Source organism: Geotrypetes seraphini, chromosome 11 (genome assembly GCF_902459505.1).
Source record: "Geotrypetes seraphini chromosome 11, aGeoSer1.1, whole genome shotgun sequence".
Lineage (NCBI taxonomy): Eukaryota > Metazoa > Chordata > Amphibia > Gymnophiona > Dermophiidae > Geotrypetes > Geotrypetes seraphini.
The window spans coordinates 75,012,500-75,156,678 of record NC_047094.1 but is presented as its reverse complement, the minus strand read 5'-3'; the positions used below and the strand labels follow the sequence as shown (position 1 = coordinate 75,156,678).

Sequence of the window (144,179 nt, the reverse complement as noted above, 5' to 3'; positions counted from 1 at the left end):
GTAGGTTACAATCTATTTATGGTATTTGTTTAATTGGAAGGTATTAAGGTGGGTAATTTGGGGGAAGGTTATCTGAAGGTAGGTGAATCTTCTGGAGGTAAAAGAGGAGGGGTTAAGATATTTGGATGAATTTTTTGAAAAGCAGGGTTTTGATTTCTTTTCTGAATGTTTTGAAGTTGTCTGATATTGTCATAAGATTGGAGATGGAATGGTTGATTTTTGCTGCTTGTGTTGCCAGAAGGTTGTCAAACATTTTCTTGCGTTGTGTGCCTTTGAGTGGGGGGAAGGCGAAAGGGTTCAAGGTTCTTCTGTGTCTTGAGGTGGAGATTTGGTTTAAGCGGTTGTTTAGATAGGTAGGGGAAGAGCCGTGTAATGCTTTGAATATCAGGCAGTGGAATTTGAATTGGATTCGTGCTTGTATGGGTAGCCAGTATGGCTCCGAGCAAAAATGAACGCTCGCATAGCTAAGTGTATATGAAACAAATATGGGTGTTTAGCACATGCCAAGAGAAAATGGAGGCCTCAGAAGTCAGTGCTACAATTTGCAAAACACGGAGACCCTGGAGCGCTTTAAAAATAAAGAAAGCCAGTCCTGGCTGCTGAAAAAAGGCAAGGTGCCACAAGACCAACTGACTCCTTCACAATAGTCTCCTCCAACTGGAAACCATCACTGTATTAATATGAATTATTTGTTTAGTGCTACTAAACAGATGAAGCGGGTTGCAGAAATGCTCAAAGAAAGAAAATCCAAACCTGTATAGCCATACCAATTAGAAACCCTGATAGGGAGGTGAAGGTACCCGTAGAACGTATAGGGTACTCTCTTGGCGCTGACCTCACTCAGCGACGATTAACCTTATGCTGACCCAATAGAGGGAAATACCTAAACTGGGTTAACGAGCTGCAAACTGAATGAGCTGTGAGGCCGAGCAGGATGGCAGCATGCCAAAATAACTGGAAGTGCAGCAAAACTATAAATCCAAGTCGGGAGAACAAACCCCCTCACTGAACTCAACCGCCACGCTAATAAGAAAGACTGCTGCAAAACCACCGAACCGTGTATCTCCGATAAGACGGAGACCACGGCATCTGGTGACATTAGGCAACTTTACAATAAAATCTCTGCACGCCACGACGCTCCCGCCCACTTAGGAGAAGAAGCGCTCGGCTCCTGCGGGCGGGAAGGCAACAGCTCCTGAAACAGTATAGCAAAAATAAAAGACCCGGAGCCATGCGATCAAGCACCTGGTAAATGCCAGCTGCTCAGCACAAGTAGGGCAAAAATGGTATCAAGTAACAGTGATCTTTTTTCTTTTTTTTTTTTACATTAAGGGAAAGAAGAAAAATAGAGACCACATCAGACCCACTATCACTGGAGGGAGGGTGAGGCAGGGACTTGGGGGGGCCCAGGTGTAACCCCTAAAGCCGTCTCACTGAAGAGCAACCTCAACAGGAGAATAAAATTGCCATCTCACTGAAGAGAAACCTCAACAGGAGAAAATAACTATCCAGTCACAGCCAGAATTCAGGAGCTAGTTGAATAGCGAACATCACCTGCTGGGAGCATACTGAAGATACAGGAGGAGTGCCAGCCAATAGGACCACCTGTTAATCAGTTTCTCTATCTCCACCTGCTGGTAGATGTGTGCTATCCCACTGGTCTCTGGATTCATCTGCTGCTGTTGCTAAGGAAAGGATTATTCACAGCTGTGGTAAAGGTTAAAGCCCATATGAAGAGAGGTGATTTAATGACTGTAGGAAATCGGTAAGCTGATTTTTGAGCTAAGGAAGCAGTAGCACAAACAAAACAATTAATACAAGTACATCCAGTGCTACATAGTGCTGCAATCTATCAATCTATCAGGCAGAAGAGCAGATTAAAGAGGTAAAGCAAATGCAGAAAGATGTGTGACAGGAGGATTTAGGGAAATGGAAGCAGGAGACAGACAGATTTGAGCTGGGTCACTAAAAATGGTACCTTATGTATTACTCAATGTGCTATAAAATTATTATGTCACACATTGCATTACCCTCAGTATTTGTATGCTGCTGTTCTTATCCATCAAATCATACCAGGAATTGGGCAATTAATTATTCAGAAGGTTCGTCAGTGATGTATGTTTATCAACAGGAAGCAGACATATAAAGGACAAATTATTATTGCCTACTGGACTATTGTGAGTATGGCATATGGATTTTACAGATATGCAAGCTAGACATCATGGGTATAGGTATGTTAGTGTTTATTTGCCCTTATTTCCAGTGGGTTGAAGTAGTTCCTGTCAAAACTACTACCATTGCTGCTGCTTCTTGTTTCTGTAGCGTTGCTAAGTGTATGCAGCATTGTGCATTAAATATTCAGGAGACAGTCCCTGCTCAGAAGAGCTTACAATCTAATTAAATAGTCTCACAGGATAAGTAGGGGGTAAGAGAGCTTCTTAGAGAAGGAATGATAAAATAGGCACATGTGCTTTACAAGCAAAAAGTGCTATAGTACAGTGTTTTTCAACCTTTTTACACCTATGGACCGGCAGAAATAAAAGAATTATTCTGTGGACCGGCATTGGTCCGTGGACCAGCGGTTGAAGAATACTAGGCTAAGTTGTGGGCCAGACCCTGCCCATCTCTACCCAATGTCCACCCCAGACTCCACCCCCATAATACTAATTGCACCTTACACGTCTCATGCCTCATCTGGAAGGCTTCCCTCTGACGTTGCAACGTCAGAAAGAAGGCTTCCAGTTCAGGCGCAGGATGCCCGTAGGAGCCACTGCTGGCTTGAAGATAACGCCGCATCGATCGCACCATGGACCGGCGGATGAAGAACACTGTTTTGGGCCTGATGCACGTGCTGGCCCTGTGGACCGGCAGGAAATTTCTGTGGACCGGCACTGGTCCATGGACCGGTGGTTGAAGAACACTGCTATAGTAGTAGCAAACACTTTGGATTAGATTAAGGTAACCATTTATTTTTTTCATCAAAAGGGGACATTTATTAATTGTCAGTCCCGCCCTAGCCCCAACCCTGCCCTAGCCCCGCCCCAATCCTGCCCCCAATTTCTTCCATTCATTTTTCATGTACACATAATATCTTCATATTAATTCATAATGGTAACCTTAAAATTTTTAAAAACCTACAAAGCACACTATACGCAGAGAAAATGTTAATTATCATTTATATTTGGGGGGTTTCAAAGATGTCAAGGCAAATGACTTTAAAATATGCAATGTCACCTCAGTAACTATAGAAAAATAGATAAATATAGTGCAAAATATAGACAGCAGATATAAATTCTCAAAACTGACACGTTTTGATCATTAAATTAAAAAATAAAATCATTTTTCCTACCTTTGCTGTCTGGTGATTTCATGAGTCTCTGGTTGCGTTTCCTTCTGTCTGTGTATCCTTTCTTTCATTTCTTTCTTTCTGCACTCAGGCCCAACAATTGTCCCTTTCTATTCCCTCCCTCCTTCCTTCCTATGTCCTTAGTGCCCCCAGTGCCTCCTTCCCATGTCCATAGTGCCCCACAGTGCCTCTGCCCTGTGTCCTTAGTGCCCCCAGTGTCTCTGTTCTGTGTCCTTAGTGCCCCCAGTGTCACTGTTCTGTGTCCTTAGTGCCCCCAGTGCCTCCTTCCCATGTCCATAGTGCCCCCAGTGCCTGTCCTGTGTCCCTAGTGCCCCAGTGCGTCCTTCCCATGTCCCTAGTGTCCCCAGTGCCTCCTTCCCATGTCCATAGTGCCCCCAGTGCCTGTCCTGTGTCCCTAGTGCCCCAGTGCCTCTGTCCTGTGTCCCTAGTGCCCCCAATACCTCCTTCCCATGTCCATAGTGCCCCCAGTGGCTGTCCTGTGTCCCTAGTGCCCCCAGTGCCTCTGTCCTGTGTCCCTAGTGCCCCCAATGCCTCCTTCCCATGTCCATAGTGCCCCAGTGCCTCCTTCCCATATCAATAGTGCCCCCAGTGCCTGTCCTGTGTCCATAGTACCCCAGTGCCTTCTTCCCATGTCCATAGTGCCCCCAGTGCCTGTCCAGTGTGCCTAGTGCCCCCAGTGCCTCCTTCCCATGTCCATAGTGCTCCCAGTGGCTCCTTCCTATGTCTTCCCTTGCCTTTGTCCCTCCCTCGAAGCCAGCCTGCCTGCCTACCTCCTTCCCTCCCTCCAGTGCCTGATTCAACCCCCCCCCCCGCGGATTCAAACCACATGCCCGCCCGCCCGTGTCCTGCCACTACCTGCCAGTCTGCCTCCCTGCCGCACCAATTCAAAGCCTGGGCCGCCGCAGCTGCTTCTTCCCTTCTTCCCGATGTCAATTTTGACGTCGGAGAGGACGTTCGGGCCAGCCAGGCAGCGATTTTTGAAAAGCCGTTAGGACGCCCAGACGTGCCTGGGGATGTGTCTGGGTGAATCTGGACATCTGGTAACCGGCCTAGTCACAGTGGAAATCTAAAGGATGCAGGAGCAGCCCTCTTTCTGTGATCCCCATCCACTAATAATGTGACCCATTTGGGGTCCTAACTCAGGGTTTGGAAACCACTGCGTAAGAGTATCTGGTAAAAGTATCATCACTTCTACACATGCATGGACATGGACAGAGCCAAGAATAATAAATCTTGCATCTCTGTAGTCTCAGAAGGGCCATTCAGGATTATATCTTCTTAACATTCAGTGACCACTGCTTCAGTGGCAGTGTCATCAGTAGCCATTGTGACATGGGCAACTTGTAAACTCAGATCTTAAGAAACTAGTCAAGAAGAACCTGCCCTATCAAAAGACCCAACTAATCCTTGGGCAAGGGGAATCAATACAGCTAGTGGTGAAAGCCTACCAGTATCTCTCCTTCTATAGGATTCCAAGTCTGCTTTTATCCAAGAAAATAATTTAGTTTAGGTTTCAAGTTTCAGGTTTGCCAGATGCAGGATGATTGAGACGTATAGGCCCCTACTCAGCCTGCTGGTTGTACTGCTGTCCTCGAATGGGACTAGGGGATGTATGTTGTGTTTCTACACAGCAGAATACAGGCTACGCATCTGCAGACAGTTTCTGTGGTTCGAAGAGGGTGAAGAATTAGAATGCCTGAACCTCTTCAAGGAGGAATTTCGTCCGTACAACCATTTGAAAATTGGTAAGCTCAGTCTGAATCTTGGTTGAAAGGAATGGAGAAATACTACTATTACTACTAATTATTTCTATAGTGCTACCAGACACACACAGCGTTGCACAGAGTCACAATGAGTAAGAAAACAGTCCCTGCTTAAAAGAGCTTACAATCTAAAAAGGTAAAACAGAAAAACAGGATGTCATGGATACAGTTAAGGGGAACGGTTAATCAGCAGGCTGGGTTGGAGGGCAGAGGAGTAGGGTTAAGGATTGAAAGCTATATTAAAAAAGTTTTCAGTCTTCTTTTAAACAAGGGAAGGGAAGGGGCTTGATGGATAAACTTGGGTAATTTATTCCATGCATAGGGGGCAGCTAGATGAAAGGAACAAAGTTTGGAATTGGCAGTGGAGGAGAAGGGTAACGCTAAGAGTGACTTATCTGAGGAATGGAATTCTCTGGGAGGTGTATAAGGAGAGAGAAGCGAGGAGAAATATTGAGGGGCAGTAGAATGAACACACTTGTAGGTCAGCAATAAGATCTTGAACTGTATGCAATGGCAGATAGGTAGCCAGTGAAGTGACTTAAGGAGAGGGGTGACATGAGCGAAACGAGGATGGTAGAAGATGAGTCATGCAGCAGAGTTTTGCACAGTTTGCAAGGGGGAGAGGCGACACAGGGATACCAGTTAGGAGTTGATTGCAGTAATCTAAGCGTGAGGTTACAAGAGCTTGGACAAGGGTCTGGGTAGTGTACTCAGAGAGGAAGAGGCAAATTTTGGTGATATTGAAGAGATAGAAGCGACAGGTCTTAGCAGCTTGTTGGATATACGTAGAAAATGAGAGGTCAGAATCGAAGACCACTCCAAGGTTGCTAGCACTGAAAGCATATTTACAGAGATGGAGAAAGGAGGAGGAGGAGCAGAGGGTTTAGAAGGAAAGAGGAGTAGCTCAGTCTTGGACATATTTAGTTTCAGATGACGGCAGGACATCCAGGCAGCAATGTCAGCCAAACAAGCAGAGACTTTTTCTTGGACTTTAGGTGAAATTTCAGGTGTAGAAAGGTAGATTTGGGAGTCATCAGCATATAGGTGATACTGGAAGCCATGGGAGGAGATCAGAGCACCGAGGGAAGAGATGTAGAGAGAGAAAAGGTCCTAAGACAGAACCCTGAGGTACACCAACTGCTAGCAGGGTAGCAGCAGAAGAGGACCCACTAAAGGTGTGTTGGGAAAGGTAGGAGGCAAACCAGAAGAGGACAGATTCATGGACTCCAAACGAGGACAGCATATCAAGGAGTAAGCTGTGATTTACAGTATCAATGGCAGAAGACAGGTCAAGAAGGATAAGGATAGAGTAAAGGCCATGAACAAGTCACTGCAGACCTTAGTGAGGGCAGTCTCTGTGGAGTGTTGGGGGTGAAAACCAGATTGTAGAGGATCGAGAATTTGTTGAGTTGAAAGGAAGTCCAGGCAGTGACGGAGAATAGCCTGGATAGGAACGGAAGAAGGGCGATAGTTGGACAGGCAGGAGGGGTCCAGCAAGGATTTTTTGAGAAGCGGCTTAACCACTGCATGTTTGAAGGCAGCAGGGACAGTTGCAATGGAGATAGATTGAGAATATGGCATATGGGAGGGATATCAAAAACAAATGCAACAATAACAAACCCTACCAGTGAGCAAGCAACCTCCGATGTGGGGTGTTGGATATGACCAAAAGAAGCAAAACATTTCAATGGTCTGTCATTTCGTCATGCATCCCCAAAATCTATATTTTTTTGAAGATATTTTTCTTTTATGCTTTAAAGTATTCTTTGTACATTTTTTCAGTGCATTTATCTTAAAAGAAGATTAAATATGAACTTATCTTCGTTCCATAGTGAATGGTAAATTTGAATTTAATTTTCTTGTATTCCAGCGTTCAAATCAACACTCCCCTCTGCTAACGCGTTTCGCTGATCTTTATCAAGGCTAGGGGCACTGCATAGTTGAAACTTCCTAATTGTGCTGTCAAGCGGCATCTAAAAAAAATGAGGAAAGGCTGTGGGATAAAGGGAGAAGAGGTTGGAATCTACAAAGAGGAGAGAGAAGAAGCCCAACACCTCTGCCTCGACCAGTAGGGTGAGGTGTATGGGAGAAATGGTAGCCACCATGGGAGAGGGCAGCAGCTGCAGTAGAGTCCTCAGGGCAAATACATGTTTCAGTTAGAGCAAGCAGGTGGAGGAACTAGGAGATAAAGAGGTCATGAATGCCTCTTTTTGGATGCCGCTTGACAGCACAATTAGGAAGTTTCAACTATGCAGTGCCCCTAGCCTTGATAAAGATCACTGGGAGTGAGCCAAGGTGAGGTTTGGTACACCCGACAGAGCGAGAAATAGGGGGGAGCAAGAGCAGAGGAGAGAATAGAGTTATACGATGAGACAGCCTCGTGGACAGACTTAGATAACACAGTGGAGGCAAGGAGAGGTGAAACAGTGGATGAGAATGTGGAAGGATCAAGGGCTTGAAGATTCTGAAACCTCTTGGAGGTGACTGGGCATGGCGGAGGGGGAGTAATTGTGAAAGATATCAGATGGTGATCAGAGATGGGGAGCAGTAAGGTTGAGAAGTTAGAGAGCAGTTGGAGAAAAAGACAAGATCAAGGCAGTGGCCATCCTGGTGAGTGGGGGTTGTGGAGCAAAGCTGTAGGTCAAATGAGGAGGTTAAGGCAAGAAACTTAGCAGCATACTTGGCAGTGGGATCATCAGGGTGAAAGTTAAAGTCCCCAAGAATGAGGGAAAGAGAAGATGAATCAAGGAAGCCCAAAAGCCGTAGTAGTAAAAGAGTGAATAGGCGGATGGAGTGGACTTAAAATGAGGAAAGGCTGTGGGATAAAGGGAGAAGAGGTTGGAATCTACAAAGAGGAGAGAGAAGAAGCCCAACACCTCCGCCTCGACCAGTAGGGTGAGGTGTATGGGAGAAGTGGTAGCCACCATGGGAGAGGGCAGCAGCTGCAGTAGAGTCCTCAGGGCAAATACATGTTTCAGTTAGAGCAAGCAGGTGGAGGAACTAGGAGATAAAGAGGTCATGAATGTAGGGCAGTTTGTTGGAGGCAGAGTGAGCATTCCATAGGGCACATGAGAAAGGGAGAGAAGGATTGAAGGAGAGGAATAGGTATCAAGGTTAGGGTGGTTACACACGTGGAGAAGCAGCTGGCATGGAGGGCCAGGATTTGGATTCACATCCCCAGCAGAGGGCAGAAGGAGTAAGAGAGTGCGCCGAAGCAAAGGGGAACAATAATAATAATAACTTTATTTTTATATACCGCCATACCACAAACAGTTCTAAGGGAAGAGACTATATATACAGACGGCGACATTAAGCGAACTTTCGAATTTACATTGGCTTGTTAAGTTTAGACAGGTTTATCTGGATGTGTATTGGGAGTACATCAGGTTTAGGAGGGGTCAGATAAATTTGTCAAATAGATAGGTTTTTATTGACTTTCTAAACGTTTGGTACGAGAGTTTGTTTGAGATGAAGTTGGTTAGACATTTGTTCCATTTGCCTGCTTGGAATGATAGTGTTCTGTCGAGGTATCTCTTGTAGGTGCAGCCCTTTAGGGATGGAAAAGCGAACAAGTAGGTACTGCGTGTATTAGTTGTGTCTGGGAATTTGAATTGGTGAAACAGATAGTTTGGGGATGAACCTGTCATGGTTTTGAAGCAAAGGCAAGCAAACTTAAAAATGACCCTTGCTTCCACAGGCAGCCAGTGTAGTTTTCTGTAATATGGGCTTACATGGTCTGATTTCTTTAGGCCATAAATGAGACGGACTGCAGCATTTTGGATGACTCTCAGTCGTTTGATGTTTTTTTTTTGAGAGATCCCAAGTAGAGAGTTGCGCGGGGACAGAAATCCCACCCGTCCCCGCCAAAGTCTCACCCGTCCCCACCCGATCCCGTGAGGAATCCCACCCGTCCCCGTGAGGAATCCCTCCATCCCCACCCGTCCCCGTGAGGAATCCCCTCCGTCTCCGCCCGTCCCCGTGAGGAATCCCCTCCGTCCCCGCCTGTCCCTATAAACTTCAGAAATAGTTATTTCATTTAATTATGCTACTGAATTAAAGGCTCTGGTAGAAACCCATTACAAATAAGCAAAAAGACTTTATTAATTTGGAAATATTAATTGGGAAGAATACATACTTTGTAAACGGGTTTCTACCAGAGCCTCTTTTGTTTATAAATTTTTATCAACACAACTAATATACTACTTTATCCTGAAGCAAAAAAAAAAAAGAAATATAATTCTTTTCCTACCTTGTTGCCTGGTTTCTGCTTACCTCATGCTCTCATTCAGTTCCTTCCATCCACTGTCTCTCTTCCTTCTGCGTCTTCCATTTGCTCTGTTAAGAATATAGATAAAAAGAGGGCCCCAAAGTATTGATCAAAATATTTCTTTGTTATATTTAACAAAATGTAGGCTTTCCAGCCACTGTGTTTCCACTAGCCTATTTGTAGGGCATCCCACTAGCTCCAGATTTCCAGTTCAAGTTGAATCAGTCCTGATGTTACCCCATTGAATGCAGGGACTTGTTCTGATTTCTCTCTTGCACGCCTTAAGGAAAGTAACCCTACAAGTGCTTGTATGCAGTGGGGGGTAAAACCAGGACCAGATCAACCTGTTCTGAAAATCTGGAGCCAGTTAGCAACTTTACCTCTGGTGCTTGAATGCCATTTCCCCCATCTCTCTTGCAGTCCACAGCTAGGCCCTTCCCCTGCTGCCTCTGACTGGCTGTCTGTAGCCCCTCCCAAGCAAGTACTCAGGTGACCTCACTAGCCTTATTATTTACTGTATTTTTCGCTTCATAAGACGCACCTGACCATAAGACACACCCTAGATTTAGAGGAGGAAAACTAGAAAAATACATTCTGAACCAAATTATCCCTGCCAGGCTCTGTACTCAACCCCACACTCCTTGCCAGGCTCTGAACCCTGTCCCCCTTTCTTGCCAGGCTCTGTACCCTATCCTCCCTCTGGTGGTCTGGTGGTAGGCTGGGACAGGGTGGGCAGGGACAGGGCATAGGGCAGTCTGGGAGTGGACTATTGGTCTGAACTAGTATGGCTATTCTTATGTGGCCACTAGCACCAAACAGATGTTGAAATTGGAGAGCATGTACTTCTTGTATCATACAGGAAATACTACTATGTAAATTCGATTCCTGTATAGTGCTGGCAGCCAGAGTGTTAGAGTGTTGAAAATGAAGAAACAAACTACTGAATCTCTCCAACCAGTGCAGGAAAGATGGACAAAAAAGGCTGATGCTGAGAGAAAGACAGAGAAAAGGGTCTCATGCTGAATGACATAGCAGTGGCTTAACCAGACCCATTATTTTGGATGGGCTCACAGTTGGGGTTATCAGATGTCGGGTTTCCCTGGTCATATCCTTGAGGGCTCTCTTGGGTGTCCAAGTGGCTTTTGCCCATTTTTCATTTTCTCTGGTTATCCGCATGGTGCTCCAGTCCCCTGAAGGCAAGCCTGTAATCTTCGGACCATTGGCAGCGTTAGCTGAACATGCTACCTTCAGCAGCCCAGTTAACTTGGATGGGCCCTTCTGAATTCCTTCTCCTCGACTCCTGGAGATATTATAAAATACAGGTCTTTTATACCCATCCAACATCTCTCTTCTCTTTCTTCTGTGGCGTCCCAGTGTCTGCCCTCCTCTCTTTCAATCCCATCCCTCCCCAGTATCTTTGCATGTCTCCTGGAGCCTGCAGCGATTCATATCTGGCGGGACCCCAAAGGCTTTTGGGTGTCCCGCCAGATAGGAAACAGGAAATGGATGGGACACAGGGGAGTCTTTGGGGCCAGCAACAAAGAGTACAGTTTAAGATTGTTGCAATTATACAACAGACATTGTATCATGCTCCTCCAAAGATCTTACAAGAATTTTTTCAGATCTATAAACTGAGAAGAGAGCTTAGAGATGTAAATGAGATGAAATTAAGTTTGGAGGATAGAATGTCGACTATTCATGCTAGGATTGGAGCATCAATGATATCTGTGGCTGGCGAAGAACTGTGGAATGCCTTGCCTGGTATCCTGCGGTTTTGTATGGGGAGGATGAATTTTAAGAAAATGCTGAAAACTCAATTGTTTGCTAATGCCTTCTTATGCTAAGATGTATTTCAGTTGATAATCGCCTTCTAGAATTTTTTTTTTCTGACATCGAAGTATGATCTAAAGCTTATTTGTACTTCTGAATTGATTGAATTTGTGCTCTATCCCTATTATAACAGGGATGAATAATGATGTTGTCTTGATATGTCTATGTTATGCATGATAATCGGAGGGAAACAAGATTCTATGTATGTCATATGGAAACCGCATAGCTGTATGCAGTATATACATTTTTTAAATAAATAAATCACTGCAGGAGCAAGGATGTGTGCAAGGGTTGAGAGGTAAGAAGGCAGATGCCGGGACTCTGCAGAGGGGAGAGGGCAATGTGGTGCCACCATTGGGTGGGCCTGTGCCCATCCGAGCCCACCCATAGCTATGCAATTGTGATATAGGGGTCTGCGGATGGAGGAAGGGGATTGAGGTTGTGAAGGCTGATAGATGGGGGTTGATGTTGGCAGATGGTGGGGTTGTAGAATGGGGCTCATACTAGTACTGGGAAAAATAGCTGATGCTGGGTCTGGGAGAAAGGGGCTTAGAGCTAACACAGGTATGGGAATGGGAGAAAGTGGCTGGGGTTTGGAGATTGGTCTGAAACTAAGGTTGGGAGAAAGGAACTAGGAGCTGATGTAGGGTTTAGGGATGGGAAATAGGAAAAGGTAGAGGTTGGGAAAGGTGGCTCAGATTGCAGGGAGAGAAGGAGAAGAGAGAGAGTAGAGAGTGAAAAGGGATTAGAATGGAGGTAGAGAGGATGAGAAAGGGGTAGCGTGGAAGGAGGGAGAGAATAAAAAAGGGGAGTTGAGATGGCATGAAGGATCTGGAGTGGCTGGAACAAGGTTGAAAGGCATGAAAAGGATAAATTCATGAAGTGGGTAAGAAAAAGGGAATAAAGAAACTGAGTAGCATATAAGAGAAAGAAGAAAGGGATTAGATGCCAAGAGAATTGAGTGACAGGGGTCTGTGAAGGAATGAGACCTGAAGACAGAGAAGGAGCAAGAGCAGAAGATGAAAATCCTTTAGATGGGTGAGGTATGAAAAGAGAAACAGAAGATTGGAGGGTGAGAGAAGGGGGCAAATGAAGAGTAAAATCTAGCTGCTGAGTAGAGAAACAGAGACGAGAGAAAAGAAATAAAATAAAACAATTAAAAGGAAAGATCAAATGGACCCAACCCGGCCCATGTGCCTAAGGCCCCCACCCACAGGAGGGGCCTAAGGCTCCTGGGCCTATTCTGGTTGGCCCAGGAGCCTCAGGCCCCACCTGTGGGCGGGGTTTGAGCCACCTGGGTCAATCCAGCCCCATTCCTGGGACGGCTGGCCTGCTGGACAGGCGGATTTGGCACCTGTCCATCCGGCCAATGATTTCAAGGTAAGGGGGGTGTGATTAAGGGGTGGGGGTCAGCGGGTCAGCGGGGGGGTCGTGGGTCGGTCGTGGGGGGGTTGCATCGAGGGCAGGAGGGCTTGGGATTCCTCCTGCCTGTATTTTAGTGGGAGGTGGGGGTTAGAGGGTGTTCCTGGGCCAGGAGGGCTTGGGCTCCCTCCTGGCCGGATCGTATCAGGGGAAGGGGTGGATCGCTGCAGGAGAGATGGGTCATCTCTCATGCCGCTTTAGCGATCCCAAGTGCCGCATTTGGCGGCACTTGGTGGTATCACTATCGCGGTAGAGGAGATGAGGCATCTCTCCTGCTGCAATGGTTGCAATGGGGGGGGAGGGGGGAGGTTGCCGGGCCAGGCTGAACTGATCGCGCCAGCCGCCATTAGCTCAGTGGCCCCTTTTTCGGCACTTATACCTGTTTTGACTTGGTCTAAGTCAAAACGTATAAGTGCCGACTAGGCAACCTGTCAAAATCTTTGGTTATATGTGTTGTACGCCTAGGTGTAGGTCGGCTTACCTCCCGCCCACCGCCCGCCCTTTCCCCTCCTCTAAAAACGCCTCTTTTCTCTCTGTGCGTTTAGAAGCAGGGGAAAGGCCTAAGCCTAGATACGTCTAAAACCAGCTTTGATTATGGGTACTTGGACGATCAGGCTTTTTGATCGTCCAAGTAGCCATTTAGGCCACTTTTTAGATGTTTTTTTTTATTATTTATTATTATGAGCCCCTTATTATTTACATTGAGGTACTCAAGAGATGGTTTCCTTTGGTTATCCATGGGGACGGGAACGCTGATGAATTCTGTCACCATATCATTCTCTAATCATGCATGGAAGATTAGTTGTAGCCAGTCTAACTTGCACATTAGTTCAGCTTTTCATGCACAAAAGAGTTCTTGTTGGCTTTTACCGATCCCGGTAGCAGCCACTGAGAATCCTATGCAAATGCATTACAAGGAGCTCATTAGTATTAAAATGAGCACTCTGTATAATGCACAGCAAGGAACGTCCATCTTTTAGCGTGCAAACTTTTCCGGCAGATCTGGAGCTGTCGGTAACATGAGGGTGACTTCTGGTAGGAACAGTTTGCTTGAATGTAAGAGGAGTTTGCTTCAATTTGAAAAGTCTGCAAGAGTGGCCATGTGTGGGTTTTGTGTGCTTCTGTGTCTTGCCCCTAACAGCTGTGTCCAAAACCACCATGGAACAGAAGTCTTTTTTTTTTTATTTCCATATTATCTGTAGCAAAGAGGCTTCAGCTGCAACTGAAGAGGTTTGGGGGGTTTTCTGCCCTTGCTGTTGCTTGTGCTTGTCTCTTAAGAGCTCCAGCGATCACATCAGCCCTGCACTCTATTGGCCCTGCGCACAAGAGCTGTGCCTACCACTCATCTCTTGTGCACAGACACCAGGTACATTCCTCCTCCCTTACTGCCAATGCTCAACACAAACAACGTGCAAATAATTTGCATGCTGTTTCTGCTGAGCATTGTTCATAAGTTCAAATTATTCTGTAACCTGGTGTTTTCCACCAGTTTTTCAGAATTCTGTACATCTGCCCTTGTGCTATGTAATTACAAGTTACAAGTTTACAAGTTTATTTTAAATTTGATAAATCGCCTAAACGAAGTTTCTAGGTGGTTTACAGTTAAAATAGCAGAATGCTTCACAATAACGAACACATTTAAGAACAACAAAAATTGACATATTGACTTACTAGAACAAGAGGCGGTATGGGTAATAAGTGCTGTGAGGTAGATCTAAGTGATCTTAAAGGAGTATAGGGGATGAGATGTTTGTTTATGAATTCTGGGCTGTTGGTGGCGCGAGTTTTGAAGGTCAACAGAAGAATTTTGTTCACAAATAATAATAAAAATTTATAGTTTAAAAAAAAGCGCTATACACTGGGCCCTGGACAGGGCTGTGGTGTCAGAACACCAAATGATTGACTCCAATTTGAATCCTACTCCTGCTTTACCTCTTATTAATATTAAGCTTTAGAAGTTTTGTTCTGGATCAAAAGTATTGTAAATATAACACATACCTAAATAAAAAAAAATAAAAAAAAGACAAATGTACCATACTTTATAATGCATTTTGAAGCTGGAGTCAGAGTCAATACATTTTTATCGATGCCACCCAAAATTGCTTCCAATTCCAACTCCTACTCCACAGCCTTGACCCTAGAACACCAATATACCTGCTACTGTGAAACTGAAACAAACTGGATTGTTACAGATTCCTACACAGACACTACATGCTAGTAGAATTCTTCAACTCAGTCACACATGCAGAATATGGATAGACCCTCACCTAGGGTTACCAGATTTTCCATTTGGAAAATCCGGACCTCCTAGACCCACCCCCCAGGCCTGCTCAGTTCCATCCATCCCAGCCCCATCATGCTCCAGTCCCACCCCCAATCCCGCCCCAGCCCGGCTCCCCACTGCCTGCTCTTATCGGGTAGGACGTCCATGCATGAGCGGATGCCATCCAACCCGACGCAATATGGAGGAAAGCTTTTCAAAACCCGGACAAAGTGCCAGGTTTTGAAAAGCTGTCCAAAGGAGGACATGTCCAGGGAAACATAGAGCTCCTTTTACATGGGCTCGTGAAGTAAATGGGCTCTATGAAGTAAATGCTCCAACGCACATAAGAATTCTATGAGTGGCAGAGCTTTTACCTCGCTGGCCCACTGTAGAAAGCACTACCACAGCTTTGTAAAAAACTAGTGATAATCAAAGTCAAAACTCCTCCTTCTTTTCTGTTTGTCTGTCTCATCTCTTATTGATAATAGAGGTGTGTAGTTAGACCTCAATTTTTTTTTGGGGGGGGGGTAGATGAGGCAGGGGTGGACTAGAGAATCAAACATTTCCTTTTAGTTCTTCCTCCCCCCATCCCGGCCAAATTATATATTTGCTGGCAAGGATGTTCAGGCCTTGCCAGCCAAAGAGATTCACCTCCCGAGTCTCTGCCCATGCTGCCTAAGCAGCGAGGAAGCCGGCAGGGTGTTCTAGCCTCACTCTGGCACTTCAATATGCTCACTTCAACACATGAAATAAGCATGCACGAAAGTGCCAGCATTGGCAGCTGGAGCACCCTGCCAACTTCCTGCTGCTCAGGTAGCAGGGGCAGGGGGCTCAGACAATGAATCTCTTCCTGGAAGGGCTTGAGCATCCCTACCGGGTTGGTACTGCAATTTTGGAGGGGGTCTGAGGCCGAAGTGGGGGTCCTAGGCCCCCAAGCCCTGCCCCTCCCATTGTGGCTATACCCCAACAAATAGCAGAAATATGAGCTTCATTAAAACTAGACCTTTTTCTTAATTTGTCTCTCCAGGTGTTCAGGAGAAGGAAAGGGTGAAGGGGATCTTTAACAAGGCAATGCAATACATAGAGCGGAGAAGTATAAAAAAAACCCGTAAGTGCTGGTGGTCTGTGAACAGGATGGGGTGGGTGAGTAGGTCCTTGCCCTGACCAACTTTTTCCCAGTTACAGAATCAGCAGGAGGGCAGGGGCACATTTATAAAATCTGGCCCTTTCTATGCAAGTAGTTTCCGCAAGGCTGATATTTATACACAGAAGAACAGTCGCTGATATGTTCTGACACTTTTGTTTTTGATCTGACGTGCACAAGATACTACACTTACTGCAAAACCTTTGTGTGCACGCGTCCTGCGGTCTCGCCCCGTCTGATTAGCATGCATAAAATATGCATTCTGTATGCTTTCTGCATGGTATAATATTATGCTCATGGTTGAAGCTGCATGATCAGACATCCGCACGTGGTTTTCTGCACCAGTCCCCCCTGTTTCTAAATATTGCTGAATCAATTTTCTATGGTAGTAGCAGTGATCGCATTTTTTTTTAATGTGAGCCAAAAAATTTAAATATATGTACAGATTCAGTGCCACAATATGGATAGGCAATCAGCTGCTATCTGTATAGTGTCTATATTCAGTCACCATACTATATATAGATATGTAGTTTAAATTAGAACTTTTTTTAAGACTAAAACTCTAAACCATTTAGCTAGGCAAATAGTGGATAAATATCATTACTGTACATATAACTAGGCAAAACACCTTGCACCACCCTACCTCTGGCCCAGCACTATCTGGATGTACATATAGCAGATCAGCTGCCACTAAATATATGACTGTTTGAATATCGGGTCCCTCACTCCCATGAGCTGCTGTCCAGAAGTCTGTGCATCATTTATGTGATTTCTGCAGTACGTTCTGATGATGTTTTTCATCTGTAATCTATTACAGCTTTATATGTATCACAGTGATACCTGTATAAGGATCGCATAAAGATCTAAAGCCTGATTCAATAATTGGTGCCTAATGGCTAAACGCTTGGCAAGTGGTCAATTAACCGCTAGGCGTCATTTATAGAATCGTGCCCAGCAGGACCTAACTCAATTTAGGTGCCAGTATATTAGGCCAGGGTTTTCCTAGCCTAATTTATTAGCACCGACACCTACCGACACCTAAGTCTTACCATGCCTACTTTTCAAGTAGGTGCCAGTAGGCACCAAGCCAATTTCCACGTAGAACTTTAATTGATCGTTTGTTAATCATTTTTAATTGTCTTTTAGTGATGTCTTCAATTGTCATGCCATTTAATCCAATTTAAAAAATTACTTTCCATATGGAAATTGGCTAGGCGGCACCTAATCTTGACACCACTTACAGAATCAGAGGCATGGTCTTCAGCTGTACATGCTGTCATTCTTTAACATGTATTAGGGTTACACCTACATGGAACTCTGAAAATCTGTTTTTCAGCTATATGAAGCTTTGAGAGAGAATCACCTCTTTTTTATTTTCAATTGCATACACAATTCCATAAGAAATTAGAGGAAAGTGAAAATTACTTTAACAAATATAGACATAGTAATAAAAATTCAAGCAATCCATCAAGCCCTGGGAGAGGTCATAGGGCCTGTCATAGCCAATCAAGGCCTTAGGTCCCTCCTAATGCATACCAGGATGTACCGGGAAGGGGAAGGCCCGCCATTTTAGATAGGCAGGCCTGCCAGCAGCAAGGGTTGGGGGGGGGATTGGGAGTGTTTGTGGGGGTCCAGGTAGCTACAATCTTCGCAGGGGAGAGGGTCAGGAGTGTGTTTAGGGGTTTGGGAAGCAATGATCTTCATGGGGGGAAGGGGTGATGGGAGCCTAGGGGTCTAGTACCCATGATCTTCGTGGAGGGGGGTTCAGGAATGGGGGGGGTCCTAGTTTTTGAGGCAGGAGGGAGTGGGCATCCATCCTACCTCTCTTTTTTGTTCGGGGACATCATGGCTGACAAGAAGGGTGTGAAATATGGCAGACCTGTTGGTATTTCAGGTTGTTAGTGGTAGTCGCTAATTTTAGTGCATGCCTAAGCAATGTTAGGACCATCTTAGCCAAGTCCATAAGGAATGTGGCTGGTATTCTATTACAATATGTTTGATGTTCAAATATTTTTGCCAGCATGTTGAAAGCTCCTTAAGTGGGAATCATGGTGTAAAGTGACTTCACATCTAGGGTAATCAGTAGCCAGTCAGGTTGGACCTCCGGCAGTTCAGCTAAAATGTTAATCATTTGGGTGCTATCTTTCACATGGGATTTGATCTTTAACACCTCTTGCTGAAGGAATAGATCCATAAATTTGGATAGCGGTTCTAACAATGAATTGTTCATGGACACGATAGGGCGTCCCGGGGGGTTAATCAAAGATTTATGAATTTTAGGTAAAGACTGGATTCTCGGGGTATTGTGGAAAGGGGGGCGAATAAAGCGAGAATCTAGTTTTTACCTAAAATTCATAAATCTTTGATTAACCCCCCGGGACGCCCTATCGTGTCCATTAACAATTCATTGTCAGAACCGCTATCCAAATTTTTGGATCTATTCCTTCAGCAAGAGGTGTTAAAGATCAAATCCCATGTGAAAGATAGCACCCATATGATTAACATTTTAGCTGAACTGCCGGGTAAGCAATGTTAGGGCACTGATCAGAGTGCTTGTTTTAATATTAATGACCTCGTTTTAATACTAATGAGGTTGTTTGCTTGGCAGAATCAGAGGCTGCAACGAACACATGGAAAAGCACGCAGTGAGCCAATATGTATATCAGTTGGCCAATTTATGTCAATGCTAAACTGGTTCAACTGGTGCATGGTGAGTTTAGTAAACCCGGGCCCAAGAGAGTAGTAGACCTTATCTGTTTTATATCCTGGGAATCTTCTAGGAAAGCAGTTAAATCTTTTTTTTTTTTTTTTATAGAAGGCATATAGCACTTGAAAACATCACCTCTTGTTTTGTCTCTAGGAAACTACACAACGGACATTCCAGACGGAGTGAAGAAGATTAAGTCTGAGCTTGGAAACCTCGTAACAGGTCTCTTTACTTAAATCCTGTCTGTCCTCTATTTCTTCCATTCTAACACTCAGCATATTCTATCATCTGACGAAGTGTTTTCAGAACATCATCTCTTTAAAGGGATCCTGTATTCATTTTACTCTCTCTCTGATTTTCCAGGTATCCTCTGTGTCCCACCCTGTGGTGAGTATGACTTCTACATTTTTAGGGCATGCAAATGTAACCTTTGTTTGCTTGATGAGCATCTGGTGAGTTACTTCAAATTTTTTTTTAGATTGGTTGGTGGGGTCGGGGGCTGGGGCTGGGGCCAGCGAACCTAGACTAGATGGCACAGAAAACCCACTCATTCATCACACTTCTTCCATCCAATAATTCAATTCAGGCCAGAGGGTGCAAGTCTAACCAAATAAGTTTACTTAACTTGGATAGTATAAAGGTAAAAATATACCAGTCACTATTCAGCCACTGCAGTTAACATTAGTTTAAAAGTTGACCACCACTGTTGATATTCAGTATTGGGTATAAGTGCCAACTCTTTTGGATGCCTGAACACCTGCAATAATTTTTTTTTTAATTATATACATTATTAAATGTGAAGCTGAAAATTGCCATGCTGCAGTGAAGTAAAGGAAAACAGAAAGTGTTCCTGTCCCTGTTATTGCTCCACCTCCCTCTGTTGCTATTGGCTGGAATATCTGACCAACAAGCTACAAAAGGAAGAGAATGCTGTTTTATAGCCTATTGGTTGGCTGTGTCTGATGGATTGGCTCCAGAGGGAGGAGAGAGCTGCTGTAACCAAGGTTAGAAGTACTTCCTGCCTGGAGCTGCCAATGAACGGGCGGGAGCAACAGATAGGCACTGAAAGAAGACTGAGCCACATAAATTTATTGGCATGACAATTTCACCTGTGTTTGTACACTAGTATATTTAGCAGCAATGAAGGTAAAAATAGGATTACCAAACATCCAGATTTCCCCGGACATCTCCTTTTGAGGCTTCTGACAAGGAGAGAGAGAATTCTGCTGTGATAGGCTAGAAGAGGCAGAAAGTTGCTGTATAGTAGTGCTGCCCGATTCACGATTCGAATCAGTTCACCGATTCACTTCGGGTGAATCGATTCGAATTGATTCAAAACAAAACAAAAAAATTGGCTTCCTGATTCGGCTGACTCTCCCCCCTCGCCCCCTAAAGCAGGAGCAGCAGCGCTGCTCTTGCTGACCGGCCGCTGTCGCACCTGCTTTAGAAGGCAAGGAGGGAGCCTCAGCCGGTTAGTTCTGCTGTCCGGTTCCCCCCCGGTGGCGTCCGGCTTCCCCCCCCACCGGCATCTTGCTTCCCCCCCCTGGCCTCCCCGCACCGGCGTTTACCTTAACGAAGCAGCCTGCAGCAAAATCATGATGCCAGCAATCTGTACACTGCTTTGGAGCTGTTTACTCCGCTGCGGTCCCACCCCTCCTCTGACATCAGAGAGAGAGAGAGAGATTTATTTTTTAATAAAACTGGAAATTCTGTTGAGGCAGCTGAAGTAGTGTGCCTCACCTTTACAGCACAGCATGGCATACTAAGTACAACTGTTTCAGCCTATGAGAAAATCAGGGGGGGGGGGGGGAGGCCTAAAACTCAATTTTGAGGGTTTCTAAGGCTGCCAGAGGGTCCCTCTCCTGCAAAAAACCTTTTTCAGTGAAATTTGAGTTTTGGTTTGGCCATTTTAAGCTATTTTTTTGGCACCAAAATGCTGCCGCTGTGGCCATCTTGGATTTCCTGTTTTTATTTCAAAGTCCTCTATCTGCTTCAAAATCTATCGATTCAGCTTAAAATTGATAGTAATGGACTCCTCATACCTTTTTACCCCTCTATCATGCAAGATTTGCACTGTATGGGCTGTGAAGGAGTATCCATGCACCACGTGTCACGGAACATTTGAGGGAGCAGAAACATTGGGCTTAGTCCTCCCTGAGGTATCTAGGATTGGAGAGCGACCAGAGGTCATGGCTACAGGGGAAAAAATCCCTTTCATGTCGGCAGCTTGGCAAAGTGCAGGGGTGTCGATGCCACAGAGCCCAAGAAGAGGAAGGTAGAGTCCTCTAAATGGGTTTTACGCATCATATGGATAGCTTATCTAAGCTGCCAAGATTCTCCTATGCTGTCTGGAGACTCCCCAGAGACCGCACAAGGGTTTTTTCCCTCACTGAATGCACTCCCCCCCAGACCAGTCTGAAAGAGATTCAGATGAAGATGGGGAGTCTGGGTCAATGCCTTTGCTGACACAGTGATGCTTTTCTGCTGGGAGACTCGAGGTCCCAGCTAGGGACTGGTAGTCAGGAGGCAGTGATTGCATTTGATCAGGGAGAGGACCTGTCTGTTCAAGTCCACAGCATTGCTGAAGATTATTACATTAATCCTTGAGGGAACTAAATTTAGAATCCCCATCCACCTCTACTGCATAGTTTTCAGTTTATAAGTGCATGAAGGCCCAGCCTACATCCTTCCCCTGGTATCCTGACATTAAGGTCGTAGTGACAAAGCATTGGGATGCTCTTGAGGATTTCCAGGTTATATCCTATTGTTCAGAAATGTTAGGAGTAGTTTGCTTAGCCCAAAGTGGACTCTGGTGGCCCAAGTGACTAAGAACATAAGAAGTTGCCTCCGCTGAGTCAGACCAGAGGTCCATCGCGCCCAGCGGTCCGCTCCCGCGGCGGCCCATCACCTCCCTGCTGAGTGAGGATGCTCAAGACCGCAGGGACAATTTGAGGCCTTAACTTTGGGAATTAAAACAGCAGCCTCATTTGTGGTACATGCCTGCCAAACCAATTTCCTTAGGACTTTCTCAGGGGAGGTCAATCCTTTTCCCTCACTTACAGTAGCAGGGGTGGATTATATAGCTGATGCCCTATATGATATAATCAGAGTTATGAGTAAAGTCTCAGCTTATTCCATCACAGCCCACAAAACGCTCTGGATCGGGCAATGGGCAGGAGACTCAGCTTTTAAAGCTACGCTCAATAAACTCCCCTTCAAAAGGAAAATGTTTGGAAAAGGGCTGGACAACCTTATGGCAAGTGTGGCAGATCGTCACCCTAAATCTTTACCAGACAGTAGACCTAGGCCCACTAGAGAAGCTAGACGTTCTACTTTTCAAGACTCACGGCAGTTTCGTCAGTGTTCATAGTAACATCTAGTCTGCTCGTAGTAACACTTATTATACATTCATGGTTAAATTGTCTTTTTTCATTAATATTTCTGGGCAATAAACCATAGAAGTCTGCCCGATACTGTCTTTAGGTTCCCACTGCTGGAGTTGCCATTGAAGCTCACTTCAGACTATCCTAACCATCCTGTCACTGGAGCTTCCGTTAAAGCCCTCCCCAGCTCATTCTAAATCAATTCACCAAAAACGGGATACAGACCATGCAGGATTGCCCAGTACCAACTCTAGTATGTTTTATAACATTCATTTTCTAATTAGAGATCCTCTGTATTCATCCCATGCGCCTTTTTGAATTCCTTCATTGTTTTCATCTCCACCATCTCCTTTGGGAGGGCATTCCAGGCATCCACCACCCTCTCCATGAAAAAGAATTTCCTAACATTACTCCTAAGTCTGCTACCCCTCAACCTCAATTCATGCCCTCTACTTTTACTATTTCCCTTTCTCTGGAAAAGATTTGTTTTTTTTATTAATACCTTTCAAGTATTTAAACTTCTGTATCATATCTCCCCTGTCCTTCCTCTCCTCTAGAGTATACATATTCAGATCTTCCAGTCTCTTCTTGTCTTTCGTCTTTTGGCGCAAGCCCCATACTCTTTTTGTTGCTTTTCTCTAGACTGCTTCATGTCTTTTTACATCCTTAGCCAGTTACGGCCTCCAAAACTGAATACAGTACTCCAGGTGTGGTCTCACCAATGACCTGGGGATCAACACCTCCTTTCTTCTGGTTACGTTCTCCATCTATACAGCCCAGCATCCTTCTGGCTACAGCCACCACCTTGTCACACTGTTTCGTTGCCTTCAGATCCTTAGACGCTATCACCCCAAGGTCCCTCTCCCTGTCTATGCATATCAATCTCTCACCTCCAAGCACATACGGTTCCCTCGGATTTCTACTTCCCAAGCGCATCACTCTGCACTTCTTCACAATGAATTTTAGTTGCCAAACATGAAACCATTCTTTTAACTTTTGCAGATCCTTTTTCATGTTTTCCACTCCCTCTGGGATGTCCATTCTGTTACAAATCTTGGTATCATCTGCAAAAAGGCAAACCTTACCTTCAAATCCTTCAGCAATGTTGCTCACAAATATATTGAACAAAATTGGCCCCAAAACCGATCCTTGAGGCACTCCACTCACCTTTCCTTCCTCTGAGCGAATTCCATTAACCACCACCCTCTGGCTTCTGTCCGTCAACCAATTTCTAATCCAGTTCACCACTTTGGATCCTAAATTCTGCCCAACAAGTTTATTCAAGAGCCTCCTATGAAATCTAAGTACATTACATCTAGCGCACGACCTTGATCCAATTCTCTGGTCATCTAGTCAAAGAATTCAATCAGATTTGTTTGGCACAATTTGCCTTTAGTAAAGCCATGTTGCTTTGGATTAGAGAATGGGACTGGGACAATGACCATGGACAAATTTGTCCCCGTCCCTGCAGGAACCAATTTCCCTGCCCTGTCCCCACAAGTTTTGTCGCTGTCCCTGTTCCTGCCCCATTCCTATAAGCTCTTCCTTAACCACACAAGCCTCAAACACTTATGATTTTAAAGTGTTTGAAGCTTGTGCAGGTGAGGACAGAACTTGCAGGAATGGGGCAGGGATGGGAAAATGAGTTCCCATGGGGACAGGGAAAAATTTTTCATTCTCCAGTTTGGATCTTGTTTGGATTCTAAGAAGTTCACTATCCTTTCCTTCAGCAACGCTTCCATTATTTTTCTAATAACTGAAGTGAAGCTTACTGGCATGTAGTTTCAAAACTGCTTCATCTCTGTGTAGGGTTACCAGTCGTCCTGGAAACTTGGCCATGTCTTCTTTTTAGAGGACAGTCCGGGTTCCCAGATGGACTTTCCAAAACCCGGCAGTTTGGGTTTTGGAAAGCCCCGATGAGCTCTGGCCGCATCTGGAGGGCCTCTGAGCATGCATGGATGATGTCTTACACATTCATGCATGTGTGAGGCCCTCCAGATGCAGCTGGAGCTTCTTGGGGAAAAAAATGAGGCTTTGAGGGGGTAGGGCTAGGGGTAGAACTGGGTGGGGATGGAGGCGGAACATGGCAGGGATGGGGCAGAACGGGGTGGGGGCCATGCGTCCAGGTTTGTGAGGCTCCAAATATGGTAACCTTATCTTGTGACCACTTTGGTAAAGAAGGACCATATCTATTCTTCTCCAAGCCCACGGAACCTCTCCTGTCTCCAAGGAACAAATCTTTAAGAGGATTCTTCAGAACCTCTCTGAGCTTCCTCAACATCCTAGAATGGATGTTGTCCAGTTCTATGGCTTTGTTCTCCTTCAATTTTTCAAGTTGTTCATAAACACTTTCTTGCGTAAACAGTGCAGTATCCACTGCATTCTCACATGTAACTTTGCCAGTCAATTGTGGTCCTTCTGTAGGATTTTCTTCCATGAACACAGAGCAGAAGTTTTTGTTTAGCTAGCTAGCTTTTTCCTCATCAGTCTCGACATAGCAGTTTGTAGTTTCTTTCAGTCTCAGAATTCCATTTTTTGCCTTCCTTCTTTCACTAATATACTTGAAAAATTTTTGCCACTCTTTTTACATTTCAAGCCATCTGCTTGTGCTTTTGCCAGATGTATCTCTCTTGGCTTCTTTCAATTTCATTTGGTATTTCTTTCTGTGCATCTCTTCTTGAGCTTGTTTGTATTTCACACATATCAACTCTTTTGCCTTTATTTTCTCTGTGACTTCTTTGGAAAACTACATTAGTTTCCTTTTTCTCTTGCTTTTCTTATTTTCCTCATATAAATGTCGGTGGCCAATTTTATTGCTCCTTTCAACTTGGACCACTGGTTTTCCACTTCTCTTATATCCTCCCATCCTATCAGCTCTTTCTTCAGGTATTTCCTCATTTTACTAAAGTCCACATGTTTGAAATGCAGGACTTTGAGTTTTGGGTTATATCAAACCAAACTGTTTGATGATCACTACCACTCAGGTGGGCACTAACTCAGATTCTGGAGATACTTTCCCCATTTATGAATACCACATCCAGCATAACTTTTTCCCTCATGGGTTCTGTCACCATTTAGCTGAGAAGAGCATTTTGAAAGGCATCCATGATCTCTCTACTTCTTTCCAGTTCCACAGACAGAACTTTCCAATCCACATCCAGCAGGTTGAAAAATCACCCAGCAGTAACACCTTCCCTTTCTTTCCCAACTGCTGGATATCTGCAACCAGATCTTTATCAAGTTGCTCCAATTGTGTCAGAAGTCTGTAGACAACACTCTTCTTTTCAAAGCTATCCATATCACTTCCTCTTTTTCCCAGGCCCCCTGCATTTCAGTTGTTGGATATCGTTCTTCACATAGAGAGCTAACTCCTCCACTTTTTCGGTCATCCCTATCCTTCCTAAAAAGGATTATAGCCTGGTATGTTAGCATCCCATCCATGGGAATCACTGAACCATGTCTCTTTGATAACAACAATATGTAAGTCTGCCTCTAACATCAGGACCTGTAGATCATGAACTTTATTGCTTAAACTGCAAGTGTTTGTGATCATTGCTTTCCAGGTACCTTTCAGTGGCAATCTTATTTTTGCATAGTTTTTTTGTCTCACTTCCTACCAAAAAGTTAATTGCTAAGATTGTTGTTTACATTGCTAACTTTACTACTGTAACACCTTATCTTTTGCTGAGGGTGGCTACCAGAAGTGACCGGCATCCATATGCTACCTCCACCTTCTATGAGGGGGTACTAAAAAGTTCTCAGCCCAGCCAAAAAGAGAATGACGTGGATATGGTTCAATCAATGATCTTGAAACAATGTCAAAACTGAGAATTTTGTTTCTGCAAATTGCCACTTAACAAAATAAGATAACTCTTTTCAGCCAAAGTGGCAAAATAATGCTCAGAATTTAGGAAGTTGGTTGGTTGAAGTTGAGGACATTTCAGCACCCCCTCGTAGTTTAAATGCCTAGAAACATATCTGAATTTCTCAGCATTGAATTCTCTTTCTTGCCATAGTAAGATGCACGGGTTTTGCTAGGTACTTGTGACTTGGATTAGCCTCCGTGAAGATGGGAAACTAGGCTTGATGGACCATTGGTCTGACCCAGTAAGGCTATTCTTATGTTCTTATTATTGCAATATAGGCTTTTGTTTTTCCATGTGTTGCTCCATCCTCCTCTGTACCTAAAGCTTTCTCAATTACACTAGGCTCTGAGCAACCTATTGAAGTTCTCAGTATTTTGTAATCTTTCTCCTCCTTTTCCATAAGTAGGCAGTATTTCTGAAAATGCTACAGTGCCCAGGAGGCCTCAGTCCTCCAGTTCCCACCCAGCAACAACCACTGAAAAGCCACAATGATGCCAGGGCTGAAGCATCCCTCCCGCAGATAGGGGGATGGCTGTTGGACTGTTTTGGACCTCAAGTCCGTCAATGCAGCCCTGAAAATTCTGTGATTTCACATGGAAACCAGTCAGTCATAGGGGCTATAGCACCGGGGGAATTCTTAGCTTCCCTGAATTTGATGGAGACCTACCTGTACATACCTATCTTTCTGAAGCACAGGAGGTTTTTACAGTTCCATGTGTTGCAGAGGCATTATCAGTTCTCAGCGCTTCCCTTTAAACTGGCAACACATTCACCAAGGTGATGGTGGTGGCAGTGGCACATCTCCACAAGGCAGAGCTGCAGGTACATCCGTACCTGGATGATTGGCTGATCAGAGCCCTGTCCTGGGGTGGAGGGAGAAAATGCTATCTCGCAGATGATCCAGGTCTTACAGAACCTGGGTTGGATCTTAATTTTCAAAAGAGCCACCTGGTGCCAGCCCAACCTCTTGAGTATTTGGGAGTTATTTTCAATTACGTTAGAAGGCCGTGTCTATTGACCAGAAGCACGCAGACAGAAACTTTGCAAGCAAATAGCAGACATCCTAACCATGGTAGTCCCTAAGGTGTGGCACTATCTGCAAGTCCTATGACCCATGATAGCAGCCATAGAAGTGGTCTATGGGCAAAGACACACATGCAGCCACTGCAGGACCCTCTTTTGATCCATTGGTCTCCTCAAAATGATTTGATCCAGATGCCACCGCCTTGGACATGGGAGGCATGAGACAGTATATGCTAGTGGCTTCAGCTATAGTCTTTTGGTTGGATTTGTGGGAGATCCGGATGACAGATGACAGCCTATATGGTTGGGGAGATCATTGCAGCAGTCACCCATTTCAAGAGCGATTGACACAGACTCGGAGGAAGTGGTCTATCAACAGACTGGAGCTAAGGCACATCCAGCTGACATTGCAAAAGTTGGAGAAATTCCTGGAAGGCAAGGGAGCCAGAGCTGACTTCTATAATACTGGGCCTTGCATTAAATGTTCAGAACTAAGTGCTTGTTACATGGAAATACCTTTAAAACCAATGGGAAGAAATACTTTTTCACTCAAAGAAGAGTTAAGCTCTGGAACTCATTGCCAGAGGGTGTGATAACAGTGGTTAGCGTAGCTGGATTTATAAAAGATTTGGTCAAATTCCTGGAGGAAAAGTCCATAGTCCAGGGAAGCCACTGCTTGCCCTGGGATCAGTAACATGGAATATTGCTGCTATTTGGGTTTTTTCCAGGTACTTTTGACCTTGATTAGCCACTGTAGAAACAGGTTACTGGGCTAGATGTACCATTGGTCTGAACCATTATGGCTATTTTTATGTTCTTACAACTGCCAGGATTTATGTGGGTCTTGGCTGAATATCAGCCAGGATCTGCATACTGGAATCAGTCATCCACCTGCCCTGTCTCCAGTTCTGATTCCCCTCTCCTTCCTGGATCCTGCTGCCAAAAAAAACACCCCCCCCCCCCCCCGGCATGGGTTCAATCTCCCCATCCTATCAAAAATATGACAAAGAGAAGATTCAATTCGATACACTCTAAAAAATACCAACTCTATCTTCTTACAATTATTTGTCACACAAACCTAATTGTGTACCAGAATGGAGATGGGGATCTGAGGCATTTTCCTCCTTACAATAATAGTCATTCTGGTACACAATTTGTGTGACAAATAATTGTAAGAAGATAGAGTTCAATCTCTCCATCCCCATGAACCTCAGTGGTAATGCTGCAAGATGACCGCCAGTGGTCAACTGTCGACATTTGTAGAGAAGAAGCTGCCAGGACATGAGCAACTGGGAAGTGCTCCTACTACCAAAAAGATCACCTGAGATTTGGAATTTTTTAATGGATTGGGGGTCAGGGATCAGAGAGGTGGGACTTTGCACTATTTTAAAGAATTAGGGGAAGGCAGATGGAACTGGAAATTTTATAAAAGATTGGGGGGGAGGGGTTAAAGGGCAGGAGTTATATTTTCTGTATTGCCAGCCTGCTAGCTATGTATTCTCAGGTACAATGAGGCAAAACCAGGAAGGTGATATCCATAATATCACCTTCCTTTAGGGAGGTATGCACCTTTGGATTAATACATCACTCGGTATATTTTCCTATGGTAAAATAGTGCACATGTGTGCTATTTGATCAAGAGTTAGTAAATAGGAGTCTACCAAGTTAACGTTGAGCTGTAGCTTTCACTATTCTCAGCTTCTGCCACATCCCTGTATTTTTTAATCTTCTAGGTTATCAGAAGAATGCCAGAATCTATAAATGTGAAACATGCAGTGTGATGGACTGTGGCTATCCCTTGGACTGCGGGTGTATGTTTGATAATCCAGATTTTCTAAAACATTTTGTAAGCTTTTTACTAGAGCAGTGACATAGGCAAGGTTAATTTTTTTCGGTAAGACTCAAGGTTAATATGGGCAGGCACTAACCCCCTAATTCTACAAAGTTGCATGCCCAAATTTCTGACTAGCGTGCAAATTTGCACATGCAACTTAGGGCTACTAATAATATTCTAGCTGGTGGTTCTGCCCAGGCAGGAGCGAAGGAAAGTCTCTCATGCCGTGATTCACCGCTGGACCACCAGGGATACTAATAATATTCTAATGGGGCAATCGGAGGAAAGCCCATCCGCCGACACGGATCGCTAGTGTGCGATCTTGACACATGCGCAGACCATCTGCTTTCCCTGTAGAAGGTCTGCGCATGCGTTCATGTTCGTTTTTGCTGTGTTTTTTTTATTTTTTATTTGGGGGGGCCTCAACTCTCCTGCAAGTTGTCTTGAAGGGCGATCCCCAGCGGCAGCAGCCTCTTAAGGCTAAAACTCACTGGCCCTGACTCTCCTGCTCTCTGCAGCCCCGCTTTAAACACATGGGCTCGCACTGCAGGGAAGGAGGCAGAGAGCAGGAGAGTCGAGGCAGCAGAGATCAGTCTGGGCAGCAGAGAGCAGGGTGGCAAGTCGGGGCAGAGAGCAGGGCAGCAAGAAGAGAGTCGGGGCGGCGAGGCTGAAAGGCAGGAGAAGGGCAGAGAGCAGGGAAGAGAGAGGAGCTAAACAATGCGGCCAACAGCCACTGCTCCCAGGGCTTCTGCAGAGTAAAGGCAGCCAGATCAGGGCAGCAGAGAGCAGGGTGTGCAGAGAGCAGGGCAGACAGCAGGGCGGAAATGGAGCTGGAGAGTGGGAAAGGACGTTTGCAACTGGTCCCCAGCAGTCGCTTCTTGGGTTGATCGGCCAGCCCAGTCGGTTTGCAAAATTTGTTTAGTGAATCGCGTCCCTGCCTACTTGGCATGCTGTTCCCCTCATTTGCATGTGAAGATAGGAATCGGATCGGCAAAGAGGTAAGTGAATTGGGCCGGAGTAAAATCGGGTTGCAAAGGGGTCGCAAACCAATCGGTACACGATCGGTTTGCTTTGTGAATCTAGCCCTTAAAAACTAAGGTCAGTTGCATATGTAACTTTATGAACTAGCTGCTAAATGGGCTTGACAACCAATTATTGGCTGTAATTGGTGTTAATTAGCAGTTACCCATGTAACTGCCCGTAGTTGGTATTCTATAAGTACTCGCTCAAATTCCAGAGCATGCAACGTCAAGTGACTTGGGTGGGTCTGGTTTTTAGATGAGATGCATAGGTTGTAGAATACTAGCATTTACATACCTAACTGCTTTCAGCAGTGCTCATCAATCTTTTTCTGGCCAAATAAAATTGTTTGACTCCCCCCACCAAGAGGTACAGAATAATGATGTACCTGTGGAGAGTCTACCAAAGATGTGACCCCCAAATATGGGTCGTTACTCCATTTGGGGTTCTATCTCACTGTTTGGGAACCCCTGGCACTAAGCTAGCATAAGTGCTCACGACTTAAGTTATGTGTGTAAATGTGAACCTTTATTAGTATTCTATGATAGCAGTTGTGTGCACAATGTCTTTTATAGAATTTGGGCTTGGCACACATCATCCCGACACCTAACTTTAGACAATCTACAAAGAATTACCTCCTAGGCATACACAAATGAGGAAGGGGGCCCCCTCATTATGGATTCTATCCTTTTATTATCCCTTTCAGAGTCCTCTTTGTCCTGCTCATCCGTGTGCTTTTTCAGCTCCTCTCCCAGAACCCTTTCCAGGTCCTGCACAAATATGACCCCTTTCCCTCCTGTTCTTTAAGGTACCTTTTCACTGCTATCCCTCCCATTCCATCTCCCCTTTTGCCCCATAGTCCTAATCCCCTTGTAATTAAGGCCCTGGGTGAATCAGGTGTACACCCTATGCAGTCTATCAAGATGTCTTATTATGTATTACGTTAACACTAAGTAACATACTATGCCATAATATATATCGTATATACTTGAATATAAACCAACCCGAGTATAAACCGAAGTAACCTTTTCCCCCCCCAAAACGAAGGAAAAAAGGTTGACCTAAATATAAACCCGGGGGGAGGGGGGTGTTAATATTCAAATGTAGTGCCTTGCCAGGCCCCCTGTTCTCCCTCCCTTGTTGCTCTACCAGGCTCTGCATCCAGCCCTGTCACTCACTCCCTCCTCTGCTCTGCCAGTCTCTACACCCAGTCCCCTTTCCTCCCTGCTAGGTTCTGTATTCTTTTCCTCTTCCCTTCCAATGTCTTGCAGGCCTCCAGCGGGCCTGCCTTATGACGTGATGGATCCAGCTGTGGCCGGGAAAGGAGAAATCCTTCCTGCCTCCTGTCTCAGCCCAATTCTAATTATTTTTATCTCCCTCCCACCTCCCCTGCATACCTTATGTATCCCTGGTGGTCCAGCGGTGAATCAAGGCATGAGAAACTTTCCTTCGCTCCTGTCTGTGCAGAACCACTAGCTAATTGGCAGCCGCAAGTTCTCGTGGGACACTTAATGGATACTTAAAGTACATGGGGAGGCGGGAGAGAGATAAAAATAATTAGAATCGGGCTAGGACAGGAGGCGGGAGGGTTCCCTCCTGTCCTAGCCACCGCTGGACCACCAAGTCTCAGCCAAAAATCCATCTTCTCTCTTTATATAAAAGTAACCCATCTACATTTCCTCCCCTTGGTGACAGAGAAACTTCCTCCAGGGGTGCAAACTTCAAACCTAAGCAATGAGCTACAAGGGGTGCATTTCTATTCTGCTGTTGTAGACGGCTACGAAGTAAAAACAGATGGAAATCTTTTGAATTAAACTTTTACTTTGAATTGTGCGGCATGTCTTTAGAAGAAAAATTAGAGCCTGTGTGTTCTTCATCTTTTACAGTGCAGGATATTTTTGTGCAAGAGAATTCCAGAATCTTGGTCCAGTGTACCTTCAAGTTTACCCTCCCTACAGACATCAGTGTTGTGTGGAAGTTTGCAAAGAATGTAAGTGGAATAACCAGAATTCTGTGGAGATTGTCTAGGTTTCACTGCTGGTTCTGTTCCTAAGTCTGCCTTCTGCTTCTTGCTCTCTGTGCTGCCAATCAGGAGAAATTTATAGCTTTTTGTTGCCACAGTTCTGCCCCGTCTATGACAGTTGTGCTCCTCAGCTGTAAGCTGCCACATTTTAGGTCTGGGTTCCATTCCTGGCTCCATCTCTTGCTATACAAAGTAAAAAACAATTATAGGTATATTAAAAGCAAGAAGCCGGGAAGAGAATCAGTTGGACCGCTAGACGACTGAGGGATAAAAGCAGTTCTCAGGGAAGACAAGGCCATAGCGGAGAGATTAAATTAATTCTTTGCCTCGGTCTTCACCGAGGAAGATGTTGGGGACTTACCGGTACCAGAAATGGCATTCAATTCTGATGAATCGGACAAACTCAAACAAATCTCTGTAATGCTAGAATCTAATAGGTCAATTTGACAAACTGAACAGTAGCAAATCACCAGGACTGGATGGTATACATCCCAGAGTGCTGATAGAATTGAAAAATGAATTTGCAGAGATATTGTTAGTAATTTGTCATTATTCTTTAAAATCCAACATATTACCGGAAGACTGGAGGGTGACCAACGTAATGCCGATTTTTAAAAAGGGTTCCAGAGGTGATCCGGGAAATTATAGACCAGTGACTCTGACGCTGCTGCCATGCAAAATGGTAGAGACTATTATAAAGAACAAAATGACAGAACATATACATAAGAATGGATTAATGAGAGAAAGCCAGCATGGATTTAGTCAAGAGAAATCTTGCCTCATCAATCTACTGCATTTCTTTGAAGGGGTGAATAAAGGTGAGCAGGAGGATTGCAAAGACCAGCAACATGACATAAACAAACTTGAGAAATGGGCCACAACATGGCAAATGAGGTTTAACGTGGATAAGTGTAAGGTGATGCATGTCGGTAACCAATATTTTATACACGAATACAGGATGTCCGGTGCAGTACTTGGAGAGACCCTCCAGGAAAGAGACTTGGGAGTACTGGTAGACAAGTCAATGAAGCCGTCCGCGCAATGTTCGGTGGCGGCGAAAAGAGTGAACAGAATGCTAGGAATGATTAAGAAGGGGATCACAAACAGATCGGAGAAGGTTATTATGCCACTGTACCGGGCCATGGTATGCCTTCACCTGGAATACTGCATCCAGCACTGGTTGATGTACATGAAGAAGGACACAGTACTACTCGAAGGGGTCCAGAGAAGAGTGACTAAAATGATTAAGGGGCTGGATGAGTTGCCGTACAGCGAGAGATTAGAGAAACTGGGCCTCTTCTCCCTTGAAAAGAGGAGACTGAGAGGGGACATGATCGAAACGTTCAAGATAATGAAGGGAATAGACTTAGTAGATAAAGACATGTTATTCACCCTCTCCAAGGTAGAGAGAACGAGAGAGCACTCTCTAAAGTTAAAAGGGGATAGATTCCATACAAACATAAGGAAGTTCTTCTTCACCCAGAGAGTGGTAGAAAACTGGAGCGCTCTTCCGGAGGCTGTTATAGGGGAAAACACCCTCCCGGGATTCAAGACAAAGTTAGACAAGTTCCTGCTGAACCAGAATGTACGCAGGTAAGGCTAGTCTCAGGGCACTGGTCTTTGACCTAAGGGCCACCGTGTGAGCGGACTGCTGGTCACAATGGACCACTGGTCTGACCCAGCAGCGGCAATTCTTATGTTCTTATGGTTGATATTGTGTATTTGGATTTTCAAAATACATCTTAGGAAATTAGATAGTCATGGGATAGGAGGTAATGCCCTATAATGGTTTAAGAATTGGTTGAAAGACAGAAAACAGAGAGTAGTTTAAATGGTCAGTATTCTGAATAGAGAAGGGTAAATAGCAGGGTTTATTTCAAAAAATACCCTTCTCAAATGTCATTTCAATTTTCTTAGTCCAAGTTATCCAGAGGTATAAATCCACTATGAATATCTCATAAACTTAATTCCTTTTTGGTTACTATCTAAGGGGCTGAGCCTCAGATCTCCGTGTGTTGTATGTTTCACAAGCACACTAGAAAGAACATAAGAACATAAGAACATAAGAAGTTGCCTCCGCTGAGGCAGACCATAGGTCCATCCTGCCCAGCGGTCCGCTCCCGCGGCGGCCCATCAGGCCCATCCCCTGAGTAGTGGTCTATACCTATCTATACCCTTCAATCCCTTTTTCTTCTAGGAATCTATCCAAACTTTCTTTGAAACCATTTAATGTTTTTTTGTCTACAACAGCCTCTGGAAGCACGTTCCATGTATCCACCACCCTCTGAGTGAAAAAGAACTTCCTAGCGTTTGTTCTAAACCTGTCCCCTTTCAATTTCTCCGAGTGCCCCCTTGTACTTGTGGTGGTCCTTAATTTGAAAAATCTGTCCCTGTCTACTTTTTCTATGCCCTTCAAGATCTTGAAGGTTTCTATCATGTCTCCTCTAAGTCTCCGCTTTTCCAGTGAGAAAAGTCCCAACTGCTTCAACCTGTCGGTATATGGGAGATTTTCCATTCCCTTTATTAGTTTAGTTGCTCTTCTCTGTACTCCCTCAAGTACTGCCATGTCCTTCTTGAGGTACGGCGACCAGTACTGGACACAGTACTCCAGATGCGGCCGCACCATTGCACGATACAGCGGCATGATGACTTCCTTCGTCCTGGTCGTAATACCCTTCTTAATGATACCCAACATTCTGTTAGCTTTCTTTGAGGCTGTAGCGCACTGCGCTGATGCCTTCAGTGTTGCGTCTACCATCACTCCCAGGTCTCTCTCCAGGTTACTGACCCCTAGCGGTGTTCCCCCCATTCTGTATGTGAACATCGGGTTCTTTTTCCCCACGTGCATGACCTTGCATTTCCCTATGTTGAAGCTCATTTGCCATTTTTCGGCCCACTTTTCCAGCTGCGTTAGATCCTTTTGGAGATTTTCGCAGTCTCCCCTGGTTTGAGCCCTGCTGTATAGTTTGGTGTCATCTGCAAATTTAATAACCTCACACTTGGTTCCCGCCTCTAGGTCGTTTATGTAGATATTGAACAGGAGCGGTCCCAGCACCGACCCCTGCGGAACTCCGCTCGTAACCCCTTTCCAGTCTGAGTAATGGCCCTTTACGCCAACCCTCTGTTCCCTGTTCGCCAGCCAGTTTTTGATCCATCGGTGGATCACCCCTTGTACCCCGTGGTTCCATATCTTCTTAAGCAGCCTTTCGTGTGGTACCTTGTCGAAGGCTTTTTGGAAGTCAAGGTAAATGATGTCTATAGATTCCCCTTTATCCACCTGGCTGTTTACCCCCTCGAAGAAGTGCAATAAGTTTGTGAGGCATGACCTACCCTTGCAGAAGCCATGCTGGGAAATGAAAGGGAATTAACCTCACTGGCTCATGCTCCCCTCCTGCCCTGTTGTTAATCAAAAGCACTTTTAGTTCTTAAACTTATGGTTTTTAAACAAGGACTTAACTTTTAGATCCTGGGCAGGGTGTTGTTGAAAATAGGCAGTGAAATCGTTGTTATTCAATATTTCCTGCTGTCTCTGCGCTAGTCCCATCGCCAACGTTAAACTAGCTGTCCGTTTCGCCCTCAGGCTGCGTCAGGGCTGTGGACCAGTATAATGTCTAAAAGAGAAAGAGCAATAGCAGGAGAAGCTGTACATAGCATACTTAACATTTCTCTAAATAACATTCAAACTTACTGCGGCTCTATGATTCGCAAGCTCACCACGGCTACAGAGTGAGCTGCCCTTGTTTTATAACGTCTGACATCATGCTCAGCTGACCAGCCAGCCTCTCTCTCAAGCCATGCATCCTCTGTGTGCTGTTCATAATCAATAAAGATGTTGATGTTTCAAGAATTAAAAAAATGTTGATGTTCCAAGAATTAAAAAAAACAAGTGCCACTCAATTTTCTGATTTAATCCGCGTGGTTCTTCAGAATGTAGACGAAATATTCATTCCTGCTCTTTCTTTTGCAAAACCAATTTTCTATCACCTCCTCTTGGCATTGGTGGCACATGGTCCAGAATAAAGCATTGAAATTCCCTGGTGCCATGACTTACTGCAGTAAAGTGTTCAACCAGTGGTTCTTCAATCTTATTACAAGTCAAACTACTCCTGTGTTCACTCATCCGTACTCGAAAAGGTCTTGAAGTTTGCCCGATGTAAAGCTTTAAACACGGGCATACGATCCCGTATACCACAAAAGGGGTATCACAAGTAGTTTTATGCCTGAGTCTATATCCCTTCTTTGTTTGTGGGTGCACAAAACTGCCATCCAGGTCTAAGGTCAGTTCACATGTCTTGTACTTAATGTATTTCTGATGGCTACCCTTCCATTCCACATTCATATTTCTTTTTGTTGTGTCTGAAGGACATAGAATCTCCTTTAAGTTTTGTTGTTAACTATAGGCTATTCTTAAATCCTTACCCGCAAATGTGGGATGTAGTTGAATAATGGACCAGTGCTCACGTAGGATTCGTGCTTTCGCTCCTACTCCTCCGCCAAAAGTGAGCACACAGGTTAGACTCCATTCATCTGGTCCTGCGGATCTATTATTAAACAATAAATCCCTGTTTGTAAACCTAGCTCTAGTGTAGGCAGATTTGATGACTCTCTCGGGATAACCCCTGTGGACTAATTTCTGACGTAATTGCTTGGCTTGTTCTTTGTAAGCTTCCAAGGTTGAACAATTTCTTCTGTAGCGTAAAAATTGAGATACTGGAAGGCTATCTTTTAAAAATTTGGGGTGGCAACTAGTATAAAACAGAAAGAAAATTGAAATGACATTTGAGAAGGGTATTTTTTGAAATGAATATATGTTCTTTCTCATTCTGTATATAATTTTGGTAAATAGCAGGGTTCCCCAGGGATATGTGCTGGGACTGCTGCTTTTTAACATATTTATCAGTGATCTAGAGATGGAAATGAGTAGTGAGATAATTAAATTTGCTGATGATACAAAGTTGTTCAAAGTTGTTAAATTGCAAGAGGACCTTGAGAGACTAGGAGACTGGGCAACAAAATGGCAAATGATATTTAATGTGAGCAAGTGCAAAGTGATGCATGTGGGAAAGAGGAGCCCGAACTAAAGCTACATGATGCAGTAGCGTAGTAAGGGAGGTACGGTCTGTCCTGGGCGCAGTCTTCCTAAGGGTGCGAGGGCACCCCTCCTCCTCTCCGCTCCCCCCCCCTCCCTGCTCGCTCATTTGCCCGCTCCTCTCCTTGCCGCGTGCACTCCTTTCCTTCCCTCGTACCTTTTTGGCACTCTCTGATGTCATTTCCAGGACCCACGCCTAGGAAGTGACATCAAAGGGGAACCAATACCAACATGGGCATGCTTATCACAATGGAGAAGGTACAGGAAAAGGGAAGGGGGCACACGCACAGCAAAGGGGGGCAGTGAAGAGGAACAGGAAAAGGGAAGGGGGCACACGCACAGCAAAGGGGGGCAGTGAAGAGGGTGGGGGGAGGGGCGCCACTCACCCTTACTATGCCACTGATGTGATGCAAGGTTCTACGAGTGTTAGGAGTCACTGCCCAGGAAAAGGATCTAGGTGTCATTGTTGAGGGTACGTTAAAACTCTCAGCTCAATGTGCATCAGCGGCTAAGAAAGCCGTAGAATGTTAGGAATTATCAGTAAAGAAATGGAAAACAAAGATGAAAGTGTTATAATGCCCTTGTATGTAGGGAGTCACGTGATGACATGAGCGAGTGAGGACGTCTCCTCGTTCGCTCCGGGGCAGCCCTGCTAAACTTTGAATAAATTGCTGATCCCCCGCAAACACAATTTGCGCGAGTGGTATCCGGCGCTCTCCGCCGTTGTATGGATCGCTACCTCACCAGGACACCAGACTCTATGCCACCGAAAACAACGAAAAAGGACAGAGAGCGCGCCAGACCTGTGGATCCTAAAATGGCGGCGAGCCCCGCGACGGCGGTCTCTGGCCTTACTGAGTCGGCCCTGAGAGACATTAAAACAGCTTTAGAACAGGTACTGGGGCCCCAGATGGAGACGCTTGCTGCCCAAATAACCAACATCGAAACCTTAATGGCAACAGCCGCAGCCCGCACGACGGAACTGGAAAAGAGGGTGTCAGACCTCGAGGATTCCACTACGGTGCGGGACACTGATCTTGGCGCGCTGCAGGCGCAGGTTAGAGCTCAGGCAGACAAACTCGATGACCTGGAGAACAGATCTCGTCGCTCTAACCTGCGTCTGATGGGCATTCCCGAGACGCTGCCGGACCGCTCGCTATCGGAGCAATTGGAGAGCTGGCTTAGGGCGGAATTTGATCTGCGCCCTTCGATGGGTCCCCTGCGCCTCGGGCGGGCACATCGTTTAGGCCTTAGACCTGGTCTGGAAGCGCGCCCACGTGTTGTGATCCTAAAGCTCCTGAATTACCAACATAAGATTGAATTACTTCGCCAATACAGACTCATGAAAGATACTCTGAAATTCGACGGAAATCCGGTCCGCATTAGCCAGGACTTTTCTATGGCCCTACAGGAACGGCGGAGACCCTATTATCCTCTATGCTCCCGCCTGGTGGATTTAAAGCAACGTTTTCAATTTACCTACCCGGCTCAACTGAAGATTCAATGTAATGGAATTTGGAAATCCTTCCGGACCCCGGAGGCCGCAGATGACTACATAAAACAGCTAGTGGTCCCGAGTGCGTGAATTGCATGGATCTGGTTTGGCCGCGGGTTGAATGGGCCTGTGGCTGACATGGATACTTGGGCTTCATTGATCTTGAGGACTGAACGCTTCAGGACTGTTATCATTGGGGCTGACATTTCTATGTCAGGGCTGTCCCGGAGGGGTCATTTTCAGTGACTCTAGATCTCCTATATGGGAGTTTTTGGGTTTGTGCACAGGGATGTGGGAGTTGGGAATTGTTTTGGGGCAGCAGCGGTGTGGTATATTTCTATTTGCAGTTCTATTTTTTATGCTTTCAAGGTACATATACAGCTCAATAGATGGTCCGGTTGGGGGATGAGTGTTGGTCCTCGGGGTGAGGCTGGGCGCCCTGGGACATATGTTCATAGCTGGCATAGATATCTTTCCAGGCAGGATATAATATCTTATGGGTGATCGGAAATTACGCATACTTTCTTGGAATGTGTCAGGGATAACTTCACCCGTTAAGCGCACTAAAATATTGACTCAACTGAAACATCACTCTGCAGATATAGCTTGCTTGCAGGAGACCAGGCTTACTGATAGTGAACATTTGAAACTCAAGAGAGGCTGGGTTGGAGAGGTATTCTTTGCTTCCTCACCTGGGAAAAAAGCTGGGGTGGCCATATTGATTCGCAAGGGCTTTTTAGGGGTCATACGGGTCTTACGACGCGACCCCCAGGGCAGGTACTTACTAGTGAAAGTGGAGGAGCCTAGTGGGACCTTTAGAATATTGGTGGGCTATGGTCCTAATGGCTATCAGCATTCATTTTTTCAGAATTTGGTGAATATTTGTGTGCAGGATCAGGATGGCCCCTTAATATTGGTGGGCGACCTGAATCAAGTACACAATTCGGCTATGGACCGCTCAGGGTTGACCAGTGGGATAAGGGGGGGCCAGGTTAGGGGCATTCCCTACCTGTGTCGAGCCTTGGGGTTGGTGGACCCCTGGAGATTGCTACACCCGACAGAACGGGACTATACGCACCAGTCCAGAGCACATGGCTCCTTTTCCAGAATTGACTACATATTACTTTCTGAGACATTGTTTACTAAAGTCACTGAGGCCACAATAGGTCTACTTGAAATATCAGACCATAATATGATCTGGCTTGACGTGGCATTGGGTGGTCCTCCAGGTCCTGGGCCAGGTTGGCGTTTTCCCTCTTACTTACATACTGATGCACACTTCAACTCATATTTACTTGAAAAGTGGGAGGCCTACTGCACACATAATGCGCAACATGTAAACCAGCCAACCCTATTTTGGGATACTGCTAAGGCGGTATTGCGTGGCGATATTATTGCATATGTTGCGACTAGAACCCGTCGAATAGCATGTCGCATAGTACACCTAGAACGACAGTTAACAACGCTGAAACAAGCTTTATTGCAAGACCCCTCAGAAGCCAACAATGAGGAGTATAGGGTGGTGCTAGCGGCACTTAACTCTTTAATTCATGAACGTACTAAGAAACTCCTGTTTTACCGTAAATTCCACTTTTACAAACATGGTAATAAGGCCGGGAAATTGCTAGCTTCCATAACTAAAAGTTGGAAGGGATCTAGATATATCCCCACAATACGAGATGGTTCTGGAAACTTTTTAACTACTCCAGGAGATATCTCAGCTGGTTTTCAGAAATATTTTGAGACATTTTATGCGTCCCCTGGCCCCTACGCAGATCCTGATGTAAGTGACTATCTTGCAGATGCGGGATTACCTCACCTGACGGCTGCCCAGATATCTAGGTTGGATCGTCCGTTACATGCCCTTGAGGTGACCCAGGCCATAAAAAATTTGAAATCCTGTACTGCACCAGGACCGGATGGATATTCCTCTGAATTTTACAAAATTTTGTCCCCGGTTATAAGTACTTCTCTGTTAAATTACTATGTATCTATTCAGGAAAGTGGGGCTTTCCCAAGACACTGTAATGTAGCTCTGATTACATTGATCCCGAAACCGTCTAAACCACCCGACAACATGGAATCTTATCGACCAATCTCACTATTGAATGTAGATGTAAAAATACTGGCCCGAATCTTGGCTGACAGGCTGGCCCATATTTTGCCCTCCATTATTGTACCTGAACAAGTAGGTTTTGTTAGGAACCGACAAACTACGATTAATGTTCGCCGTATACTTTTAGCTTACTCTCGTGCGCAACTGGAACAACACCCGGGCTTGCTAGCTGGACTTGACGCAGCTAAGGCCTTTGATAAAGTTCACTGGCATTACCTGTTCCAGATCCTTCACTATATAGGGATCCCTGCTGGTTTCATGTCATCCATACAAGCTCTATATGCTAGTCCGACGGCCTCGGTGTTGGTCAATGGGGTACGATCCTCACCGTTTGAAATAGGTAGGGGGACCCGACAGGGATGCCCATTATCTCCCTTATTATTTTTGTTATACTTAGACCCGTTGTTACGTACCATCCTCAGAGATGATGTCCTCACGGGTCTATCGGAAGGTGAGTCGCAATTGCGAGTGTTAGCCTTCGCGGATGACCTCTTGCTTGCATTAGGGGACCCACATACCTCCTTGCCACGAGCGTTGGAAATATTAGATGAATTTCACCTCTATTCGGGCCTGGAATTAAATAGGCAGAAATCTCTAGCACTCCCTACACTATTAGAGGTACAACAGACTTGGCCGGGTGTATTTCCATTGCAGTGGGCCTCCTCTTCCCTGACGTACTTGGGAGTGATTATTCCCAGGAATTTGAATAGACTATACATTGCTAATGTTTTGCCCTTACTTCATAAATCCTCTAGTACCTTGCATGGTTGGCGACAACTCCCCCTTTCACTGTCCGGCCGTATAGCCCTTTATAACATGATGGTACTGCCTCAATGGACTTATATTCTACAAATATTACCAGTCATGTTATCTGCAAAACATTTAGCGCTCCATAGGTCTCATCTATCTAAATTCTTGTGGCAGGGTAAACGAGCGAGGATAGCCTTGGCCAAGCTAATGCTGCCGCTCACTAAAGGGGGGTTAGGTTTATTATGTATAGCTAGATTTAACCTTGCATGTCAGCTGCGCCACATTCATGATTGGTTTTGTAATACTACAGATTTCTCCTTGCCTGTGATTGAATGTTTCTCTTTTCAGCCCTTCCATTTTAGCTTTCTTCTCCATACTTCCAAGTTGCCAGATATACCCCAGTTGCTGTCTCACCCGCTTCTACCTGCAATGCGTAAAGCCTGGAAATTGTTATGCAAGACGCTTAGGACTACCTCGCACATTACACCATACCTGCCCATAACGGGTAATGGGGACTTCTTACCTGGCTTGGACTCTAAAGTGATTAGACGTTGGTCCCGTGCAGGCCTTACCTATGTGTTTCAGACCATACAACCTACTGGTTCTCCATTATCCTTTAGCGATCTGCAAGAGAAATTTCACCTATTGCCCACGGATTGGTTGGCATACCGACAACTCCAGCATTATTTACAAGCTTTGTCTCCAGCGGGGCTCTGTGAGGAGATTCAGGACAACTTTCAAGAAGCACTTTCCCTTACAGCACAAGAGTCCATACCGCTTCGTTTCTATCATAAGTGGTTACAGGAGCGTGCTGGTGAACTGGACTTTTCGTATTTGGCACAGAAATGGACTGTGGATCTTCAATTGCCAATATCAGCTGATGTAATCAGAAAGGGCCTGCGTGCTGGTAGGGCCGCTACAATATCTGCTGTGGAGAGGGATCGGAATTATAAGTTCCTCTTACGAGCCTTCTATACACCAAAGAGGGCACATGTTATGAGACTTAGCGTGGGGCATTGTTGTGGTAAATGTGCCTGTCCTATGGCATCGTTTGGACACTTGTTCTGGTCATGCCCCATGATATCTTCTTTTTGGATACAAGTGGTGACTTGGGTGGCACGACTTTGGAATTGCTCTTGGAGACTACACCCCAGTTTCCTTTTTACTATGCAGATTCGATTTCACCCGCCAAAACCAGGCTGTGCAGCCTTCCTCCGAAAAACAGTGCTGCTGGGACAGAAATGTATATTATTACAATGGCTATCGCCGCAACCCCCTGATATATCGCAATGGAGAGCATTAATGCTACAACAAATGTTGTTGGAACGCCGTGAGATTGTGGACTTGTCGTCCAAACCTGGACGTCTGTATTATCACTGCTGGTACCTATTTAGTTTGACTTTTACTGCTTACGTTCATTCTCAAATTTGGAATATTTGAGTTCCTTATCTGTTTTTTTCTTTTCTCTTGATACCACCGCTGCTGCCGGGGTGGGGGGGTGGGTGGGTGGGTGGGGGGTTTGGTTTGGTGGGTGGGGATTGGATTTCTGGTATGTTTTGAAAAGCATTTTGCTGTGAGCTTTGTTATTCTCGTATTATTTAATAAAAACGATTCAACATAATGCCCTTGTATAGCTCTATGGTACGGCCGCACCTTGAATACTATGTGCAATTCTGATTGCCGTATCTCAAAAAAGATATAGCAGAATTAGAAAAGGTACCGAGAAGAGGGATGAAAATTATAAAAGGGATGGGACGACTTCCCTATGAGGAAAGGTTAAAGCGGCTAGGGCTCTTCACCTTGGAGAAGAGACGACTCAGGGGTGATACGAGTATAGAGGTCTATAAAATACTGAGTGGCGTGAAAAGGGTAGATGTGAATCGCTTGTTTACTCTTTCCAAAAATACTAGGATTAGGGGGCATGCGATGAAGCTATTAAGTAGTAGATTTGAAACAAACCAGAGAAAATATTTCTTCACACAATGTGTAATTAAACTCTGAAATTTGTTGCCAAAGAATGTGGTGAAATCAGTTAGCTTAGCAGAGTTTAAAAAAGGTTTGGATACATTCTTAAAGAGAAGTCTAAAGGCCATTACTGAGATGGCTTGGGGAAATCCACTACTTATTCTTAAGGATAAACAGTCAGCATAATATCTGTTTTATTACTTGGGATCCAGCTAGATACTTGGGACCTGGGGTGGCCACTGTTTGAAACAGGATAATGGCCTTGATGGACCTTTGGTCTGTCCCAGTATGGCAATTCTAATGTTCGTAGGCCCCGATTTTCTTTATTCTGTTCCCAGCTTAAGCTATTCAGGTTCTGTACTAGCATATGGGAGGCCTAAGTGCAGTTCCTGGCTCTGGTTCCTGTGTTGTTTGATGATACATTTGATCTGAGTTCCAGTTCCAGTTGAGACTCTGAATGCTAAGGCTAGCTGAGTTCCCAATGAAGAAGTCAGAGTAAAAGTTGTTCATGGGGATGGAGACCACAGGAAATCAAAGTAAACACCAAAAAGTCCAACAGGACAGAGAACCCACGGGTATAAAACAATACAAAAGGAAGTGGGAACGGACAATGAGCACGCCACTGAAGAACACTGATGTAAAACCAACTTGTTTATTTCATAAAAGGACACAAGCAGAAGCTGTGGACCCGACACAGCACTGTATTTCGGCATCTGAGGAATGCCTGCATCAGGCCACAGGAAATCTGCAGGAATCCATGGTAGTGATGTCAAAAGATCCATTTATGCTGGGGATGGATCCAAACATGCTGGGACAAGTGGAGATGGGGACCAGATTATGTCACAAAAACAACAACAAAAACATATCTGATGTTAAACTGGACTACATACGTATGGGATATCAACAAGATAGCCTATAGCCTATCAGTTTAAGAAACAGAGGAGTCCTAATCCCCAGAGTTCACAGTCTCATTATCAGAACAAGCTGATTTGCTTGTGACCCTAGGCAAGTCACTCAGTCCTCCATAGCCCTAGGTACGTTAGATAGATTGTGAGCCCACCGGGCCAGATAAGGAAAATACTTGAGTACATGATTGTAAAACCACTTAGATAACCTTGATAGGCGGTATATAAAATCCTAATAAACTTGAAATTTGATAACAAGATTTTTCTTACAATATTTTCTTACAAGAAATCATTAACAGTCCCCCCAAATTAATACATCAAAACTTCAAATTACAGAGAAAAAGATCCCCCATTCGTGGGATGGAAGTCCCAAAAATTCATACAAATATCTAAAAAAATTCCCCCCCAATCTGAAAAACCCCACGTTCATATGGAACGACTCATAAAGGGGTTCAAAAAATTCCAAAAAACAAAACTATTCAACTATAGAGTCTGTTAAAAGAAGATAGTCAAATTTACAGTCTCTCAATGCTGGTTAATCAGATTCTAGTCATTAAGAACGTCATCCAGTTGAAGTCATGCAGAGATTTTATGCAATTGCAATCAAACCTATGCAGCTGTAGAAAATACTCAAAGTTACGCCTGATACTTAGCTCATGTGGCATACAGTGTCTGGCCACCTCTCAAAATACATTCACAAACTCTCATCTTGAAAACACAGAATCATCAAAGGCACAGAAAAAGGATACCTAATCTGTGTGCCTTACAAGGACCCCTCATTTCGCCAATTGGCTTCATCAGACAAATGCACCTTCAAACAGAAAATTAGTGTAATAGCAACAATGATCATTTGCAATCAGCTGCTTAAATTAAGATTGCTATTGCATAACGTCTCTGCACAATTTCAACTGAATGGTGTCCTTAATGACTAAAATCTGATTAACCAACATATATTTGAATATCTTCTTTCAAGAGACTCTATAGTTGAATATTTATTTGGGGGGAATTTTTAAACTTATTTTGAGTTGGGCATTGTAAGTGTCAGATTTTTTTCATATTTTTGTAATATTTGTTTGAGATGTTTATATGAATTTTTGGGCTCCTATCCTGTGAGGGGGAATCTTTTTTTCTATAATTTCCAGTTTTGATATACTAATCATTTTTTAGTTGTTAATGATTCCTTTGTAAGGAAAATTACTTAGATGATGGTCCCTGTCATCTGATGATTGGAAGTTTGTCCTGCTGTATATCAACATCATCTTGTTCTGACAATGAAACAGTGAACTCTTAAGGATTACAATCCCCCTCCGTTTCTTAAATTGCTAGGTTTTGTTGATATCCTACGCTTATGCAGTCCTGTTTGAGAGCAGTTAATTTTGTTTGTTTGTATTATTTTTGTGATTTATTCTGCTATTCCTCTTATTGGTTTGGATTTTTGTGGACTGGATTATGCTCCCTTCTGGTGTCAACTCAGTAGAAGAGCAAGACAAATTGTGGATTTTGATATTTAAGGAAACAGCTTACTTGCTGGTACTTACACCTCCTTTACCGTGAAAGCGTTTTTTAGCACAGGCCAGCGCGCTGAATGCTCTGTGCTGCTCCCAATGCTCATAGGAATTCTATGAGTGTCGGGAGCAGTGCACAGCATTCAGAGTTCCGGCCAGTGCTAAAAACCGCTTTTGCAGTTTTGTAAAAAAAAAAAAAAAAAGGAGGGGGGGGTTAGTTACTTGTTTGTTTACGATTTTTGCATACTTGCTTAACATAAAGCGTTAATGAAACAATCAGGGGCATTTTCAAAATACTAAAACATCCAAAAAATGGCATAAATCAGCACTTGGACATTTTTCTCACCATAACGTGTCAAGTGCCGATTTTCAAAGTTGACTTTCTGGATGTCTAGCTAGGCTTCTTAGCTGTTGCGCGTCCAAAGTTTGAAGGGGCCTGTTGGAGGCGTGATATGGACGGGCTTTGGGTGGGCTTAGCACTTGGACATCTTATGGTGATTATCGAACATTTCCCAAGGCATCAAGAATGGAATTTAGACATCCGAGGCTAGACCTATTTTCAAAGTGTCTAAGTGCCAAAAAGGCACCCAAACTGACCAAATGATCATTGGAAGGATTAAGTAATGACCCCATCACCCACTCCCCCAATAGTCACTGACCCCCTCCCACACCCCAAAGCCCTGAATTAAAAAGTACATATCTGTCTCTAGAACAGCAGCACATGATATGGGAAAGCCTACTAGAGCAGCACACAAGTATCTTAAGTAGCCTGCTGGGTGAGCTAGTGAACCATAGAGAGGAGGACTTAGGCCCATATCCCACTCTAACCACTACATTTGTGGTGGAAAATGTGAGGCCACCAAAACATGACTATACTGTGTCACAACCCCAGCCTTAAGACTAGGGTTGTGCCAGGTCTATCTCCTCCAAATCCAAGCCTTACCCTAAAAAGGGCTAATCAGAGGGACAGGCTAAACTCAGACAAACAGATAGGGTCACAGTTCCTATCAAACCATCAGGTTACAGAATCCTGGGGAGGGGAAGATGAGGGTGAGAACAGCCTGGAGCAGCGGGAGGTGCCTTACAAAAAAGAACAGCCTAAGAGGCAGGCTCCCAGCACAGCTAAGGCACAACTGCTGGGCCCAATTAAGGCTAATCAGAAAGCTCAGCAGAAGCAACAGGTTGTCCCTCCCCCTTACAGGTTAGGGCGTGTCCAGCTCAGGGCTTTAGAAGCTGAGCTGAGGAAGAACAATTCAGTCTACCCTGGGTCAGCCCAGGAAGGAGGCTCGAGGGACTGGGCTCCTGAATCCCCACAGAATCAGGATATTGAAATGCTGGATGCAACTACTGTCCCTGAGGCAAACCAGCCAGCCAGGATGCCATAGAGCTGATGGATACCTCCAAGGAACCTGAAGGAATCCACATGGACGAGAGCTAAGTGAATTTCCTGACTGTGTGCTTTTGAATTGTGAAGTTTTCCTTTTGGACTGTCTGAAAGCACAAGTGTGAGCAGTGCTAAGCTCACAGCTGGATTTGGCGCCTTATTTTTTGTGGGACATTGAAGGAATTGTGTTTTTTTGAACATTTTTACTTTTGCCTTTTTCCAGTTTGGATGGGACTTTGTTGCTGACTGTGTGAAAGGGGTAGTGGTGGGGAGAATCCACGTAAGATCCTCAGGGTGGGATTGTGGGACCAATTTTTGGCAAGCTTTAATTAAGTGGATTCTGCTACTCCCCTCCCCCACCAGCTGTTTGTTAAGTTGGCTGGGGAAGGCCTGTTAAAGTCCAGGCCTAGGCAGCACATTCCAACAGTGTTTAAAAACCATTGGGAATAACCAGTATAAAGGCTGGGTGTTCCGGTAGCCGTATTTTGCCCTTTTTGACTGTGAGACTGACAGGGCAAGGCTAAAATTGAAGCATTTTGGACTTATCTGCAAGCAAGGTGTGGGCTGTATTTTTTGTAAGCCCAAATTTTCTGTTTATGTTTGTTTTTGAATTAGTAGCCCAAATTGTGGCAATTTGCTATTTGGGGAAATAAAGTTGGACTCAGTTTTGTTAAAAAGCTTTATTGTTTCTGACATTTTTTCTGTTTCACTCATAAGAACCAGCAGGACCTTCAACTTCCTTTGAAGGCACGTCGAGTTCGGTGTTTGTGGAGCCCTGGTCGGTGGCCATTTGCAAATCCCGGCACCGGCAGGCTTACAACTGCCATATAGGTGCCATGCAGGGCTATTGGGGTAGTAGACAGGTAGCCATAGTAGGTTTTGGAGGAGTTTTAGAGGGATCAAAAGAAATTATAAGGGGGTTATAAAGTTCACAGCAGTGCCCTCTAAGGTGCCCCACTGCTCTGTTGGTATGTCTGTGTGGCCAGTCTATTACAATGCTAGCCCCTCCCACATCCAAATAGTCTGGATTTGGATGTTTTGAACTTGGAACATTTTTGTGGTCAAAAATGGTGAACAAAGTTAGGTGTCCTAGTGGTCAAGACATCCAAATAGGCTATTTTCCAAAAAATAAAATTGGATGTCTAGCGGTTTCAAAAATGGATGTTTCCCTGTCCTGGCTTTTGGCCATCTTGTGGGAGCTGTCCAAAGTCGGACTTAGACATGCCCCTCAATGTATTTTTTCATGAATTTACAAGATTACTCAAATACGAGCTGGGTTCAGGGATGAGAAAGAAAACTGGGAATGGTGAGGGGATGATTTCAATATTTATTTATTTATTTAAAACATTTATAATCCGCTTTTCTCCAAAGCAACTCACAGTTTAACATACATAGTTTTAGACACCTACATTTAAAAAGAACCACATACAAGCAGATGAAAATTAGGGATCAGAATTACTAATACATTATTACGGTCTTAAAAGAGGTAAACATTATCATTTTCAGAGAGGCAAAGTGCTAACCTTGGAAGGTCTGAACAAAAAGATAGGTTTTGAGCAATTTTCTAAATTGCAGCAAATTTCTACAAAATCTCAAAGTGCCAGTCATGGCATTCCATAAAACTGACCCAGCGGTTGAGAAACAAGATTTTCTAGTTTGCACATATCGGACACTGTTCGTTTTCCTTGTATCAAGTAACTGACGATTTTCAGATCTCAGTGCTTTCGGTGGGCTGTAGGTCAAGCATTTGGCCAAATAATTTGGCAAGGTGTTACAAACACCCTGTTGGACCAGTTTTAAGATCTTAAATTGAACACAAAATAATATTGGCAGGCAATGTAATCTCTTAAAATGGGGTATGGGGAAGAGGTGGGGATGGAAAAGAAATGACTAGGAGTAGGTTAGGGATGGATCCAAACTAACAGGGCACCGGTGGGGATGTGGACCAGATTATATTCCCATGCAGCCTCTACTCGGAACTACTTCAGACTGAGTGGAAGCCAGACACTGTTCTTACAGTGACCTCTAGTGGGCTACTTAACTAACAATAGAAGTGGGTTTTTTAAATTTATTTCAGGCACTTATTACCTGCCTAACACCTAGATGGTTTACAGGGGGAAAAAAAACATCCACATTTACATTAAAACAATTCTTCAGTAGACTATACAACTATGATAATAGCAGCCAACAACTCTTTCTTTTCCATTAAAATCTCTCTGGATCATGTGCTACCCCCTCCCATCCTTAGCAGAATACCTGCACAAAGAAATGAGTTTTTAATAATATTTTAAACATTAGGTCATTATTGCATAGTCGTATATGGTATGGTATGGCATGCTACATGACAGGACCATCCACCGAAAAGGCAGACTGTGCTGTACTGGCATAATGCACCACATCCTGCCTTCCCACATCCAACAAGAAGTAGATCATAAGCAACTGCTTCCTTCTTCCCCAGCCATCGTAAGACAGTGCAGGACTTGAGTGGGGAGGTTATATAAGATGACTTCCTGATGAAGGCAAGAGGGAAGCAGCCAAAATAAAGGCCACATATGATAGCTTTGACAGTGCTGTGCCCATCTGGTATACAAATTTGTAATCATTATCACAGGCAGATAGGGAAGGTATACTCTGACTCTCTGATGAGAGCCAGTAGGGAAGAGGTTGTAGAGAGGCCATGTATGATACCTCCCTGATGACAGCCAGATGGGAAGGAAGAAGGAAAGAGGGTGTTTATGATGCTTTCCTGATGAGAGCTGGATGGAAAGAAGAATGCTTTGTAGTGTAATTGAGGAACCTTGATATTTCTTCTTTCAGCTCAGAACTCAAGATCTGTCCTATTTCACAGACCTGTTTTCAGGGGAGGATCTCTTCATACTTATCAAACCCACCAAGCCATACCACCAAGGAACCTACAGCTGCCAGATAGAGGATGGACCTGACATTGTAGCCAGGAACTATTTTTATGTTAACGGTACTATCAAAACTCTCTAATATGAATGTTCTACTATGCTGCTTACTATGGTGTCTCATATATGCTAATATCTGTCGTATCTCTTTTATATGAATATTTATAGTTTATTTAAAACTTTACTGGCGCCTCCGTTGTACTTCTAGTGCCAATCCGCACTATGGTACCCTTCACCTCCTTCAAGAAGAACCTCTGGGGTAGCTCCCTACTGGGGTCCCACTTCCACAGGCTGTTTCCTTTGATCCAGCTCCCAAGGGCTGCTGGTCTTCTGCCCTGAGCTTTTCAGCTTCCAAAAGCTATTGATATACCTACTGGTATATCTCTGCTGGAACACAGAATAGCAAGAACAAGAACTTTGTGTCAGCCAATGACAGAGTTTCCCATCTAGAGAGCTACCTCCCAAATGAGTATAATGCACAGATACAACTCTATGTCAGTGTATTGCAAACTGTGTGCCGCCCAAGATTCCAAGTGTGCCACGAGACATTGGGGAAGAGGAAAAGCACCAGTGCCAACTGACTGCCTACAAGACGTGCCTCTCAGAGCAAGAGGTACATATTGTAGGCAGTTAGCCAGCACTAGTGCATCTCCTCCTCCCTGGTGCCTTTCCGTGCCTCTTCCCTTCCAGCACCCCCACTGGTGGCTCAGGGCCATGCCTGGAGAGGCTTCACACTAGAGAATGACACGGGGAGCGATCCCCGCAGCGAACCGCTGCGTGGCTGCGGTTTGGCTGCGGGTTATGGTGACCTCATTAGCAAATCGCCGCAGACGCGGGGACAAATCCTTTCACCGACCGCAAAAACGGTGAATAGATTTGTCCCCGCAGGCCAATGTCCCCCCCTCTAGGAACCGCAATTTACCTGTGTTTTCACCGTGCTCCTCATTTGTCAGATCAACCCTTCCTGCCAATAGAACCCGCCCCCCCCCGACGATCGCCCTCACTGGTAGGAGGGTGCCCAACCCCTCCTGCCGGCACCCCCAACGGCCCCCTATATCGCCAATAGGAGGGTGCCCAACCCCTCCTGCCGGTCCCTCCCCCAACAAACCCCGCCATCCCGAAACACCACCCTTAGTCTTACTTTCCAAGTTGGACCGGACAGCTCCTCGCTCGTCTGGCCAGCAGGCCTGCCTCCGTCCAAATGAGGCGGGCCCGCCCCTCCCCTCCCCTGCCTAACCCACAGGATCCTAGGGCCTGATTGGCCCAAGCACCTAAGGCCCCTCCTATAGCGGGAGTGGCTTTAGGTGCCTAGACCAATCAGGCCCTAGGATCCTGTGGGTTGGGCAGGGTAGGGGCGGGCCCGCCTCATTTGGACGGAGGCAAGCCTGCTGGCCATACGTGTGAGGAGCCGTCCGGTCCAACTTGGAAAGTAAGACTAAGGGGGTTCCGGGGTGGGAGGGTTCGTTGGGGGGGGGGTCCAGCAGGAGGGGTTGGGTACCCTCCTGCCGGCGATCTTAGGGGAGGCCATTGGGAGGACCGGCAGGAGGGGTTGAGTACCCTTCTGCTGCGATTGTCGGGAGGGCCGTTGGGGGGGTCTACAGGAGGGGTTGGGTGCCCTCCTGCCGTGATCGCTGGGGGGAGGGGAGACTTGCAGCCGTAGCCGCGGTCACTATGCTAATCACGGCAGGGAGATCTTTGCCGCGATTAGGTACAGCGGCCGCGTCTACTTACCATATAGGCTAACATTGTAAGCATTTAAAGTACATGTCGTGTTTGTTTTTGCATTGCTAGCCCCAGGGGTGGTGGAAGATTAGTGATTGAAAAACTGTATGAAAAATAACTATTTTAAATTTAGTGATCAAAATGTGTCAGTTTTGAGAATTTATATTAATTAATTTTTTATCTGCGTGTTTTGTTTTTGTATAGTTATTAACTAATATTTAACTAAGTTTTAAAGTTTTAAAGAATGTTTCCTTTATATGTAAATAAAGAAAAGTGAATGGGATTGCAGTGGCGGTGACGGGGCGGTGAATGGGGTGGCAGTGGCGGTGACGGGGCGGTGAAGAGGATGGTGAGACGGGGACGGGGCGGTGACGGGGATGGTGAGACGGGGACGGGGCGGTGACGGGGACCAATTTTTTCACCGTGTCATTCTCTACTTCACACATCATCACATCAATACCCACACAGTTTCAGATATCTTCAAGCCACAGCCACCAGTTTAGTGTGCCACAACTTTGTAAAGTTTGCAAGACTCTGCTCTATACAGTACAAGCTCAAGAATTCCATATTTTTCAGAACCAATTTCTAACTCCCTGGGCTTGCTTCCCCACTATTTTCTACCTCCTTTGGACTCATGGGGAATGGATTTCCACTTCCCTTATTCTGATTCAGCTCTACTCCTTTCATATCCCCATATTCATTTGAGCCTACAAGCTTTATTCCCACTCATGAAATAATTTCTTAAAATGTATAACATTTCACCCAATTGTCTGAATGTTCATTCTTCAGTGCATTATTTGCATGCGGAGTTACCCCCCCTCCTTCTGTATACACTGAGCCATGTAGATTGTTACATTTTTACTGCAGCTTAGCCAAATGCCAGTCAGAAAACTTCCTTATTTTCTGATCCAGCACAGAAAAAAAATGCTTTTAACTCCTCTTGTAAAACAAATACTTGTTTTCAAAGATTTCAGAAATTCTTTACTTGGTTACAGCAGTTCCCTCCTCCCTCTGGAGCCTATCACTCAGATACAGCACTCTCTTCCTCCTGTAGCCCATTGGTCAGATATTCCAGCCAATAGCAACAGAAGGAGGTGGAGCAGTAATTGGGATAGAGCAGTGTTTTTCAACCTTTTTACACCCGTGGACCCCTCAAAAACAGGAAGTCACTTCAGAGGGGTCGGGATTGAGAGCGGCAGAACTTCGAGCAATGCAGGCAAGTGGAAAAGTCCCGCGGCATCTCTCTTTGCTTTTACCGTCCAGTTTAGCTTTACCAGCGCAGCCGAAGGCAGGGCTGATGGCAGCTAAGAGAGCTGCCTGGATCACGGGGCCCCCTTGCTAACCCCTAATGCCGGCCCTGAGAATAGGGAGAGTGATTCCAGACCTGGTGGCCCCCCTGACCATTTCGACGCTGTAGGGAGGGAAGGAGGGAGGCAGGCTTTTGTGCGGGAGGGGAAGCGATCACCGGTTACCGGCGGAGCCGACGGCAGGGCTGATAGCAGCTAAAATTCGCCTCCAGTCTTGCAGCAGCACTGGAACACTCTGAGGGACTTCTATACCATTCAGGCCTATTAAGTTGGGGAAAAGAGGGGAGGTACTGAAATGGGATGTGGGAAGATGGTGGGTGGCTGGCTCAGGAATCAGGCTGCTAAATCAGATAAGGAAGAAAAAAAGGAACACAGGAAGATGCTGGACATGGAGGTTGTAGGGTGAAGGGAAAAACCAGACATGATTTGAGTAGAGAGGCAGGTGGGAGATGCTGGACACGGGGTGGATGCAATAAGAAGAAAAAGGAGGTTCTGGATATTGGAGTAGTAGGTAGATAGGGGGCATGCTGACACAGAAGGAGAGAGAAGGAAAAGGGAGAGGAACAAGAGATGCTAAGTCCATGGGAGGGAAGGAAAGGAAAGGAGATACCAGACCATGGAGGGGGAGGGAGAGATGCCAGGGCATGGGGTGGGGGAAGGAGACAGATGCCAGACCATGGGAAAGGAAGGAAGGAGGGAGGGAGAGAAAGGAAGGAGAGGAGATGCCAGATAATGGAGGGAGAGTTGGAAGAAGAGGAGAAATATGCCAGGGCATAGGGAAGAGACAGGAAACAAATGTCAGACCAGACGAAGAAGAGGTGCCAGAGCATGGAGAGAAAGAGATGCCAAGGCATGGGGGAGGGAAGGGTTGAGAGAAGGAGGTGGTGAGCTGTAGGTAGACAGTAAAAAAGGAAATTGATAAGAGGGTAGTAAGAACGTAATCTAGATGGATGCAGAAAAGAAATTGAAAAGGAAAATGAGGGAAGAAAGGGATTGCAGAAGAGAGGTGTGGGAGAGGGAAGGAGAGGAGAGAGATGCCAGATCAATGGGGGTGAAAGGAGAGATGGAAGGGGGGAGGCATACAGTTTCTGGAAGGGGCATAGGAGAGAAGATGCCATATAGGGGCAGAAAGATGGCAGACAGTTGATGGAAGGAAGAGAGTAACAAGAAGATGAGGAAAGCAGAAACCAGAGAAGACAAAGGTAGAATGTTTGGACTTTATTATATATTGGAAAAAATCAATATAATGGAAATCAGTATGGGAACAACTCATTTTGTAAGAGTGAAATGTGAGCCCTAATGATGGATGCAAGTCTCTATAGTTGGAGTGGTCATTGTGAGGGTCATTCAGAGCAAGGTCGATGGCTGCTGTTGCAGAAAACATGTCCATCAACAGACTGGAGTTGAGAGCCATTTGATTAGCTCTCCATTCTTTCCATACACAGCTGAATGGCAAAGAAGTCAGGGTATTCTCAGACAATGCTACAGCAGTGGTATATATCAATAGGCAAGGGGGAATCAAGATTTCTTCTCTGAAGCTGGAAGCCCAATTTTTGTTTCGGTGGGCAGAAGTCCACCTGCAGGCGATAACAGTGGCACACATAGTGGGAGTGGATAATGTCCAAGCCGACTACTTCAGCAAGTGGATGCTGGATCCAGGGATATGGGCATTGTCCCAAAGAGCATTCAACTGCATTGTAAGCCATTGGGGGCTTGTTGTCTGCTGATATTCAATCTCATGGTGTCAATGAACAACAAGAAAGCCCCTCAGTTTTTCATTCAAAGATTTGGGTCATGAAGCATCAGAATGGACACTCTCGTACAACCTTGGCCAGCAAGAGAACTACTGTACGTGTTCCCACCATGGCCTATGATTGACTAAGTCATTCACAGAATAGCGACCCATTGGGGATTGGTAGTCCTCATAGCCCCAGACTGGCTGCATCACCCATGGTACATGGATCTGGTCCACTTGAAGCAGTACAGCCACCTCAGACTACCGCTGCATCATGGCATTCTGTCGCAGGGGCCCATAGTTTTAGATAATCCAGAACGCTTTGGTCTTACAGCATGGCTATTGAACATGCAACCTTAGCATGGAAAGGATATTTGGAGATGATATCGACTCTCCTCAGTTCTAGAAAGCCAGCGACAGTGGCAGCCTATGCTAAAACATGGAAAATTTTTCAGCACTGGTGCAAGGATAAGCAGTTGGATCCTTTCCAGGCTTCTATTCCTGCGGGCTTCTCATTCCTGCAGGAAGGATTAGAGAAGGGCTTGGCATTTGGATCTCTTAAAGTTCATGTAGCTAGTCTTTCATACTTCTGAACCAGAATAGATCGAGATCTCTAGCCTCTCATCCAGATGTTTCCAGGATTCTGAAGGGAGAACTGAGCCTTCACTCTTCAGTGAAGCAGCCTTTTTCAACATGGAATGTTAATATCATATTACGGGCCCTCACTAAGGCTCCATATGAACCTTTATTAGAAGCATCTATCATGGATCAGACTGTGAAGATGATGTTTATGGTCGCAATCACTTCAGCTAGGAGGGTGTCCGAGCTGTAGGCATTATCACGAAGAGAGCCTTTTCTCAGATTCACGAAAGCAGGAGTATCTTTGCGCACAGTGCTTTCCTTTCTGCCAAAGGTGGTTTTGGCATTCCATGTTAATCAGGAAGTGAAGATACCTGCATTTCAGCCCACAGGCGAAAAGAAACAGGACAAGGTTTTGAAGTTGTTGAATGTGCTGAGGGTGCTTTTCCGCTATCCTGAGGTGACAAAAGATTTTAGGCCCTCAGATCATCTGTTTGTCTTATCCAACTCTAATCGGCAGGGAAGACCAGCCTTTAAGGCTTCTATCTCCTGATGGATTTGTATGGCAATTTCCTGAATGTACATTGGCTGTGGTAAACAACCGCTAGTCACCTTGAAAGCTCACTCTTCCTGAAGTGTGGCTACTTCTTCTTGGGCAGAATCTAGGGCAGTGCTGCCTGATGAAATTTGCAGGGAAGCCACATGGTCCGCTCTTCATACCTTTACAAAGTTTTACAGAGTGGATGTGATAGCACAAATGGACGTGGCCTTTGGGTCCTCGGTGCTTGTTGCAGGCTCATCTGTCCCGCCCAAGACTTAAGGGACTGCTCTGGTATGTCTCATCTGTAAGGAATCATATGCAGAGAATAATAACCTGCATACAGCCTGCATTGAATAATAGTCTGGGTTAAATTTTCAGTGGCTTGGTTTGTGGCAGCCAAAAAAGAAGCTTGGGAAATTATTGTTTAGTTAGTGGTTTAGAATTTCAGTGCTTGCTGCATGCTGCTTTCATAGAACTATACACTTGTTAGTACTGATTGCACACAGGTAGGTGGTGAGTTATTCCTAACGTGTCCATTTATTTTTTTTCATCAAAATGAGACATATATTAATTGTCAGCCCCGCCCCCAATTTATTCCATTCATTTTTCATGTAAACATAATATCGTATTAATTCATAATGGTAACCATAAAATTTTAAAAAACACAAAGCACATTATACGCAGAGAAAATGTTAATTATCATTTATATTTGAGGGGTTTTCAAAGATGTCAAGGCAGATGACTATAAAATATTCAATGTTACATCAGTAACTATAGAAAAATAGACAAATATAGTGCAAAATATAGATAGCAGATATAAATTCTCAAAACTGACACATTTTGATCACTAAATTGAAAATAAAATCATTTTTCCTACCTTTGCTGTCTGGTGATTTCATGAGTCTCTGGTTGCGTTTCCTTCTGACTGCATCCTTTCTTTCATCTCTTTCTTTCTGCACTCAGGCCCAACAATTGTCCCTTTCTAGTCCCTCCCTCCTTCCTTCCTATGTCCTTAGTGCCTCCTTCCCATGTCCTTAGTGCGCCCAGTGCTCCTTCCACTGTCCTTAGTGCCCCTTCCTGTGTCCTTAGTGCCCCCAGTGCTCCTTCCTGTGTCCTTAGTGCCCCTCCCTTGGCACCAAATAAGATTTGTGCATGCATCTGGCTACACACTGTTCTATAATGTGATCACCTAAATCCCATAGCATAGAACCCATGGAAGGCGCATGGGCGTTTCAAAACATTGCATTCAGTGTTTTAGAATAGTAGGTCTTTGTGCCCAACTTGGGTGTCAGGATTTACACTAGGTTTCAGCAGGTGTAAGTCTGGCACCCTGTGCTAAGCGCTATTCTATAAAATACATGCGTCCTTTATACGAGGGTTCTTCAAAAAGTTTCCGCACTTTCATATTTTCGTGGGAAAAGTGATGAGAAGGTGTGTCGTAGAATGTCATGTGACTAATCAGGCAAAACAGGATGATTATGTGGAAAAGTGATATAATTTGCTTTTGAGATATTTAATAAATAGTGTTTAAAAAAATAAAAGTGCGAAACTTTTTGAAGATCCCTCATAGAATAGCACCTAGAGCCAAACTTTTCCAGCACCCATTTTTGAACAACATTTATAGAATTCCCCTAATAGTAGGGTTACCAAACATCCGGAAAAACCCAGTCATGTCCTTTTTTTTAGAGGATTGTCTGAGTGCCTGAACAGAATTTCCAAACCCCAGTAGTTTGTCCGAGTTTTGGAAAGCCCCGACCTCCCTGTCATGTCTGTAGGACCTCTGAGCATGCTCGGATGATGTCACACACATCCGCACATACTCAGAGGCCCTCCAGAGGTGGCCCAGAGGTCAGAAAAGAAAGACGAGGCTTTATGTGGGTGGGACTGGAGGCAGAATGGGGTGGAACCAGTCGGGTCCATGTGTCCGGGTTTTTCCATGGAAAAATCTAGTAACTCTACCCAATAGTGCATTAGCACATCTAACTGCCAATATAGGTGCCCTCTTCCATGTGCAAGGCACGGGAACCTGCTAGGCACCATTTCTATAAATGCCTCTTATTGAATGTAATCTCACTCTCAAGAATTCTTATGCTACAGTTACAGTCAGTGCAAAGTTAGTGGAACCATCATCCCACACTCACTGTCTTTTTCTGACTTTTCCTAGTCACAGCTTTCAGTACTGCTGCTAATATGAAGCTACAGGAATTATTCTACAATGTGACCGATGCTGATGAGGATGTGGCTCTGCTGTCTCAGCAAACTTTCTCTGCCTCCTTACATGAACTCCTGCAGCAGCCTAATTTCCTCAGGAGGACCAGCGTAATTCTGATCATAATGGCCATTGCCCTGTTCACCATGTTAATCACACTGATGATTGGGTGCGTGAATGCTCATCTCAAAGATAGTGAAGAGGGCCATGATGTGAGAACGTGTCATAACGAAGGATGGGATTGCTTCTGTGGGTTCATTACTAGGGAGAAGATAAAGTTAACACACTGCTTCAGGGCAGTAGGGACAGGCCAATCTGGTTCAAGTTCTTCTCTCACTGCATCAGACTATGGAGCTTCTAGTTCCTGATACTCTTGGACAGGGCAGGATTAATTTGTCGAGGGGCCCCTAGGCACACAAGTACACTAGGCCACCTGCTACACCCCAGCCCACCATGTGCCCAGGCAGAAACAGGAAGCTGCGTCAGAGGGAAGCTTTGGGCAAGCAGCACCGCTTGCAAAATTATAGTTCCCATTGCCTTTCTTACCCGCATTGCTTGCTTGTCTTACTTTCCGTCAATGGGGGGGGGGGAAAGTTGCTGATTGGGGGGGGGTACCGTGTTGCCGATTGATGCTGGAGGGGCCCATCGCTGTTTAGAAAAAACAATGTTGATGCCCTCCTTCATCGGGCCCCTCTGACCATTTCGGGCCCTAGGCATGTGCCTGCTTGGCCTATTGGTTAATCCTGCCCTGCTCTTGGAGAAATCAGAACTACAAGTCTAAATGGCTTTTTTTATATATTGGTCATAATCAAATCTGAAATTCCAAGCAGCGCTGGCCTTAACAATTGCGGAGCCCTATGGAAGCTAGTTTGGTGGTCCCATTCACCCATCCAATTGAGGTGTCAGGGATTTATTATTTATTTAAAGCTGTCCCTGTGAGGAGGTGAAGCTAAAGAGACAATAAAATGCACTATTCCTCTGAGAAGCGCAAAACCAAGGGGCAAGGGGGAGTGAAAGGGCGGAGATGTAAGGGCTGCCCATTTTGGTCAGCTGCCAGTTACAAAGCTGACTCAGTTAAGCATAAGGCCCCTTGGAGCTTGGGATCCTGTGCAGTTGCCCCTGTTGCTCCTGCTTAATGTCAGTTTTGATTCTAAGAGTGATATACAGAAGTCGACATCAAAGTTTAAGAAAAGCCCAGATAACCAAAATACATCAGAAACTCACACAAAAAATTAAAAACAAACTGTAAAATGATCCCGCTAGTACAGGTCAGGGACCAATAAGAAACCTAAACTCCTATGATTTAGTTAATATCCATAAAGCTACGAGATCCACTATCAGAGTGCAAGAACAGTATATTTTTATGCATTCATTCAATTTCTATACCGCTCTCCCAGGGAAGCTTAGAACGGTTTACATGAATTTGTACAGGCATTCAGTCATAATTCCCTGTCTGTCCTGGTGGACTCATAATCTGTCTAATGTACCTGGATCAATGGTGGAGCAGGTGACTTGCCAAGGGTCACAAGGAGCAGAGAGGGCCTGCATAGGGTTACCAGACGTCCGGATTTCCTTGGACATGTCCTCCTAGAGATCTAATGGATGGGGGAATGGTGTGCCATAATTTAGGTAAGTAATGAGAATAAGAGCATCTTCTGGCTGTTCCAGACTTGAGTGAATGGCCAGGTGGCAGGATCAGCCGTTTTTCTGTTTGGGATCTCAATTATCGGTTGGGGACATAAATTTGTAGTTTTGATGCGATGTAGTTTGGTGTCATCTTGTGGAAAGTCTTGAAGGCTAACACCAAGGCTTTAAAAGCGCATCGTTTTTGGATAGGCAGCATAGAAATTAGTACAGGGGTGACGTGGTCATGGAAGCCCAGGTTTTTTAGGAGTTGGATTGCGGCGTTTTGCACCCCGTGCAGATAGGAGAGTGTTTTTGCTGGTAGGCCCACTAGTAGAGCATTACAGTAATCTAGGTGGGATAATACAAACGCATATAGTAGCTGGGCTTTCTGAAAATTGCTTTCTGAAAAATAGGCGCGGATGCACTTTAGTTGGTGAAGGTAATAGAAGGATGAAGACACTAATTTTGATACATGGTCTGAGAGTGACAGGTTTGAGTCGAGAAACACTCCTAGGCTGCGGACGTTGTCTTTGGCTGTGAGGGTGTCATTTCCCCAAGAAAGAGATGGGCGGGGGTATGCGCAGGTGTCCTTGTGTATCCAGAGAAGCTTTGTTTTTGACGCTTTGAGCTGTAGTTTATTTGCAGTCATCCAGTTTTTTATTTCTGTTAGGCAGCAGTGAAGTTTTTTTATTTGTGCATCTCAGTGTTGACCTAGAGGAAGGTAAAGCTGTATGTCGTCTGCATACGAGTAGATTTTGATTTGGTATTTTTCTGTGATGTCGAGTACTGGTTTGACATATAAGTTGAAGAGGAGTGGGGATAGTAATGCACCCTGGGGCACTCCATAGCAGAGAGATGTTGGTTCTGATAAGGAGGATTCCAGTAATACTTTCTGAGACCTTTCGTTCAAGAAAGAGGAGAACCATGCTAGTGCGACGTCATGGATTCCGATCGACTGTAGTCTGGATAGGAGGAGTGAGTGATCGATATTATCAAAGGCTGCACTTAGGTCTAATAGGACCAGCAGTGACTCTTTCCCCTCATCAAGGATTTTCCAGCAGTCATCTACGATGTCTAGAAGCACCGCTAGCGCAGCTTCGTAAAAGGAGCCCTTAATTTTTGAGAACTTCTGGCAAGATGAGATCTATGAACATTCCAGTCTAAAGGAAAAAAATGCCAAATAGGATCTTAAATGCAATACAAATGCACATAAATTGAATTCTGAGATATACTGGAAGCCAATATAATTCCTTGAGAAGAGGGGTTACATGATCAAATTTACTCTTACTGAAGATAAGTTTAGCAGCAGTGTTCTGTATTAATTGAAGTCTCTGCAGACTGACCTTTGAAAGACCCAAATACACTGAATTGCAGTAATCCAGCCTTGACAAAATGATTGATTGAACCAATACAGAGAAGTGTTGTTGGTGAAAAAGTGCTCTCACTCTTCTCAGAGCATTGAGGCTGAAAAAACTCTGCTCTGGACATGGTGAAAAGCTCTCTGCATTGCATGGGCTGCTTAAATGAATTCATTATTATACATTTGAACAGAGCAATGTCCTTGGTCCTGGAGTACCCCCTTGCAGTGGATTAGTAAGGGGGGGATCCAGTCCCGGCGCGGTCTTGTTAGGGGCGCCGGCATCCATCCTCTGCCCCTTCCGCTCCTTCCTGACCGCCCTGCTGCACGCCTGTGCCCCTTCCCTCATAGCTCTCATTTTCCTTGTGCAAGTAGCATCATGAACTTGCTGCCTGCGTCGGTGTCACCTCTCTCTGATGTCACTAGGAAGTGACATCAGAGGGATAGCCGACACAACGCAGAAAATAAGTTCGTGAGGTTGTTCATGCCTTGAAAATTAAAAAAAAAGGTACGGGGGAAAGGAAAAGGGCGTGCACGTGGCTTGGAGGTCAGGAAGGATCAGGAAGGGGCTCCACTCACCCGGGTGCCCCGGGCGCCCCTCACTATGCCACTGCCCCCTTGCCAGTCAAGTTTTCAGAATATCCATATTGAATATGCATGTGGTTGATTTGCATACACTGATTCTATTGTATGCAATTCTCTCATTAATATTCATTATGGATATCCTGCAAACCTGACTGGCAAGGGGTTATACCAGGATTAACTTAGGAAACACTGGAATAGAGCATGCAGTCATGTCTTCCTTGCAAGTTAAGTCATGCATGCAACCCCTCTCTGCATATTGAACTTAATATCATGTGTTTACACCCCATAGTAATTGCACAGGTAAGCTCATGATTGCTTTCTGCATTGGCCCTTCGATTTGCTTACCAGGTAACTATCCAGATAAAATTAGGACAGCAAAAGGACTGGGTAGTTTTCTGAGTACCAATCTGAATATTTCCAGCACCCGGATAAATGTCTGCAGCTGGACTTTCAGCACTAATATCTATGCACATCCCAATGCTAAACATTCAGGCTTAAAAAACTCACCGTACTTGGCATTTAAAGAAATGCTAGCGACTGCAGGCTGAATATCAGGGCAACAATAACACCCTAATTCTAAATATGGTGCTCAAAATTGCACTTTCATTTTAATTGATAAATGAGCCAATTAGCACTGATAATTGGGTGCTAATAATTATCAATGCTGACAGGCATTAATTAAAATTTGCATGCACTTTTTTAGGTGCCAGGATCAGTGCATAAATTTTATGTATGGATCTAAGCGGGGGAGTGGATTAATGGAAATCCATGTCTAATATATCCCACCTTTTATCAAGCTGTGTTAGAGATTTTTGGCATGGGCCAGCAAAGTACGTGCTCCGATGCTCAGAGGAATTCTATGAGCATCGGAGCATTTACTGCACCAGCTCTTGCTAAAAACCTCTAGCGCAGCTTATTAAAAGGGGCCCTTAGGCATGACTTTATTGATCGCTTCAAGTTAAGCCAATATTAAAACAACAAAAACAGTAACTTTGACAATAAACAAGCAAGGAGAAAGGATTGTGAAGGCAAAAATAATGCTATAAAGTAAAATATGATAAGAAGTAATGTGGACAGCTAGATGTTAGATAAGACCATTGTCTGATTTTCATTGGTACAGGGAAAATATTGTCAAGAAGTTAGTTATTTTTCATATTTATAAATTTGACAAATAGTGTTTCATCAAAATTGACTGGATAATAAGGAAGCTGTTTTCCAATTAGCGCATATCATTTGTGTGGCCACAGCAATTCATAAATCAAATAGCTCTAATGTTCCTTAGAGGTTTTATCTATTCTCAAGGATCAAAAAAATCAGTTCAGCAAATAACTAATAATTCTATTATAAAGATCTCTTGGATTTCTTTTCAAACTGAAGAACAAAAAGAATGCATCTTTTTGCAGTAGAAGGACTAAATTAAGAAATGTCTAGATTCTTTGGGGGAAAACCAGGTCTAGATTGGCCTCTTCCTGAAAACCTGAAGTCTTTTGGTATCTCTAAACGAGGAAAGCAACAGTGCAAACATAAGTGAGCATGGGATGGAAACTTATCTATCTGTTTTTTTCTTCCAGAGTGGCATATATCTTTTCAACTGACATAGAAGAGGACTGAGACAACCCTACCAAAACACTGGCATGTTCCGTGTGGAGGAGTAGCAGAGAGGGGTGGACTGACTAAGTGGCTGGAAAAACATGGTGTGAATCCTGATTCTCTCCCTGATCAACCTTGGATTTATCATTTCAGCTTCCACTGTCTCAGGTTCATTAAATAATATGTGAATGCATTGACACAGATTAGTAAACCTTTAGACCGCCAGTCCTCAGGGACAGAGACCCATGAACTGTATCTGAACAGAAGATTAGGCTCTTACGTCAATAATCTTTCTGATAGATGTGTCTAGGAGTCCTGATGATAGATGTTCTTCCCATACTCATAAGTTGTATTGCAGAAGGATGAAATTTACATTCTTTAGCTCTGCCTCCTTCTCCAGTGACTGTAAAGCCCCCTTCAGTTTGTACCAAAGCAATTGATCATCACTACAACACAAGAAATAAGAAGGAGGGGGTACAGGGAATATCCCCCAAATACATTTTTTGTTCTGCTCTGTAAGACAAAATTGAACCAAGTTAATCAACCCATAATGTAAACCCAGATGGAATGAACAATCCATCAGCACTAACACTTATGCAGCTCTGAGAAACTCACTTTTTTTCTTTTTTACATTTGGTATTGTACTCTTCATCTCAGACTGGCAGAAGATCTTCAGCTCTGGATATACTAGATCATCCATGGACTGTTTGCCCTAGAGAATGTCCTTCCCAGCCATAGACACTGGCATCTGTCATCAGAATCACCCAAGTAGAGATGCGGAGCGGGGATTCAGGTCACAGCCACCAACACAAACTCTGCCGAGCTTCCACTGTCTGAGCCAGTGATTCTTGAGCAAATCTGTCTGGAGACCAGCGGGACAACAGAGCATTTTGGAGGGGACACATATGAGCTTTTGCCCAAGGGACCACCTCTATGGTTGCTGCCATTGAACCAAGTACCTGGAGATAGTGCCATGCCATCAGAGCTGGCATCATCAGGAAGTCTGAAATCTGTTTTATAAGCCTCTGTTTATGTGGCTCAGGAGGAAAGCCATGGCCTTCCACTGTGTTGAAACATATTCTAAGATATTCCAAGTTCTGAACTGGCACTAAGTGACTCTTTCAGAAGCTGACAATCCAACCCAGGTCCTGTAACAGCTGGACCACTTGAGTCACAGCCCTCGCTCCTTCCATTTTGGACAGAGCCCTGATTAGCCAATCATTCAAGTAAGGATGCACTTGAATTCCCATCTTTCTGAGATGAGCCACCATAACCACAATTATCTTGGTGAAGGTATGCGGTGCTGGTGCAGGCCCGAAGGGAAGAACAGAAAACTGAAAGTGTTGCCCCAGAATGTGAAATCTCAAAAATCTTCTGTGTTCTGGATAACTCAGAATAAGGAGAAAGACTTCCGTCAAATCCAAGGATGCCAGTGATTCCCCTGGTGCAACTGCTTCAATGACTAACTGAACGGTCTCCATGCGAAATTGCAGAACCTTCAAGGCTGCATTGACTGACTTCAGATCCAGGATTGGCCTCCAGTCTTCAGAGTCTTTTTTGGGCACTATGAAGTATATAGAATATCTACCTATGCCCAATTCTGTGTGCGTAATGGGCTCTATGGCTCGAATGACTAAAAACATGTAGTGTCGCTCGGACTTTTTCTGCTTTTTCCAGCCATCCTGCCGATGAATCCACAAAGTGATCCACCAGAGGGTAGTTGAATTTGAGTCAGTAACCATGGATTAGGCCCAGTACCCAGCAGTCTGAGCTGACCTGTGGCCAAGCATCCCAATAGTCCATTGGCCTCCTCCTATCTGGGGGAGTCTGACTAAAGCCCTGGCATCATTGGGACTTTATGGGGGCTGTGGCAGAGTGCGGTGCAGAGGACTGGGTACATTTTGAGTTACCAAACTGTTGTCGGGAACCTTGAAATGTCCTTTGAGTAGAGGATCTCTGGAGTACTGTTGAAAGTGCCTGGAGCTACGAAAATTACTCCGAGTAGACCCTCGCAAATTATGAGGTCTGCTATCCGGAAGGGTCTTGAGCCGACAATCGGTCACACTGGCCATAAGATCATCCATTCCCTTTCCAAACAGAATCTGACCCTTAAAGGGGAGTTTCTTAAAGTGGCTTTGAAAACCGAATCTCCCACCCAATATCTAATCCAGAGCATTCTGTGACCGGAGATGGGATAAGCTGAGTCCTTGCTCAATCCTCTGAAAATGTTGAAAAATAATAAAAAGTTATCAGAGCAGATCATAATCAATTTACAGTCACTGGAGAAGGAGGCAAAGCTGAAGAATGTAAATTTCATCCTTCTGCAATATAGCTCACAAGTATGGAAAGATCACCTATCATCAGGACTCCTAGACACATTGCACCAGAATTTGTAAGTCAGCTTGAGGTTTGATTTGGAAAAATAACTAATTAAACCCAAATCTGCTTCTGTCTTTGTCTTTCTACTGTTTTTGTTTCATCCTGTTCCTCTTCCATTCTGGCACTGATTAAGGGGCACATTCTATAAGAAGCGCCCAAAAGATAGGCGCTGATATAGGCACCTTTTCAGTGCGATTCAAGTACAATTGGGTGCTGTTTAGTGAATCCCGCTGAGCGGCACCTATTTGGGCACCTATTTTGGAGGCGCCCAATAAATAGGCGCAACTAAAAGTTAGGCGCCCATGCGAGCGTTTAAGCATGCTTAAGAGCAGCGATTCTGTAACAAGGCGCCTAACACGAAGCCACGCCCACGCCTAACATGCATAGCGCCTATTTTTTTGAAGGCCGCCTAAATTTTTAGAGGCGCCTTGTTACAGAATCGCTCTTTCTTGATAGGCGCCTATGTTTCAACTAGTGCTGATTAAAAAGCTTAATTGAGCTTGTTGTTCAATTTAGATAGGCACCTATCTAGTTGGGTGCCTCCAAAATAGATGCCTAACATTAGGTGCTGGTTACAGAATTTGGGCCTTAGTGTCAAGATACTTTTGGAACTCTCCTCTTGTGGCTCTTGGAAACTCTGAGTATGGCAGCAGTTCCCAGTGATGACATGCAGACTGGTTGCTAGTATTAAGGAGACGTGGAGGGGCAAAATCAAAAAAAGCATCTAAGTCCCCTTTTGGCCTAAGTCCCTAAACGTTCAACCCAGAAGCAGGGAAAGTGTCCATAACCAAAACAAACGTCCATGTTTTGATTATGGCCTTCCTCTGCCTAAACGCCCAATCTCCACTACGTCTAAAAGTACCCCCACAGCACATCTACACTTTTTAGCCATAATGAAACAAAAAAATGCCTAAGCCACAAACATCCAACAGAAGGGCTTTTAGGCAAAGGGGGAGCCAGTCCTTCGCCTAAAAGCTGGATTCTGTAACCGGTGTCTGTCAAAAACAACACCGGTGACAGAATCCCTCCCCCCCCACACAATGATCCAGGCAGGAGGGTGCCCAAGCCCTCCTGCCATGTCAAACCATGACCCCCCCCCCTCCTGACAACATCGGGGCAAGAGGGAGCTCAAGCCAACCGTGGCACCCCCGACATATCGGGGCAAGAGGGAGCCCAAGCCCTCTTGCCCCCCTGACTCACCGAATCCATCGGGGCAAGAGGGAGCCCAAGCCCCCTTGCCCCACCAATCGTGCCCCGCCAATCGTGCCCCGCCAATCGGCCCTCCTCCCAGCCGACCCGCGACCCCCCCGGCCTGGGATCCCGGGTAGGGCCCACGTGCCTAAGGCCCCGCCTAAGGTCCCGGGCCTATTCTGGGCTGGGAGGGGGGCCGTTCGGGGGTTCTGGGGGGGGCGGATGTTGGGGGGAGGGGGGTTCGTCGAGGGTAGGAGGGCCTGGGATCCCTCCTGCCCATAATGTAGTGGGGGGTGGGGGTAGAGGATCGGCTGGACCAGGAGGGCTTGGGCTCCCTCCTTGCCCGAACGAGTTGGGGGGGGGCACGATCGGCGGGGCAAGAGGGCTTGGGCTCCCTCTTGCCCCGATGGAGTCGGGGAGTTGGGGGGGCAAGAGGGCTTGGGCTCCCTCTTGCCCCGATGGATTCGGTGAGTTGGGGGGGGCAAGAGGGCTTGGGCTCCCTCTTGCCCCGATATGTCGGGGGTGCTGCGGTTGGCTGGGGCAAGAGGGCTTGAGCTCCCTCTTGCCCCGATGTTGTGTGTGGGGGGGAGTGATGCATCGCGGCAGGAGAGATGCCTCATCTCCCCTACCGTGATGCCATCACTCCTCTACCCGAACTGCCAAGGGTCATGGCAGTTCGGATAGAAGAGTGATAGCATCGCGGTAGGGGAGATGAGGCATCTCTTCTGCCATGATGGTTAGGTTGCCGAACCGCTGAACTGATGGCGCCAACGGCCATCAGCTCAGCGGCCCGTTTTTTGGCACTTAGACCTGGTTTTATTTCGTCTAAGTGAAAAAGGTCTAAGTGCCGACTAAACTGTATTGGTTATACCTGTTGTATGCCTAGGTGTAGGTCGGCCCACCTCCCTCCCACTGCCCGCCCTTTCCCCTCCTCTAAACACACCTCTTTTCTCTCTGTGCGTTTAGAGGCAGGGGAAAGGCCTAAGTTGGTTTTAGATACGTCTAAAAACCAGCTTTGGCTATGGGTACTTGGACGATCAGGCATTTTGATCATCCAAGTAGCCACTTAGGACACTTTTTAGACTTTTTTTTTAATTATTACCCCCATAGTGTATATAAGTCTTGCTATTCTGGCATCTCACCCTTGTCCTATTATGCAACATGAATCTAGCAAATTTAAATAGTTGTTGTCAAGGGTGAGGAGCCTTTGGCTCCTTATGTTATCTTTGGTGGGAATGCCTAGTTGTCCAAGAGTTTTGGGAGAAGATGGGGCAAGAAATGAGGAGTATCTTTGGCCAATCCTTTTCTGTTCAGCCAGTAGTTTGCCTTCTGTGATTTGGTCAGGAGCAATCCTCGCTGGTTATGCAGAAACACTTGTACTACCTCGTTGCCAGGCAGGAGCTTGATAGACACTGGAACTTAGTGCACAAGAATCTCCATTCCTGGAGGTGTGGAAGAAAAGCTTAAATGGCGCAATGCTTATAGAGTATCTTACCACTGCACGACTTCATAAAAGCTCTAAAATAATTGGCATAGTGGGAACATTTGGATACCTGCCTTAAACAGGAGTAATTATGCAGGTGGAGAGTATAGATTTTTGTAGAAATTACTGAGGATTTATTATTTTTTTATGGTTTATATAAAGGGAATATTGTACTTGTCATTTATTGCTGGGTTGGATATTGGATGCTTGCTTTGCTGTGCATTAGTACTTTTATATCTTTGAAAAGCTGGAGACTTTGGCACATCCTGGTGCATTATGGGACTTAAAACACCAATTTCAATAGCTAGGATCAGGCACTACAAATTCCACACTGCTTTGGGATGTAAGTTCAAACCAGGACTGGCCAAAAGTCTTCAGCCTGGAGCTAGGTAACTTGGCATTTGGAACTGAGGTGAAATACAGAAATTTATAGAGACAGAAATAGTAAGTGAGGGAGACAGAGAGGAGAAAGTATAGGCCAGGTATCAGTAGGAGGTGAAATGGGAAAAAAGAGGAGCCAATATAGGACAGGGACAAGATGATCCTGCAGCGTAGCCATAAACCAACCTATGGTTGCTAGATGGAGGTGGGCCTGTGTACAAGTCAGCCAAATGGAACAAAGGTTCTCGAGACACACCAGCCAGTCTTGTTTTCAGGATACCCTCAATGAATATGCATGAGATAGATTTGCATGTATGTAGATCTGTCTTATACATATGGATTCTGTGAGGCCTGCAAGCCTGACTGACTAAGTTCAGAAGCAGTAAAATAGAGAAGGAGTGAGCACAAGAGGCATAGATATAGCACTGAGATTTCTTCATAAAGGCAATGTATTTTGCTTCCTCAAGTCCTAGGGCTTTCTTGCTGAGTCTGTTTTTACACGAGTCTTATTTGTAAAAAAAAACCCAACAAAACAACCCCACTACATTTTATTAAATTTTAATAAAAATACAAAGAGAACAAGTAACAATAAACAAACGAGAGAGTAATGTTGTGTATAACATAAAAGAAGTTAATATTTGACACAGCTAAATATTAGATAAATATATTTCTATGAATTTTCATCACCTGATGAAATCACTAATCAGTCCAGAGTGAATACTTCTGTAGAAATAGTACTCAAATTCAGAAATCTGACATGTGGGATTCCACCAAGTTTCAAGTTTATTAGGATTTTATATACCGCCTATCAAGGTTATCTAAGCTGGCTGGCTAGAAAGGCATTCTTGCAATGGGCACATATTATGTGTAGTGCTACAGCTATTAAAAAGTCAAAAAGACGCAACTGATCAACAAACTCTTTTTCAAACAAAGGGAGCCAAAAAAGACGATCTCGGACGTTAATTCCAGGTTTGTTTGAAAGATTCTTTGAATTTTTTCCATATAAAAGTCCAAAAAGATTTACCCCCTCTTTTACTAAGGTGCGCTAACCGATGCGTCCATAGACTAACATGCACGTGTTAGCGTTTAGCGAGCTCTAAATCGATTAGCATGTGCTAATCGGTTAGCGCACCTTAGTAAAAGAAGGCCTTAGTATAAGAACATTCATAGATCATATGAATCAAAGTTCCAGATTGTAGGCCATAATGCAAGATTTGTTAGAGTTCTGTAGTTTTACTCTCACGTTTTATTTGGAGGTCATATAGCTTTATGCGTATGAAAGTAGAGAGATTGAAGTTGTAATGCCGTTGTCCAGATCCATGGTTAGACCTCATCTGGAATATTTTGTTCAATTTTGGAGGCCACATTATCAAAAGGATGTGCTGAGAATGGAGTTGGTTCAGCAAATGGCCACTAGGATGGTCTCTGGACTCAAGGATCTCCCATATGAAGAATGTCTAGGTAAGTTGCAGCTATACTCTCGAGGAACGCAGAGAGAGGGGAGACATGATAGAGACGTTCAAATATGTTACTGGCCCTATTGAGGTAGAAGAAGACATCTTTTTCCTTACAGGAACTACTGCAACAAGAGGGCATCCGTTAAAAATCAAGGGTGGGAGATTTCATGGTGACACTAGGAAGTATTTCTTCGCCGAAAGGGTGGTTGATCGTTGGAATGATCTTCCACTTCAGGTAATTGAGGCCAGCAACATGCTCGATTTTAAGAAAAAATGGGAAAGCATGTGGGTTCACTTCGAGGAAGTACTTAGGGGGGAGGGTTCTTAGAGTGCGCAGACTTGTTGGGCCGATGGCCCGTTTCTGCCGTCATATTCTATGTTTCTATGAAGCAAATTAACTGATAGTGTTTTGTCGAAAATATATACCAGTTAAGATTAGTAGTAGTATAATATCCATCCTTAAGCTAAACTGCTTCCACTCCTTTAACTGATTTGTAATATTGAAGAAATACAGCCAGTTAGGGCTATCTATGCCAGCATCCTCTCTCTAGCAGCAACATGCAGCAGGGATTAAGTGTGAATTTGGGTATAAGAGACTGCAACTTCTACATACAGTAACGCAAGATTTTCATTGGTGCACACAAACAACTTTCTTTATACAGGGCAGGATTAATTCGTCGAGGGCCCCCGGGCACACAAGTACACTGGGCCCCCTGCCTGCCCCATCCCACCATGCACCCAGGCGGAAACAGGAAGCTGCTTCAGAGGGAAGCTTTGGGCAAGCAGCACCACTTGCAAAATTACAGTTCCCGTTGCCTTTCTTACCTGTGTTGCTTGCTTGTCTTACTTTCTGTCGATGGTGGGGGGGGGGGGGTTGCTGATCGGGTGGGGCCCGCGTTACCGATCGATGCTGGAGGGGCCCATCACCGTTTGGAAAAAACAATGTTGATGCCTTCCTTCATCAGGCCCCCCTGATCATTTCGGGCCTTAGGCACGTGCCTACTTGGCCTATTAGTTAATCCTGCCCTGTCCTTATACCTATCAGGGCACCGCAGTTCTTGGTCATTTTACTAAGGCGCACTAGCCGATTTAGTGCATGCTAAATATTAGCATGTGCCAAATTTTAACCATTATATTCTATGTAAGCATTAGCAAATGGTAAGGTTGTTGCTGTGTAAATTCAAAGTTATGGGATGGCAGATAGGGATGTGGACAGAAATTTTAAAAACATTGTTTCTTATTAAAAAACAAATGAGGAATCCCTCTTCCTCACCTCCCCCAAAAACCCACCCCCACCTTCAGGGCGGGATTAATTCTTCGAGAGCCCCTAGGCACACAAGTACACTGGGCCCTCTAGCCCCGCCCATGCCCTACCCCCCTGCCCCACCTGTTTTCTTATTTACTTCTTTATTTCCACTTGTATTTCTTTTTTCTCTTATTATTAAATTCAAAACAAACAACAAAGATTACCATACCAGTGCCAGTGTACAGTTTTAGTTCTATGCAAGCCCTAAACAAATCTGAACAAATCTCCCCTTCCTTCCCTTCCCACCTACTTGCCCAGGACTCCTCTCAACTGCCTCACTCTATGTCGTCCAACTTTAACCCATATGTATAAACAACCAAATTTGTAACTCCTCTGGTACGTTCCCCTCCAAGTACAGTGGTACCTTGGATTACGAGCATAATCTGTTCCAGGAGCATGCTCGTAATCCAAAATGCTCATTTATCAAAGCGAGTTTCCCCATAGGAAATAATGGAAATTCACTTTGATGCGTTCCCCCCCCCCCCACGAAAATCGGCATTGCTCCCCCCAAAGGCCCCCCTGTGATCTGGCACCCCCCCCCCCCACGCGATCCGGCACCCCCCAACGCTTCTTACCCTCATCTGGGCACCGGCACCGGCATGTTCTGTGTTTGGTGCCGGTGCCCGAAGATCGGCCTTCTCTTCTGCTAGGCCTTGAGCATCTGAGCATGCTCAAGGCCTGCGAGTTCACGTTCCGTCGATTGGGGGGCCCACGTTGCTCTGATACCCTCCTTCATCGGACCCCCCTGACCATTTCGGGCCCTAGGCACGTGCCTACTAGGCCTATCCTTTAATCCGGCCCTGCCCACCTTACCACCATGCTGTCAACAAAACATGTATATATAAAATTTCTTCTCTCCTCTCCTTTGGGCAAAAGAGATCCCATGTCTCTGCTGCTCTTTCTCAAAAGGGTGATGGTACTAGGGCAGGAGTGATGGGATTCAGGAAGTTGGGGGGGTGGGAGAGGCAGAAGGGCCTAGGGAGAGTGAATAAGAGAAAGTAGGCAACCGCTGAAGAAACTCATGGGGGGGCATAATCATAACAAACGTCTAAGTCGAATTTGGTCGTATGGTGCTAGATGCCCAAAGTTGGCAGTGGGAAAATGTCCATTCTCGAAAAATACGTCTAATTTTTTTTTTTTCAAACATTTGTCTATCTGGACATCCAGGCTATTGTTCATCCAGACCGCCAGTACATCTATCTTTATACCACATTTTTGACCAAAATTTCGTCCATGCCCCAAACATCCAGAACAAGACCATTTGGGGATAGGAGGTGCCAATCTTGTAATGGACTGCCCACTAAGACATGGCAACAGAGCAGTAGGGCACTTTACAGGACACTGATGTGAACTTCACATAAAGTGTACCACATAAACATCTCACCAGAACTCCCTTATAGGTTATGGTGAGACCCTCCAAAACACACTATACCCACCTGTCTACAACCCCACTAGTCCTTATGGCTGCAGGTGGCACCTATATGGCAGTAGAGTAGGGCTTTGGAGGGGTTTGGTGGGTGCACATGTTCCACCATAAATATAGTGGTTAGAGTGGCTTATGGACCTGGGTCCTCGTCTCTATGGTTCACTAGCCCACCCCCAGGCTACTTAAGCAGCTCCACTAGGCTTTCCTATAGCAGGTGCTGATGTTCGGAGACAGGTATGTACAATTTTATTCTGATATTTGTGGCAATGTGCGGGGTTCAGTGATCACTGGGGGAGTGTGTGTGGGTCTTTACATTTTCTCTGTAATGGTTATCTAGTCACTTTGGATACCCTTTTGGCATTTATACCTGCTTTTACATCATCTAACTCACAACATGCAAATTTCATCCAGGAAGTCTCGTGAAACATTCGATTAATCCTTCAGGATGAGTAAGTCTAGGTTGACCCACATCCCACCCAAATACTACCCTAACCACTCCTCCAGATACGCCCCTTTTAGCTCTGGGTGCACAGTGGCATTCAGAGGCCTAAAAAGTCCTTGGATATGACAGAAAGTCAGTTTGATTATCGGCACTTGGACGACCTGTCTTTTAGGTCATCCAAATGCCGACTTGGACGGGCTATTAGATGTGTTTAAGTTTTGATTATGACCCCCATAGTAGCCAAAAGGAAACAAAACAAATTGTATTTCTATGTGAAGTGGAGGGAATTTGTTTTACCATTAATGAGATCTAGAATCCAGTCATTTTTATGGAATAATAAATTCTGGTTTTCAGTAGAAGCTAGAAAGATGTAACACAGCAAGGACTTATAAGGCACACTTCTTTTTCAACTGCTACTGTTTCACAAGGTATGGATTGCTAACCAGTTGGGTAGAGGTTAAAGGTAGTTGGTTCTCACACTCATATATCCATACAAACTATGAGTCACACTTTTGGAACTAGGGTCCCATTTGTCTCCACTTATTTATAGATAAATATAAAAATGTAAAATTCCCATCTTGTCATGGTACATAGAGTTCAGGGTATATTTTTCACTTAGTCTTAAGTGCCAAATTCCTGTAAACAGCTCTGAGCAATGACTGTACCATGTGCAGAGAGAGGGTGTATCCTAAGTACTCTCTTGTCTCATGTTAGGCAGGGCCCAGAGAAAATGCTGATCTGTTGAGACATGAGGCCATAGTTGAGCAGGTTGGATGTATCTACGTATTCATGTGTGTACGTAGTCTCATGACGTATCACGCTGGTTAAACCACACCTCACAGAAACCCTGGGCGTGAACGACTCTGGATCAGTAGATGGGTGGAACTGGGTTTCATTCCTAGACAGTGTGGACTTGCTCTTCCCTAAGGGTTTTCTCTTTTTAGAAAGATTTTGCTTGCATCATCCAAACATTTTATCCTTCAAACCTTTCTAAAGTCTTCTCACATTTCACTACCCTCCTTTTGTGTCTTACGATTACTTGCTTCTCGATTATGATGAATCTGTTACAGGGCTTTTTTTGAGTTGGTATGTGCTGGTACTCTGTGGCTGCACTTTTTTGTACCTGCTGCCAGTACGTAAGCGCCTCCCTCCTCTACCTGTATGCACTCCCTGCTGCTGCAGCTTTCTGTGTCAGCCATTTTGAGATTGAAACCGGCTTAGGTAGGAGCCACTTTGGGGCAGGATACTCTCTTGCCCAAAGAGGTCACTAGACCACCAGGGACTTATGGTAGGCCCAGAGAAGGGGAAGCGTGTGGTCGCAGGGGGCTGGAGGAAGGAGGGATTCCAGCCCCTTTTCCTAGAAAAAAAACTTCTTTCTGTGTTTTGTTCTTACTGTAACCTCCCTATAAATGAACATAATATATTTTTTATTGTATATTGCTTAGGCAATTATTTTATAGACAGTCTAGCAAATAAAGTAAACTACAAAGAACATAAGAAGCCATAGTGGATCAAACTGATGATCCATCTAGCTCAGTATCCTGCTTCCAATAGTGGTCAGTTCAGGTCACAAGTACCTGGTAGAAGTCCAAAAAAGTAGCAAGATTCCATGTCACCAATGCCAGGAATAAGTAGTGACTTTCCCAAGGTTCATGGACATCACTGCCCTCTAATAAGCCCAAGGCAGTTAGGGCAAAACAAGGACATTTCACCTAACCATAGAAAGCAGCACTCTCATAGTAATATAGTAAATGATGGCAGATAAAGACCTGAACGGTCCAACCTGTCTGCCCATAAGTTATACTCATTAAAAAATACATGATTAAATTAACTTGTTTCTTCTTTGATATTTCTGGGCCATAAACTATAAAGTCTAGTAATATCCTAGGTTCCAAATGCTGAAGTTGCCATCCAAACTCACTCCAGCCTATCCAACCATCCTGTTGTTTGCAGGATATCTATCATAAAGTCTGGCCAGTAACATCCTCATGTTCCAAGTTAGTGGATTTCCCATTGATGCCCACCCCAGCCCATCCAACACTGAATTACCATATATGGGATACAGACCGTGCAAGTCTGTCCAATAACAGCCTCAGTTGTTTAAGCCAGGAAAAAGGCTTCCTAAATTAAACTGCTCAAGTGTGTGGATAGTGGTTGAATATCTGCTGTCTCTATAGATGATAGAAGGCTGTGGAATAGATATATCCAGCACTGAACAAGTGGTCTCTAAGGGGTCCTTTTATCAAGCCGCACTAATGGGGTTAGCGCGTCAGTCATTTCATCACGTGCTAATCCCCGCGCCCAGCTAAAAAACTAACACCTGCTCAATGCAGGCGTTAGCGGCTAGCGTGGCAGGCGGTTTAGCGGGTGTTAAACCCCTATTCAGCTTGATAAAATGACCCCTAAATGTGGTTGAATAAATACAGTATATGTATTTATTTAAACACCATGGCCAGTATTTTAGAAAATCGGCACAAACCAAAGAGAATTGACCCTAAGAGATCCACAAAGATGAAAATCCAAGACAAACTAAAAAAATCACTGTGGAAAGACGATGATCCTGATATGGACTTTAATAAAAGAGTCAGAGTTCCAAATATACATTAAAAGCCAATTTCCAAATAAACAAAATAATTCACATAGGAAATGGAAATCCACATATAAATCGAAAGGACCTAGTTCACTAATGGAGCAGGACCCAACATGTTTGATTTGCCACATACCAGTTTTTCCACATAGTCAGCATCATAGGACTCTTATGGACCTCTGAGGAAGACATCTTGTTGAAACGCAGACCGTGTTGGGACCTGCTCCATTAGCGGACTAGGTCTTTTCGATTTATATATGGATTTCCATTTCCTATGTGGATTATTTTGTTTATTTGGAAATTGTTTTTTTAATGTTTATTTGGAACTATGGCTCTTTTATTAAAGTCCATATTAGGATCATTGTCTTTCCACAGTATTTTAGAAAAACCATTGGCTGCCGGACTGAATTTTGGACTCAATAACAAATGTCACACTCTCCCTGTATTATCTTCTTATGCTGCTTGCTTCAATTCTTCCTTAAATCTCTCTCCCATTCATTAGAGCACCATTTAATTACAGTTCTTCTGTGACCTCAGCGGCTACACTTGAACATCATATTTCATGTAAAGTTCAAGTTACACCTCCTCATCGGCCACTTATGTATCATTATCTTAATTTTTTAATATTTTAAATATTTTTGCAGTATAAAACCCATAAATAAACTTATCTTAACATTGATACACTGAATGGGGCTCCCAACTGAATTTTGGGCCATCTGATTTCTTCTGGTAGCACATGGGTCTCAATGAGTTTGAATCTACAATCTATTAATCAGTGTTACTAGATTGTAGATTTAGAGTGTTACTAATCGATTAGTGCTTGTGTTTCAATGAGTTTGACCCATACAGTATCTGGATTTCCACACTCCTCAGTCTGATAGGAAAAATTTGGATTTTAGACCGCAGACTCTGTGAGATCAGGTAGAAAACAGAGCAATGGCTATAGAAGTAGCACCAGTCATTGGAGGAGGAAGACTCAGGGACCTAGGGTCAGTAAGGACCATCACTACTGGCCCCCAAGTTTTACAATGAAGAACACTGATCTAATGCAATAAGGGCCGAATTCTACAAATGGCACCATTATCGGCTGGCGCCAGTTGTGTGTCAATCATCCAATGACACCATTTGTAGAATCATCGCAGCTACTGTCAAACATAGACGCTGGAAAAAATGAGAGCCAGGGTTTTGAAAGCCTACATTTCCAGCTCATACAGTATGTTTGATGTAAATCGAATCTAAGGAGGGTGACTAATCTCATTTTCAGCATTAACCATGCCTACTTTGAGCTTAGGCACCTCTGTAGACACGATCATGGCACCGTTTTTGGAAGCACTGGTGAGCGCCTACACTTGTTTTTATAATTACTTTTTAATTGTTCTTAAACAATTAAACCAGAGGATGTGGTAAGAGCAGTTAATGTAGCTGATTTTAAAAAAGGTTTGGACAAGTTCCTGAAGGAAACGTCCATGGGATGGAAAATGGAATGCTGCTACTATTTGGGGGTTTTTAGGTACTTGTAACTTGGATTGGCCTCCATGAAGATGGAATACTGGGATAGATGAACCATTTATCTGACCCTGTAAGGCTATTCTTATGTTCTTATGAGCTGCCACCAGCTGCAGAGCTTGGAGAGTTCTGGCCGATGGACTGGAGGAAGAGGTCTTTAGTTGGCAGGGCTTTGGGATCCCCACCATCTTAGGTATTTAAATTTGGTATTTGGGCAGAAAGCAGGGGAGAAGGGGAGGAAGAAAATGTAGTTCCCAATCACTTTGGGGTCAGGGCCACTGCCCACCCTTACCCTGTTCGCCTTCCCCTCACTAAAATTATGTCATTTCAAAAGGTTCTTTGACAAAACCTTCTCCTTCCAGGTGGCTAAACTGAACCCATGGCTAGCCCAAGATTTCTGCAAACCCTATTCCCCTGCATCTCTTGACTGCAGCACACTTATGGAGCAGCCACAGCATACCGGCTGAAAAATGCTGCATTAGAGCTTTGGCTGAGCTCACAGTTTTTAAAGCAAACTGTTAAAAAGTGTGCGCTATCAAAATAACAAACAACTGAGTTCTCTCAATGTTGAGCTGCCTGCTCTCCAACCTGACATGCCCCCTCAAAACATAATTACAAAAAAAATTATTATTGTGCAGTTGACAAAATTAATGGAGAATACAACATCACCAAAATTTGCCCCTTTCTCTCTGAGCATACTACCTGGACCCTTGTCCACACTTTCTTAACCTCATGCTTGGAGCAATCTACTTCTAGCTCAGTGGTCTCAAACTTGCGGCCCGCCAGGTACTCTTTTGAAGCCCTCGGTATGTTTATCATAATTAGAAAAGTAAAATAAAATAATTTCTTGATCATCATATGTCTCTTTAGCTATAAATTGCAATATTATTTTTAAAGACTTAGCCAAAAGGAAAGATTTATAAACTATAAAGAGTTTTACCTCATGCAAAATTGTCTTTTCTTTAATAAGACATGAACTATTTTTTTCTGAGGCCCTCCAAGTACCGACAAATCCAAAATGTGGCCCTGCAAAGGGTTTGAGTTTGAGACCCCTGTTCTAACTGGTCTCCTGCAGTACTGCCTCTCCCCCCTATAATCTGTGCAAAACTCTGCTGCTCGACTCATCTTAAATCACTTCACTGGCTCCCTATCTACCTTCACATACAGTTCAAGCTCCTATTGATGACCTACAAGTGTGTTCATTCTGCTTGCTCCTCAATATCTCTCCTCTCTCTCCTTATACACCTCCCAGAGAACCCCATTCCTCAGATAAGCTGCTCTTAGCTGTACCCTTCTCCACTGCCAGTTCCAGACTTCATTCCTTTCATCTAGTTGCCCCCTATGCCTGGAATAAATTCAATGAGTTTGTGCGTCAAGCTCCTTCCTTTAACTTGTTTAAAAGCAGATTGAAAACCATCCTGCCAACTGACTAACCGTTCCCCTTAACTGTATCCATCCTGTTTGTCTGTCTTGTTTGTTTAGATTGTAAGCTCTTTCGAGCAGGGAGTGTCTTCTTCTTTGTGACTCTGTATAGCGCTGTGTATGTCTGGCAGCGCTATAGAAATAATTAATAATAGTAGTAGATAGAATACTTAAGCACAGGGGTGCCCAACACGTCGATTGCGATCTAACGGTCGATTGCAAAGGCAACATGAGTCGATCGCGGCGTCCTGCCTTTCACAACTGTACCGCGCAGGAAACCTCGCCTGAAGCTGTATGTTCAATTCACCTTTCAAACACCCTCCCCCAGCCCCTAGCTCTGACCCCTCCCAATCACGATTCAAGTGTGGCTCCAACTTTAGTAGTGATCCACATTTTAAGGAAACAGTCACTGCCATCCTCAATGTCCCAGTAACTCATCTCTACCACAAGGGCACCAGCCGTCTCCAACACAAACTCTCGCGAGAGCTGCTAAGGTAAACGTTGCCTGCGAATGTCACGAGAACTCTGAACAGGTGGCGAGCAACTAACAGATCTCTCGAGAACTGCAAAGAGATCGCACGGATCACCATTAAATCTCACGAGGGCTGGGTGGCGCTATTCCTCTCTTTTTCGAGCAGGGAGGGCGGAAGCAGTCACATAGAATTTATTCTGCCATATATTTTCATGCTGTTATGCAAGGTAAACACTAAGGGGTTCATAATAAAAAAAAAATCCTGTCTAAAAAGTGTCCTAAATGGCTACTTGGACGATCAAAAAGCCTGATCGTCCAAGTACCCATAACCAAAGCTGGTTTTTAGACGTATCTAAAAACAGCTTAGGCCTTTCCCCTGCCTCTAGACGCACAAAGAGAAAAGAGGTGTGTTTAGAGGAGGGGAAAGGGCGGGCAGTGGGCGGGAGGTGGGCCGACCTACACCTAGGCTTACAACAGGTATAACCAAAACATTTACAGGTTGCCTAGTCAGCACTTAGACGAAGTCAAACCAGGTCTAAGTGCTGAAAAAGGGGCCGCTGAGCTGATGGCCGCTGGCGCCATCAGTTCAGCGGGCCAGAAACCTACCCATCGCAACCATCACGGCAGGAGAGATGCCTCATCTCCCCTATCGCGATGCCATCACTCCTCTACCTGAACTGCCGCGACCCGTGGCAGGAGAGATTCCCTATCTCTCCTGCCCAAGCCCTCTTGCCCCGTCGAAAAGTGACACCCCCCCCGACGATATCAGGGCAAGAGGGAGCTCAAGCCCTCTTGCCCCGATGATCTTAACCCCCCCCCCCCCCCCCCGCCGAGTACGAGCAGGCCATGAGGGAGCCCAAGCCCTCCTGGCCCCGGCAACCCCCCCCTCCGAAAGGAACGGGCCAGGAGAGAGCCCAAGCCCTCCTGGCCCCGGCGACCCCCCTCCGAAAGGAACGGGTCAGGAGGGAGCCCAAGCCCTCCTGGCACCGGCGACCCCCCCTCTGAAAGGAATGGGCCAGGAGAGAGCCCAAGCTCTCCTGGCCCTGGTGACCCCCCCTACTGGATTGGGCCTGGAGGGAGCCCAAGCCCTCCTGGCCCCGGCGACCCCCTACCCCCCACTACAATACGGGCAGGAGGGATCCCAGGCCCTCCTGCCCTCAATACAATCCCCCTCCCTCCAATGACCGCCCCCCCAGAACCCCCGATCGCCCCCCCAACCGACCCGCGACCCCCCCTGCCGATCCCACGACCCCCCCACCCCCACCCCTTCCCTGTACCTGTAAGTTGGCAAGACGGACGGGAGCCAAGCACGCCCGTCCGGCAGGCTAGCCGGGTCCAGAATGGGGACAGATTGGCCCAGGCGACAGAAACCATGCCCACAGGTGGGGCCTGAGGCGCCTGGGCCAAGTGCACTCGGTATATATGTAAATAAATATATGTTTAGCATTTTTATTGTTGGTAGATTATTTTGACTTGGTAATTTTAAAAGTAGCTCGCAAGCCAAAAAAGCGTGGGCAGCCCTACTCTATAGCATTCAACAGCGAAGTTTATTCCCTTATTTTCAATCTCAGCCAAAAAAAGATATTTGAAATTGGCATTTCAAATACATTTTCCCAAAGGACCTTAGTGATGTCACTCAAGGCAGCTCAATTTCTCATTGCCGCCCAAGATTTATACATCAGATTGTCACTGGTCCAGAACTTAATTCATTACTTGATTCATTACTTTCCAATTATCTCCAAATTATAACATTTTTTTAATTGCAATTTTGAAACAATATACTTTATTTCACATCATCAAAAAGAAAATTAGGAGAAAATAAACATATTTAGAAAAAAAAAAAGGTAATTAACAAATTAAACAGAGTGGGAGCATCCAGGAATCATTCCAGGGCCATTAAGGAAAAATTCCTTAAAATACATCACCAGCTACCAGAGGCAATCAGAAACATTCCCTGATTTTCCCTTCACCAAATTTTCCAGTGACTAAATCAGCTCCAGTAGTTGTTTAGGATCTTATAAAATTTTCTTCATCCTGAAATTTCACTATACATTTTCTTGGAAACCTCAGGAGAAAAGACATTCTCAGGGCCACAGCTTTGGGGAAAGAAATGAATGGACTTATGGGCATGATCCTGCCAAAAACTGTGTAAATCCCTAAAACACAAAATCGAGGCAATTACAGTGCCACAGTGAGAGGCTGGTGTTCACCCGGTACTGCAATGTGCTCAGCAGCCGTCCCAGCAGACCCTGCTATTGTTCGTGCCCTAGCTTGGACAGTATTGCTTGCAAACATAGGCTGTACTTTTGGGAGTGGGTATTGCACAGGATCTCCTTATTTAGTGTGTGACATCACAGGGTGCTGGGAATCCCCTCCCTCCAGCTGAGTCCTCCCTGAGTCACTTCCCTGTAGTGAAATTGGAGCACACGATTACAATTCATACACAGACAGAGCGAGAGCGCGTGGCAGTAAGAAAAACTCCAGAGATGCAGACAATAGGGTAAGTGCTTCCAGCTTTATTTAATCCTCTCCTAGATCTCTTAAAGCTTAGAAGTTGATGCAAAGATATTAACCAGTTTAAAATTTTGATGTTCTTAATTTTTATGATGAATGATGCCGGTGTAATTTGTGCTGAAAATGTGGGGTACAGTTTTCTTAATGGGATGACATAAGGTTTTTGAGGAAAGAGGGGTGAAAGCAAATAATATTTTGAGGACTACGGTAACTATATTTAAAGAAAACTTGTCTAGAGGATTTTGGGTGAGTCGTGGCTGTGTCGTGAGATTTTTCCACAGGGAATAGTAAATTATCATGAAAAGTACTGTGAAAGTATAGGTGTTTATAATTCATATCCTGGACTTGAGGTTGAATTGACTCTCTCTCTCCTCTCCCTCCCCTCCAACACACACCTTTCTTTCTGACTGTTTTTGTGTCTTCCAGAAGTTGAGGTGCTCAGTGTTAACACAGCATTTTGTGTTACCTCTGGTTTCACTGGCCTTGTGATTTTTGTGTCAGACAAGCATGGTGCTGGTCTCTGTAGGGATTATAAAATATACATTACAATGTGGCTGTCAACCTTCCTGAAAACTGAAATTTAACAGTAAAAAAAATCTGAAAATTAATTATAGGTGCTTTTCTTCTACTGGTCTCTGACTATTTGGTGATCTTGGTGGAGCAGACTACAGAAACAAGTGCCACTATAAAGCTCACAACGATGTCCTTCAAGAGATACACAGTTGTTTCAGGGTGTTTAGCTTAATCACCTGGGATGATGGACACTTATCATGTACTTCTGTCCTCACATCCCCCACCAACAGTTCACATCAACCACTCCACCCTCTAGCCCTCTGTCTCTTTCCTCCCTATCTAGGTTTGCTTTATGTCTATTGTACTTACTACCCCTCTCCTCCCCCTCACTCTCATGTCTCTTCTATGGTTTATACCCAACTCACTCTTATGTATCATGTCAAATTCTTCTCTGTGTAAACCTCTCAAATGTTAAATTTCATGGGAATTCCTTCAGTGGCTTCTCCGTTCATAAGGGGAGTTTCAGAGAAACAGGACCTGCCCAAAAGATGTTGTTTAGTTTTTATAGACACCTACAATTCTTAGAGAATGAATAAAGCAGCTAAGTAAATTGATATAAAATGGGTACACATTTTTCTCTGGGGGCAGCCATCTTTGAGACAGCATAAACAACATCACGCAGACACAGTAGTAACTGCCTGATTCACTGGCGAGACTCATACATATTCAATAAAAAGGAACAGTGCTGGTAATAGTTTACTAGCAAAAGTAGTAACCAAAAGAATCATGACAATTCAAATACACATGGGAACAGGAAAGAGTATAGCGATAGGGAAGAAGGGGGAGGAGGGGAGGGGGCTAAAATACAGAAATGAGGAAGTAGCTTCAAGTGTTTGTTGTATAGTATAAGAAAGTGTGGTTGCATGTTTACAGACCACTTTAAAGGTCATAATTGAAATTTTAAAACCCCCCAAAAGAAAAGATGATACCTTTTTTATTTCACAAGCTTTCAAAGACAGAGCCTTCTTCTTTAGGTCAGATATGAGCAAAAGAGAGCAATATGAAAATATGTATGATACATGAAAAGCATTCCAATGAGTCTTGAGGGAAAGGTGAGTGGTAAGAAACCAGGGAGAGAAACAGTATAATTTTGTGGCTTATAATGTGATAGGGTAGGATCTGGGCTTCCTATCACATTATGAACTATAAAATTATACTGCTTTGCCAATTTCTGATTACCCATCTACTTCTTGCTGTTTCTTACTACTTCCTCATCCTCCCATACCTTTTCCTCAAGACTGTCATTGGAATGTTTTTCAAGTCTAACATATACTGTATATTTTGAAATTGTCATCTTTTGCTCATATATGACATGAAGAAGAAGGTTCTGCCTTTGAAAGTCTGTAAAAAAATGTATTCATTTAAACCAATAAAAAAGATATCACCGTATCTTCCTTTTTATTTCTGTTTATTGTTGCACGATATGAAACCTTAGAAGGCCACAGAGAGGCATATGGAGGTACTACAGCAAGCTTTAGCAATAAAGTTGAGAGCCTGAGATCATACTCTACCTACTCTTGCTTAGGAGTGAGGTTCATTACTGTCATGCTATGTGCAAAATGAACCCATTTGGAGACATTGCCCCTGGGTAAATACAAGCCAATGAACCTAGGCCGATGTTATGAGCACTTGAGTTTTTCAAAAAGGCTGAGACAGCCCTAATATCACTGACCGTTTAAGGAACAGAACAACAGTCTTGCTAGTTTTGAGCATTGTTTTGATTATGAGACTGACAAAATTTGGTGGTAAATCACGGTTGAGAGCCTGGGTGTTGGATTATATATAGGGTCTTATACTGAGGAAGATGACAAAGCCTAGAATCAGTACCAGTAAAAATGTGAAGGCCAGCAGTGGGAAGGGAGGTGGGGTGAAGGGAAGGAGGGGGTGCTGGCGCCCCGAGCACGATGGCACCCGGGACGGACCGCCTCCCTCCTTACTAGGCCACTGGTGATAGTGACTCATTCTCTCTCTCACTTGCAGCCCCCCCCATCCCCACACACACATACACACTATTGAGGGCCTGTAAACTATCTGTGTGTCAAATTAGGATAAAACTTGTACTGAAATCCTTGCACTGTAAGGATAACTATGGCAAATTGTAACCAGTAAACTGTATATAGTGGTACCTCGGAATCCGAACTTAATCCGTTCCAGAACCCAGTTCAAGTTCTAAAACGGTCGAGTTCCAAGACAGTTTTTCCCATTGAAAATAATAGATCTGTTCCTTGGCCCCTCAAACTCAGATTTTCAAATAAATTTTTCGCTGGACACATGGCTAATATAGATGGCCTGAGGGCTGTGCAGGAACAATGCGCTGTGGCATAGACAGCAAGATCGAGCCCCCCTGGCAGAGACAGCAAGATCAGGCCCCTACTGACGTAGACAGCAAGATCGGCAACGGCAACTGCAAGTGGTGCTCAGCCCAAAGCTTCCCTCTGACGCGAACCACCCAGGCAGAAACAGGAAGCTGTGTCAGAGGGGAAGCTTTGGGCTGAGCAACGCTTGCAGTTCCTGTACATTCGGATTTCAAAGCAGCGTTCGTATTCCGGTGCAAAATTTAATTTAAAAAAAATAGTTCGGATTCCAAGTTGTTCGAGTTCTGGAGCGTTTGGATTCCGAGGTACCACTGTATTATGTATATTAATATTAGACCCTAGTATGTGTCAAGTTAGGATAAAATCTGAAATTGTGTTTGTTTAACCTGTAACCCGTTCTGAGTTCTTTGGGGACAATGGGATAGAAAACAAATTAAATAAATAATAGGATTTGCGCATGCTTCTGTGGTAGAAATAAGTCTTAACAGCGGATAAAAGACACAGCGGCAAGAGAAAAGCTAAGTGCTGATTTAAATATAGGAATTTATGGGCCTGTCCACCCAAAGTAGACTAGAATAAAGAATGAAGATTTATTTATTTATTTACTTCTTAAAAAAACTAAGGGGCTTACAATAAAAAGCATTCATAATCGTAAAATGGACAAGAAACAATTATCAATTAATAAACTTCTATACATAAAATGGACAACACTCACAGCAGAATTATCATACGAAAGGCCTCTCTTTGAAACTGGTTCATGTCAGTCAACATCTGATTCATAACCTGATGCTACCCTGTTCGATAAGCTGCCTCCCCTCCCTTTCTTCCCACATTTCTAAAAGATGATACATAGGGATTCTCCATTCTTCTCCCCTTATTGTACCTATCTCCCCTCCATAATACGTGTTTCTATGGACAGCCCATCCCTACATATTACCACTCATTCTATATCATTATAATCCTTGCACTTAAAACAATTTTCTACTTTTACACAACTGGAGAGAACTGCACTGATGAGATTCCTGGGTGACACTGGATTAGATAGGGATGGGACTTAAGGGTGTATAAATAGAGGGGAAAAAAAGGTCTCGCTTGGTTTGGGCAGCTACAGGAGGATGTGGGACTAATTCCATTTGCAACATTGAAGGAAATGTATGGGCTTCTGGAAAGGCATTTTATTCTAGTGGAGAGTATGGTGTAGTGGTTAGACCAACAGCCTCAGTACCCCATGGTTGTAGGTTTAAACCCCACACTGCTCCTTGTGACCCTGAGCAAGTCACATACCCCCCCCTTTTATGAAGCCACGTTTGTTTTTTTTATCCCTAGTCGTGGCGGTATTATCTACGATGCTCATATGAGCGTTGGAGCTAATACTGCCACAGCTGGTGATTAAAAACCTAACGCGGCTTCTTAAAAGGGAGGAGAGTACATTAGATAGATTGTGAGCCCACCAGGACAGATAGGGAAATTACTTGAAGTACCTGTATGTAAATCGCTTTGAGTGTGGTTGTAAAACTACAAAAAGGCAATGTATAAGTCCCAGTCCCTTTCCCATTATGCATTTGAAGGGCTTGAAAGGAGAACGGGTGGCACAAAGGGAACAATTAGAGGGTCTGAGGAGGGTCCATGGAAATACCAAAGGGGGTGATTACAGGATTTTTTTTTTTAATAACTATTTGCAAGCCAGCTCTTTTGTTGAAAAACTCAATAAAAATCTATTGCAACAATAACAAAATGCCACAAGAAAACAAATAAAGCAAACATTCCTGGAAATGTCATGGAAAACAACATGAAATGAAAATTTTCTGATTGTCTTTCCCTAGTAATACTGTCCTCTGAGTATATAATACAAAACAAGAAGTGATCTGAACTTTAAGACTTCAGGGGATTACCATGTCTATCTCATGTTCTTGAGAATGTGGATGGAACTAGATTTTATTGTTTCTGCTGGGTAATTTCTGGGAATCTGAATCTCTCTTCTTCCTCCCTTGCATTCTCAGTAGCTAAAATCCCTGTGTTTTTCTCCTGCTGGGGAAATTTGGTGATGGACTCAGAGCTATTTGAAGATGATGAAACACTCAGTAACAATGGTTTTGCAATGCTAGTCAATCAGGGCTGATTCGGCTGCCAACATCACAAGGTGAAAAATGTCAACATGGGCTGGGTAGGTTTGTCACCCTTCCAAAACTGTCATGTGCTGTGGGATGTGCTTACAATCAGGTTACATCAGTCCCTGAGAAATAATCACCAATTGACAACACTGGATATCCACAGAGGATTGGTACGTGTGAAAATTTGACACTACTAGGACTGCAAACTCATAGGGGATTAGGCACAAAGATATAGAGTCTGACTTCCACGACTTAAGAACTTAGGGAATGGGCACAGGTATATGGAGCCTTTCACATAGGGATGCAGTGCTTGTCGCCTTTAGGACTGGTGTGCTCAGGGGTTTGGTACCAGGATACAAAGCATGGCACCTCTAGGACTGGAGATCTCAAAGGATGGGCACTGGATAAGGCCTGTCACCTCTGGAGCTGAAGGGCACAGAGATACATATGGGCATAGAGACTCACATATTTCTATTTACTTTTGGGAATTACATAGATCAATGTCTGAACATAAAAGTTGAGCCTTTCTGCCTATCTTGTACTGTGTTTTTCTTTCTTTGAGTGTATCTCTTCTTCTGCAATCTTAGTGTCTCTGGGACTTTCTCCCTTAACTGCTTTGCATGGACAGTTAGCTCTTGTGGCACACTGGGGATTTCAGCTATAAGACACTGTTTTCTTACACTGTCTCATGATCTGCTTGCATGTGATATATTTCCCACAATCCATAGCAAAAGTAACTTTAATTTATTCTATTAGGAGATGATGGAGCAGACAGTTTGTTGTGTCTTTTATTTGCCAGTGGTTGTGGAAGCTGTGTGATACTTATTCTGTGATTTCTGCAAGGTATAGGAGAGAGGTCAGTGCCTCTGGCTTGTGTTCTGCTGGATGACTGTGAGGTGGTGGCCCTGTGGTGTTGGAATTTTGCAATGGGGCTAGAGCAATTATGGGACTCCACCTGGAGCTTGAACTGTTGCTGAGATCTGGGTCAGGAATCTGCCATCTCAATCAGTGTAGTCCCTGTTCCTGCGCCAGTGTTTCCTGAATACTTGTATATTGCTCAGCATGTGGATTTAGAAAGCACAGGGGATGGGCTCAAGGATATGCCCATTCTGAACTATCACATTCTGAACTATAAAATTATACTGCTTTGCCAATTTCTGATTATACATCTATTTCTCCCTGTTTCTTACTACTTCCTCATCCTTACTACTTCCTACATCCTCATTGGTGGTTCAGGACCGCACTTAATGGGGTTGGAGTTCCTCTTAAAACAACCGTAATTGTTTATCTTAGCCATGTGGAACATGACATGTGTGCGCTTAAGGTCTGATGCATGTCCTCCCCCTCTGACTCAACTTCCAGTTACTAGGGACATTTGTCCTTTGGCAAGTCCATATTCTCAAAGGTCCTGTGTTTCTTTATTGTTTGATAGGTCAAGGTGGCAATATCAAAGGTGGGTGAGAGAAGAATGAGAAGATGGAAATGCTGGACCATTGCAGTGGTGCATGAGAATCAAGGGAGATGCTGCATGTTGTACTGTGGGGTAGAGAGGAGACAGGAAATACTCCATAGGGAGTGGAAGGACCTCATCATTGATCATCACCTTGACGGACATAATCTGATGAGGACCAGCCAGCATGGCTTCAACAAAGGAAGAGCTTGCTTGAAGAACTTACTGCACTTCGAGGGAGTAAACAGGCAGATAGACAAGGGTGACCCAGTCGACATTGTAAATCTGGATTTTCAGAAGGCGTTCGACAAGGTCCTGTATAAATGACTTTCGAAAAATTGTGAGCCATGGAATCAAGGGTGATACTCATGTGGATTAAAAACTGGTTGGCGAATAGGAAACAGAGAGTGGGGGTAAATGGACAATACTCGGACTGGAAAAGCGTCACGAGTGGAGTGCCACAGGGTTCGGTGCTTGGGCCTGTGCTCTTCAATTTATTTATAAACGACCTGGAAATTGGTATGACGAGCGAGGTGATTAAATTTGCGGACGATACGAAGTTATTCAGAGTAGTGAAAACACAGAAGAATTGCGAAGACCTGCAATGTGACATAAACACGCTCGATGAATGGGCCGTGACATGGCAAATGAGGTTTAATGTGGATAAGTGTAAGGTGATGCATGTCAGTAACAAAAGTCGCATACACGAATACAGGATGTCTGGTGCAGTACTTGGAGAGACCCCCCAGGAAAAAGACTTGGGAGTACTGGTAGACAAGTCAATGAAGTCGTCTTCGCAATGCACAGCGGCAGCAAAAATGGCAAACAGAATGCTAGGAATGATTAAGAAGGGGATCACAAACAGATCGGAGAAAGTTATCATGCTGCTGTTCTAGGCCATGTTACGCCCCCACCTGGAATACTGTGTCCAGCATTGGTCGCCGTACATGAAAAAGGACATTGTACTACTCGAAAGAGTCCAGAGAAGAGCGACTAAAATGGTTAAGGGGCTGGAGGAGTTGCCGTACAGTGAGAGATTAGAGAAACTGGGCCTCTTCTCCCTTAAAAAGAGGAGACTGAGAGGGGACATGATCGAAACATTCAAGATAATGAAGGGAATAGACTTAGTAGATAAAGAAAGGTTGTTCACCCTCTCCAAGGTAGAGAGAACGAGAGGGCACTCTCTAAAGTTAAAAGGAGATAGATTCTGCACAAACGTAAGGAAATTCTTCTTCACTCAGAGAGTGGTAGAAATCTGGAACGCTCTTTCAGAGGCTGTTATAGGGGAAAACACACTCCAGGGATTCAAGACAAATTTAGATAAGTTCCTGCTGAACCAGAACGTACGCAGTTAAGGCTAATCTCAGTTAGGGCACTGGTCTTTGACCTAAGGGCTGCCGCAGAAGGGGACTGCTGGGCACTGACCACTGGTCTGACCCAGCAGTGGCAATTCTTATGTTCTTATGTAAAGAGAGATTGAGAGTAGAGCTGTTGGGAGGTGGGGGAAGAGAGAAGGGATATGGAAAGATGCTTGACCATAGATGTGGAGCAAAAGGGGAAAAGGTAGAGATGTTGGACTGTGGAGAGTGGAGAGAAAGAGAGTGGCATTGCTGGATTATGGAGACGGAGGTGAAAGGAGAGAGAATGGTTAGATGCTGGAACACAGGGGGTGAGAGAGAGGATTATGGAGAGTAATAAAGAGAGAAAATGGAGACATTTGACCATAGAAGGGAGTGTGATAGGGAAAAGCTGGAAAGTAAGGTGAAGGTGAGAGAGGAGATGCCGGATAGCAGTGAGACAGGGGAAAAGACAGAAGACAGAGATGTTGGACCATGGAGATAGAGGGTAGGGGGCGATGGGTTTGGAGTTGCTGGACTATAGAAGGAGAGAGAGGGGGGAGAATGGATATATTGGACCATATGGGTGGGCTGGAGAAAGAAAGAAGATGTTGAAATGGGGATAGAGATGGGGATGCTTTCATCTCCCTTACTGAGAAAAATAATATGTTGCTGATTAGTATTTAATTATTTGGTGTTGCCTTGACAAAATATTTAATGAAAGCCACATGATTATGTTTTATTTGGTCTGTTGCCCTTGCTTGGTGGTTTTCCAATGGTAAAAATCTTTAATAGAATTGGCACTTGGTATAGTTATGGCAACAAGGGGCCAGGACAGAATCTCTATGCTTTCTTGTAGCTATTACTTCTGCAAGATGCTCAGAAAGGATAAGGCCATAGAGGAGAGACTGAATTAATTCTTTGCTTTGGTCTTTATGGAAGAAGATGTAAGAGATCTACTTGAACTGAAATGGTTTTCAAGATTGATGATTCGGAGGAACTGAAAGAAATCTCGGTGAATCTGGAAGATGCACTAAGCCAAATCGACAAGTTAAAAAGTGATAAATCGCCTGGACCAGATAGCATACATCCCAGGGTACTAAAAGAACTCAAACATGAAATTGCTGACCTGCTGTTAGTGATCTATAACCTGTCGCTAAAATCATCTGTAGTACCTGAAGATTAGAGGGTGGCCAATGTTACGCCGATTTTTTAAAAGGGTTCCACGGGGGATCCGGGAAATTACAGACCGGTAAGCCTGACTTTGGTGCCGAGCAAAATGGTGGAAACAATTATAAAAAATAAAATTGTGGAACACGTAGACAAACATGATATAATGAGGCAGAGTCAGCATGGGTTCAGCTGAGGGAGATCTTGCCTCACCAATTTGCTTGACTTCTTTGAAGATGTGAATAAACATGTGGATAAAGGTGAGCCAGTTGATGTACCGTATTTTCACGCAAATAACACGCACCCGTATAAAACGCGCACACGTGTATAGCGCGCAGAAATCACGATGATAAGCACAAAAACTTTGGTATAACGCGCTCACGATTATACCGCGCATGCTGCCCGACTCTCCGTTCACCCCCCCTGACTTCCGTGCACTGCCCCGCCTCTCCGTGCGCTGTCCCGACTCTCCGTTCACCCCCCCCTGACTTCCGTGCACTGCCCTGACTTTCCGTGCGCTGTCCCGACTCTCCGTTCACCCCCCCTGACTTCCGTGCACTGCCCTGACTTTCCGTGCGCTGTCCCGACTCTCCGTTCACCCCCCCTGACTTCCGTGCACTGTCCCCCCTTGAAGGTCTGTCCCCATCCTGAAAGCCTGATGCCCCCCCCCCGACGTCCGATACATCCCTCCCCCCGAAGGACCGCCGACTCCCCAACAATATCGGGCCAGGAGGGAGCCCAAATCCTCCTGGCCACGGCGACCCCCTAACCCCACCCCGCACTACATTACGGGCAGGAGGGATCCCAGGCCCTCCTGCCCTCGACGCAACCCCCCCCCCCCCCAACGACCGCCCCCCCCAAGAACCTCCGACCGCCCCCCAGCCGACCCGCGATCCCCCTGACGACACCCACGACCCCCCCACCCCCCTTCCCCGTACCTTTGGTAGTTGGGCCAGAAGGGAGCCCAAACCCTCCTGGCCACGGCGACCCCCTAACCCCACCCCGCACTACATTACGGGCAGGAGGGATCCCAGGCCCTCCTGCCCTCGACGCAAACCCCCCTCCCCCCCAACGACCGCCCCCCCCAAGAACCTCCGACCGCCCCCCCAGCCGACCCGCGACCCCCCTGGCGCCCCCCACGACCCCCCCACCCCCCTTCCCCGTACCTTTGGTAGTTGGCCGGACAGACGGGAGCCAAACCCGCCTGTCCGGCAGGCAGCCAACGAAAGAATGAGGCCGGATTGGCCCATCCATCCTAAAGCTCCGCCTACTGGTGGGGCCTAAGGCGCGTGGGCCAATCAGAATAGGCCCTGGAGCCTTAGGTCCCACCTGGGGGCGCGGCCTGAGGCACATGGTCGGGTTGGGCCCATGTGCCTCAGGCCGCGCCCCCAGGTGGGACCTAAGGCTCCAGGGCCTATTCTGATTGGCCCACGCGCCTTAGGTCCCACCAGTAGGCGGAGCTTTAGGATGGATGGGCCAATCCGGCCTCATTCCTTCGTTGGCTGCCTGCCGGACAGGCGTGTTTGGCTCCCGTCTGTCCGGCCAACTACCAAAGGTACGGGGAAGGGGGGTGGGGGGGTCGTGGGGGTCGCCAGGGGGATCGCGGGTCGGCTGGGGGGCGGTCGGAGGTTCTTGGGGGGGGCGGTCGTTGGGGGGGAGGGGGGTTTGCGTCGAGGGCAGGAGGGCCTGGGATCCCTCCTGCCCGTAATGTAGTGCGGGGTGGGGTTAGGGGGTCGCCGTGGCCAGGAGGGTTTGGGCTCCCTTCTGGCCCAACTACCAAAGGTACGGGGAAGGGGGGTGGGGGGTCGTGGGGGTCGCCAGGGGGGTCGCGGGTCGGCTGGGGGGGGCGGTCGGAGGTTCTTGGGGGGGGGCGATCGTTGGAGGGAGGGGGGTTTGCGTCGAGGGCAGGAGGGCCTGGGATCCCTCCTGCCCGTAATGTAGTGCGGGGTGGGGTTAGGGGGTCGCCGTGGCCAGGAGGGTTTGGGCTCCCTTCTGGCCCGATATTGTCGGGAAGTCGGCGGTCCTTCGGGGTGGGGGTGCGAGTGGTCCTGCCGGGGGGGGGATGTATCGGACGTCGGGGAGTCGGCCGGGCAAGAGGGCTTGGGCTCCCTCTTGCTCCGATCGTGGATGCGGGTGCGGGTGGGAGCGCGTGCGAGCGGTCGTTCGGGATGGGGGTGCGAGCGGTCCTGCTGGGGGGGTGAATCGGGCGTCGGGCGGGGGTGGGAACTATGTTTTAAAACTTTTGTATACCGCGCTCACGCATATAACGCGCGAGGGGTATGCGCGGTAGGTAAAAACGCGTATAACGCGCGCGTTATATGCGTGAAAATACGGTAATGTATCTAGTTTTTCAGAAAGCTTTTGATAGAGTTCCTCATCAGAGGCTCCTGAGAAAATTAAAGACCCATGGGATAGGTGGTAAAGTTCAGTTGTGGATTAGAAATTGGTTATCGTATAGAAAACAGAGGGTAGGGTTAAATGGTCATTTTTCTCAATGGAGGAGAGTAAACAGTGATGTGCTACAATGATCTGTTCTGGGACCGGTGCTATTTAACTTATTTATAAATGATCTGGAAATTAGAACAACGAGTGAGGTGATTAAATTTGCAGATGACACTAAACTGTTCAAAGTTGTTAAAACTCATGCAGATTGTGAAAAATTGCAGACAGACCTAGGAAACTGGAAGACTGGGCATCCAAGTGACAGATGAAATTTAATGTGGACAAATGCAAAGTGATGCACATTGGGAAGAATAACCCGAATCACAGTTACCGGATGCTAGGATTCACCTTGGGTGTTAGTGCCCAAGAAATGAATCTGGGTGTCATCGTAGACAATACGATGAAAACGTCCGCCCAAAAAAAGCAAACAGGATGCTAGGAATTATTTAAAAAAGAATGGTTAACAAGACTAAGAATGTTATAATGCCTGTCTATCGCTCCATGGTGCGACCTCATCTGGAGTATTGCAAACAGTTCTGGTCTCCTTATCTCAAGAAAGATATGGAGGTGCTAAAAAAGGTTCAAAGATGAGCGACCAAGATGAAAAAGGGGATGGAACTCCTCTCATATAAGGAAAGACTAAAAAAAGATAGGACTCTTCAGCTTGGAAAAGAGACAGCTGAGGGGAGATATGATTGAAGTCTACAAAATCCTAAGTGGAGTAGAACGGGTACAAGTGGATCGATTTTTCACTCCATCAAAAATTACAAAAGCTAGGGGACACTCGATGAAGTTACAGGGAAATACTTTTAAAACCAATAGGAGGAAATATTTTCTCACTGAGAGATTAGTTAATCTCTTGAATGCATTGCCAGAGGTTGTGGTAAGAGCGGATAGCATAGCTGGTTTTAAGAAAGGTTTGGACAATTTCCTGGAGGAAAAGTCCATCGTTATTGAGAAAGACATGGGAGAAGCCACTGCTTGCTCTGGATCGGTAGCATGGAATGTTGCTATTCCTTGGGTTTTGGCCAGGTACTAGGGACTTGGATTGGCCACCATGAGAACGGGCTACTGGGTTTGATGGATCATTGGTTTGACCCAATGAGGCTATTCTTATGTCAGAGTTGCAAGCCTTTTCTTGTTGTGCTCCCTTCTTGGAATTTTCAAAGGAGCATGTTTTGCTGCTGTGGCCTGTTCCTTCGTTTCCCCCTTTTATGTGAATCAGACAGATGCCCTTTTGGCTTTGGGTAGTCGAGAGGATCAAAGAGGCTATCACTTTGATCTACTTGTTACAATGTTTTCCTCCGAGTCCTACTCACCAGGATTCTGTACAAGCCATGATACATTTTAGTTGACTAACATAAGAAGAATCAAAAGGCTTAATGTGAATCAGTTTTCTGAGACCACTTGGGCCCTTCTTCAGATTATCTTTTTTGCCAACTGAAAAAGAAACTAGTGTTCTGTCCTTCCCTCCTCCCTCCCTACTCATGTGTAGCATTGCCTTTGTTTGATGTGGTAGTTTCCTCCTGTTTCTTTGGGCATCTAGTTCAGTCAAAACCAAGGCTGGGATATGGTGCCATGAGCAATTAAGGAGGGGTTTATCCTTTTATTTTCTGTTTGCTTCCATCTTATTTGCAAATCTGGCCACTGGGTGTCATGATTACACATTGGCTATAATGCCTCTCTACAAAAGTTATGAGTGCCATCTCTGCAGTATGTTCAGTTGACCTGGGGTATGGAAGACCTATAACAGGAATTGAACTCAAGTCACTTCACACAATAGCAACATAGTCCACTGAGTCATCAAGCTGGCCCACTGGCCCAGCATTGCCTTTCAAAAAATTATTTGGTTAGTCCAGCAGAAGGTCTATTGGTTTGTGACCAATCCAACTCTCTCCAGAGCTAGTGCCCATTAACATGTGTTTTTCAAAAACAAAATAAAATCTTATGATAGCTATTGTGGCTTTTACAGTTTCCAAGTACAGTTTCCAATGGCTTCTAATGAATGTGATGGATCTGAGATGTAAACAAGATTAGGACACTAAAGACATCATTTTAGAAGTATCTGTATGTGTAAATAGTGACAGTTACATATATAGACAGATTGATTATTTCAGAAAGCCATTATTTAATGTGTAAATGTTTGACATAGAGATCTTAAGGGGGAATGTCTGGGCAGACTGAAAATGTATATCCCTCTATATGTAACTTCCCCTACATGTCTTATCTCTCTGTCCAAATTAGATTGTAAGCTCTTCTTAGCAGGGACAGTCTATCCTCTATAATAAAATCCTAAGCGCGCATGCGCACTTAGGACGGTGTGTTTCCTGCGACTGTGATCTCTGGGTCCGTGCCGAATTCCATTTTTGAACACGGAGGCAGGGAACACGCCGGCAACTCCCCCCTCCCGCCCTCACTCACCGCCAGAGAAACTGCTTCTGCCGCTGATTCAGAACGGGAGAGGGGCACAGGCGCCCTGCCGGCATCTACTTCTCCCCTTCATCCCTCTTGCCTGCTCACCCTCCCACAGCGTCGCATGCCTCTCCTGCTCCCGCAGAAACGCCACCCCCAGGAAATGCAGCTCCCAGCAGCAGGTTAATGGATAATCAGCACCGCAACGTGATGTGACTTGCAAAGGTGCCGAGCGGGCCACATGAGCCTTGGCCTCTTCCCAAAATTTGCCCCAATGAAGCCTTTAACTATTATTGGACCTGGACATCCGTTCCTAGGGCAGTCTTCCACTTGCAAGTGCCAACCCTGCCCAAACTTGAGAGGAAAGCAGATCCGGATCTGAGACGGGTTGTTTCTCAAAATTACGTCGGCTTTTAAAGCCCGGTCCTTTGATCTTCTTGCGCGTTGCAACGAGCAATCTTACATGAGCACGCATGCTGTTTGACAGCTGCCAGCTAGAAGGAGGGGTGGGGGGTGGGCCTTATGCAGCAGAATGCTAATGTTGGATTGATGAAATGCAGGGGTAGAATATGTGCAACCCTACCCGAGGTATTCAGCTGCAAGGTTTACTACCGGATATTGTTTCCAAAGCGCTGCTACAGGTACACTGTGCAATAACCCAGGAAACCCCTGCTCCCTATAGCTTACACTTTGATTCAAAACATAACCGCTGACCTCACTTTTGGTCACTGTAGAGAGCTCTTCCTCGGGAGGTGCCAGTAACCACAGTTTCAAACTTTAAAGGAAGGGAGAAGGGCTACTGCAGGACAGGGGGAGCAGGCAAAGGTGGGTGCACAGGGAAGGGGGGAATGCTGCTGCTGCTGTACAGAGAAGTGGGGAATGCTGCTGCTGCTCAGGGAAGGGAGGCAATGCTGCTGCACTGGGGGGGGGGAAATGCTGCTACTGCACAGGGAAGTGGGGGGGGGGAGAGGGAAAGGGGGCCAGGGAGCAATCTTGGTTTGCTTTGGAGGGGAGACAGAAGGGGGCCATGGAAAGAGACAGAAAGACAGGCAGGCAGTGCACGAGAATGAAAGAGACACACTTAAAGACATCGGGCAGGGAAAGAGACAGAAAGAAAGAAGGCAGACAGACAAAGGGGGTCAGGGAGAGAGACAGACAGAAAGAAAGACAGCGGGAGGGAGAGACACAGAAAGAAAGACAGACAGACATATATTCTAGCACCCCTTAATGTAACGGGCTTAAACACTAGTTACATGATAAATGTACAGCACTATAAAAATGATAGGTAGTAGTAGGATGATGGATGGTGGAAAACAGAGGGGACAAAAATGCTAGATTGGGAATGTAGAGGAGAAGGAAAAGTGGATGAGAAGATTTTGGACGTCAGGAAAACAAAGGGAAGGGAGTGAGTGGAGAAACTGAACTGCCAGGGTGAGGGAAGAAGGGATTGGAAGGTACTGGACCATGGGGATGGAGGACGGAGACATGCTCACTATAGGGGGAGGAAGGGAGATGGACTGTAAGGAGGAAAGAGACTGGAGATGATGAGGCTAATAGATTGGATGCAGGGGAGGAGGAACCAACAGGTAAGTAGTTGAAGCTAGTGAGGGAGAGACAAAGCAAAGTACAGAAGATATAGAGAGGTGGGATGCTGGACTGTGTGTGTGTGTGGGGGGGGGGTGTAGTACAGAGAGTGGACAATGGACATTTAACAGAGACAGGGTGAAAAACAGAAGGAAATATGAAACTTGGCTGGTTGATAGTTGCAAAGGGAGAGTGTGGTGCAGTGGTTCAAACCCATGCTGCTGCTTGTAACCCTGGGCAAGTCACTTAATCCCACCATTGCCCCAGGTACTTTAGATAGATTGTGAGCCCGCCAGGACAGACAGAGAAAAATGCTTGACTACCTGAATAAATTCATGAAACTCTTCAGAGCTCCCCTGGGAGAACAGTATAGCAAAGTGAATAAATAAATAAAAGTAAAAAGAGGGAGCCTGAGGAAAAGGAGAGTAATACTTGATAGAGAAGCAGGAAAGAATGTAATGAAGGAAGGAGCTAAAAGGGAGATGTAGGTGAGGTATGGAAGAGAAATGGTAAAAGGACAACAGACACTGGAAAATTTAAAAAAAAAAATCAACCAGTTTGTTGACATATAAATTTTCAAGGCCCAAAGTTAAAAGATAGAGAGGGGAAAATAGAAGAGAGACAATGGAACCAACATGATTCAAAAAATAAAACAACCAGAGAAAAAAAAGTATATATATATTTTTTTTAAATTTAACTTGAGAATGATAGCTTTGGGAAATTTGTATCTCTGATGTATTTGTATTTTGTTTAGAACAAAATGAAATACATTTCTGTTGTTATTTCTCCAGTGTTGCTCTGAATGCAGGGGGGTTTTCAGGAAACGTTTGTTTGCATATTTCTAATTTGAACAAGGCTGTGCTTTGTGCATGTATGTGTGTGTGACCGAGGTACAGTACTCTGTTAGGGGCCCTTCACTAAAGCTTAGCGTGTCATTCATGTTTTATTGCAATGTGGCAATCTGTGGCAGTCCCACTTACTCTGTCTTCCCAGGAACAGGTGTAATGGTGTTATAGATGCAGGATATAATATTTATGGTACACCAACAAAAGCGCCCAGGACATTGGTGCACCAACAATCCCGCCCCGACATATGCGCGCTGGACAAGTGTGCTCCGCTGTGTTAGCTAGTTTGAGGCCTTCCTCATGCTCCCATTTGGGGGTCCCCCTCCCCCACAGTACACTGAAAACTCCCGTTCTCCTTCCCGTTTTTGTTCTTCGGGAGTTTTCAGTGTAGTGAGAGGGTTCCCCCCCCCCCAGGGGGATCATGAGGAGTTGTTACTGTAGTGGGGGTGGTTGTTACTGTAGTGGGGGTGGGTCCCCCCCCATACACCCTCAGAGCGCAAAGGGGAAGGCCTGAAAGCGGCAGAAGCGGCAGCGCACATTTGTCCTGCATGCAAATGTTGGGGTGGGATTGGTGGCGTGCCAATGTCCAGTGTGCTTTTGACAGGTTACCAATATTTATAGCAACCAATATTCATAGTTATTCAATATATTCAGTATAGTACCAATATTCATAGTTATGGTTGGTGCTATGTTAGTCTACCTAATGGCACCTGGTAGTTGGCACTGGAGAGAATTTATATTGAATTCTGGTGTCCTTACTTCGCAGAAGAGCTTTAATTCATTCCAGCGTCTCTACGGACAAGGTTTTATTTTTTTATTTTTATACCATTGAGTGAATACTGACTTGGACCCCTGAAGGCTTTTTGCTGAAACATGGACTGTGTAGGGTCGGTATTACACCATACGTCAGTTATTCAATAAGTGGACATTATTCCTTTTGGACTTGTACTTTTATTTCATTACAATAAACGCCTCATCAAGATCATTATTTTCCACAGTCTGTTTTTCTTTTGTGTTTTGGACCTCTGTTCTTTGACTGTGGAACATCTGGACTTCTGCTTTGTTTGCTTCTGATCCTTACTCTAATCCCACTTCATTGTGTGGTGCCGATTCTGAGACAGACTGAGAAATTAGCAGGGAGGAGACAAAAATGAAAAAGAGGGCTGGGGAAAGACAGCAGAGAAACAGAAAATGATTACAGATAAAGATTATATGGCCTATGGAGTCTACCCTTCCAAGACAGATAGAGAGAGGGAGAGAAAGAACTGAACTCCAGACCTCAAGAAACCAGATTCTGCATGTTGTGCAATGCCAGTGTAAGAGAGCCAGAAATACCCCTCTGTACTGTACAAAATGCAAAGAGAAAGAAATGACATTTGGTTGGAAAAATAAAAAATTTCCTGCAAACAAATAAGCAGAGAAAACTCTGTAAAGCTCTGGAGAAAACAGGAGAAACAGCATCTAGAGTACTAAAATAGCCCAAATTCATTACCTGACCAGCATGAAAATCCAGAAATCATTTGCAGGATGAAAGGGGCAATCACCCCAAGTGCTACCCAGAATGAAGCCCTTAATCTAGCAAATTTCATTGCATTTTTCTGCACTGGTGAGTAGGCAAAAGTTAGCAGAAGTTATTCAATCCATGACTGCTGTCTATATAAAACAAACAGAGCTACTGTGCAAATCGCAGAGAGCAATGCCTGGATGCAGAAATGTTGGCATCAGGACATAGTTTATGCAATTTGCCCCCAGGCAAAGAGATGGTTTAGTCATGGCACTGCCAGGAACTGCCTTTGTATTTTTCTGTTCTGTATTTTGTTGTCCCATGTAGTAATTTATATTGAAAGATTAGGTTCTTACCTGGATAATCTTGTTTCTATTAATATACACAGGAGTCTGTACATTAGGTGATCAATCCATGCTCGCAAACCACTTGCAGAAGGGTGTCAATTAGAGAATGATATGGTGACAAAATTGATCACCGTTCCTATCCCTGTGGATAACCACGGGAAACCATCTCCATGTCATCCTTTAAGGAGAGAGGGAAGAATCAGAGTATGAATGGGCACAGCCACTGACTCTCAAGCCTTGCATTGAAGAATGATGGTGTAGAACAGTGGTCTCAAACTGAAACCCTTTGCTGGGCCATATTTTGGATTTTTAGGTATTTGAAAAGTTGACACAGCCTTCGGAAGGAAAGAAGGTACCATGTGCAGAAAAATCCCAGCCTCTGAGATCCTTAGGATGGGCTCTCTGCAAGAAAGAGCCTGCAATTCTGATATCAGTCTCATGGAGATTATCGCCACCAGGAATACCTTCTTCACCATGAGGTCCAGAAGAAATGCCTCTTGGAGAGGCTAATATGGAGGCTGGGACAGGCCCTTCAGAATGATATTAAGATTCCAGGATAGAAAAGGCATATGGGAGGTTGCAACCTGAGCACTCCCTTCAAGAATTGGGTCACATCAGGGTGAGATGCCAGAGATTGTTTTCCCCATTGAACTCGGAAGCATGAGAGGCCCACCACCTGGACATTGAGAGATGCTACTGCTAGTCCCTTTTGTATTCCAGCTTAAAACAATGTCAAGATCACAGGAACTGGCAACATGAAAGGCTCAACCAGATCTTTGGAAGACCAGAGTAGGAAAGCCTTCCAGATCTTAGCACTGGCCTCAAACATTCATTGCTTTTTTGCTCAAAGGAGAAAAGCAATGACTACCTCAGAATAGCCCTTGCGAGTTAAGACCAAGCGCTCAATAGCCATTTCGTAAGACAAAAGTGATCTGGGTTCTCCATGGGAATTGGACTCTGACTGAGAAGACCCACTTGAACTGGTACCTTGAGGCATCTGTCTCGTTGGAGACGCACAAGATCCACATACCAAGGCCAGCAAGACCATTCTGGGGCTACCAAGATCACAAGTCCTCCAGACGTAAGGGAGCATTTCTGGTGCTCTCTGTCTATTCACATAAGCTACCACAGTGGCATTGTCAGAAAATACTTGAACTGCTTTTCTTTCTAGGTACTTTTCCAATGCCTTCAGGCAGTGGCGTACCTAGGGTATGTGGCACCCGGGGCCCATCATTTTTTTGACACCCCCCCCCCATGTAAAAAAATATTTTTTGTAATGACCATGAAACGGAATAAATGGTCAGAATAGAAACAGGCAGTGAAAATTTTCTTATATTCCAAACATAACATAACATAAATTATGTCTGAATTGTCATGACATCAGAAGTACATATGGAGTAGTTGCAGGTGATGCTTGGGACAGTTCTGATTGTGTTAGTTCGGTTTTAGGTGTTTTTTGAATAGAAGGGTTTTTATTTCTTTTTGAAGGTTTTGCAGTATGTGGTCGATGTCAATTGGTTGTAGGGTTGGGGGTCGAGTGTTGCAGCTCGAATGGCTAGGAGGTTGTCGAACAGTTTTTTTCTTTTGACGTTTTTGGTTGGAGGGTGTGTGAATGGTGCGTGAGTTCTCCTATGTCTGTTTGAAGTGAATTGAATTATTTAGCTGAAGAAATTAGTTACCCCCTCATCCCACACACATTAATTCTCTTCCATTTTTGTTCCCATTATAAAAAACACTGATAAGTTCCCAGAAAAAAAATACATTAAAATAAGAAGTGAAAACAAAGGCCCCTACAGATGAGAACATAACATAAGAATAGCCTAACTGGGTCAGACCAATGGTCCATCATGCCCAGTAGCCCATTCTCATGGTAGCCAATCCAGGATACTAATACCTGGTCAAAACCCAAAGAGTAGCAACATTCCATGCTACCAATCCAGGGCAAGCAGACACTTCCCCCATGTCTTAATAACAGATTATGGACTTTTCCTCCAGGAATTTGTCCAAATCTTTCTTAAAACCAGCTACACTATCTGCTTTTACCATAACTTCTGGCCACTTCATTTTTAAGTTTAGATCTTTCCTTTCAAACAGAGACCTTGCTAGATGTCAAATACAGCACAAGGTAACTTCACATGGACTTAGCTGTGCAGGAAATGTGAATCTCCTCATACACCCACCATATAGTGCAAAAATGTGCAAAGGTCTGTTTTTTTCTTTCGATCACTACATAGCCTAATGCCACACAAGCAGCGCTGTTACAAACATATTCTGTAGTTCAATGCTAAGGATAACAAAGTTTCCTTCCTTGGACCAGAAGGAGATACTGATAAACCACTGGAAGAGATCCCAACACAACACCCAAAGACCCACTCAGTGTGTGAACCAGTTGAGTGGAGTGGACTAACTGGGGGGTGGAAATGGGCCCGGAGTTTGCTCAGCAGAATTTCCCAGACCACCTCTTCCTCTCAACACATTGACACGCTGCCACCACCACCACCACTAGAAACACCTCACTGGGTAGGCCAGCTATGCTATAAACTTTATAAAACACATTATTATATTTTCTTATAAAGCACATATTTTAACTGAACTCTCTGACATCCTCAGCCTTTCCATTCACAAAAATAGAAGGAAGAAAAGTTCCCATTTCCTGCTGTTTCATGTCCCCGGCCTATACAATATTTTTTTTCTGCAGACCCTTCAAAAGTCTGACCAAATCCTCGTTTCACTTACATTATAAAGTACTGAGGATGCCATCTCTCCCCAATCCCAGGTCCTAAAGTCTAAGACAGTAGCGCAAACTAATGCTGCCAGATTCAGGAAAAAAAATTTCGATTCGATTTTCCTGCCCAGTTGGGTGATTTTTTTCAAAACTCCTGGTGGGTTTTATAGCTTTTTCACCACCTTTGGCTTCTCCTAACCACACTGGCGCTGTGGTGTAAATAAAATAAAGAAACAAAAAGGACTTTTCCTCTCTCTGTTAAATCCTAGCTCACGTTTCCAGTCCAACACCAACTCTGTCAGGATATACATTTCAAATCTGACATATTATAATCACAAAACAGAAAATAAAATTAATTTTTCTACCTTTTGTTGTCTGGTTGTATTTCAAATCTTGTTGGTCCAAGGCTCTGGTTTTCTTCTGATAACTTGCTTGCCAGGGTCTCCTTCTTTCTTCTTTCTGCGTGCTAACCATCCATCTGCCAATCTGTCCTCCCTTTCCATTTCCCTTCCCTCCCCAGGAAGTCTGGTATCTTTCCTTTTTTTCATCTCCCTCCACAGATCCACCTTTTCTTAACTACCCTTTCATCCGGCATCTCTCCCTCCTTCCCCACCACCCCAGAGTCCACCATCTCTCCCTTTCTTTTCCCAATTACCCTCCTATCCAGTATCTCTATCCCTCCTCCACACCATCCCTTGTGTCCAATTTCTCTCCCTTTCAGTTCCTTCCCTCCCTAAATCCCATGGTCCATCATTTCTCTCCCTCTCCTCTATTTTCAGACCCATTATTTCTTCATCCCCCCCAAAGTTTGGCATATGCATGTCTCTTTGAACACCCCCTTCCCTCCGTGTACTTCTAAACCAGGGTCCCCCCCAAAGGCCTGTCCCCCCTTAAAGGTCTGCCTGTCCACCCTTGAAAGCCTGCACCCCCCTTGAAGGCCTGTCCCACCCCCTTGTAGGCCTGTCCCCCCCCCTTGAAGGCCTGTCCCTCCCCCTTGTAGGCCTGTCCCCCCCCACCTTGAAGACCTGCCTGCCTGTTTCCCCCTTGAAGGCATGTCCCCCCCTTGAAGGTCTGCATCCCCCCTGAAGGCCTGTCCCCCCCTTGTAGGCCTATCCCCCCCCCTTGTAGGCCTGTCCCCCCCTTGAAGGCCTGCCTGCCTGTCCCCCCCTTGAAGGCCTGCACCCCCCTGAAGGCCTGCACCCCCCCTGAAGGCCTGCACCCCCCCTGAAGGCCTGTCCCACCATCTTGTAGGCCTGCCCACCCCCTTGTAGACCTGTCCCCCCTTGTAGACCTGTCCCCCCTTGAAGGCCTGCCTGCCCCCCCCCTTGAAGGCCTGTCCCTTCCCCTTGAAGGTCTGCACCCCCCCGAAGGCCTGTCCCCCCCCCTTGAAGGCCTGCCTGCCTGTCACCCCCCTCCCCCTTGAATGCCTGCCTGCCTGCCCACCCGCCCCACCCCGAAGAACCGCTCGCCCCCCTGGCCTCCCCACACCACCTATGAAGCAGCACTACCTATGCTCCTGGCCTTGCCGTTCAGTCCCCACCACCACCACCACCCCCGAAGGACCGCTCGCCCCACTTACCTTCCTGCACCACCTATGAAGCAGCCGCAGCAGGATCGCGACGTCAGCTATCCCTGCGCTGCTTCCTGCGCCGCGTTCCCGCCCCTCCTCTGACATCAGAAGAGGGGCGGGACCGCGGCGCAGGAAGCAGCACCCAAGCAGCTCAGGGATAGCTGACCTCGCGATCCTGCTGCTTGCTGCTTCACAGGTGGTGCAGGAAGGTCAGTGGGGCGAGCGGTCCTTCGGGGGTGTGGGGGGACTGAACGGCAAGGCCGGGAGCACCCCTTCAGGGCTGGCACCCGGGGCGGACCGCCCCTCCCGCCCCCCCCCTTGGTACGCCACTGCCTTCAGGGCTAGGCGAATAGCTCAGAGTTCCAAGTGATTTATAGACCACTTCATCTGCTGGAGGATCCATTGACCCAGATGACTGCCATAATGGGTTTCCCAGTTGAAAAGACTTGCATTGGCCATTAGGGTCTCCCATGAGAAGATTTGGAAGGGTAAGGCGTCCACTTGGAGCCAAAAAACCCAAGCTATTCCTCATATTCCCTGTCCAGGGAAGCCACTGCTCTAAGGAATGCCTGGAGAGAAGAGTATCCTGGAGAGAGCACATATGTGCCCTCACCCAGGGAACTACCTCCAGGGTGGCTTCCATCAAGTCCGGCACCTGTAGGTAAAGTCAGGCTGTGGGATTTGGTATCCAAAATCTGCTTCTGGAGCTTCTGTTTGCATGGCTCAGGAAGAAAGATGTGGCCTTTCACCATGTCGAAGCAAAGTTCCAGAAACTTCAGGCATAGGGTCAGCTCCAGATGACTCTTCTTGAAATTGACAATCCAACCTAGAACCTGTAGGAGATCCAGAACTTGTTGCACTGCCTGCTCACCCTCTAGCCTTGATGGCGTTCTGATCAGCTAATCATCCAGGTATGGGTGCATTTGTATACCCATCCTTTGGAGGTGAGCTGTATAAGTGAAGGTGCATGGGGTGGTGAAAGTGTGTGGGGCCATTGTCATACCAAAAGGCAGGGCTGCAAACTGAAATGTCTTTTTTAGGCACTATGAATATGGAGTATGTGCCAGTCCAATTCTTCTTAGGGAACTGGTTCTATAAATTGAATGTTCAATAGCCTTTGCACTATTGCTCAAACCCTGGCCTCCTTTTCCAACCATCCAGCTGTAGAGTTGATAAAGAGATCTGAAGGAGGGTGATACAACTTGATCTTGTGACCCTTTTGAATAAGATCTAGAACCCAGCGGTTTTGAGGAAATTCATTCCTACTCCCTCCAGAATGCTGACCGTCTCTCACCAATGTGCGGGAGCACAGTAGCCAACCTGACGACATTGTGATTTCATGGAGGTTGTGCTGATGTGAGATCCTGGGAGTTGCTGGTGCCTAGAGTTGCCAAACTGCTTTCTGGACCCCCGATAAGATCTCTGAGTGGAGGAACCTGCAAAGAATTGGTGGGAATATCATGAGGGATGAAAATTGTCTCTGCCTTCCCCTGTGGGTTAGCGAGGTCTGCTATTGGGCAGAGATTTGGGGCGGCGATCTACCACACTGGCCATAAGGTCATAGAGATCCTTACCAAATAGCATTTGTCATTTGATAGGCGGTCTGCTTAAAGTGGCTTTGGAGATTGAATTGTCCATCCATTGTTTGATCCAGAGCATGCGGTGGGCAGAAATTGCATACACCAAGACCTAGCTCATGACATTAATGATGTCATATAGGTGTCTGCCACATAATCCACCCCTTCCAGCACCAGCTGCGGGCAAACATCCTCCTCTTTGGCTGAACTTTGTCATAACTTGGTGTGGGATGCATGTGCCACAAATGAGGTTGTCACTGCCACTTTGATCCCCAAAGCTAGCGCTTCAAATGCCCCTTAAAAACCATGTTCACCTTGCGATCTTGTGTATCTTTTAACATCACTCCTCCCTTACTAGGGAGGGAGATATGTTTAGTTATTTGAGCCACCACAGAATCCACCTTCAGGTGACTAAACAGCTGCTGAAATTTTAGAGTCATAAGGTAAAGTTTGGACATAGTTATGGCCACCTTTATAGAGCCTTACAAAGTCTCCTATTCTGTAGTAACCAGAAAGAAGATGTCCATATATGGGGGAAAAAAGGTGGTCTGAGCAATCATACCACTTGTGACTGTGCACTGTGAAGTGGATGGCTGCTGAGGCTCCAACTTTAACTCCCTGAGTGTATCCATAATGGCATGTGGGACGGTAGCCAACTTGAACAGTCGCCACACTGACGGATCATCTCCCTGATCGAGAATAATAATTGTCCTTGACTCCTGGTCCCTGACAGAAAATCAGAATCCTCCAGGAAGGAAGGTGAGCCCTGGGACAATAATGGCATAGAGCTGGATCTCCAATCCTCCTAGTCTAGCTCTGCTTGGTCACACAGGTTGGGAACCAGCCTCCTGCACAGCAGAGAGACCTGAAGAGGCATTTCTCCATGGTCCAAAACCAGTGCGCCCCCTGGCAAAACAATGCATTCCAGGTCCATCAAATAAGCTTTTCACAGAAGTTTCACAAATTCTGGAGTAAATCCTTGGACAGGAGGCCCCCAAGGACCAATGCAAAACTTCAGACTGGCTTTTCATGGGCTCCGCAGCATCTGCACCATTGTATTTCATGCCTTCGTTATTTGAGGACTCTGGGAGGGATATTCTCCCTACCACTCAACTCCCCCCCTGCAGTTCCCCAGCCCTAGAGGACTTAGAGAAGGCTAAGCCCAAGGCTCCTACTCCACCCTTGTATGTGCCGCGGCACAAGGTACATGGATGCTCCTTGGTCATCCATTCAGAGCAAAACTGGCATGCTATAGGGATAGAACAGCCTGAAGAATCCATCCCAATCAATTTTAAGCCAAATTGAGGGGTTTTGAAGCAGATGGAGGCTTTAGAAAACAAGATCATTTAAAATTCAAGATGGTCACTGCTAGAAAAATCGCACCAAAAATTGTCTGTGGGGTCTCCCTTGAAAGTTAAAAAAGGGAAAGGGGTTTTGGAGGTGGAGGACCCTATCTCTAGTGCCAGAAACTCTTAAATTTAACTTTTCCAGACCCCCCTCCCCCAATTTTTCCCCGTAGGGAATAATGGGCTGTACTCACAGTGCTGATGATGATGGTGCCTGCTTGTGCCAAATTTGCTTCAGCCTGACAGAAGTGGAGAGAACTTTCTGCCTTGAATCCTTGTGGAACAGTACAGACCTGGAAATCTTTGGGCTGCCAGTTAGATCAGAACCAAGAGAAGGCGCAACCCCCACAAATCCGTGCGGCACGATGGGGGGAGAATAAAATGCAGCTGGCTCCCTGAAACTCACACAAGGGCCCCACAGCCTGCGCTTAAGCCTCTAATAAGTCAGAAGGTGAGCAGGCTCCCAGGGGAACAGACCCCAAGCCTTAAAATAACACAGAGCAAGCTGTTTCATCAGGTTGACTTCCACCCCACATGCTATTACGGATGCACTGCAGTCTGCCCTCACGGAGTCTGCATTCTCTCACAGGCAGAGTAGCTCCAAATAAGGGGTTCCGTGGCACCAAAGTCTCCCAAAAACAGAGTGAAAAGACCCAAAAATAATAAAAGCCGAACAGAGAAGATCAGAACACCTCTTCTTAGTTCGCTTGCAGAAGGAAAAACTGAAGAGGGAGCTGTACTCCACCGGTGGATGAGGAGGAGGAGCTGAAAGATGTGATTGACACCTTTTTGTAAGTTGTTCGCAAGCATGGATTGATCATCTAATATACACTCCTGTGTATATGTAACAGAAATTAATTTGGTGATGCATGTGCAAACGTTTAGGCCACAAAAATTTCTTCAATCTGATTTTTTTGGCAGAAAGAGCTGGAGGGTGACTGTCTGCTGTAGCATGATGTGAAATTGACTTCCTAAGCAGTTGCATGAGGAACCCTCTGGGTCACTGCTCTAGTAAAGTGCCAATCAAGTATAATGAGGGGTGGGCTATTCTGGGAAAGTAGCCCAATAAAATTAAAGCTTTAGCTTTGGAGGGAAGTATAAAATCTAGAAGTAAGGGAGGGGTTTATCTTTCTCTCTCTGGAGGAGTCCAGTAAGGAAGGTGAGATCAGGAGGAGAGAGTGGAGGAAGAGAGTGAGTAAGACTCTCTTTACTCTCTGATCTAGGAGCCAAGAGGGAGAAGGAGAAAGCACAGATGCTGCCAGCTGGATTCACAGTTGTCCACTGGGACTCAAGGAAGTAAAGAGAGTCCAGTTTTAAGATGAGAGTGAAAGGGATTGCCATCAAGAAAAGAGGGATAGTTCGATGGAGAGAAAGATCAAAAGTGAAGCTACTGCTAACCAACAGTCCAAATGAGGAAAGGGTTGAAAGCTGGAGAGCAGTAGGTCTGGGAGAGTGCTTGATTCTAAATTTAAGAGAAGGAAACACTAGGGATAGTGACTGAAACCAATTCTTATGGAGTAGAAAGAGGTAATTGGATACTAAGCACCAATACTGTAGCTGGAAAAAGAGGAGTGAAATCTAGACCTAATCTACATCCTAGAATATTAGTGAATGAAGGAGATTTGGTGACTAGAAGAGCTGTTAGTAACCATCCTGGAATGAGAACTAATTGGTTTTCTTTTGAATAAATGCTATGGTGCTTATTTTAGAAGCACAATTCATGTTTTAGACATGGTATTTGGAAGTCTATATTGCATGGATATCTAAATCCCAATTTAAAAAGCTGAGATATGGATGTCTAAAACTGAAGAACTTCCATATGGCAAGAGAGTGTGGTATGGGTGTGTTTTGGGTAGGATTAGGGTGGACACGAGATGGATGCCGGATATTAGCGCTTAACATCTAGCCCGGTCACTGGCTATATCATGCGACATAGTGAATTAATGCCAATATTAATTGGCTGCCAACCTTTAAAAGTCATGTCAGGGTAGAACCATGACTCTAAAGCTTCATGTTTCTTGGACAGATATTGGAAGCTATTACATTTTGGGGCTCCTTTTATCAAGTCGCGCTAGCGGTTTAACGCGCATAATACCATGCGCTAAACCGCCAGCCGTGCTAGCCCCTACCTCCTCCCTTGAGCAGGCGGTAGTTTTTAGGTCAGCCCGGGGATTAACACATGATGAAACGTCGCGCGCATTAACCCCGCTAGTGCGGCTTGATAAAAGGAGCCCTTGGTTTAGGGATGCATATAGGCAACAGATTTTTAGTTAGTTTTCAAAAATTTTGGCTTTATCCCTTGATTTTTGTTAAATATATTGGATCATCTCACATATTTGCATATATAAAATTAACAGAACTTTTTAATGCATGAAAATTGAGTGTATGAGTACATGCTTTCATGTCTAGGTTAATACTCATTAAATCAATTTTATGCACACTGATATTTTTAAGGCACCTGAATGATCTGAAGGCACACTAGTGTACCACGTAAGATAGCCCAGCCAGAGCTCTGGGCCATAAATGTTATAAATTAATAAAGAGACTGCCAAGCTGGGAGGGATTCCCAGAACTGAAACCTCCCTGTATGGTGTGAGAATCATGTTGAGAGGCTGCATGTTTCAAAACGACCCTATCTTCTGAAGCTACATCTGTGGCCTCAGAACAGGGAGCTTCCTGGAGGAGGAAGTTTCCAGTAAGCCCGACCTTACGTAAGAGGAAGTCTCGCTCATCCTCTCCCGTGATCTGACCACAAAGATAATTAGCATAGATTAGTATAACATTGCAGAGCAATTACATGATCCACCTGCCTCTGTCTGTCTGTCTTCTAGTGACTGATCCACTGTTAACTGCCTTTTGTATCATCCCTTTCCATCGGGGTTTGAGAGGAGAGGGATAACAGCTGCTTCTTCCTTCCAAATTCTAGGGTTGCTAACTGATTCCTGTTTCTTTCTGGATGGGTTGATCCAGGTCTGGTTTTATTCTACTGCATGTGAACCTGTGGAGGGGCATAATAATTAAAAAAAAAAACGTCTAAGTCTCCTTTTGGCCTAAGGCCCTAAACGTTGAAAGTAGAAGCAGGGAAAATGTTCATTATTAAAAAAAACATCCAAAAGGAGGTTTTTTTTCGATAATGGCTTGCCTCTACGTTCAGCTGTTTAAACACCCAGACCATCACTACGTCTAAACTTACACCATATCATCAACCTAAAAAAAGCCTGTCTCAAACGCCCAAAATAAGGGCTTTTAGGCGAAGGAGGAGCCAGTCCTGCGCCTAAAAGCTGAATTCTGTAACCAGTGTATGTCAAAAACAACACTGGTTACAGAATCCACCCCCCATCCCTCGACAACATTGGGGCAGGAGGGAGCCCAAGCCCTCCTGCCCTGGCAAGCCGCGACCCCCCCCACAACGATCGGGGCAAGAGGGAGCCCAAGCCCTCTTGCCACGGCGAGCAGTGACCCCCCCTGCCGATTATGATCGGGCAAGGAGGGAGCCCAAGCTCTCCTGGCCAGGTGAACCCCCTACCCCCCACCCCCACTAAGAAATGGGCAGGAGGGATCCCAGGCCCCCCTGCCCTCGATGCTCCCCCCTCCCACGATCGCCCCCCGAACCCCCAATTGCCCCACCCCCACCGACCCGTGAGACCCCCCTCCGCCGACCCCTTGACCCCCCACCCCAATCCCCATCCCTGTACCTGTAGCAGTTGACCGGACAGACGAGTGCAAAGCCCGTCCATCCGGCAGGCCAGCCATCCCTTGAATGGCTGGCCTTAGGGCCTTATTGGCCCAGGCGGCTCAAACCCCGCCCACAGGGATGGCTGGCCTGTGGGCGGGGTTTGAGCTGCCTGGGCCAATAAGGCCCTAAGGCCAGCCATTCGAGGGATGGCTGGCCTGCCAGATGGACGGGCTTGGCACCCATCTGTCTGGCCAACTTCTACAGGTACGGGGAAGGGAATTGGGGGGGTCGAGGGGTCGGCGGCGGATCTTGTGGGTCGGCGGGGGTGGGGGCGATTGGGGGTTAGGGGGATGATTGTGGGAGGGGGGGGTGCATTGAGGGCAGGAGGGCCTGGGATCCCTCCTGCCCGTATCTTAGTAGGGGTGGGGGGTAGGGAGTTCGCTTGGCCAGGAGGACTTGGGCTCCCTCCTGGCCCAATCATAATCGGCGGGGGGGTCACAGCTCGCCGGGGCAGGAGGGCTTGGGCTCCCTTTTGCCCCAATCTTGTAGGGGGGGGTAATGCATCACAGCAGGAGAGATTGGCTATCTTTCCTGCCGCAATGCGATCACCCCTCTACCCGAACTGCCACAAAACTACGGCAGGAGAGATTGTGCATCTCTCCTGCCACGGGTCGCGGCAGTTCGGGTAGAGGGGTGATCGCATCGTGGCAGGGGAAATGAGCCATCTCTCCTGCCGTGATGGTTGCGGTGGGAGGGGGTAGGTTGCTGGCCCGCTGAGCTGATCGCGCCAGCCGCAATCAGCTCAGCGGGCCCTTTTTCGGCAGTTATACCTGTTTTGACTTGGTCTAAGTCAAAACGTATAAGTGCCGACTAAGCAACCTGCATAAAGTTTTGGTTATACATGCTGTACGCCTAGGTCTAGGTTGCCCATCTCCCGCCCTTTCCCCTCTAAAAACGCCTCTTTTCGCTCTCTGCGTTTAGAGGCAGGGGAAAGGCCTAAGCTGGTTTTAGATACGTCTAACACCAGCTTTGGTTATGGGTACTTGGACGATCAGGCTTTTTGATCGTCCAAGTACCCATTTAGGCCACTTTTTAGATGGGCTTTTTTTTTATTATGAGCCCCATAGTGTTCAGCTCTATTATGAGAGGAACCTTTTTATTCTTTCCAATAAATAATGTCTTTGGGCCTCATAATCAAAACTTAAACACATCTAAGGCAACAAGAGGGCATCCGTTAAAAATCAAGGGTGGGAGATTTCACGGTGACATTAGGAAGTATTTCTTCACCGAAAGGGTAGTTGATCATTGGAATGATCTTCCACTTCAGGTAGTTGAGGCCAGCAATGTGCTCGATTTTAAGAAGAAATGGGATAAACATGTGGGTTCACTTCGAGGAAGTGCTTAGGGGGGAGGGTTCTTTGAGTGGGCAGACATGTTGGGCCGATGGCCCTTTTCTGCCGTCATATTCTATGTTTCTATCTAAAAACCTGCCCAAGTCGGCACTTGGATGACCTAAAAGACAGGTCATCCAAGTGCTAATAAACTGACTTTCTGGACCTGTCAAGGGACTTTTTATGCCTCTGAATGCTGCTGTGTGCCCAGAGCTGGAAGGGGTGTATCTGGAAGAGTAGTTAGAGGAATGGTCTAATGTCTGGCAACTAAAATTCAATGCGAAGAAATGTAGAGTAATGCATTTGGGGATTAATAATCGGAAGGAAACGTATATGCTGGGAGGTGAGAGGCTGATATACACGGATGAGGAGAGGGACCTTGGGGTCATAGTGTCCAAAGATCTAAAGGCGAGAAAACAGTGTGACAAGGCGGTGGCTGCTGCCAGAAGGATGCTGGGCTGTATAAAGAGAGGCATAGCCAGTAGAAGGAAGAAGGTGTTGATGTCCCTGGAGCATTGTGTTCAGTTTTGGAGACCGTATCTGGCGAAGGACGTAAGAAGACTTGAAGTGGTCCAGAGGAGGGCGATAAAAATGATAGGAGGCTTGCGCCAGAAGACGTATGAGGAGAGACTGGAAGCCCTGAATATGTATACCCTAGAGTAAAAGAGGGACAGGGGAGATAGGATTCAGACGTTCAAATACTTGAAGGGTATTAACGTAGAACAAAATCTTTTCCAGAGAAAGGAAAATGGTAAAACCAGAGGACATAATTTGAGGTTGAGGGGTGGTAGACTCAAGAGCAATGTAAGGAAATTCTTCTTTACAGAAAGGGTGGTGGATGCCTGGAATGCGCTCCCAAGAGAGGTGGTGGAGATGAAAACGGTAACGGAGTTGAAAAAAAAGCATCAGATGAACACATAGGATCTCTAATCAGAAAATAATAGTAAATATTGAACTAAAGCTAGTACTGGGCAGACTTGCACGGTATATGTCTGTATATGGCCTTTTGGTTGAGGATGAGCTGGGGAGCGCTTCAATGGTTGGGAGGGTGTGGATGGGCTGGAGTGGAATTTGACGGAGACTTTGGCAGTTGGAACCCAAGCACAATACCAGGTAGAGCTTTGGATTCTTACACAGAAATAGCTCAGAAGAAAAAATTTAAATTGAATCAGGTTGGTCAGACTGGATGGACCATTCGGGTCTTTATCTGCCGTCATCTTCTATGTTACTAAGGGCCTGTTTTACAAAGCCACGCTAGCAGCTGCTGCGCGGTAACAGCCCTGAAGCCCATAGATATTTAAAGGGCTTCGGGGCTGTTGTTGCACGGCTTTGTAAAACAGACTGTAAGTATTAAAATAAGCATTCAGTGCAATGCACAGAAGGCAGGGTCTATCTGTAAAGTTCAAACATTTTCAGGAGGCCCGAGGTGGTGTTGCATGTGAAAGGGCAGCTTCTCGGTGGTCTGCATTTTTAAATAGTAGCTGCACTTTTCATATACATGAATAATATATGTGTGTGTTTTGCCCAGAATAATAGTGTAACTTTAAAAATAAAAATGAAGTGTTCTACATGCCATATACAAAATACAATAATGAAAAAAGAACAATAAAAAGACAACAAAAAAATGTAACCAACAAGAATCATCCATTAACATGTGCATATGATGTCCGTCTACAACACACGCCTATACAGCAGGGTCCAAAGCGCAATTGCTTTCATTTTTCAAGCCAGGTTCTGTTTTTATTTTGCATTTTATTTTATTTCTGCTTTTTTCCTGTGTAATGGAGCACAGGCTGGTTACTTTCTTGGGCTCGTGAGTCCAGACTGGCTGGCTTCTCTTCCCTGATGGGTTTTGAGAAGTTGGGAACCTCCTGCTGCTTGTTTCGGGCACTTGCATCCCTCTTTCTTATTTGATGGCGGGAGTGCGAGGTCCTTTCCCCTAGAGGTGAAGGGTTGTATTGGCGGTGGTCGTTCTTCCATATTTATTTATTTAAAAAATTGATATACTGTTTAACCCTAAACAGTTTACATATCGTTACATACATAATTCAATAAGACAAATAAAATCAAACAAACATTAACATATAATCATCAGAAAATCACGTAAAGTGCCCATCAAAAGAACAATTGCAAAGATCAGTTCCTAGAAAAATGCATTAACAAATAACTGCGTTTTTAATAGTCTTCTGAAATTACCCTTGTCATAACATTTTCGGAATTGACCAACAAGTGAGTTCCACACTTTGACCGCCGCACAGCAACAGGCCATTTTACTGGTCTCGGCATATTTTGGATTAGCATTTGTTTTTAATAACGCTGAGTTCTCAGAACGCAGAGACCTAAATGGTAAATAATTTAACATCTTACTTTTAAACAATTCAGGTATGATTCCATACAAGAATTGATGGCAAATCATTATTGCTCCATATTGAGATCTAAAAACAACAGGCAGTCAGTGCAATTGTTGGAGATAGAGCGAGATGTGATTGTATTTAGATATGCCTGTTATCAATCTTTCTGCAGTATTCTGCACAACTTGCAATGCCATGCATTTTGTCTTAGTTATTCCAAGATACAGGACATTACAATAGTCAAGTCTAGATAATACCATTGCCTAAACTACTGTGCAGAAATCGTAAGAAGACAACACTTATTTATTAGACCTGATGCCCTGAGCAGTATCCACGTTTTATGTGTGTATAGAGAAAACATTTAATCTGACAGAGATTTCAGTAGTTGGAACTCAAGCACAGTACCGGGTAGAGTTTTGGATTCTTGCCCAAAAATACCTAAGAAGAAGAAAAAAAAAAATTAAATTGAATCAGGTTGGGCAGACTAGATGGACCATTCGAACCTTAAGCTTATATACCGCATCTTCTCTATAAATATAGAGCCTGATACAGTTTACAAAAATTAAAAGGGAAGTACAGCGCAAACCTTCCATGCATTTCATTTCCATGTGGTTTCCTTTACGCATTGATCACTATTATCGTTCAGTAAGTTCAGCCATGGCTATAAACAAATGTGGGTATTAATGACGACATTTGAGTACTGGCCCCCTCAATCTGTTGGAAGATGAGCCCTTCAGTCTGTGATGAAAGGAAAAGAGAAGGAATTTGGATTTCAACTTTTTTTTTAGCTGTAGCTCAAGGATACAGTTGGTATTTTCCTGTCCCCAGAGGGCTTGTAAGCTTATATCTAAGGCAACAGAGGATTACCTAAATTCACAAGGAGCTGCAATGGGATTTAAACCAGAGTTCTCTGGTTCTACGGCTTACTGCTCTAATCATTAGGCTACTCCTCCATGCCACAGAAAGATATAAGAATGTAAGATGTTTCATATTGATCAGACCAAAGATTCATCATATCCAGTGACTTATCCATGCCACAAGTACCTGACAGGACCCAAAAGAATAGATCAAACATTTTGCTCATACGTAGTGATAAGCAGCGACTTTCACAAGTCTACATAGGTAATAATGGTTTATCGACTTTTCCTCCAAGAACTTACCTAAATCATTTTTAAACACGGGTACCCTGGCTGCTTTGACAGAGTTACCTTTGCAGAAAGTAGCATTGTCATTTATCTCTTCACTGCAGGTCTGGTTCGGCCGAAAGTCCGCAGGTGCCCGCAGAGATGAGGGAGGAGCTCTGTGCTGGCATTGATTACCTCATGAAAATGGTGAACAGGCACCAGAAGCTGGATAGGAGCAAAGTGGAAGTCTTTGGAGAAAAGCTGATGGAGATCTTGAGTCAAAAATATACAGGCCATTGGTACCCTGAGAGCCCTGTGAAAGGACAGGCCTATAGGTAAGAGCTCTTCTCTCGTCTACTCACTGTCATATTTTTCCTGTACCCATTTACATATTAGTCCTCATAAACTAAAAAAAGGACTTGACGAAAGCTTATTTTACCTGTAATTCCAATGCATTGTGTTATTTGTAGTCTTATAAGGGTTATCAATAGGCTCCAGACTATCAAGGCTGATTTTCAACTATCGCTGAGTAATTTTACTATAAATTGATGTCAGCAGTTCGAGGGTCCGTGCAATAACTAATATGATTACCAGTTTAGTTTATTGATTTCATATACTGCTTTACTTAGCAATATAAAAGCAGTTCACAATAAAGGAACTGATATCAATTATAACAGAACAATAAACAACACAAGACAAAGTAACACAAGACAAAAATCAGTTAAGAGAACTAAAACAGACTCCTACTCCCTATCGTGAAGACAAATATACAGTAGAGATTGATTTAAACATGGATAAATGTGAGTTCCATTATTCTAGTTTCTAAAGGCTACAGTAAAAAGCTGGGGAGGGGTGATTTAATTGCCCAGAAACAGCTCATGGCAGCTTAAACTGTGCGTTTGGGGCTAACTTGTCATTTTCAGCAGCACTTAACTGGTTAGTGCTACTGAAAGGGGCCAATTATATAAATGGTGCCTAAAAAAAAAAAAAGGGCCAGCTGCATATAAATCACACTTGGGCACCGTTTATAGAATCATGGCTAGTGGTGCCTATGTAAAAACTTAGGCGCCTGAAATATAGGTGAGAGTTTTAAAGGCCTATTTCAGGCGCCTAAGTTTTTGACGAATCGCGCTTAGTGGCGCTTAAGTCACACTCCGCCCAGGGCAGGATTAATTCTTCGAGGGCCCCTAGGCACACAAGTACACTGGGCCCCCTAGCCCTGCCCCATCCATGCCCCGCCCCCTACCCTGTCCCGTTCATTTACTTCTTTATTTCCACCTATATTTCTTTTTTTCTTTTATTTTAAAATTCAAAACAAACAACAAAAATTACCATACCAGTGCCAGTATAGTTTTAGTTCTATGCAAGCCCCAAACATCTCTGAACAAATCCCCCCCCCTTCCTTCCCTTCCCACCTACTTGCTCAGGACTTTAACTCTGAATCCTTTCCATACGTATATAAAATTGAAAGGGGATAGATTCCGTACAAACGTAAGGAAGTTCTTCTTTACCCAGAGAATGGTAGAAAACTGGAACACTCTTCTGGAGTCTGTCATAGGAGAAAACACCCTCCAGGGATTCAAGACAAAGTTAGACAAGTTCCTGCTGAACCGGAACGCAAGCAGGTAAGGCTAGTCTCAGGGCACTGGTCTTTGACCGGAGGGCCGCAACGTGGGCGGATTGCTGGGCACGATGGACTACTGGTCTGACCCAGCAGTGCCAAGTCTTATGTTCTAAAAGTGTTCAAATGCATTGTAAAGCAGTAATACTATCCGAACATAAGTCTATATTAATAACCAAATTTACAACTCCTCTCAACTGCCTCACTCTATGTCGTCCAACTGTAACCCTTATGTATGTATAAACAACCAAATCTGTAACTCCTCTAGTATGTTCCACTCCATGTATGTTAATTTGCAACAAAACAACAAGGCAAGAGCGGGCAGAGCTTACCTGCAGCTCGCCTCGATCTCTGGGCTGTAACTAGCTAAAGGCACCACCGCGGGATTCACTTTATAATCTAATCCTTCCCAGAGCAGCCCGTGGAACTGCGCCCTGTGCCACTTCCAGCCACCACCACCGCCCCCTTCTCGCTGCTGCCGCTCAATAGTATTACTATTTATTACTAGCTGATGCCCCAGCGTTGCACGGGTATTTAATTATAGCAATAACACTGTAAATGGATTCAAATAAAGATACTTTATAGTGGTGAATGAAATTATTTTTTTACAGCTTAATAAAAAGTACAATATTCAAATTATAATGTGAAATATTTGACAAAATGAATACAATACAACTAACGCAAAACGTGATTATAAACAACATTTTTAGTTTCACCTCCTGGAGCAAGAATATATAAATTCTTGGGTGAACCCAACCTTGAACAAGCAACATAGAGTTGTGGGCTGCGAGACCCGCAGAACATATCACCCCAGGTAGTGAGGGATGTGCATACCAAGTTTCGTTCAAATCGGTCAAGCCGTTTTTGAATTACTGTGAGAATGGCAGCTTTTTACATTTTTTCCATTGACATGAATGGGTGAAATCAGATTTTCTGTTTGTAGCTCCGCCCACGTGTGCAGGTGGGCCGTGAGACCCCCAGAACATATCACCCCAGGTAGTGAGGGATCTGCATACCAAGTTTCATTCAAATCGTTCAAGCCGTTTTTGAATTACTGTGAGAATGGCAGCTTTTTACATTTTTTCCATTGACATGAATGGGTGAAATCAGATTTTCTGTTTGTAGCTCCGCCCACGTGTGCAGGTGGGCCACGAGACCCCCAGAACATATCACCCCAGGTAGTGAGGGATGTGCATACCAAGTTTCGTTCAAAGCGGTCAAGCCGTTTTTGAATTACTGTGAGAAGGGCAGCTTTTTACATTTTTTCCATTGACATGAATGGGTGAAATCTGATTTTCTGTTTGTAGCTCCGCCCATGTGTGCAGGTGGGCCGCGAGACCCCCAGAACATATCACCCCAGGTAGTGAGGGATCTGCATACCAAGTTTCGTTCAAATCGGTCAAGCCGTGTTTGAATTACTGTGAGAATGGCAGCTTTTTACATTTTTTCCATTGACATGAATGGGTGAAATCTGATTTTATGTTTGTAGCTCCACCCACGTGTGCAGGTGGACCGCGAGACCCCCAGAACATATCATCCCAGGTAGTGAGGGATCTGCATACCAAGTTTCGTTCAAATCGGTCAAGCCGTTTTTGCGTGATCGCGGCACATACACACACACATACACACATACGTACCTCCGATTTTATATATATAGATTTTTAATTAGTAACACAGAGCGAGAGAGGGGAGATGCCCCCCTCCCCTTTTACAAAACCATAGTGCAGTTTTTAGCCACAGTGGTAACAGCTCAGACACTCATAGAATTCCAAGCATCAGAGCTGTTACCACCATGGTCAGCGCTAAAAAATGCTCTATAGTTTTGTAAAAGGGGAGATAAAATAGAAATACTTAGACAAAGGTTAAATTGAACCACCAAGAAGCTGGACTCTGCATATAATGCGCTCCTCATCTTCTTGTCACTATCTTCCTTTCATCCACTGTCTGCCCCTTCTATATGGCATCATCCCTCTTTCAATGCCCCTTCCAGAAACTGTATGCCTCCCCCTTCCATCTCTCCCTTCACTCCCATTGGTTCTGGGATCCATCTTCTTCCCTTCCCTCCTCCAATAGTCTGGCATCTCTCTCCTCTCCTTCCCTACTCTCTCCCACACACCCCATGGTCACTTAACTCTCTCCTCTCCCTTCCCCCCACTTCCTTCAGCATCTTCCCCCTTTCTATCCCTCCACCACTCTTCCATACAACCCTGCCCCTTTTCTCTCCCTCCACCACCCTTCCATGTTCCTTTCTCTCTCCCTCCAAACATTGCAGCTGCCGGCTCTGCTCTCTAAGCTTCTTGGTAAAAGGCAGCCGGAAAGCAGAAATAGAACAGCTTGTGGCATCAATAGCGATGGCAACGCCCCCTACCCCCAGCATCCCTCTTCCCCACGGGCATCGATGGCAACATGGCCGGCTCTGTTACAGAAGGTTCCGCGATGACTGCGTCTGCCTGTACATCCCCTTAAGACGTCGCTTACTCCGGAAGAAGTGATGTCATAAGGGGATGAACTGGCAGACGCAGTCATTGTGGGACCTTCTATAACAGAGCTGGCTGCGTTACCATCGATGCCCGGGGGGAAGGGGGATGCCGGGGGGCCCGTTGCCATTGATGCCAGGGGGGGCCTGTTGCCTTTTAAAAAAATGGCAAGGTGAGTCGTCCTCCTTCAGCGGGCCTTCTCACAGTTTCAGGCCCTAGGCATGTGCCTACTGGGCCTATCCATTAATCCGGCCCTGACTCCGCCCATAGAAACACCCACTTAGGCATTAAGTGCCGATAAACCCCATGCGATAGGCATCTATCTTTTATAGAATCAGATAGGTACCTATCATACAATTAAATTTTTTTAACAATTATTGAGGCTATTAAAGGTATTTTGCCAATTAACCGCCTCTCCCTCCTTTTTTCAAAAGCGTGGAAGAGGTTTTTAGTGCCAGCCCGCTTGCTAAATGCTCTGCACTGCTCCAACGGTCATAGAATTCAGCAAAACATGCGCCCTTGTCGAGAATACTACTTTTGATAGTGAGCATGGTGGATTAGCAGCTATTGAAGTCATGAAGATTTGTTTTACTGCCAGTGTATGGACAGGAGAAGAGAGTGGGACTTTGGTTATTCGTAGTAAAATAAGTGGCTATTTTCTACGTCACATCATACTCCATCAGTAAAGCATATCAATATACATACCACTGAATTCCCATATAGCAGTTAACAAGAATGTATCTATACATGTCACTCCATAACATTCATGTAACCAAAATCAAAACATATATGTTTTTAATGCCTGCTGGAACAGCAATAACCCATTCTAATGCTCTAATAATAAAGGGAATGTGGTTCCATAATTTTGGCACAAAACGAGAATACGCCCACTTATGAGCAGATTCCAGATGTAATGATCTTCCAGAGGATATACAGTATATAAATGCCTCTTATTTTGTTATTGCAATGAACAACTCAGGACATAAATTGGAAGTTTCTCTAGCATATACTCCAGAGCCATGCTTTTAAAACTTTTTAAAAGCTAAAATTAGTACAGTTGGCCCTCCATATCCATGGGGGATTGGTTCCAGGACCCTCTGTAGATGCAAAATCCACAGACTCAAGTCTCTTGGTTTCCTCTCTTCTCCTCCTTTTCCCTCCCCTGCATGGTCTGGCAGCTCTCTCTATCAGATCCCCCACCCTAAGTGTACCTTTGCATCATGTCTTCGGCCCTGCTGGGCCCCTGCAGCAACAGCAGCAGCAGCAGCAGCAGCTGTACTTAAAGACAGTGGCATGCACTGGGCCTCTCCTTCTGACCTGGCTTGCCCCTTCTGATGCAACTTCCTGGGTGGGCTGGATCAGGGGGAAAGGCCTGGTGCAGGCCACCAGTCACTATAAGTACATATGCAATTGAATTTGCAAATAACATAACATAACATAACTTTGTGCTTATTGACTGCGTAACCAGAAGTTCAACGCGGTTTACAAAAAGTTATAAAAGTAAACATGTTACATGAAATAAGATGATTCATTAAACAGTCAAATATTTAGAAAAAAGATAGGTCTTTAATTGTTTTTTAAAATGGCCATAAGAATGGGTAGTAAGCAACAATATTCGGAATTCGTTATCATGAAGAGCTGCCTGAGATGCCAAAGTATGATTTAGAAATTTCTTACTCCTGCAACCCTGGACAGATGGAAAATTAAACAAAGGATGAGTTCTTCTACTAAGTCTGTATGATGCTAAAGAAAATCTATTGACTAAGTAAGAAGGAGCTGTAGCATAAACAGCCTTGTAACAGAAACAGCCTACGCTGAAAGATTAGAGAGACAGGGGCTTTTTTCGCTGGAGAAGCGGAGACTTAGAGGGGATATGATAGAGACTTACAAGATCACGAAGGGCATCGAGAAAGTGGAGAGGGACAGATTCTTCAAACTTTCGACAACTATAAGAATGAGAGGGCATTCAGAAAAATTAAAAGGGGACAGATTGAGAACCAATGCTAGGAAGTTCTTCTTCACCTAACGGGTGGACACCTGGAACGCGCTTCCAGAGGGAGTGATAGGACAGGGTACGGTATTGGAGTTCAAGAAGGGATTGGACAATTTTTTGAAGGAAAAGGGGATAGAAGGGGATAGATGGCTATTATACAGGTCCTGGACCTGATGGGCCACCGCGTGAGCGGACTGCTGGTCATGATGGACCTCAGGTCTGACCCAGCAGAGGCATGGCTTATGTTCTTATGTTCTAGTTTAAACATTACCCAGGCCTTCACTGGCAGCCAATGCAATTTGCAATAAAAGGGTGTAACGATCAAATTTCTTCAGGCCATAAATCATTCTGACCAATGTATTCTGTATTATTGTAAGTATTGCTAATTCTTTCTTGGTGGCTGTCAGATAGATAATATTACAATAATCGAGAAGACTCAGTAGTAACGATTGAACCAGTAATCTAAATGCAGTAAATTCAGAATAAGATCTAATTGTTCACAATTTCCATAACGTGAAGTGGCATTTACACACTACAGCATCTATCTGAGCATGCATTGTGAGATGCTGGTCTAAAATAACTCCCAAAATTTTAATCGTTGGATGAATCAGTTCCAAATCAGTCCACTTCTTCTTCTGACGTTTCTTTTATCAACAGTCACTCTAGAAGGATAAGGGTGTCCCCTCTAGAAGGATAAGGGTCCTACCACCAACCTCCTACTGTGTTTCCCTGAAAATAAGCCCTACCCCAAAAATAAGCCCTAGTCGCCGGCAGCAGTGTTTCCCCCCCAACCCCTCCTCCCCCACTGTGCCGCCGAACCCACGCTGACACTTCCATCTCTCTCTCCCATTAGAATGCCACCGACCGCGAGACCTATATATCTTGCAAACGACAGCATTGGCAGCAATCTAATCAGGCAGTTTCGCGACCTTCTCCCTCTGGGGCGCTCCGTGTGCCGCGTTGCTGATGACATCATCAGTGATGCAGCAGAGGAATGCCCCTGCGGGAGAAGGCCGCAAAGCAGCCTGATTAGATTGCTGCCGACGCTGCCATTTGCAAGGTATATTGGTCTCATGTTCGGCGGGGTTCAGATGGAAGGGTCAGCGGGGTTTCAGCTGCGCGAGGGGGGGGGGATACAAAGATGCTGCTCTTTCCTGATTCTGATGCCATCAGTGCCAACCCTACATGGATGGAGGACCACAGATCCCACAACAGCACCCTGGGAGATGTATGTTCAAAAACCAGGAGTGGACATTTATCTTCCAGTAGAAACACTGTTTATTACCATGCTTCCCCAAAAATAAGACCTAGTGGGCTCAAAATTAATATAAGACAGTGTCTTATTTTGGGGGAAACACGGTAGTCTTTCTAAACTGACTAGAACCTCTCAAGCAGGACTGCAATTCCCCCAGTCATATCCCTCTTCCCAGAGGCTACTCTGCAAGTGGATGAGGAGACCCATGATCCTTAGGTTCCTGGGACGAGATGTACACCCTGTCACAGTTATACGAAGATGAAGATGAGGGAAAAATACATAAGAGAATTTCTTAACCAGTTGGGATGGAAGAGGATCAGCTTGGGAGAAAGTGGCTTTCATGGTGACTAATGTTTTCTCCAAGTTCATCAAAGAGAAGAGGTTGAAAGCTGTAAGTGTGCATAAGCTATTAAAGGTAGGGTAAGGAGTAAGTGGCAGGTCCATAATGAGGAAAAGGATTTACATACATCAGAAATGGATGGAGATTAGAACGAAGCCCCAATGTTCTGCATCTTGTTCAGGAAAATTGAGGCAAGGCTATCCTATGTCAGATTTGTAGCACCTGGTTTGCGACATGTCTCTGAACTGATCCGCTTGCTTTCATCCCACAGGTGTATCAGAATTAACCAGAAGCAGCAGGTGGATGACTGCCTCCTGCAGGCATGTGAGAGTAGTGGTCTACAGTATTCAGAGCTATCGCTGCCCAAAGAAATGTCCCTTTGGATTGACCCCAAAGAAGTCAGCTGCCGGTGAGTCTTGGCACATGAGGGTCCTGGGGATGAACAGTATGCTAAATTACAACAGAACTAAGGTGCCAGACCAAATACTAGTATGATAAATCTTTCTTGCTTAGATTGTTGGGGTGATTTACTTTTAGTAACTTATTAAAAATAGTTGTAAGAAGGTCAGGGCTGGGATCAGCCTGTGCAGGGAGGCCATTAGCACACAAAATCCACTCACAACAGTATAGGCAAAAGCTTAGAGTAAAATTTAGTTTCAGTCATTCACATTCTCCCATGTACTTCTTCAGAGCTCTCTGTGTTATGGAGGCTTCTAAGAATATCTTTAGTCACAATGGGCCCAATTTTCAGACCACCAGAAGCAGTCTGGCTACATCTCATAACTGACAGAAAACACAGATATTTAATGCTGGGGGCATATTTATGAATTGTTTTTTTTTTTCATGAAGAGATTTACACAAAGCAGTTTATAATACACTGAATAGTAATCAGGTACTCTGTAAGTATTTTCCCTCTCTGTCCTGGCAGGATCACAATCTAACTGTGGTACCTGGGGCAATGAAGGGATTAAGTGATTTGCCCACAGTCACAAGACGCAGGCTGGGACTAAACACACAACTTCAGGGTGCCGAGGCAACAGTTCTAACCACTAGGCCACACCTCTCCTCCATATCCAGCTATGACAGTGGTCTCAAACTCACGGCCCGCCAGGTACTATTTTAAGGCCCACAGTCTGTACCCACTCTTTGCAGCATCCTCCAGTTTCTCCCCTGGCCTTCAGTTCTTACCTTCAGATAATTACCACAGCCTGCAGAGAGGATTGCCAGTGCTATAGCGATCCATGCAGGCTGCCGTTGTTCTTAGCATCACGTTCTCTCTGCCGCGATCCTGCCCCTGAAGTCAGAGGAGGTGCAGGACCGTGGCAGAGGGAACGTGCTGCAGAAGCCAATGGCAGCCTGCAAGGAAAGCTACAGCACCGGTGATCCTCTCTGCAGGCTGCAGCAATTAGCTCAAACTAAGACCAGGAGGCCAGGGGGGAAGTTGGAGGACACTGCAAAGAAGGGGGGATAAGATTTATAAACAATAAAGAGTTTTACCTCATGCAAAATTGTCATTTCTGTAATAAGAACATTAATTATTTTTTCTGTGGCCCTCCAAGTACCTAGAAATCCAAAATGTGGCCCTGCAAAGGGTTTGAGTTTGAGACCACTGAGCTATGACAATCAATTTCCATGTTAAGTTTTGGTGCTGCAGACTTAGTCAGCCAAACAGCAATGTACAACAGTAAGGGAAACAGTTGCATTACAGAGAAGCAGGAACCAAAGACAAGAAACTGAATTTGGGTAGGATTTATATACCAGTAGTTTCTCTCCAAGACATGCCTACTCCCTCGTTTACCTTACTGGTCAAGAGAGTCCTCCCATGTTTCTAGAAGCAGTGGGGATATTTAAAAGTGAATGTCCAGTACTTGTAGAACACTAGAAGCCTCTGTGATCTTCAGTGGAGCAGAACACTGCTATATCAAATACTACTAGGTCAATATTCAGAAGGTGACAGTCAGTGTGTTTGTAAATATTGACCATTGCTGGCTAAAATAGTACTGGATATTCAGTGCCAGACATATCTAGTCAGCAGCACTGATTAGGTTTTTGGTGGCACCCGAAAGTAAGGTAAGCACAGTCAATATTTAGTGCCATATCTGCATAGCTAACTAGGCAAAGTTATGACTGCTACCTAAGCAGTCCTACTTGGCCAGTTAGCTGTGAAGGCACCAACATTGAATATTGCCAATACCTTCTTAACTCTCTGTCCCCTGACCAGCACTGCCCAGACAGTGTCACAGGGTCAGAGGGAATATTCAATGGCATTACCTGGGTAGGTTTTTTTCTTACTTAATAGAGAGATAGAAACTTTGTATTCTGTGGCAAAAATTACTATGTAGTATTATAATCACAGCTATGATCTTTTATTAATAATAATAATAATAATATTACTTTCATTAATTTATTTTAAATATTGTTGTGAAGTGCTCAGACCAAGTAACCCAACATATAGTGAAGTCACTACAATGAGGTTAACAAGGGGACCATCATCGCCTTCACCTGTCCCCTGCCCTCCCTAGATGTTCAAAAACTTAATCAGATCAACTTGAAGTACTTATCTGAGTAGGGAGGAAGTTGATTTCGTTAATTCTCATTGATGACTGTTTACTAATAAAGTTCATGTGCTCCAATAAAATCCTAAAAGTGTTCATTCATTCTTCTAATCCCGTCCCCCCGACTCGAGTTTCACCTCTTCATCAGGGAGGGACACTAAGGAAAAATCAAACCAAGTACAAATATCATACTTCTTGAAACAGAATCAAATTGAGTTAATTTGTAACTATAAGTTCTGAGTACTATTAGGTAGATACCAGTGTAGTAACTTAATCATGATCTTAAAAAACTCTTAAATTCGTATATTACCTGGTAAAGGCTCACTGAGATCAGGTTCACTCAAAGTAAACGGGCCAACTGAATCTGTCTGGACGGCATGTGAGTTTTAAAGGGGACCGGCCGGAAATTCCTGTCGAACCGACAACCGGAAGTAAACGGTAAATTCAATTGAATTCACTGAAAGAAAGGGGGCAATTTTTCTAAACTGCTAGCCAATCTATATCTAAATTTAAACCCTTTGGTGCCAGGGTCTGCCAATTATATATGAAGCGTTGCTCTTTTTGTATTAAGGCTTTAGATACATCCCCTTCATTATTATGGGTTTGGATCAATACCGTATATTTTAGATTTTCTAATGAGTGTGACTGCTCCAGCCAATGGGAAACCAGGGGGGCGGAGATTCGATTTGTCCTGATGTTACTTAAATGTTCTATGATGCGAGTTTTGATCTTTCGGATCGTTTGCCCAATGTATATTTTTTTACATGGGCACTGTATATAGTAAATCACCCCCCTGGATTCGCAGTTGGTCCCTGTATTCAAAAAGAAATGACGTCCCCCTGAAAACGGTATTTCCACAAAAGTGACTTCCAATATATAGCGGCAGACCCTGCACTTACCGCAGGGTTTATGAGAAGGCTTTGACACTGACCTCTGGTTATGCAAATTATGTTTTAACTGTTCGCCCAAGTTCGATGCTCGTGAAAAAGCAAATTTGGGCAAATTTTGTAGTGATGGATAATACTGTAGTATTGCCCAATGTTTTAAAATAATATGTTTTATGGCGTTACTGTTATTGGTGTACGGCATAACGCAAACAATATCCTGATCTTTTTGTTTGTTTTGATCTTTTAACATTAAACTAAACTAAACTAAACCTTAAGTTTATATACCGCGTCATCTCCACGGAAGTGGAGCTCGACACGGTTTACAGGGATTAAAAATAAAGAGGAGGAACTACAATGGAAGGAGGGAGAGGTAAGGTGAACAAGGACGGAGGAGGTACATAGAATAATGGAGAGGGAGGGAGTGGTTACGTTTTGGTGAAAAGCCAGGTTTTCAGATGTTTTCTGAAATGTTGGAGGGAGGTCGAACTCCGAAGATGGGCCGTAAAGCTGTTCCACAGCTCAGTGATCCTGAAGAGGAGGGATGTACCATGTTTTCCTGTATGGGAGATGCCAATTAGAGAAGGGAAGGATAGTTTGAATTTCTGAGTGGATCTGGTGGAGTGAGTGCTCGAGAGCCAAGATAGTGGGAAGAGGGGAGGAAGGATGCCGTGAAGAGATTTGAAGGTAAGACAAGCGCATTTGTAGCGAACCCTGAGGAAGACTGGGAGCCAGTGAAGCTTAGACAGAAGTGGGGAGACATGGTCAAATTTGCCTTTTGCGAAGATTAATTTAGCTGCGGTGTTCTGAATCCGCTGAAGTCTGAGAAGATGTTTCTTTGTTAGGCTTAGAAAGATGGAGTTGCAGTAATCGAGTCGGGATAGAATGATGGATTGGACAAGGACGGCGAAATGTTGTTGGTGGAAGCAGGATCTAACTTTTCTTAGCATATGGAGATTGAAAAAGCATTTTTTTACTAGGGAGTTGATGTGGTCGTTAAAGGACAGTGTGGAGTCAATGATGATTCCCAGAACTTTGCTAGAGTGCTCAAGCTGCAGATTGGTGCCAGAGGAAAGTGGGATGTGGGAGGGTAGCTGATCCAGTTTCGGGCCGAGCCAAAGTAGTTTTGTTTTGGCCTCATTTAGTTTCATTTGAACAGTGAGGGCCCAGGATTGTAGATTTGTTATACAGGATGAGATGTTAACCGAGAGGTTGGTGAGGTTAGAGTCGGTCTCAATAAGGACGAGGATGTCGTCGGCGTAGGTGTAGAGTGTCTCCGAGGTGGAAAGTTGGAGGAGTTTCAGGGAGGACATATAGACATTGAAAAGAATCGGGGATAAAGGTGAACCCTGTGGGACTCCGCAGATCGGTTTCCAAGGGGAGGATGAGGAACCCTTCATGCTAACGAGGTAGGAACGGGACCGTAAGAATTTTGAGAACCAATCTAAGACCGTGGAATTTATGCCAATTTCAGAAAGTTGGAGGATTAGTATGTCATGGTGGACAATGTCGAAAGCTGCGGAGAGGTCAAATTGGAGAAGGACAGCAAATTTGTTGCAGGAGTGAAGTTGTTGGACCTTTGAGATTAAAGAGGCTAGAAGGGATTCAGTGCTGTAGTTGGGTCTAAATCCATGTTGGTAGGGTAGGAGAATGGAGAATCTCTCGAGATAGGATGAGAGTTGGGTGGCTATGATGGATTCCAGCATTTTGGTCAGGAGAGGGATATTAGCTATTGGGCGATAGCTGGAAGGGATGGAGGGGTCGAGATCAGCTTTTTTCAGAAGTGGGGACAGGGAAATGTGTCCCATTTCTGTAGAAAACAGGCCTGAGAGCAGGGCGGAGTTTAAGATTTTGGTGAGAGATGAGATGGCCTGTGCTGGAATGTTCTCATATAGGTAGGAGGGGAAAGGATCCAAGGAGCAGTTGCAGGCTTTTAACTTGAGGCAGAGCTTAGAGACCTGAGAGTCGGAAACAGGCTCGAAGGCGGTCCAGGATCTGTCGGCTGGGATATGGTTCACCTCGGTTAAATTGGGGTTGGAGGTAGTGGGCATCAGAGAGTTGTAATCGGGTGTGGGGGGGAAGGAGCTTCGTAAGGTAGACACTTTCTCATTGAAAAATTTTGCTAGATCGTTCGCGGATGGAGAAGAGGGGAGTGGGGAGGAATCGTGTTTGGAGGATATGGAACGCCAGATGTTGAACAGAGTGTTGCTTTGGTTGTTGGAGCATGAGATTTTGTTGCCGTAGTAGTTCTTCCTTGATTTTTTTAATTCGGTGTTATAGAACCTAATGGAGGCCCTCCAGGATTGTCTGTCCGTGGGGGAATTGGATTTTTTCCATTTTCGTTCCAGTGATCGACATTGCTGCTTTAGTTGTCTGTGGTAGGGAAGGTACCAGGGGGCCTTGCGGGAGTAGGAGACAGTTTTTGTGGATAGGGGAGCGAGGGAGTGGTAGGTGGTCTCAGAGAGGGTGATCCAATTGTGCCAGTTGGATTCAGGGCTTGAAGGATTGGGGGTAGTGGTGAGTAGGTTAAGAAGTTTGGCCCAGAACAGGTCGCTCGCAATTTTCTTTCGGAAGGTGATAGTATTGGGGGAACGGGAAGGGGGTTCGAGGTGGGACATGAAAATGGGGAGGCAGAAAGCCCCTAGGAAGTGGTCGGACCAAGGGACGGGGTCCCAGCGAGTGTCGCTGATTAAAGTTTTGTGTTCGGTGAGGTCAATGAAGCAGATGATGTCTAACGCATGCCCCTTTTCATGGGTTGGGGAGGGAGCCAGGGGGGGGAAGCCTAAAGAGGTGAGGAAGTTGTTGAGATCAATAGCATCCTTGTTGGTGGTATCATTTATGTGAAGATTAATGTCCCCAATGATTAGTAATCTTTGGAATTTGAGGAAGGCGTTTGTAATGGATTCGAGGACGAGGTCGGAGGATTTGTTCCAGGGGGATGAAGGTGGGCGGTATAAAAGCAGGATGCCTAGTGGGTGCGGGTGGAGCTCGTCATTGACAGAGGCGAGCATGTATTCTAGGGAAGCATGGCAACCCTTTTCAAGGAGCTGGACGTCGAAGAATGATTTATGGAGGAGAGCTAGGCCACCTCCTTTTCGGTTAATTCTAGGGGAGAAGAGGCCTTGGTATCCGTGAGGACAGAGTTCGTTTTGAGAGAATATATCATCTTTTGCGATCCAAGTTTCAGTGATGAATAAGAAACCGGGGTTGAGATCTTCAAGAAGATCCTTCAGAATTTGGGTTTTGTTGCATGCGGATCTAGCGTTACAGTATAGAGATGGGACTGGGGTGAGAGAGTCTGAGGTATGGTTGGGAAGGTTGGCAGGGGGTATGGGCTTTAAGGAGGCGCGATTGATACTTCGGGGGGGTTTTTTGGAGGGGTTACTTCTGGTGCGCAAAAGTGTGGGGATTTTAGTACCAGGGTAGATAGGGCTGACAGCGATGGAGTTCAGTAAGTTGGGGGGGGGGCGGGTGCAGGCAGAAGGAGATATTGGAGGATGAGCAGATGAGGAGAAAAAGGATCCATAGGTGAGGCTTCATGGTGGGGGTTTTGAGGATCTTTAGGGGGGGGTAAGAAAAAGCGGAGGTTTGGAGTGGGGGAGAGCAGGGCGATTGGGCAGGACTAAAACAGTTGAATAAAATCTGGGGAATCTTGGTAAATATGCAAGGACAAGACAGTTGAGATGAATCTGGAGATCCTTAGCAGGGATGAGTAGCTGAAAAAGAAAGTTTGGGGACCTTAGCAGGCTGAAGCTGAGGTAGAGTCAATAAAGTCTGGGGATCTTTAGCAGACTGAAACAGTAGGTAGATTCAATTAAATGGCAGAACAAAAACAAATGGATAGGGTCTGGTGAACCTTGGCAAATTTGGACAGAGAAAAGAGAAGGGAGAAGTCTTGGACAGGTTTGATTAGGGATAGTTGTCTAAGTCAGGGTGGAGCTCAAAGTTATGAGAAGAAAAACTTAAAGATGAGATGAGAAGCAGCGGCCCTCGGGTGGCGGAGCTGGGCTCCCACGCGGCCCGAGGTTCTATCTGCAACTGAAGGACGATCTCACGTTGGGGCAGCTCCCAGTATCGATGGGACTGCCCTGAGGAGAAGCACTGGAGAGCCCGGGTTGCAGAGGGTTTCGGGAGGCGGAGCTGGACTCCCACGCGTCCCGAAGCTTTTTCTCTGCAGCCGGAGGGTCAAGTTGTGTTGGGGCAGCTCCGGAATCAATGGAGCTGTCCTGAGGAAAGTAACAAACCAAAAATAGGGCCGCAGGAGGCCTCGGGGGGCGGAGCAGGGCTCCCACGCGGCCCCGAGGTCGCCTGTGTAGAGAAGCAGCTCCCGGTGGCAGAGGAGCTGCTTTTGAAGAGGCAGTAGTGTCGCTGTGGTTTCGGGGGGCGGAGCAGGGCTCCCACGCGGCCCGAGGTCTTTAGTGAGGCTGAAGCAGCTCCCGATGGCAGAGGAGCTGCTTTTGTGTAGATAGTGGTGTCGCTGTGGTTTCGGGGGGCGGAGCAGGGCTCCCACGCGGCCCGAGGTCGCCTGTGTAGCGGAGCAGCTCCCGGTGGCAGAGGAGCTGCTTTTGAAGAGTCAGTAGTGTCGCTGTGGTTTCGGGGGGCGGAGCAGGGCTCCCACGCGGCCCGAGGTCTTTAGTGAGGCTGAAGCAGCTCCCGATGGCAGAGGAGCTGCTTTTGTGTAGATAGTGGTGTCGCTGTGGTTTCGGGGGGCGGAGCAGGGCTCCCACGCGGCCCGAGGTCTTTAGTGAGGCTGAAGCAGCTCCCGATGGCAGAGGAGCTGCTTTTGTGTAGATAGTGGTGTCGCTGTGGTTTCGGGGGGCGGAGCAGGGCTCCCACGCGGCCCGAGGTCTTTAGTGAGGCTGAAGCAGCTCCCGATGGCAGAGGAGCTGCTTTTGTGTAGATAGTGGTGTCGCTGTGGTTTCGGGGGGCGGAGCAGGGCTCCCACGCGGCCCGAGGTCGCCTGTGTAGAGAAGCAGCTCCCGGTGGCAGAGGAGCTGCTTTTGAAGAGGCAGTAGTGTCGCTGTGGTTTCGGGGGGCGGAGCAGGGCTCCCACGCGGCCCGAGGTCTTTAGTGAGGCTGAAGCAGCTCCCGATGGCAGAGGAGCTGCTTTTGTGTAGATAGTGGTGTCGCTGTGGTTTCGGGGGGCGGAGCAGGGCTCCCACGCGGCCCGAGGTCGCCTGTGTAGAGAAGCAGCTCCCGGTGGCAGAGGAGCTGCTTTTGAAGAGGCAGTAGTGTCGCTGTGGTTTCGGGGGGCGGAGCAGGGCTCCCACGCGGCCCGAGGTCTTTAGTGAGGCTGAAGCAGCTCCCGATGGCAGAGGAGCTGCTTTTGTGTAGATAGTGGTGTCGCTGTGGTTTCGGGGGGCGGAGCAGGGCTCCCACGCGGCCCGAGGTCTTTAGTGAGGCTGAAGCAGCTCCCGATGGCAGAGGAGCTGCTTTTGTGTAGATAGTGGTGTCGCTGTGGTTTCGGGGGGCGGAGCAGGGCTCCCACGCGGCCCGAGGTCGCCTGTGTAGAGAAGCAGCTCCCGGTGGCAGAGGAGCTGCTTTTGAAGAGGCAGTAGTGTCGCTGTGGTTTCGGGGGGCGGAGCAGGGCTCCCACGCGGCCCGAGGTCTTTAGTGAGGCTGAAGCAGCTCCCGATGGCAGAGGAGCTGCTTTTGTGTAGATAGTGGTGTCGCTGTGGTTTCGGGGGGCGGAGCAGGGCTCCCACGCGGCCCGAGGTCGCCTGTGTAGAGAAGCAGCTCCCGGTGGCAGAGGAGCTGCTTTTGAAGAGGCAGTAGTGTCGCTGTGGTTTCGGGGGGCGGAGCAGGGCTCCCACGCGGCCCGAGGTCTTTAGTGAGGCTGAAGCAGCTCCCGATGGCAGAGGAGCTGCTTTTGTGTAGATAGTGGTGTCGCTGTGGTTTCGGGGGGCGGAGCAGGGCTCCCACGCGGCCCGAGGTCGCCTGTGTAGAGAAGCAGCTCCCGGTGGCAGAGGAGCTGCTTTTGAAGAGGCAGTAGTGTCGCTGTGGTTTCGGGGGGCGGAGCAGGGCTCCCACGCGGCCCGAGGTCTTTAGGGAGGCTGAAGCAGCTCCCGGTGGCAGAGGAGCTGCTTTTGTGTAGATAGTGGTGTCGCTGTGGTTTCGGGGGGCGGAGCAGGGCTCCCACGCGGCCCGAGGTCTTTAGTGAGGCTGAAGCAGCTCCCGATGGCAGAGGAGCTGCTTTTGTGTAGATAGTGGTGTCACTGTGGTTTCGGGGGGCGGAGCAGGGCTCCCACGCGGCCCGAGGTCTTTAGTGAGGCTGAAGCAGCTCCCGATGGCAGAGGAGCTGCTTTTGTGTAGATAGTGGTGTCGCTGTGGTTTCGGGGGGCGGAGCAGGGCTCCCACGCGGCCCGAGGTCGCCTGTGTAGAGAAGCAGCTCCCGGTGGCAGAGGAGCTGCTTTTGAAGAGGCAGTAGTGTCGCTGTGGTTTCGGGGGGCGGAGCAGGGCTCCCACGCGGCCCGAGGTCTTTAGTGAGGCTGAAGCAGCTCCCGATGGCAGAGGAGCTGCTTTTGTGTAGATAGTGGTGTCGCTGTGGTTTCGGGGGGCGGAGCAGGGCTCCCACGCGGCCCGAGGTCGCCTGTGTAGAGAAGCAGCTCCCGGTGGCAGAGGAGCTGCTTTTGAAGAGGCAGTGGTGTCGCTGTGGTTTCGGGGGGCGGAGCAGGGCTCCCACGCGGCCCGAGGTCTTTAGTGAGGCTGAAGCAGCTCCCGATGGCAGAGGAGCTGCTTTTGTGTAGATAGTGGTGTCGCTGTGGTTTCGGGGGGCGGAGCAGGGCTCCCACGCGGCCCGAGGTCGCCTGTGTAGAGAAGCAGCTCCCGGTGGATGGTGGCAATTTTTGGCTCTTTTCCATGCCCTTCTAACGATCTTCCCAGGATATCCTCTTTGTGTAAATTTAATATACATTTCATTAGCTTCTTTATCAAAATCAGATTCCTCCGAGCAAATTCTCCGAATACGGAGAAATTGCCCGGTAGGAATGCTGTTTCTCAGTGCTCGTGGATGGAAGCTCTGGTATTGTAATAAAGTATTACGGTCTGACTTTTTTTGTGGAGAATGGTGGAGATATGTTGATTTTGTTTGAAGATCTTTATATCTAAAAAAGATATTTGGTCCTTGTCTGATTTATACGTGAATGCTATGTTGGCATCCTTTTGATTAAGCTCCTCCAAAAAACTTTTTAAAGCATCTTCCCCACCACTCCACACAAAAAATTTTCTTTCAGTGAATTCAATTGAATTTACCGTTTACTTCCGGTTGTCGGTTCGACAGGAATTTCCGGCCGGTCCCTTTTAAAACTCACATGCCGTCCAGACAGATTCAGTTGGCCCGTTTACTTTGAGTGAACCTGATCTCAGTGAGCCTTTACCAGGTAATATACGAATTTAAGAGTTTTTTAAGATCATGATTAAGTTACTACACTGGTATCTACCTAATAGTACTCAGAACTTATAGTTACAAATTAACTCAATTTGATTCTGTTTCAAGAAGTATGATATTCGTACTTGGTTTGATTTTTCCTTAGTGTCCCTCCCTGATGAAGAGGTGAAACTCGAGTCGGGGGGACGGGATTAGAAGAATGAATGAACACTTTTAGGATTTTATTGGAGCACATGAACTTTATTAGTAAACAGTCATCAATGAGAATTAACGAAATCAACTTCCTCCCTACTCAGATAAGTACTTCAAGTTGATCTGATTAAGTTTTTGAACATCTAGGGAGGGCAGGGGACAGGTGAAGGCGATGATGGTCCCCTTGTTAACCTCATTGTAGTGACTTCACTATATTTTGGGTTACTTGGTCTGAGCACTTCACAACAATATTTAAAATAAATTAATGAAAGTAATATTATTATTATTATTATTATTAATAAAAGATCATAGCTGTGATTATAATACTACACATTACCTGGGTAGGTGCCACTGAATATTTCCTCCCAACCTGCTCAGCTGATTTAAGCGGGCAAGAGACTCTGCTGCCCACTGAAATAATTTTGAATATCAGGCCCTAGGTGAAAACTGTGCTGTGTTGTGCCAACCCAGGTAGGGTTACCAAATATTCAAGAAAACCCAGATATGCCCTCTTTTTAGAGGACTGTCTGGATGCCTGGAAGGATTTCCAATTCCCGGCAGTTTGTCCAGGTTTTGGAAGGTCCCGCGCTCAGGGCTGTATCTGGAGGGCCTCTGAACATGTGCTCAGGGAAGGAGACACGAGGTTTGGGTGGGTCAGAATGGGCAGGGCCAAGCATCCTCTTTTTTTTTTTTTTTTTTAAAGAGGAAATCTGGTAACCCAGGCCACCTAATATGTAGATAAAAAGGAACTGTGGAGCTGGGGGAGAGGGCAGGAGCAACATGAGAAGGGAGGCTGGATTAAGAAGCAAGGTGACTGTTCTCTGCTCTTCTTCAGGTTCACTCCCTTGTTTTCTCTTCCTTGCAAACTGTCTGGTGATATGGCATTGATTTCTGCTTGTCTTTTTCCAAGGCTGGGAGAAAACAGCTATCACTTCCAAGTGAGGTTTCCTGGTGAGAAGAACAAAGACATAGAGAAAAGAAGCCCTTCAGAGCAAGAGACCTCTGACTATCACTCCGAAGGATCTGATTCGCATGCAGACAGCTCTGATGATGATGAGAGCACCAGGAAAAGGAAGGAGAGACAGGTCAAGCAGGGCACTTCGGCAAAAGACTCTACAAAGAAGGTATGAGGTAGTGAGGAAAAAAATAAGCTACTGATATCACTAGAGCAGGGGTAGGCAATTCTGGTCCTCAAGAGCCGGAGCCAGATCAGGTTTTCAGGATATCCACAATGAATATGTATGAGATGGATTTACATGCACTGCCTCCATGAGATGCAAAAATCTATCTGGCCCTGCACAAGTGTATTACGAATTTACTGAAATACACTCAGGGATATAGAGTAAATATACTCAAGGCCAAAGAAAGCTGTAATAACACCACCGAACTGGCCTACATTGGTATCTAACCTATGAAGAGTGACCAAAATGATATACTGTATTATAAAAATACTCAGAGATTTGAAACTCTGAAGGAAAGGCTGTGAAACCTCCCTTGGGACAAGAGTTTACCTTCCAGTCATTGTTATTTTATAAAAAAAGACTTTGGTCACAACCTCCAAAGGTCTGTGTAAAAAATGATTCCAAAATTTTTCAAAGTATGTCCAAACTATTTACTATGTTTAAAGTCTTGCTAATGTCACTGCACATTTAGCAGTTGTTATGAAAGTTCACTTAGCTTGTAAGCAGGATTGAGGGGGTCCCAACGTGGCCCCGTTCGATCCCTGCTTCAGGGGACCCAATTATTTGTACTTTAAACAGGTTCCTGGATGAAAATCATGCTGGAAATGCTTGCTTTCGTGACATGCAGCCAATAGTTCGCTAATGAAACGTCGGAGAGAGTGCCTTCTGGCGGTTTGAAGATTCTCTTCCCTTATATCTAAGACTGGAACGAGATTTGCAGAAATTCAAAAGCAGTTTAAAGAGCTTTCTTTTTAAAGATGCTTTTAACTGAAAACACAATGTTTAACTAAAATATAATTTTTTTCACACAATCAAATTGTCCACCTAAACTCATTGATACCATGTTGGTGACTGCTCTCATACACATTCTAAAAAATTGGAAATCACCCTCGCTATTAGATTATACCTTTTGGTGGAACTCTCTGAGTATGTATCATAGATTTGAATCCTATGCATATGAGAAGAGAGTTACATTCCGAACCTGCATGAACTTGAAATACAACAAATCTCCATGGTCATTCTTAGACTCATATGTACGCTCATCTTCTTAGACACTCCTGTTATCCTTTTCTTCTCCTCTCTTCTCTCTTTCATTCTTCTTTCCTTTTTCTTTACTGCTCTCTCTCATCTTTATCTTATATATCCCTTACATACATTTTTAATAACTGGAGCCTTTGCTCCTATACAGTTAAACATAGATTTATATATTTTATATACAGAAAGCTTTATTTTGTTTCTATGTACTTTAAATGATTCTTGTATCCTTTAAAATACTTAATAAAAATTATTGAACTTAAAAAAAAAAAAAAACTAAAATATAATTTTAGCAGTTCTCTACTTTGACTCTTCTTTGCCACCAAACTCTTCTTATCCCTCTGTGTACTTCCCTTTTATGTTCTTTTTCTCTAAAATTGTATTTCTCCCCCTCTTCCCTATTGTTTCCTGTGACTTTAAAAAGTAATTACCCTTGTCTTGTAATGAATTATGTATATTATGTTACTCTTACTATTTGTACAACGCTTTGTACCTTTGGTTAAGCATTTAATCAAACAAATGAATAAACTTGAATAAACTTGAAACTTGAAACTTATTGTATAGACTACTGTAACGCCCTTTACAAGGGCATAACAAAAAAGAAATAAGACGCCTTCAGATTATGTAGAATACAGCTATCAAAATTATCTATAATTATATGACATTACATTAGAGATTTCTATTCCACCATTACCTTGCGGTTCAAGACGGATTACAAAAGAGTTATAGAAGGTGGATTACAAAGGAAGATCTCACGTTTCATCTCTTTTATTCAAAGCACACTGGCTACCCATTGAACATAGAATCAGCTACAAAATCTTACTTTTAACCTTTAAAATCTGTTCGAGTAACCAGCCAGAGTTCATTGATAGACTTCTAATCCATTATAGTCCATCTAAATCACTCCGTTCTATGTCACAGAATCTCCTTACCATACCATCTTTAAAGTTAAATCAACACGTTGAGACCTAATAATTTTACTGTCACCACACCTTCCCTTTGGAACACGCTACCCAATTACTTACACACTAAACTAATTTAAATCCAAGTTAAAAACCTTGTTCCAGGATGGGTTTGGACAATAACTGTCCTTTTAAAGGCTAAAACAATGCTTCTCTGTTTTTATCCCTACCTATTGTTTTTTCCCTTCTCTGTGCTCTTTTCTCGAAAGATTGTAGTTCTTGCCCATTTTTTTGACGTAAGTCTATGTCATGTCATTTGTTGTATTAATATATCCTGGTATTATTTAGCATTACTAATTTTTAATTAGATTTTATGGTATTTTCATTGTACACCGCCTAGAAGTTTGATTAGCTAGTATAAGAAATTTTAAATAAACTTGATCAGTGATGTCACCAACCAGTTATATTGTTTGAATATCAGGCCCATAGTGGCTAAACTTTACATTGTTCCAAGGCCCTAATGAACCTGAATATGTACTAATGCCATCATGGCAAAATAATGTAGGTGTGTTAAATTTTAGCATGGTCATCTTTGCAAAATGCTTAAATGGCCATTACCCTACACTTTACTAAGTGTACAAAGTTTTCTATTGTAGCAATTAATGTGACTTGAGAAATGTAGTTAATTAACACATAAACTCTACAGTGGAGGTAGCCTCCCGAAATTGCATGCCATTAGAACATGAATAATTAAAAATGCACCAGTTACCCCACCCAACTCATTTCTGTCATTTTCCATTTTTTTTTACAGAGACTAGAATATTTCTACCACCCTGCTCAAGCAAATCCAGTGTTCCTCCCCTTCAGCAGAGGAGGTGTGAGCCTTTTACCTACTTACCAGCCTGTCACCCTCTATTACATCTACCCCGAACTCCAGAAATTCTGTACCCAGCCTCTGCCTCACACCAGGCGTCAGAAACGGAAGACTGCGAAATCTTGAGTCTTCATATAGGAGGGGGTTAGGCCGCCACTAACTCTATCCTGATACCTGGTCTCTTTCTTCAAGGGAATGTGCCATCTTATCACCAATGAGGCCTACTTGTGAGGGCAAATGACTGGTAAATTATATAACTTAAAATAGGGGCTTTCTGCTTCTAAGTTGGGGCTTATGGGAATACATCCGGTCAAACTAAAGTTAAACATAAAGAATTCTATTTTCTGAGGGGTCTTTACACTGAATGAATTGCACACCAATTACCTTTTCTGTTGTGCATAAGTTTTTTGATAATGGAGAAAGGGCCTGGTGATGAAGGGAGACAAACCAGACTTCCATTTGCAAAAACCAAGGTATTGTGAAGAGGCTGCCTGTGAAAAGTTCACTAAAGTGATTTATTTCTCTAAAGATTTGTTGAGACTGGCGAAAGCTTAGATTGATGTGGTCCCCAAGAATTTTCAGAGCTATGCCACAGATTTTCAGGAACTCTGCTGGTGTCTCAGATATATTTGGCTAATTCATGAAGTACAGCATGTTTGAAGTTCCAAGAAATTGTGATGGATAATTGGAGAGTATGAGAGATAATGAAGATGTTTGAAATACAACTCTATAAAGAAGGTGCTAATATTTGTGAATCAAATATATGCATAAATGACCAGAATATTGACACATACGTGCGTGTGTGCACATGTCTGTGTAAATACCAGAAATCTTGCTGTCCTATTCTGTATTGCCACCTGTAAAATACTTGCTACACAAGATATGTGAATATTCTGTAAATATGCATATATCTTGTATTTTACAAATAGGAATATACATGAGCAGAGTCTGGGCAGAGTGTGTATGTCTGGCAACTAGACACAAGCAGTATGACTAGCGTAAGTGCTAAGAACATAGAATAGGCTCCAAATAGTTACCCCCTAGAGGCCATATTCAGTAAATGGCACCAAAAATTAGGTCCTGAATCCCAATATAAACGACTGGGTAATAGTCAAAGCAATAGAAATTGTTCCTGAAGGTCCGTGATAGTCAAAATAACTGATAGAGGAACAAACAATAACGCTTCAAATACCTTTTAAGTTCAAGTGGTGCTCAGAATCCAAGATGGATGAAAAAACTCGATGTGGGAACGAGCCCCTAAAGAGCTTCTTACAAAATCTATCATTGCACCAAAAATTAGGTGCCATGAAAAATCAGCACTTGGCGTTATTTTAGAAAGGTCATGCAGGGGTGAGCACTCATTATAACATAGAATAGCACATAGTGCCGAAACCTGCGACCAACTTTGAGGTGCCAGGACTCATTCCAACATAAACTTGGTGTAAATCCTGGTGCACAAGTTGAGCAGGCATCACCGGAATCCTATAACACTGAGGGCACCATTTTGGCAAGCCTCTGACCCGCCCATGCCCCTCCCGTTGCTACGCCCTCCTTTGGGTACATGCAATGGGATTTGGTTGCGCAGTGTTATAGAATAGTGTGGAGTTAAATGCACATTCAAATCTTGATTGGCGCCAGTTAACATCAATAACTAATTGTTAGTGCCCAAATATTGACTGTTAAAGGCTCACTAACCTATTAAGTTACACATTCATCTCAGGATCATGTGCAAATTATGGCACAAATTTGAACAACCTGTACTGAATCCAGGTGTAGGTGTCTGTTTTGAGGCATCCTTTTATTTACGTAGTAAATATTCAAATTAGGGGTCTCCAAGGTACAGTTTTAGAAAAGGCCACTGAGTTGGGTGGTCCACCTCAGAATATTGTCCTTGGGTCTACGGGGCAGCTTTAGTACTGTGAAAGGATAAGGTCCCTCGGAGTGCGCACAGAATTCCTCTGTAAATGTCCATCTTAATGAGCACATTGACTTTTACTAGGGGCCAAAGTCAGCTTAAGTTAGAAAAACCACCCTAAAAAAAATGAAGACATTGAATTAAGCACAGTGAAGTCAATATTTAGTGGTGCTTAACCCAATAGTTTCTCTGTATATCCCCTCTAACCTCCTAAACTGAAACCAGCTATATTTTGGGCAGTTCAGAGATGGAGTCAAGGCAAAGCCACCACTTATGCCAGTGTATTGCAAACTGTGTGCCGCGGCGAGATTCTGGGTGTGCCGCGAGATGCCGGTGAGGAGGAGAGGTGCAGGTGCTGGTTGACTGCATACAGGACATGCCTTTTGTGGTAAGAGGCACGTCCTGTAGTCCGCCTGCGCTGGCGCCTCTTCTCGCCGGTGCCTCTCCTCCTTCAGAATTCCCCCACCGGCGTAGTAAAATATTGGAGGACCTCTGCGTGTGCATGGACATCTATGTAATGCCATCGTGTTGATGTCCGTGCACTTCCAGATGCCCTGCAGCACGGCCCTGAGTGTAGTGTGCCATAACTACAAAAAGTTTGCAGGACACTGACTTATGCAGTTAAATATCATTATTCAGCACTTAACCGCATATGGTTGCCGACAAATCAGACTGCATAAAACAGCCCTTTTCTTGGTTCGGTTTTATTTTTCAGTTAAGGGCTGAATATTAACCTTAACTGGATAAGTTGCCAGAGATGGCCTGGCATTGATTATCCAGGCATAGAGCCATGGGCGGCTAAAATAAATCTCTCACTATTTACTCCTACATTTTCAAACTTGCTACTGAATAGTCTTCTTGCTCTGTAAATTTCTAAGGCCATTTGCAAACTGTTCATGGCTGCTGAAAGGCACACAGGTGCTTTTTACACACAGTCACATCAGTTGAAGTCCAAGTGTGTACATACTGTTGCTAGGAAACTGGCAGCATATGTAGATTACAGGTCAGTATTTGCAGCTGTTTTTCTGCAGTTACTTTTTCCTCTGAAAATAATATGCAAAAAATTGAAAATACAGTTGCTATATGTGACCCGCTAAGCAAAAAGTTACCAAAAGTAACAGAGATAAAGGTTATAAAAAAGGTTATAAAAGTACCAAATAACAGAGATAAAGGTTATAAAAGTCTGGAGGGGTACATTTAGGCAACTTTTATTTCTGAAAGTTTTTTGTGTACTGTAGGGTCAGTAGAAAGTAGTGTTGCCCATTTCTAATCTTGCTTCAAATTGATTCGTTCTCCAAAAATATTGGACTCACAGATTCATTGACCAACACCCCCCACCCCCAGTGAGACTTGACATACCTCTGGGCCTCCTACAACAGCAACAGAAGTGGCCGGCCGGCAGAGACAGTGCTCTGAACAGGCTGGCGTGGCCTGCCCTGCCGGGGCCTTCCCTCTGCTGTGTCATTGATAACATCACTGATGACGCAGCAGAGGGAAGCCCAGGCAGGGCAGATTGAAATCAGCCTATTCACAGCAATGCTGGCCGGCCACTGCTTTGGGAGGCCCAAAGGTATGTCAGATCTCATGGTTGGGGGAGGTGGGTTGGTCAGGAGGTTCTGCACAGGGGGATAGGAGGAATGGAAAGCTGCTACACAGGGGATGGGTGGGAGGGATGGAAAGCTGCTGCACATGGAGGGAAAGAGGAGAGACGAAGAATTGTTGGACATGGGGGTAGAAAGGAAGGGAGACATGCAACAAAGAGGTAGAAAGAGGTGAGAGGGAGAAATCCTGCCTATGGTGGAGGGGATGGAGACATTCATAGAGAAGAGAGAGGGAGAAATGTTGGTTATAGGGTAGAGGGCAGAGAGAGATGAAGTATGGGGAGAGAGAAAGAAATGTTGCACATGATAATGGAGGGGAGGAAGGGGAGATGCTGCATGGAGAGGTTTGACCCAGGGCACAAGGCAGGGTGAGAGAGAGATAGCTGGTAGACAGTGGGAATGAAACAGAAATGTTAGATATGGCAGTGGAAGAGAAGATACAGAGATAGAAGATGGATGGTGAGCACGGAGAAAGAAGAAAATGTCAAATGGGTAGGAAATCCTGGCGAGCAAGTTAACAGAAGACAAACAGAAATTAGAGCCTGGGACCGACATGATTTGAATGATAAAATGACCAGACAACAAAAGGTAGAAATATAATTTTATTTTCTAATTTGTGATTACAATGTATTGGATTTGAAATTTGTATCCTGCCAGAGCTGGTGTTAGACAGCGAGCGTGAGCTAGGACCTAACAGAGAGAGGAAAAGTATTTTTTGTTTGTTTACACCACAGCACCAGCGTGGGGTTGGAGAGGGCAAAGGGGGGTGGGGTGAGTAAAGAAGCCCACCAGGACATTTGAAAAAAAATGCCCAATTGGACAGGAACAGCAAATTGAATTGAAAAATCGATTCAATAGGCCAAATTGAATCGAATTGAAAAAATTTCCCTGAATCGGGCAGCACTAATAGAAAGAGACTGTGCAATTTTTTCACAACTTTAATGTTTTTCATGTTCTGTAGCCTAAAAACTACTGTTCAAATGCCTCTTTCTAAAAAATCAAACTTTTTTAAATTGATGTTTCTAAATTTTTTTAAAAGATGTAATTAGTCCATGCTTGAGGCTGTAATTTTCCAGGATTATGCAGTAGATATCCCTCTATCTTGTGGCATACGTCACATACCGGTACCTCACGTTAGGTGCCTTTTTGCTCGGGGGTCACAGATGTTATTTTTCTCATTCAGCCTAAACATGTAGATAAAAATGCATGCATTGTGGAACCTCTCGCTTATTATTAGCTGGTTAAGGGTGGTTGATTTTCAGACAGCCCATTTAATCGAGTTTTGAAAATTTCCCATCCCATGCAGATCATTTGGACTCATCTGGACATAGAAACATTCCACTGTATATATAGATAAGGTTAGAATAAATGTACATATATGTATATAACATATCTCAGCAGATCCATGTGTACTGTATGTATGTATATATATGTGTATATAGACCTGCACATATAAGTGTAATGTATTAAATTACTGTGATATTTATTAACAAAGATTACCAGACCAAGAATTCTTTCTAAGGTGTTTTTATATGCTGTAAAAAATGTTTATGTCTAACTTAATTTTGTTTTCTAATAAATATAAAACATTAAAAATTATTTCAACTGTATGTGGAACTCTTTCGTTATTTCTTGCAGAGGAAACATAAACTTAGAAACTGATATTCAATACTTCAGAACCTAACTGGTTAGTTAAATGGATAGTTTATGTGATTAACAGGGAAATTTAAAAAAAATCTATCTAGTTATCAACATTGGATAGACTGTGAAACCGCTGGGACAGATACAGAAAATGCTTTAAATATTCTCATTCATTCTATGTTCATTCATTCTTGTCTGAATTATGATAACACCCTATACCATGGAATCGCTAAGAAAAAGATAAGACGCCTACAGATAGTCCAGAATACTACCATTAAAATCTTTTATAAGGCCAAGAAATTTGACCAGGTAACTCCTCTCTTAATTAAATTTCATTGGCTCCCTATTAATCATCGAGTTACTTATAAAACACTTCTGTTGACTTTCAAAACCAGAAAAACCGGGCAGCCAGAATTTATCAATAGACTTTTGATCCCATATTCTTCACTATGCACCCTTCGAACCTCTGATCAAAATTTATTAGCCATTCTATCATTGAGACATATAATAAATACTAGGAGAAACACTATCTTTTCTGTGGTCGCTTCCACCCTTTGGAACTCAGCCCTGAACTCGTTAAGAGAGACAACAACCCTGGAGAAATTTAAATCTTGTCTTAATACATTCCT

The 144,179-nt window shown here is 45.0% G+C and overlaps 2 protein-coding genes across 2 annotated transcripts; both read left to right on the top strand.

The window, feature by feature from the left end:
• The first annotated feature begins 28,773 nt into the window (after window positions 1-28,773).
• SPACA6 (sperm acrosome associated 6) lies at window positions 28,774-63,592 on the top strand. Its single transcript, XM_033962891.1, has 5 exons — window positions 28,774-28,846; window positions 31,776-31,879; window positions 49,939-50,095; window positions 58,079-58,292; window positions 63,263-63,592. The coding sequence occupies exons 1-5, from the start codon at window positions 28,816-28,818 to the stop codon at window positions 63,300-63,302; spliced, it is 546 nt and encodes a 181-aa protein (XP_033818782.1). The 5' UTR covers window positions 28,774-28,815; the 3' UTR covers window positions 63,303-63,592.
• An 18,144-nt stretch (window positions 63,593-81,736) lies between these two features.
• LOC117345885 (protein BTG3-like) lies at window positions 81,737-141,954 on the top strand. The gene is made up of 5 exons (XM_033915176.1): window positions 81,737-81,833; window positions 115,823-116,032; window positions 123,655-123,792; window positions 135,312-135,525; window positions 138,331-141,954. Exons 1-5 carry the CDS (start codon window positions 81,820-81,822, stop codon window positions 138,517-138,519), a joined length of 765 nt encoding a protein of 254 aa, XP_033771067.1. The 5' UTR covers window positions 81,737-81,819; the 3' UTR covers window positions 138,520-141,954.
• The last annotated feature ends 2,225 nt before the right edge of the window (window positions 141,955-144,179 follow it).

Excerpts from the sequence above, each read along its gene's own strand:
- SPACA6 (XM_033962891.1), top strand. The coding sequence starts at position 28,816 with ATGGACTGTGGCTATCCCTTGGACTGCGGGT. Across the intron at positions 28,847-31,775 it reads CTATCCCTTGGACTGCGGGT|TGCAGGATATTTTTGTGCAA; the intron begins GTATGTTTGATA and ends CATCTTTTACAG. Across the intron at positions 58,293-63,262 it reads TTAATCACACTGATGATTGG|AGTGGCATATATCTTTTCAA; the intron begins GTGCGTGAATGC and ends TTTTTCTTCCAG.
- LOC117345885 (XM_033915176.1), top strand. Across the intron at positions 116,033-123,654 it reads GTGAAAGGACAGGCCTATAG|GTGTATCAGAATTAACCAGA; the intron begins GTAAGAGCTCTT and ends TTCATCCCACAG. Across the intron at positions 123,793-135,311 it reads CCCAAAGAAGTCAGCTGCCG|GCTGGGAGAAAACAGCTATC; the intron begins GTGAGTCTTGGC and ends TCTTTTTCCAAG.